This window comes from Callithrix jacchus, chromosome 2 (genome assembly GCF_049354715.1).
Source record: "Callithrix jacchus isolate 240 chromosome 2, calJac240_pri, whole genome shotgun sequence".
NCBI classification, from domain to species: domain Eukaryota; kingdom Metazoa; phylum Chordata; class Mammalia; order Primates; family Cebidae; genus Callithrix; species Callithrix jacchus.
In genome coordinates, this window is record NC_133503.1 from 118,015,501 (window position 1) to 118,159,679 (window position 144,179).

General features: G+C 34.5%; 1 long non-coding RNA gene across 1 annotated transcript; it reads left to right on the forward strand.

The window, feature by feature from the left end:
• Positions 1-4,525: 4,525 nt before the first annotated feature.
• Positions 4,526-100,458, forward strand: LOC118151468 (uncharacterized). The gene is made up of 3 exons (XR_004739803.3): positions 4,526-4,619; positions 8,009-8,055; positions 99,605-100,458. It is a non-coding gene; the product is annotated as an uncharacterized LOC118151468 (long non-coding RNA).
• Positions 100,459-144,179: the final 43,721 nt, after the last annotated feature.

A 144,179-nucleotide genomic window follows, 5' to 3' on the forward strand; every position in this document is an offset into this window, starting at 1 on the left:
CCTAATACTCACCATTCATGGAGACCTGAGTCAGAGAAACTTTTGGACTTTATTGTTTCTAATTTTTAAAATGCAATGCAATCATGAAAATAACCAATAAGGGTTATGTAGTCCAAGGTTGATTTTCACCAGTTACACAAAACATACATATTTAATGCCTTGTTCACACAATTTTTATATAATTTTATGTTGTGATTTTCTTATCTTTATTAATATAATTTTTAGAAGCAGTTGAATATCAAAATGTATGGCATCACTGTTTGATGTTAAACCCTATGTCATTTTATCATGTCTGAAAATATGAGGTTCACCCTAGAATACTATATGCTAATGTTACCCAAGCATCTATAATGCTAAAGTTCTATTAGTAGGGTAACCATGTGTTTTATCAACCAAACTTAGACTGTTTAAGAAGAAAATGGTACTGTTACTAATAAGACCAAGAAACAGGAATATTGTGAAATATACTGGAAAAGTGAGGACGTATGGCATAAGGAACTTTGTTTATATAATATAGAAGTTGTCCTAATAAAGTTTAGAATGATAATTCCTCCACAAGACAAATATTCTGTATTATATTTTTCATAGCCAGTAGTCTCCAGCTAACCTTCTTCCTACCACCACTCTAGAGATACTCATCTCTATGTTTTATAAACATTTATAAATTAAAATTTCAGATGTAATTATATTTAAGAGTCTTATAAAATGTCAACAATGACCAACTAGCAAGTCCATGGTACACCCCACCTGTCCATAATCATCTTGATTCCTGGAGAATGTAACAAATTGTTCAGTGGATACTGATTTTTCTCTGACTTTAGGGCACTGAAAACATTTTTTAAATTGATAAAAGTAAGTATTAGACACTGAAATCAAGAGCAGGAGACAAACAATATTCCACACTCCCATCCTGCCTCCTGACCCATGGTCTACTCCTACTTTTTGCTTAAGCCACTGAGATGTTTCTTATGAAATCAAAGAAACTACCAGATCAGTGGATTCTGCCCTCACTTTTCTTCTCACAGAACCAAAAACATACTGCTGTCAAACTGTATAAGTTGGGATAAAATGTTCTAGGCAAATCTCTACTTTCACTATTGTCTGGTTATTCTTATCTTTTCCTCAGATCAGTTTTCCAGAATGGAGGTGAATTATTTGGTACTAACTAAATTGTTTCTCTGTCTCTGACTCTGTCTCTATCTCTGTCTCTCTCTTTTTCTGTCTCCAGCAACGTTTAAAAATAATAAACCTGGAATAAGGGAATGTCATAAGCCTGTAATTCTCTTGATTTTTATAATTTCATAAAAAATTTGCATAAATGTTATGTTTTATAAAATAATAGTTTTTGAATGAGTCAATAGATAAATAGAACCAAATTAAAAGATTAATGCACACATTTTAATGTATACTTGTAGGGAGCCAGCCCTACATCACTTGTGAGTACCCCGAGTTTGGTGGTGACAAAGGAATGAGAATAAGACAGATTAAGAAAGACAGTGGGACCAGGGGGCCATCACTTTACTACTCTGGAGGAAAGAGTGAAGGCCCCGAGCTCTGATCATCCACACTATTTATTGATTACAAGCACTTTGATCTATAGGGTAGGGGTGGAGAGATGGTGGAGTGATGGTGGAGTGAATCAGTGAGTCAGAAGTGAATCAGTGGGCTGGAACTGATATGTCATCCTAAGGATTGATAACAGTGGTAGTTTGGGTATTTCACAAAACAAGAACATTTGGTTATCTTTAAACTATTATCTATGTGCATCTGATGGAATGCAGGCCTTACAAGTAGACAAGTCTGGCCACGTCATGGTGCTATGAAGGGGTTTTACATCCTCAAGCACAATGTTTATGGTAACAGAGCCTAGGTCACCTGGCACTGAAACATGAGGCATGGAGAGGCCTTCCTCCTCAGAGGCCTCCTGCAGCCTTCCACAGTTTGTTGCTCCTTGTTTATGTGTTACTCATAACCTATTTAGGTAGGCACTCTGTGAGTCCTTTCTTCTTTGCTGTTTTTCCCAACATATACTTACATAAATAATTATACAAACAAAAATTTCTAAATATTGTAATATTTCTCCATAAAATGCTGTTTTGGGTTCGCCCCTGTCATTATTAAGATTGGGGGAAAAGTTTATTTGTAAGTTATTGAGTATTTTTAATGTAATTCATCATTTGGCAAGCATTGATGATACTACATAGGCCATCATTTTTTGTATTTTTGGACATTTTTGTTCTATGTAATTTTATATAAAACATAGCAATTTTCTTTAAAGTTGAAAGGTATCTGTAAACAAAAATGATTAAAAATTTTTCCTCCCAGAAAAATGAGAAAAACTGATTGCATGTCAAAGTATCATCATGGTGTTTGATATTATGGAGAATATTTAGATAAGTAAACTTCTGCTTTTGCCATGTTCTTCTTTATGCTGTCTTATATTTGGATATGTAGTGGATTAGCACATATAAGTAAATTAAGTGTAGTATTGAAATAATTTGATATGATTTATATACTGCTTATCTTTGACTGCCACTTTTCACTTTTCTCTTACATCCAAGCCAGAACTAGCCTCTGCCCATTCTTCCTTCTTAATAGCTATCAGATAGGGCTACTTCTTTGTATAATCACTGTCACCATGTTAGTTTAGACCAAAATTATTAGCTAGACATTTCTATTGGGTGATCAAAATGGCTCTAGTTCCAATGATACAAAGGAAACGTTACATTTATTTGGCCAGTTCCTGCTCCTTCCAAATTGCTTAACCCCAAAACTGCATACTCCAAGCTCAAGGTATGTCTCCCTTGCTTGGTCACCCACATAATTTGCAGTTACCTGTGGGCAGAGCATAAATAATTCATTAGAGGGCTAGATTGGCAGCCTCAAACTAGATTTTCATTAGTAATTCAACAGTTGGTTTCCATGATATAAAATCTGGAAACTTACAGATACAAACCCTAGAATAACTTCATTCAATTCACACTCCTCTGCCCTAATTGTCTAAGTAACTGTCGCTATCCAGGTCTCTGGGAGATGACTAAAAGCTTTTCACTAACCTCTGGGGATTGCACTACTAGAATCAGAAGAAAATTCTAAAGATCTAGTCATCTAGTCATCACAGTTCTAGGAAATCCTTTAGAAAGCAAAGAAACATTCACATTTTTATGTATTGCTGGGGAAAAAAATTCATTACAAAACATTATTCTGTTTATATAATTCAAGTAATTTTAGGTAAAGTCAAGCAATCAGTTATCAGGCCATCTATACGAAGCTCACTTTCTAAAGTCAGGTGACTTCTTTCGAGTTAGCAGTGGGAATCTGACAAAGTTAAAATCTTGCTAAGCATATTTCTTAAAGACCTCTTTATTTTCTCTTTTTTTTTCAGAAATATTTGTTTTCTAATAGTATTAATAGTAACATAGTTTTAAAATGACACAGACTCTGTTAATTTTTAACTAGAAGTTCAAGATGTTTCCAAAGAGCTAATTGTGATTGAATTATCTTTGTAAAGCCAAACATTTTTAGTAAATAATATAAACATAATAATTTGGATTGCTCATGTGGCTAAACAGATAGATTACTTGAAAGAGAAGTTTGTATTTGGTAAAGAAGTAGGGGTGAGTGGCATTAGAGAAAATCAATGTTGTTTTTCAGTTTTTTGGTTAATCGCTTCTTATTGCTTTATTGCTTTTTAAAAAGTACAGTTTGTTCTTCTAAATCAGTACATCTTATTACTGTATTGTAAGGTGATACAGAAAATAAAATAGCCTGATAAAAAATGAAAGAGCAACTTGCATTGTTTCTACCAAAATATACTAAGTATATCTACTTAAATATTCTACTGGCTTTCAAATTATTATTTTTTTTCAAATTTAAGCAAGTTGTGAAAAGCAGTTAGACTATAGTTACAACGGATGGAAATGTATAATTGGTATAATAGGATTCATAATCATTAAGCTAGAGAGAAGAGAAACTGAAATAAATTAATTCCTTTCCAAAGAAAAGAATTCCAGTGTTTTTAAATCAAGGGGTATAAAGCAAAGGTCTAACTGCCATGTAAACTCATTTTAAATGTCATGTCTTATTACAACCTAATAATCGGAATACCTATTTCCCTCTTTTGCTTGAGCCATCAAATTTGTCAAAATTTTACAATAATTCATTTTATCATTCCTTAAACATTTAAATGACAGAGTCCTAGTTAAGGGAGGGAAAGCTTCTCTAATCCTACTCCTCATGGTACAGCTGCCTCTGGAGAGATTTTTTAAATATTCTGTAACATGTTATAAGCAGCAGCTAAACTTCTCAATTTCACTGTGATTTCTTGCCTTTTTGGAAACTGACAATAAATTGGCTACCTATCATTCTTGACCTTTTGACTTCTGAACCACTGCTGACCAAATCTTAGCTTGCCTTGTTTAACTCAGTAGCTCTAGTATCTCTCTGATCCTCTCCCAGAGGGTCTGAAGCTTTCAGCCTCCTGAACGGGTAAGCTCCCCCTCTAGTGTTCACTGCTCATCAAATTATTCCTCCAACAAATAAGACAGGAACTGCCTGTTTTTTGATTCCCTATCGAAGGACGGAGCTTGATTACTGTTTAATGACACAAAGAGGAAAAGGTAAGTATAAATCCTGCATTTAAAAAAAAAGTTCCTTCCTTTTGATTCCTTTTAAAGCATTGCTACTGTTTGGTTATGAAACTAAGAAATGCCTCTTGTGCTGCCTTGCAGGCAGAATGCATGGCTGAATAGACAGGATGAGTTTGAAAGATATAAGATGATCTGGGAAAAAACAATCCTTTCTGTTGGGAAGCTGCATACCTGGTCATGAATAAATGACATTTCAATGGAAGCTGACACTCAGGAGCTTTTTATTTGTAGACCAATTACCAATAGAGGAGCAGGATAGGGGATTGGGTTGTTCTAGGGAACACCAGCATGTTTTTCTTCAAGGATTTTTAAAAAGACCAGTAAAAAATGAAATGCCTTCCATTTGTTTTTGCAAAGAGCCTGGGTAAATAGTCCCCTACACTTAAAGACCCTCACTCAATTTGACACAGAACTTCAGAAAAAAAAGTGCAGTAGATATTGGTGGTAGTTTTCAAGTCTGTTGAACTCAAAGGTTAAAAGTTCAAGAACTTCATTAAATGTAGTGTTGAAGCCTTAGTGTGACATAATCCAGAATTTATCATGCGATTGAAAGTAAGAGAAAGAAAAAAGAAAAGAGCAACAGAAGGAAAGAACTAAAACAAGGAAAAATCTAAAATAGTTCTGAGAGGTTAATCTTCACAGTTGTTTCTAAACTAAAATCTAGAAGTTTTATTTGTTTGTTTTGAATCATCGGCATAATTTTAAACTAACTAAAAGGAAACATACACCAGATTACTCAAAGAATGCACAGATAAACTTTCTATTTGATTGTTTCAAACTGTGTTTCAAACAACTATGTGTGTGTCTTGAAATAGATCATATAATTTATTTGAAATTCAGGTTGGAAATAATATGACCACATTAAATTACCATTGGTTTTAATCTTCTAAATTTTAGGGAATAAAGTAAGCCTCAACCAAGTTTTTCTTCATATTGGTAATCCCGAAAATTAGGTTAGATTTATAGTTTTATTCTGGTGATCTAAGTTAACATGTATTTCTTAATTAAAATACTGAGATTTTTAAAACGTGGTAAATACGTATCACATAAACAGAAAGGATATGTTCTATTTTTATATACTATCATAACCAAAATGATCACTATTCTCATAATTCTCACTAAGAATATATTAAGCACCCACAAATTATACAAAGCTACACCCTGTCATAACATTTTTAATGTAATGTTTGTTATGACATTAAAACTGAATTATTCTGTTTTGATCTTTTAAAGACAACAAAACATTTTCTAAAGTACAGTAACCCATTCCACAAAAATATTCATTACCTTATCATTGATATTTTTCTCTTTACTGTGTCATTTAGAACCGGATTGCTCAATATGGCAGAAGAAGAATAATGCTTTCAAATCCTGTAATGTTAGAGTACCTTAGCTTTTTCCTGTTTTCAATTTTCTAGGTTCTGTGTTTTATTAAATTCTATTTTAGTGCTCTATTTTAAAGCTGACTCGCTGACTCCAGGGTCTTGTTAAAAGGTCATCACTCATGAACTAATGGCACCAGGTGACTAGGGTCTATCTTTTATCAGCAGTGGCCCCTTTGAAGCTTCAAAGGATTAATATTGTCTGTATGTACATTCAGTTTTGAGCTTCTTGGATGACACAGCAACACACAGTATGACCATTTCTACTAGCCTGAGGGTTTTTCCAGGTGGACAGCTGTCTTTTCTGAACAGGACTCAGATCATACCCACTTCCCTCTGAGCAGTTGTTTCACAGGAGTATCCTTCAATCACATGTCTCATGCTAAGACTCACTGTGAATTGGAGTCCAGCACAAATATAAATACCACCTTCTTTATTTTTTAGAGGTTGCTCTAAATTGTTGGTTCAGCAAAGTCTAAACCACTAGAAAAATTCTACAGTAAATAGATTGCCAATTATAATGGAAAAATTGAATTTTTAAAACTTTCATAGCCAGATTTCTAGTTGTACAAATTTCACATCAAAATTTCTAGTAAGAAGGAAGTCATGATTTATATGTTTGACTAACTTAATTGCCAAAGATTATGCACAGTGTAAAGGACAGGTAAAAAGGCTCTGTCAACCAAAATGGTTAGAAAAACTCGCAGAAAAAAAATAATGACAACACAAATTTAAAGCAGAAAATACATTTAACTACACAGAACCATAAAGATTTTTGTAATATAAAATGACTTATAATAGAATTATAAACCGTAAGAATGATACGGTTTTTAGAGTTGATCTCATCTACTTTTCTCATTGGTCAAGTTCCAGGCCCAGGGAAACTTGGAAAAATGAGTTGTTTGTTTAATGTCATATGGTGAAAAAATAGAGAACAAGGCATCAGATCTTGGCCTGTGGGTTTCAATTGCAGTGCTCTTTATACCAAGTGAGCTTTTAAGGTAACTACTGGTGCTTTCATAGAAGTAAGAAAAAAAATACATTTTGGGGAAGTTTGAAAAAGATGTGAGTTATTTTAGAAGATAGTAAATATTTACATGGGAGGAAAGTTAAATGTTTCATGTGAGGAAGAAAGTGGACTTGTTGTACACTTAAAACTCATATTCTGAGATTTTACTTTTACTGAAATAACCACTATTAAGATATAGATTGTTATTGAGACTGAGAATTAAGAACAAAATGATGATTAAAGACCACATATTTTTATTAACAAATATATTAGAAAAAAAAGTAAAGTCTTCATCAGCTCACTAAATTTGTACATAAGTCTCTATAGTTATAGGGCCCAGCAAGTTCATAAACACAATTTTTGATAAATTATGTTGAAAAGTGATCAAGTGAGCTTATATATTTTTAAAACAATATGCATTCATTGATTAATCAACAACAATTCTAATGATTATGAGACAAGAATAACTGGTTAATGGCTTTTAAACTACAACTGCAAATTAAAAATTTTTTTAGAAAATCAGGTGCACTATTTTCTTTGTTAACCCTATCATCCTAAGTGGGAAGGATAAATTAAGGTGTTGCTTCATCTTTGTTATGGACTAAATGTTTCCCCACCACCCAAATTTCATATGCTGAAATATAATCCCCAAAGTGATGCTTTTTGGAGGTAGGGCCTATGGGTGGTGATTAGGTCGTGAGGGTGGAGTCCTCATGAATGGGATCAGTGCCCTTAGAGCAAAAGACCAGAGAACTAGAGGAAGCATTCAAGGTGAAGTTGGCTTTCTGCAGCCTAAAAGATGGCTCTCATGGCCAGATGATGCTGGCACCCTGATCTCAGATTTTCAACTTTTCCAGAACTGTGAGAAATAAATGTTTGTTGTTTAAACTACTCAGCCTGGGGTAATTTGTTAAAGTAACCTAAACTAAGACAGCTTTTCTAAGACAGCCTCTCAAATCAATTTTCAGATTCCTGAAGTGATTAATGAGGTCATACATCCTACCAGGAAAGCTAGGTAAAGTAACCAGATTTTAATATCTTTACAGTCTGAATTAACAAAGTTAAAATGGATCTTTTTAAAATCACACATAGCATGTGAAAAAAGTATGTCTCTTTCTTTGATCTCAGTTAAACTTTTCTGTATTCACTGTTTATTCTATCATGTTGCCAACTGTATACCTGTTATCTAGTTAAATATTAATCCAATCTATGTACATAGAAAAAACCCTAAAAGTATATATATTAATATATCAACAGTATTATCTTGGTAGAGTGCAATTATACATGTTTATTTATCATTTTTTTTGCAACGAACATGTATCTCTATCATAATATTAAACAATCTTTCTCATATAATGTCATTGAAAAAAAATTGACATATAGTGAAAAGGACAGAAAGAATAAAAAATACATTTTCATTTTTTGGTAGTCTCTACTTGTTTTCCCACAAAGTGGGAAATGAATGTGTTTTTTTTTTTTTTTTTTTTTTTTTTTTTGAATGATTCATTGAGTGCCTATATGTCTCTGGCACTGTTTCAGAGTTTGGGATATGTAAGTGAACAAAAAAATGAGAATACTGCTTTGTTAGAGCTTAAATTCTAGTGAGAATCAATTAGAAAACATTAGGAAAGGCCGGGCGTGGTGGTTCACGCCTGTAATCCCAGCACTTTGGGAGGCCGAGGCGGGTAGATCACGAGGTCAAGAGATCGAGACCGTCTTGGTCAACATTGTGAAACCCCGTCTCTACTAAAAATACAAAAAAATTAGCTGGGCAAGGTGGCGCGCGCCTGTAATCCCAGCTACTCAGGAGGCTGAGGCAGGAGAATTGCCTGAACCCAGGAGGCGGAGGTTGCGGTGAGCCGAGATCGCGCCATTTCACTCCAGCCTGGGTAACAAGAGCGAAACTCCGTCTCAAAAAACAAAAACAAAAAACAAAAAACAAAAAAAAAGAGAGAGAACATTAGGAAAACAAGGACGTTTTTAAAGGTAAGGCTATAAAAGTTGTCCATGAGGAGATTGTGGTCAATTGTGTATGTAGCAAGCAAAGTCCTAAAAATAGGAAAATGTGGAGGAATACTGAATCTCTTTTGAGTACAATTTTGTTGGCTATGCTAATAACAGTTTATATAGGAAAGAGTTTGAATTTAGCCAAGAGAAGCTGGTCATCAGTAACACAGATGACACTTTTGCAGGTTTGAAATAATTAAGGAAATAAAGAGAAAAATCTTTACCTGTAGGGAGCAGAGGCTTCGAAATATGGTTCATTGCTCTCATTGTGCTGTTGAAATAGTTACATGAACTTAATAAGAAACAAGAGTATTATTTGCATTTACACTTAAAGTTCATAAGTTGCAGGTTGTTCTTTAGTATAGGAGAAAGAGCACATAAATTAATCGGGAATTAAATTGCTTGAATCAACATTAATTCATTGAAAGTTCTAGTCCATATGATAAAAGGATTATTGTGAGCATGTTGGAATTTCATTATTTTGATCATCCTGCAGTACTCCTCTTTACTTTTTAAAAACTCAAATTATTAATTGTCTCCTTATGGGGACTTTGATTGATTTTTCCTCCCTTGCTCCAATCTCTGTTAGGAGCATAATTCTGTGCTATATTTAGTTAGATACCAGTCCTTTACACATTCTGCTTCACTTGTAGGTGTTCTTATCCTATTTTGCCAGAGCATGCTCAAGAGCAATAATTATACCTTTTTCTTTTCTGCATCTATATCTCTATTCTCAGTGCCACAGCCTTCCACTCATAAATAAATAAAATCATTGTTGTAAAGACTGGAATGAAAGAAAATTTGAGCTTCCTAGTCTTCATTCTACAGCTTGATCACTATTTTACAGCTACAGCAATAAATTTTCCATGATAGTAAACATTTTTTCAAGGCAAAAAGATGTATTCTTTCGCCTCCAACTTAAAGTCGTGCAATTGTAAAACCCCTTTGCCCTAGAATGTCAGTCTCATATCTCTTTTAGAAATTGTCTCTCCAAATACTATATGATATTAAGTAAAGCATTTAAATCTTATTATATTTTCAGTATTATATTACCAGTTCATGTCATTCATTCATTATTTGAGGAACATCCTGATAACATGATAGCTACTGAACTTTCTTCTTTTCATGAGACTTACAAACTAGGATAGAGGCAAGTAATAATAATAAAAAAAGAATGTGGTATAAATGCACTGAAAGAAAAGAATAACTGACATTGGAAATAGAAATGCTAGAAAACGTCAACACTTGAAGCCTTCTTATGTCATCTGTAAGCTTGACTGTGGTAGTTTGACACCAAAGCTCTGCCTGTGCTTATGCAATATTATTCCCAGCAAGCAACAGTATATCAAATTGTTCTAACCCAAGGATATCATGGTTGAAGTTCTACTGTGTCTTCAGGTGTCCGTTAATGTGTCTCACATTGTAGCCGCTTGAGTATTCTGCTGTATATATCCAAGCATATTCAGGTCTACATGATATGTATTAAAAAACATTACTTTAATACAAAATGTTTGTGGAGAACACCCAAATCTATTAGATATTTTGAGTAACAAAGGGAATAATGAATAAAATAGAAAAGGGGTTAGATGAGGTCCCCCAAAATAAGGCAAATGATCTGTTACAAAATTTACATTTCCAGCTAGGTATCGGGTAAATTGGCCAGCACTGAAAACATTATAAAACATTATATTATGTACAAACCTGACCTATTATAAAGGATTCAAAGTGATACTGGTTGCAAATCAGGCATTCTGTTTCCAATAAATTCTGTAAACCTTACAGAAGAAATGTGGTCAATGTCATTTAAGTAAAAATTAAAAAAGAGAACCAACCGTGGCACGATTATAGTGGCATAGCGTTTCAGAGAAGAAATGGATTTTATAAGGACATTTAGGTAACTTTGTAGATGAAACCAAATGTAAGGAACTGTTGAATACAGATCACCTTAGCAGAGAGAAGGTCTGGGTAATACTGTCTCCATTCAGATTTTAATATAAACTTCACTCCCTCGTGCACTTCTCCCATACTTCTATCACTATATGAATGTGAACTTCTAGATTACTTTCACATACCTCTGAGTCACTGTTTAGCACAGAGCCTTGCGTAATCATTCTATTATATAAGCTTGATTGCTGCCTTGCTTGCTAAATAAATGAGTGAATGAATGATGAATGAATATATGGCAGACTTTATGCAGACTATGGTAAGTCATGGTGCTAAAAACAGAGCATCTGATAAAATGACTCAACGTTCAGGAAAAAGTCTCTCTCAAACTTCTACAGAATAATAGAAAGAATCACAAGTTCAATCTTAATTTTAAGTAAACATAAAGTCAAAATTATTGAGTGCAAAGCATGTGCCAAACCATTTTAATTGTGTTAAGTTGATTCCCATAGCAATCCCCCCAGGCAGATATTATCCTTAATGAGAAGAAAAAGTGACTGAGCCTAAGGGAAATTAAATAAAATGCCCAAAGTGCTATAGCTAAAACAAAAGAGCTAGATTTGAATGCAACCCTAGATGACTGCACAGCCCATACCCTTTCTACTCTGTTGTTCTTCCTTCTATTGAAGAATGACTTGGAAAGGTTATGCTTGGAAATACAAGAGGTTATTGTACTATTAAGACAGAATTTATAACAACAATGGAAACAAGCATTGAGCAGAATTTAACCCATACCCTAAACTTTAGGGTAACATTTTACAAATTTTGAGAGAAAAAGAGTTTTGATTCCATGGCCATTCATTTTAAAATGGAAGATGGATTCAGTGCTATAAAGACTCTGAAATATGAAATTAAGAGTAACATCACTGAGCTGGCTTCTTCTAAATATCCTGGTTTTATCACTTACTGGATGAATGATCGTGTGAAAATGACCTCTCTGCACCTCATTTTCCTAATTTGTAAAATGGTGATAACAGCAGTACTTTTTCTTGTATGTCAATTGAAGGATTACATAACATGCAATTGTAAAGAAATGCATTAGTGAATGGTAGTTATAATACAGAAGACGAAGAAATGCAAGGAACCAAAGGGTTAATCATAAAACAGAATCAGACGAGTAACATAGGAGAAAAAGGGGAAAGTCAAGACAGCATGGGACAAAGGCCGGTGGAACCAATTGGCACCAAAAACTTTTTCTAAGGTCAGGGTTGAAGTAGCTTTCAAAATCCCTTAAGAATAAAGTTTACGTGGAAAAGGTGAGTACAATTTGGCATGGGTCTGTATGACATAAATGGTATGGTCTACATGACCATACCTTTTCAGAGAACGAAAATATCAGGAATCAAAAAGAGGTTAAAGTATGATGAAAAGTGACTAAAATGTACAGAATTCAATAGAACCGAATGTAAAAGTCCAAATTTAGGCTCAAAAAGTCAAAATAATCTGGAGAAATTTAGCATTACTTTGTTAACAAACTTATTTAACAATTATTAGGTATCTTAATAATAAGTATCATTATATTGCATATTTAATTTACCTATTCGTCTACATACATATGGCATCTCTTTCCTCACTAAGATGTACATTTCCAGATAGCAGGGTGCTCATGCGTCTTGTCCACAGCTGCCCACAATGTGCTTCTCACAATGCTGGTACACTGCAGGTATTTCGTAAATAGTTTTCAACAAATATGTTGATTGTAAAAATAAATTTCCTATACTTAACTTTTGTGGGGCATGTTACTTAATCTGTGTTAGCTGCTGAGTGTTTATCTCCAAAATTGTTATAATTAATGAGACAATATATGTAAAGTGCTTGGCCTGATGTCTGGCATTTTGCAGCTTTTCATAAATGCTAATTCTACTCTTTCTGCTCAGTTCTGTATAGAGGATAAATTCTACAGATGGCAGAGGTGTTTTCTGGTATGGAATGACACAAGACTAATTTTTAGATAGACTGTTTAATCTTTTACATATTTTATCACTTATAGAAACACCTAAATTATTGTTACAATAAAAGTTTATACTTATCCTTATATCTAGTAAAATATTGATGAAATTCAAAGAAATTTAATTTCATAAACACTATTGATCTTTATTACATTATATAAAGATCATATCATCTCTCTTTTCAAAACGCCATATGGCTGAGCTGGGTGAACTTAGATTAAATAGCCATATTACAAGGAATATGGAGCAGCCATTTTTTCAGTATGTAATTTTTTAAGTAAAATTAACATTGAGCTCTTGGAGGTATCAGTTTTAATAGTAATAATGGTGTACTTAGAGTTTCTTGTAGTTAGACAGAAGCACTGCACAGCAGTAGAACAAATCACAAAGGGTTATTTAGCTGTTTTTATTTTTTTAAACTTCAGCTCTAAATGAAGACAATTATATTTGAGATGTGCATTTAAGAATCGAGTGAATCATAAGGTCAAATTATCTTTAAACCAAAATCAAATGACCATTGAAATCTCTTACAAAAGACATTTGGCTTAGGAAAATTGTTTTCTGTTACTTGAGACTTGGCATTTAAACATTTGCTTCTTTAAAATTACTTCTAAAGATTGTATTTGTATTATAATGGAATTGTTGTGCAAGTCTGGCTTAATACATAAAATGAATGCTATTATGGTGTCCCTGATGGCTCCATCACGATCCATGAAGAGTTCTGACCATTCTTACAGGTCTCTGTACAGTCTGCCCTCTGCTGCCCTAGGCCTATGCTACCAGTCGCATTCTCCAGCTCATCAACTCTGAAATAAAAAACAAGTTCTTAGCTCAAAAGTAGACTTGATGGAAGTCTGAATTCAATTTCAGAAAATCAAATATGTCAAAGACTAATTTTGAAAGAAGGTTTTCTACCATTAAACAAAATACAAAAACAAAACTCTCCTAAAATGCCAGTTGAGGATAGGTCTGGCATTATCAGGAAAAAGGTATAATATAAAGAAAACATTTTCGGTATACTATGGTTGACATTCTGCGAGGATTATAAATTGATTTTAGAATTTCTGAAACTGTAAGTTTCTATTGGGAAAATGATCTATACAGAGAATGCACTTATTAATGAAAGTCCTCTTCATTATTTCACATATGCCTTCCTAGGAAAATAAGTTATCAGCAAGTATTTTTTCTTCTCACATATATGTTTAAAAATTAAGCAGAGACTCAGATAAAGTGTACTTACTGACCCTTACGTGCAAAATTTCTTTTTTGAAGGTTGGTGTCCCAAAGTCTTCTTTAAATAATATGGAAAATAAATTTGAGGAAAGGAAAAGCATATATTGAAACTCTAAAATACAAATAAGAGTTTTTAAGTCATATAATGAAAATTTATTTTATTAATTTGAAAAAGCTGCCAGATTTTATAAAAAACATCTTTAAATTCTAAAAGTTTATATTTAAAATATAGGAAGTGTACAGTCTTATTTTAACATGTAATGATAAAGTTCAGCCTACTTAATAATTAATTGTAATCAATTTATAAAGATGACTAAATTTGGAATCCACTAGTTGAAAAGGGGATAATAGCAATATTTTTGTAACATTAACAGTTTATAATAAGTGACTTTTCACACATATAATATTATTTATATGAATAGAACTGTTTGAAATGCATAGCAAAGTTTTGTCTTATAGAGGAATAGTCAGCATTTAAAAAAATAAGCTTTGGAGAAACCACAAATCTGAAAATTTTGCATTAATTAAAGTATTATGAATTCATTTGTTAAAGGGAAAGTAGAGTTACAGCTGATTTTAATGATGAGCTATATTGAATTGCTTGCACAATAGCACACATGTCTTTGATGATACCAACCTCAGAAATAGATCATTTTAGCAGCAAAGGCAGCAATTATAGAAGGATGTCAGGTTACAAAAACTGAGCAATTAGACAAGAATTTATCAGGGCATGATTCAATGTAGGTATGGTTTTTTTTTTTAATATTAGTTTCTGTTATATCTTTTTATAATTAAATATTTTAATCTCTCTCAAGATCTCTCTAGTTTAACTAAATCCTCCCACCAGATATGCAAAGTAAAACTATGCTAGTCATTTTGGAATTGTGAAAAAAAGGAGGTAATAGCGTGTTGTGTTCAACTCTACTGCTCCAATTCATTTCAATGAGAATCAGTCAATAAAAAGTCCCTGTTTCAGCAAAGGCGGGAGAAGAAACAAAAGGACTTAATGAAATGATCTGTTTACAAAATGCTAAGTGAGGGTTCTATGAGAAAACAGCATTAAATCCAATTTTGGTTTCCTAATGCAATTTAGGAAGTCTTATATGCTCCCAGTTTTTGCTTGTCTTTTTTTTTTTTTTTTTTTTTTTTTTTTTTGTGAATGGACTGAGACGTGGTCTTTTTTCTTTCCTTAACATTAATTTTTTTAAAGCTATTTAACTTTCTTACTCTTCAACTTTGCTACACTATTTCTAAATAGCCTGGAAAAGATAAATCAATGCCTGAACTGTAACCTTACACTTATATACTTGTTAAATGACTTTTTTTACAGTCTGTTATTGCTAGAAATTGGATTGCTTTTAAACTAATGCTGTCTGGCGGGCAAAAGTGAGTGAAACCGCAAAGCCTGGAGGAACACTAATTACTTGTTTTAATTAGCAGCAACTTTCACTAGAGTATAATCTCCCTACAGGCCACTTTTCGGTAGGTGTGGAAAAAAATCATGTAGGAACAAACTGATAATCTCTTACTTGCCCCTAAATGAGAGCAGAACTCTGATTCTAGTATGGACATATCATTTGTACAAGCCTCTAAACCCTCAGGACACAGGGCCTACCAGGCTAGGCTACCCAATTCAAAGATCTTTAGCAATCAGTTGTACAATAGAGCCCTTATTTTATGCTGCTACATCATAAAAGTGGTCCTTTTGTTACATTTCCATCCTTAAAAGGGTCTTAATCCCTTTCTTTTCAGACCAGTCTATGGCAAATTCCACTGGGACATCCCATTCGCCACAAGGACTGAAATGACCCACTCCGAAAGCAGCATGTGAAGCTTTGAGCCTTTCTTCCCCCCGCCACTCTCCAGAGAACATTAAATCGTACTTTTCATTCCCCTCACCATAGGGGGAACCCCCTTAATGATGACAGAGAAAGAAAAATTCCATCACACTGTCCTATGATACCATTCTGCTGTCAAGCAGGCGTTTCCCTGGTCAGAGAATCAAACATGGCTTCCAGCAGGTGGATGTTGCTGAAGGTCACAGACAGCAAAATGCAGAGGTTACACATGGAGGAAGCACAGGTTCCCACAGCAAATTAAGTCATCTGTGAAGCCTTCTCATTTCCCAGCGACTAAATTTATGACTGCTTTTAAGGGTCATCATCGCTTGCATGCGCACGCACTTTATTGAAAGTATCTGAGATTTTGGAAGAGCAGGATTGTCCCAATTAAAAATACATACATGAGCTACACGTTTAAAGAAAATAAAGAAATTTTAAAATGTGTTTATGTAACTCTTTTATTACCAATTAAGGAGATAAAATCTTAAGCAATTTTAAAACAAAAGTGTAAATGGTAGATTAAACATGAACATGTTACTAAAGGTTGTAGTCTGGAAAATAGTAACATTTCCCCTTGATATGAGAAAATTATTTTAACTTTTTACATCAAAGGGCCTGAAAAAAATCCACAGCATTAAAGTTGCATAATGCTATTATAAATCTTGATTACTATGATATGGATTCTTATAAGGCTTGAAATATGCCTTTTATTAAAACAAATTTAAACTAGGAATTTTTTATAAAATAAAAATATGAAATAGTAAGTCAGTAATTTTTATTAGATTCAATGACCTATAATTTAATTCAAATTAAAAATAAAGTTTTCTCATATGTTTTACCACTACTTAGTTTTCTTATTTAATATAATTTTAAATTATACTGTAGTTTCTTCTCAAACGTTGAAAATGAATAGAATCTATTCTATTTTATATAAATGTCCCAGATAATTGTGTAATAAATCTTTGCAAGTGTTGACATTTCCAACTGTAAATGATAATATCATTGTAGATCTTTTTGACCAGATTATGAAATTTTTCAAAAAACTGGAAATTCATTGCTTTATTGGTTCTTTATTAAATTAATAACTTAGAAGAAGCCTTAACTGAAAATCCACACTCCACTCCTTTTCACATATATATATATATATATATATATATATATATATATACACACACACACACACACCACATATTCTAGGAAAATATTATATGTATAAATAATTCCATAGTGTAATATAATATACACATTCATTTATTTCACATTCAAAGATTTAAGAATTTTGGAATTAAAAGAACAAAAACCTAAAAATCAAACTCAAAACCAAACACAGCAATTTTATAACGTCAAATATTGTCTGTACCGTTCTTACATTACTCAGGCGGTAACATTTGCCCGTATGTGATTATTTGAAATATTAAGATAAAAGAATCTTCTAAATGCTTATACTATAACTTTCCCTTGTTATGACAGTATGTTTCTCTCCAAGTGCTTTATTTTAGTTTGCACAAGGGTGCCTTTAGTTACTGTTTTGTAAAAAGTGAAAAATTCAAAAAGCATTTATATAAAATTACTGAATCTGTGTCTTGAGATTTGTTTTCTTCTATGGCAGGCTTTGCGGGTAGCTTGTGTCTGGGGTCCAGCCTGCTGGAGGGTTACAAATGCAATGCATGAGATAGCAAAAAGAGATCTGAATCAAAAAAAGTAAACATCTAGAATAAAGAACAGTTGAAAGGGGCTTTGTGAACAAGGGGTGTTGCAGTAGAGAATGGGTTTGGGGTGAGGCTGCCCCGGTTCTTTGTTCCTCTTCACAGCGGTGGCTCTGAGGGACATGCATTGTCCCCTGAATGAACTGACCATCTCTCAAACAGACTAATAGCCACCCCTGTAAGCACATTTAAACTATCAAGCCTAAATATTTAGAATTATTTAGGGCTCTTTTTTCATTAATTAGTGGCTACCTATCTACAATTCCTTATTTTTCTGTACATTCTCTTTCCCTAGTACTTTCTACAAGAAGCATTCTGAAGTCCAAGGCTGAATGCTATGGCTGAAACTTGATCCAGTTTAATTAAGTCTGAAGAAAAGTCTTACTTTATAAGACTCATGCAGTATAGAGAACATGTGCATCATGTGAGATACAAACTCAAACACAATTTACTCTGACTTTAAATTTCTAGGCATAATATCTTTTTTGAGTCCCACTTTATTTTACTTGCTCTTATGTGGAAAAAGGAAATCCATGTCTGAAGAGGTAGCATTCAGAATCTGTCCACTACAGGAGGAGAAAAAACTTGACCAAATGCAGGTTGGAAAGAGGAACTATTGATAAAAGAAAGAAAAAAACATAATTTTTCCCCCCACTAAATGTCAAGGTATGTGTGTTTTATAATCTTGAAGATTCTCTAGGTAGATGTCTTGATGGGAAATAAAACTTGAATGTCCATGAGGGATTCAATCACAATTTCAAAGTGTCATTTAAATTCCATTATTAACTTTTTCAGTGTTGTGAGTGGTGATTAGAGTCTTAGCAAAACACTATTAGTGTTATAAGCTTACAGATTATTTGATAAAGCCTTATAGAAATGGTAGATTTTTCTTCTGATACAACAAGTGATAAACCTAAAAAGCAAATACTTAACTCTGACACAAAACACCTTTCCCAATTATGCATATGATAAGACTATGAATGTGCAGGTATACTTACTATATTTTAGTAATTTAATTCTTTTACCTCTGAAGAACATGTGCCTTTGACTTTAAAATGTAAATGCCAAAACAAAGGTAATTTTACACTTGAAAAGATGTGATAATATGAATAAATATTTTAATCATAAAATAATTTATCAATATGTAATATAGTTCTGGTTACACAACTGCATTCAAATTATAAAAAATAGTCAAGGTGACATTTATTATTTGTGCCTTTTTCAGTATATATATTTTATTTTAATGAATATCCTATTCAAAATTGTATAGAATTCCCAGAATCCCAAAATTTCAGAAATTACTTGGTAAATTATTTGATAAAGATTTCCTAAAAGGTTATTCTTTTTGAATGGACAATTCTATATTCAGATCACACGGTGGAAGCATCTGACCATTCCTTTAAGCATCTTTAAAAAGAATATAAATGATAAACATGAAAAAAACTCTGTAAACCAAATGCAAATTGTAATTATGAAGTATTATTAAAATGATATAGGGGATAGCAAGATGCATGAGACAAGATGGCTGACTTCTGAGATATCAAAATACAGAAAAAAGTCAGGCATATTCATATCTAAGTGTGTCAGCTGTTCTGATTGAAGTACAAAGAACCATGGAGTATATTTGATAAATGCTTACAATGTGCCAGTTACTGCTTTAAGAGTTTGTTTGTTTGTTTGTTTGTAGACAAGATCTCCCAGTAGCATGATCATAGCTCAAATGCCTGGGCTCAAGTGATTCTCCTGCCTTAGCCTCCTGAGTTGCTGAAACTGCTGGTGCAAGCCACCATGTCTAGCTAATCTGTTTTAATTTTTAGAGATATTCTCACTATGTTGCACAGGCTGGCCTCAAACTCCTGGTAATGCTGTTATAAATATACTACATAGCTCACAAAAATCTGTTCCACTAATGGTTCATATTTCTGTGCTAAACTTATGGATCAAATTTGCTTTGTTTTATGCTTTATGAAATACTCATTATTTTCACTTTTTTCTTGGTTCTTAAAAAAAATTTTAAAGAGGCACTTATTAAATATCCATTTATTGAGTGTGTACTTGGCCACATCAAAAGCTTGTCCTGTGATTATTATGCACACACAATCTAGCAGAAAGAAATATGGAATCATTGAATATATGATAATGAATCATATAGTGAGTATACTTTCATAGTATTCTAGAAGAGGATTAGAACAGTAGATTTGCTCTGACTGGCAGATTTAGGAAAGACTTCAAATTAAAAGTGTTACTATTTAATCTTGATTGATTATTAATTTAGATTACAAGATTGACATTGGAACCTGGAATCTAAAAATGAAGAATATTTTATTAGTAGACTAGATTGAGAAAGAGATGTTCTTTCTTGAATGCTCCTGATATCCATATAAAGATGTATTTACACTCTGTGGAATATATTTTTCTTTCTTAAACTATAACTGTTATAGGACAATTTCCCATTATACTTATGTACCCCTAGAAGTAAGGCTATGATTTCAAATTGTCTTTTATCCAGAGCTCAATTATCATAGCATTTGAGAATATAAATCCTATAGAGGTTTTGATACATGGTTGCAAATTCTTTGACACTTTTCAATGGAAACATAGGGTCAATTTCCCCTCCCTTTCAATCTGGCTGGGCTTTCAACTACTATGAACAATTGAATATGCTAGAAATGACACTTAGGACTTCCAAAACTAGTTTACAAAAGGCTGTGATGCTTCTGTCCTGTTTGCTTGAACAATTGTCCTTGGACCCTTGTGCTGCCATATAAAAAGTCTGACCAACCTGAGACCTTTGTGTTAAAGAGGATTCAACCACCAAGCACAGCTTAGCCTTGTCCTCCATATTCTATCCCCGATCTAGGTGCTAAAAATGCAGGTATAGCCGTTTTTGATCTTTTAGACAAGCCCATCCATCAGCTGAATGTTACAAAGTGACAGCCATCCATAGAACATGGAAAAACGGATTCACCTAGCCAGGCTGCATCCAAATTCTCAACCCACAGAACAGGAGGTATAATAAAGTGGTGGTTGTTTTAAGCCACTAATTTATGAGATAATCTATTACATAACAATAAAAGCTGGAACAAACAAGAACAAATCTGTTCAAATTTTTTTTACATATATTAAAACTTTTGCCTTTTTGAATCCAATTATAATCTTATCCTTTTCATTCCTTCTCTAGATTTGTTGAATGAGTGAATATAAGATTGAATTAATACTACGGGCTTTTACATTAAGTAAATAAATATACAAAATAAATATATTGTAATAAATTTTGATAAATGCTATGAAGTAACCTAAACTGGTGTTATGAAACACAAATGCTAGAAGAATCTAGTGCTCAGGGAAGATTTCTCTTCAGAAGTGAAATTTAAGTCAGGCCTGAAAGATGGGAAGGAACAGGCAAGGGAAGATTGAAAGAGTGAACTTTCTAAGAAAAAGGAGCAGCTATGTGATAAGTCCTTGAAATGAACAAGAGCTGGGCAATTCTAGAATTCATAGGAAAATGAAACAAAACAACCACTACAACTGAAGCAAAATAAGCAAATGAGAGAACAACTCAAAATAAATTTGGAGATAGGGCTCAAGAGCCATATTAAACAGAAAAATTCCTTTTAAAGAATTTAGATTTAATTCCCCACTCAAAGGGAAACTATGTAGATGTTTTATAGCAACTAGCCATTATTGTTTCTATTTATACATAAAATATTCATTAGATCTCATTCTGCTAAAATATTATATTTATGACAGTAATACAACAGATGAACTTTTGTTTTAGTCTTTATTTATTTGTGGAAATTAACTTTGAATTTTTACTTGTAAAACCAAAAGCATGTTTTCAGCAGGAAAAGTGGTGACGCTCTTTTCCTACAACTTGTCTCCAGTGGTAAATCTCCAGAGAAGTCTATAAACTATAGTGGAACGCGGAGTTAAGTGGAGAAAGGGAAAAGGCTCAAGTGAAATATAGATGTGAAGTTTTGTCTGTTCTCAACATTGGAAAAAAAGTACATTTCCAACTGTCATAGTAAGGACTAAAACTATTTCTTATGGCAGTTGCAAGGCTTAAGTAAAATAATCCATATACTTCATTCACGACGTGGTGTGTCATGTAGTGAAGTTTCAATAAGTGTTATTGCTACATTTGAGTTGTAAAAATTTGGCTAGGTGACTTTTCTCCTTAAATGATATTAAGGATGCTTGCAGGGTGGACTTTCACAAGTTGAGTAGTCCTTGTCAGTGGCACACATTTATTTAGAGAGGTGAACTCTTCTAACTTACATGGAATACACCTGGCAATCACTGAATAGAGCCCTTGCTTTGATAACAAGATAATTAACTAATTTTACAAACAGGCCCAAATTATAAGCCATGATTAAGAAAAAACTATTTCTTAAAATAGGAAATTAAAAAATTTCTCTTATGGCTTATAGCACAATGATATCAATATCATTTGGAATTGCTTCACACAAACCTGGATATTTAATATAATCAGAAAAGACTGAAGCAGTATGGACTCTTCTTTCATCTTTATTTTCCCAGTTCATCATGCCGCAGATATTTGAGTTTGGCCACTTTTCCTTCTCACTCTCTTCCCCGATCTGCAAGCAGATGCAGAAGCACTAACCAAGGATTCCCAGAGAGAAAGAGAGTAGAGCCATGAGATGAAGGGAGTCTGTGTCCCTAAACACCATGTGGGAGCTGCTATGTGAGAAGAAAGAGACATCTTGCCCAATAAGTAATTTATTGAGCTTTTTAGATTGTATTTTAGCATTTGGGGTAACTTGATTCATATGATCACATATTCCCCATCCTCTCCAAAACATTCTATTCTCTCAAAAAATAAGCATGTTGTTTAAAAAATAAGTCACTGAAAATTACCTTTTTTTTTTTCCTCTAAAGAAATTTCCCTCCTTAGTTGTCTCTTTCTTTCTTTTAGCAGGAGGTCCATCCTCCCAGTGTCTCAGCCTCAATATCTTGGTTCTGGTTGTCACGGGCTCCATCTTGCCCCTCAACTATAATTGGTTACCATCTTTCATAAAGCCTGAATTCTCAATGATCCTCACATCTAGCCCTTCCAGCTGACTTAGCAGTTTAGACTTTTAGCACCTTTCAATGATCATTTTGTCAGCAATCCAAACCCCAATTTATTTGGCCCTCAATCTGTACTCAGCATTGTGTCAAAAAAGATGTTAGTCAGAGTCCAGCCAGGAGATGAAAACCATACCAGTAATTTGAATAGGGAATATTTAAAATAAAGAACTGTTAACTAATAAATAGGACTTAAAAATGACTCCAAGCCAAGTGAAATAGTAAATGTAGAAAGCAGCTACTATATCTAGGGTTAAGGGAGAAGTAACAAGAAGAAACCAAGAACTTACAAGAGGAATTCTCTTTTAATGCCAAGACTCAGACCTTATGGGAGAAAGTATGACTATCACAGAAATACATGGCCTCCTGATGGTTAAGAAACTTGTTGAAGAAAAAAATTATCCATAAAAGAATGAACAAACCTGTAGGGCAATGTGTCACTCTGCCTTAGGAATGTCCCATTGAGTGGCTGAGAGACTTGCTGGAGGATATAGGCCCTACATGGTCCCTACAACAGGCTTACCAAGTGGCCAGAAAAACAATCAGAGGATATGGGTGGTCTGTTTTTAACATTTACTTATGCCCTTGCAGATCTCCCTACTAGCAGGTCTAACACTGAGTCACTGGGCAAAGGAGGAAGTTTGACACGGTCCAGCTATAGGTAGTATTACAAACTAGGGCAAAGAAGAATGTATTTGGAACTGAGAAAGAATAACATAAGTAGCACAGGGAATGAGAGAAGAGCCAAGTCCCCATTTTCCATTAGCTCAGAAACGATGTGGACTGAGATTAAAAAGTCAATATTTATCATAGATTTAGGCAAGTGCTATGATGGAGTATACAAAATGTTCATAGGAATCTAGAGATGGGCACATAATACAGGTTAAAGAAATTAAAGAATGATTGTGGAAGAGCCAACTCTGAGTTTCAAAGAGTGAGTAGGCATTAGCCAGATGGGAAAGGAATCATGAGGAGAAAGCTTTTCAGATAGAGGAAATAGCAAGGGCAAAGGTTAAGACTGGGCCAGAGCATTGCTCATGTGTGATTGAAAGTTACATAAACTGCAAAATATGGGGGGGATAAGATCTTAATAGGTAAGGATGGGCTAGATCACTTATTTGTCCTGGTTTCTAAAATGTTCTAAGAAGTTTGAATTTTATCCTGAAGACATTGGAGAGCAAATGAAGGATTAGAAAACGTTAGTAGGCCAGGCACAGTGGCTCACGCCTGTAATCCCAGGACTTTGGGAGGCTGAGGTGGGCAGATCACCAGGTCACGAGTTCGAGACTAATCTGGCCAACATGGTGAAACCCCATCTCTACTAAAAATACCAAAATTAGTCAGGCGTGGTGGCAGGCGCCTGTAATCCCAGCTACTTGGGAGGCTGAGACAAAAGAATCACTTGAAAATGGAGGGCAGAGGTTGTGGTAAGCTGAGATCATGCCATTGTACTCCAGCCTGAGCAACAAGAGTGAAACTGTGTATCAAATAAAAAAAGAGAGAGAAAAGAAAAAGTTAGTAGAGGGGAGTCAAGATCAGAATTATAATGCTAAAAATCCACTGGCTGTGTGAATTCAATATCATTTCAAAAGGATTGATCTCTCTGTTTGCTGGGAAGCCCAAATACTATGAATGCCTTCACCTGGCACATAGCCCAAAATACAAGCTCAGAAACTATTTGTGGAATAAATGAATGAATGAGAGTTCATTTTAAAGATGGTGACCAACTCTACTTAAGTTAGAGGTGTTTGAATATTCAATTGTGGAAGTTTAAGAGCCAGGTAAAGGCAAATCTCTACGTCAAAAGAGCATTCTGCAAAGATACTTAGTGTTGGTAACTGCCGAGATATAGACAGGATTTGAAGCCTTGATCTGGATAAATTTATGTAAAAAGAGTAAAATGATATGAAAGAATGCTTAGGAAGAACTTTGGAGACATCAATGGTTAAGACAGGAGTAGAGAAAAGGAAGTCAGAAATAAGACTGAAAAATGACAAGATTTTTGACTAGAACTTGAGAGAGAGGTAACTTGAAGAAGAAAAAAGAGAATAAGAACACGATCAAAAAAGAAGTAAAGGTCAACAGCTTCAAATGCAGCTTAGCAGTCAAGTAACAGAAAAATGCAATTTTAATATATTTTTAACTGGCTTTCTCTCCCTAAACCTATGATATAACCCACATGTTTATCTGTCGAGTTTTATTAAAGGTTACCTCTAATCATTTAACTCCCACTTTAAAAGTCTTCGCCAATTCCCCTCAAATCAATTGCCCTTAAGTCCCTTTCAAGAACAATCAACTAGTGGTATCCTCAAGACTGATGTGAACTCTCCCTGCTTTGAACCCCATTGAATTTCACTGGCATTTATTACACTCAGCTCTTTGTATTAATATATGTGCATTTTTTCTTATCACATTGATAATCTCTCTCAACTGGGCTGTAAATTTTCTGACAATAATGGCTGTGCCTCACTCTTTGTATCTCTGCAGATTTAGCATTATGCTTAACTTTTTAAAATTGTAATGTGTTAAGCACTCATCATATTCTGAACACAGAGCTTGATTGCTTTTACCAATAATCTTGTTAATGTTAAAACATAATCTGTTATAAATATTACCATTTTGCCTATTCAGTTAACTTAAAATATGTTTTCAAATAACTACTAAGTAAAAATCTAGAATTTTAAATGTCCTACATGGCTGGCAAGACTGTAAAATACTTTCGTCACACTGTACTACCTCGGAGAAGGAAGGAAACATATAAATATTTATTTTGTTAAGTTGGTTTGAATGATATAAGTCTTGAAAATGGTTTCGAATTGTGTGGGGCAAATAGTTTACTTCATCTTATTGCATATGTTTTAATTGCATAATTTGGAAAACATGATAGAAAGCAAAGGTGGGGGATACAGTGAGGGAGGGATAATAAGTTGTAGATGACAGGATTAGGATTTGGAATGATACTGACAGATTGAAATGATGAGTTAAAGTAAATGAGATCAAATTTAACAGGAAGAATTCTGGAGGATGCATGATTACAGGGATGGTAAAAGAGGTGAAAAAGGGGCCAGGCATGGTGGCTCATGCCTGCAATCCCAGCACTTTGGGAGGCCGAGGCGGGTGGATCACAGGTCAAGAGATCGAGACCATCCTGGTCAACATGGTGAAACCCCGTCTCTCCTAAAAATACAAAAAATTAGCTGGGCACAGTGGCGCGTGCCTGTAATCCCAGCTACTCAGGAGGCTGAGGCAGGAGAATTGCCTGAACCCAGGAGGCTGAGGTTGTGGTGAGCCGAGATCGTGCCTTTGCACTCCAGCCTGGGTAACAAGAGCGATACTCCGTCTCAAAAACAAAAACAAAAAAAGAGGTGAAAAAGCAGGTAGGATGGTTTTAAACAGTTTAGGAGAGAAGGAATGAGGACTTGTACTCTGTTAATGAAAATGGATGTGAATGACACAAAGTACTTAGAATCTACATAAACCTTGACAAGTGAATGGATGCATGGAGGAAGTGGAAAAACCGAATAGGACTTTAAGTATTTGAGCCTGTATAACCCAGAAAGGTGAAGACATTGACAGAGACAAAAATGTGAAGACATTGGCAGAGAGGTCAGAAGGAGGACCTGGTTGGAAGTCAGGTAGAAACAAAGTATATTTATTTCAACTTTGGGTATGCATGTTATTCAAGTGAAGATAATTCCATCTTCTTTTTGAAAATTGGGAAACTGTTGATTCGTTTTCATTCTTTATTTCAGACAAGGTATTCAATCATTCATGATTTTTAGAGCTACATAGTATTGAACAAGTACTTTGTGCTGAAAGCAAAGCAGGGTGCTTTATATGTGTTATCTTAATTAACTATCATAACCTGTCCTGAAATCTATTTATAGCTGAGAAAACTGAAGTTGACAAATAGAAAAGACAACTTAAGATATCCAAAGACATTTGTGGAAATCTCTACACCTCAGATTAGATTATCTTTTTGCTCTATTTTTGTGACATTTCTACCTAATATGAAGGGTTACTTATGCCGTTTTCAGCTCATTGGACTTGATGTGTGAATTTGTCTCCCATTTTGTCCCCATTTTGGCATTGACTCATGTACTGGAGCTACCCATTTCTGGCCTCCTTGCTTAGGAGGAGGTCTGGCATACAGAACTAAAATTCCTAATCTTACCTATCTGGCTAACCTCAACTGGCCCTAACCTGCCCCTGTGTGGGAAACATCTTGGATCTCATCTCACAAGAGTGTCTTCTTGAAACTCTCCCACTCACTCTGAGCTTTCTAGAACTAGAAAGCTTTTTGATTTCTTGAAAGGTTGTGTGGGAGTTAACTGAGTGAAGAAGATAAGAAAGGTATTCCAGGCTGGAAAAACAGCATGCGCAAAGCATCATGCAGGAAAGGCACAACAGATAGCTAGAACTGTCTTAATGATGTTTGTTATGCTCTTCTCAATATCAAGTCTTTACATTGAAGGTTGAAGATAAAGAATAAGAGATGGAGAGTTGTGAGTTTCACCATCATCTTCCTAAACCAAGTGATTCTCTCTTTTTGTTTATCTTTGTTTATCAAGCACAGCTAAATCTGACTTTCCTGTTTTCAATATTATTCCTAAAATTTATCTCTTCTTTGATGTTCATTTCTTAGTGTTAGTCTTAGAGGTCTATATGACATTATCTTCTATTTGTAAAGATGAGCTCTTCAAAAAATTCATGTGATTCATTTAGATATTCCTTCTTTATTTGTTCCTTTAGATATTTCTTCTTTATTTATACATAGGTTTTATTTTTGTTTTGTTTAACCTTTCTTCTCTAAAAACATTTTTTTGGGGGTGGAAAGGCATAGGAGGAAGTTCTAGACACCACGATATGCCTATACTTTTGTTACTTTTTAAGTAAATGCTCTCCCAAAAACCTATGTCTGTCTGAGCATCTCCAATAGACCATTTTTTATACGTTTATGAACTTCTAGGTAACATGGCAGAAACTGCTGCTTGTGTCTCCCCAGTATTTAATATTTTTCTTTATTTTCTGAGTGAAAAAGTCCACAAATTTTACCAGGATACATAATAAAGATCATATATTTCAGCCTCATGTAGCAAGGCATGTTCCTGGTTCTAAATTTTGACAAATAATTTAAATTGAGATTATGTGTGTGCAGAAAGTGTCCTTATAGGAAAGTGACAAGTTTCTTTAGAGAGGATGAAATGGTTGGTGTTTAAGCAGCCGTCTTGGACTATGTTGAAGAGGGACACATCAGAAATGCGGTAGTAATAAAGAAGATAAAGACTAATAGCCAGCAGTATATTTAGTACTTACTATGTAGCAAGAATGTTTCTTCACACTTTACATGTATTAATTTATACATGCTTCACAGCAATCATACACAAGGTAGGAATCTCAATTTCTTCACCCTAAATAGTACTTAATTACAGGAATCAAGTAGACAAATTTCCTGGACTGGCGTTTTGATCCTGCATTTTACAACTGGTACCTTACTTAACAAGCAAAGGGTTAAGAATAGAGTCTGAACATAAGAAGCACTCGTTAAATATTATCTACTATTACTTTTGAGTAGTTATTACAAATTACTTTCCACAGTTCCAACTAACAATTTTCATTAAAGTAATCTACCGTTGGTGATTATAAATCTATTTACAGATGTAGAAATTGAGGCAGAGGGAGATGAAGTGACTTGCCAAAGATTAAATAACTAGGAAGTGGTGAAGTTGAGCTCTCTTTCTGTGCTCTTAACCTGTTCTGTTCTGAATGAAAAGCTGAAAGGAACGTGGGATCTGCACTCATTTGTGTTATTGCTACATTAAACCTAGAGAACTGACCTCTGAATATTTTTAGCAAAGAATAAAATCTCATGCACTAAACTAGTTATTTTGGGTTTTCTGTTGTATGCAGCTAAAATTAATTCCAATAATAGGATGTCTTAATTTCCCCCAAGATTGCTGTCATTGCTAGATCATTAAGCAATTCTTCCTTATATTTCAAAGTGAAGCTCAGAGTAACAATTCTTGTTACCCCTTCTATCTTTTGTGAGATGAAATTATTAGCAACATTAGTGAAAAATCTCACAGGAAAAGCTTATTTGAGTTTTAACAGAGTTGGTGCTCCCACAGTGATGTGCGTAGATCCAGGCTCCACAGCTGTATCAGCATCTTTTCCCAGCCATTTTTATCAGCTGTATTAGGAAATAATCATTCACATTCTCTGCAGGCTCAGACGTTCAGAAGTACACTTCTTTCAGGGCAGCACTAGAGTTCTCTCACTTTTTTATATTCAATCAGTTTTAAGAATGTTTTTGCCTTTTTTATCATACATGCCTGACTAGTTCATGAATAGGGGTTCTTGTTGCTAAACTCATGCCTTAAATTTCAGTGAGTTTTGAGAAATCATGGACCCCCTTCATTTAACATAAATGCTTAGTTCACCAATTCTGCTGGGAATATCTATAAAAATATAATTGGATTTGCTTTTCAATTTTACATGTCAGGTCCTATATGAAATAGCATAAATAAAAAATAGAATAAAATAATGAATATTTAAATTTAGAGGTATAGAGAAATCTAATCTGTTACCTTGATTTGTTCCATCTGATGATGTTATTAGATAATGATCTTTAGCTGTAGCATAGAAATTCATCTATAGCTGTTATGATTTTAGACAATTCCAACCATCTAGGCTGGATATAGAAATTCGCATTAGCACATTTTATTAATTTGCTTCTTAATTTTATTTTTATAATTCTTCTCAGAAGTATGAAGCTGGGAAATTCATTATCAGCACTTGAACATGAGGTAAAAAATGAAAAATAACTATTTGGTGTACATTTTATATCAGAATAACCGAATAGAATATCTGTTGAGAGCTCATCTGTTTTTTCTTACTGCTTCTTAGGCAGACGACCACAAGTATGATTTGATTTAAACTAGAATCTTCTCAGATATACTCTGAGGTGTAACACTAACACACTAAAGTAAATACCACAAAACATCCTTTGCCCTTGAAACATAACTGCTGTCATAATGACCATCTGCTGGCTGTAGGTTTAGAACACCCAGTGACCTCTGACATTTATGACAAATTATGTACCAAAGTGCTAGCGATGCCTTGTTAAAATGAAGCCAGAGGCCCTCAAGTTCTCAACCCCTCTTGTCTTTAAAAGCATGGGTTAAACGGCAACAAGAGGCAGATTGGACAGAAAACAGACATGGCAACAGCTAAAAGGAAATAAAATCCTTATCCTCTAGCCTTTGACTTTTGCAGCTAGCTGCACTGCAATGTGCTTTCAACCATTAAACTACCTTAACCTTCAGAAGAGCCAAGCCAGTTAAAATTGACTGAAAATTTGCACATCGCCACACAAGATTTGATTGATTCTTATTTGAAAATTGCATGGAGGACAGTCACTTACTGTAATATTTTTAACCAACAAAATATGTTTCTCAGTCACCTCTAGTGCACAATGAAATTGATGTCATATAAAAAGCAACGTGAAGAACACTTTTCAAAGTCACGAAGTTAGTCTTGCTGCAAAACACAGTAGCACCAATTGAATTTATACAAAGCAGGCTAAAGTGTAAATGTTTTTTAGAAAATACATTAAAAATTCACTCTTTGGACTATAATTCCAAAGATAGACACATTAATTGTGTTCACATAAGATAAACCAAAATTAGTTTGTATTTAGTATAAAAATCTTTGAATTTTTTATGAAGATCATTATTTTATTGCTATCTAATCAAAAAATGATGTAAGGAATGTATACAAAATCAACCTGTACAATTAAATTTTATTATGATAAAAACTATGCAAGGCATTTTAAATTTATGATCTCTTGATATAAGGTAATAATCTGTGGACCAGAACCCAAGAATAAATTAATATAGTAATTGCTAAGCTTCTGTGGCAAATTGTACTTTATAAAAGAAATGCCTAGAGCCACACATGATGAGACATCATTTCTTTTATAAAGAGACAGCTGTTGTACTGTGGGGTATGAAGACATGCTGTAAGCTAACTACAACAGTGGCCATGCCACTTTTAAGTCAGCTTTCAATTATTATACAAGTATAATAGAAATGGAGAGCAAACTATTTACTTTCATTAGGAAATGGTATTTGTAGCATGATAGTGATATTCTGCAAGGTAAGTAGGGAAATGGTGGATTCTATTCCCTTCGACACCAATGAAAAACCATTACTTTTTGGAAAATTAGGAGTTCTAAGAATGGAATTTCTCATCTTTTTTTTGACATATTCATGTAAAACAGACTGTATGGTCTTTGGCATCAAAAATTAGAATCTGAGCAAGAAAACCATGGAAAACTAAGCCATTTATTTATGCAAGCAAAAACCTACATCATATTTCCATGTGTGTCTAAAAAGTGGTTTGCCTATTTTTTTTTAAATGAGAAAGCTTTTACTTTGGGAAACCGAGGCGGGTGGATCACGAGGTCAAGAGATCGAGACCATCCTGGTCAACATGGTGAAACCCCGTCTCTACTAAAAGTACAAAAAATTAGCTAGGCATGGTGGCGCATGCCTGTAATCCTAGCTACTCAGGAGGCTGAGGCAGGAGAATTGCCTGAACCCAGGAGGCGGAGTTTGCGGTGAGCCGAGATCGCGCCATTGCACTCCAGCCTGGGTAACAAGAGCGAAACTCCCTCTCAAAAAAAAAAAAAAATGAGAAAGCTTTTGTAACCTTGTTTTGTTAGAGATATTATTCATAGCTTTAAGAACTTCTTTAGGTAAAATGCTAGCTTGTTCAAAGGAGAATTGATTATCGAGAAAAAGCGAACTTATAATTAGGTTTAATACTGTGTACGGGGAGGAAAAGTCAAAGTTTCAGTTGACAGATTTGACTTTTCATATTGGATTAAATGATAAATAAAAGGAATACTAGAATTATCATCCATAATCATTATTCTTCTGGGTGTGTATCGTAAGCTGTGTTGAACAATTATTTTTCTTCTATTTTGTCTGAAGTACTATTAGAGGGCATGGACCACACATTTAGATACATTTTCACTATTCTCTCTTATTAGAGTTTTATAAATCATGGGTGCGTGTGCAAAACATATACATAAATACGTGAAAATGTCTGTATAGATGTATACGTATTTTATAATTATAACTTCATAGTGTTTTATTTGAATATTCTAATTGGCATTTCAGAGATAAAATGTGATCTTAGGCACTGGTCTGCATCTTAGCTTGTCTGCAATATATTTTCACTTCCTTTGTGCCTTTACGTTTCAGCAAATTCTCTTACTCTCCTCCAGTGCTTTTGTCTACTTTGTCCCTACAAAGACCACTGCTGCCTTTTTGCCCTTTTCCCACTACCTATCATCAAAATTGGCATCTGTGATGTAGTCCCCAGGACACATTTTCGGCTTTGGATCACACCAATTAATACAATGGGCCTGTAGAGGCTTTCCATGGAATGTTTGATCAGGAAATTTGGAAATCATATAAAAGTGATTTTCCATAAATAAATTTTTTAAATTAACGAAACTCTTTTACTTTTCCAAAGATATCTATGGTTAAAGTAGAAGTGAGAGAATAAGGCTCTGATCACTAATCTTGACTTAATTCTCCCGGATGTTCTCTCCAGCTAATGTGGCTTACAGAGAACTCTATGAAAAGTATTTGAAAAGCCCTGATGCAGTCCAACTACACAGACACAAGACTAAGTCTACAGGGAGTGAAGGGACTTTGGCTTCTTGCCTGAAATTTTCCTCCTTACTCAACCTCTTTATACTTTAAAACCCCTTTCCTGGAACTCCTGCTCCTTCATGACTTCACTGACTTCTCATAGATAAAATCATCAAATACTATTACGTTGTCATACACTTTTTCTTAGAGTTTTTAAAGAATGCTTTGCTGAAATGATGCGATCAGAAAAGAGACATTTTTACCTCTATCTCCTACCAATGTCAAACCACAGCAGGTACCCATTAAATGTTAACATAAGTCATTATTTTCTTTAGAGTTGACAAGAATTACTATACAGCTTGATACTGGCAGAAACAGAACTAAAGTGCTCAGTTTTTCAATCTTTATTGTAACAGTTTACTGTGTGATTTTATTTGAGACATCTTTCCAATAAAGCTTGTGATCAAGATCTTTATGTCACTATCCAACTCAAAAAAGGTGAATGAGAATTTCAAACGCAAAATAGAATAAAATAGATTTACCTATGCTGAAGAAGTTATGTTGAACCTTGCTTTGTGGTTAAATTTGTCTGTTAACACCTGTGACTGCCAAAACTATCTTTTCCCCTGGGTATTTTGCTTTCCTGCATTAGTACTTTCTGATCTTAGTGTTTGCTGATAGATGATATTCGCCCTACCCTCCTCATCTGCTGTAGCTGCTATTTCTTATTATGCAGCAAATGTGCCCCTACCACCTATTCCTAAGACTTTATACCTCTATTGTCTACCCATTGGCTCAATACTACAGAGAAGAAATTGTGGTACCCTAGGACTGTCAGAAATACAATGGGTTATTTTAAAATATAAAAATTCAGTCTTGTTAGTGAGTTTAAACAAAAGGTGGCTATCCACTATCTGGATGGGAATTTATTCTTCCAGTCAAGAAGCAAGCACCTGTTTCCACTATTAAATGTACCAATAATATATTCATAACTATATCTAAAAGCTCTGCCTTCCCCTGTTAAAACAGATAAAGTCGGTACTCCTCAGGTAAAACTCTGCACTTGCACCCTCTTCGCATCTATCATCTATTCAAAGATCACTCCAGCAATTCTCCCTCTATCTCCTGCATCTTTACTATTCCCTTCAACTGTACAAATGCAGTGTAACATCCTCCGCCTTCAACACAAATCCTTCCTTTGAACTGTCTTCACTGCCTATCTCTGTCTACTTACCATGCCATTTCTTTCCTCTGCCTTGCAGCAAAACTCCTAGAAATAGATCCTAGATGCATCTCAATTTCCTCTCTTTTCTTTCCATTATTTTTCCTTGAATCAACTCCAGTCAGCCTTTTTGTTATTCTGAAACTGCTTACAGCAAAATCACCAGGATTGTTTATGGGCTAAGCCAATCTCAGAATTATCTTGCCAAAGAATAGGAGACTGGGGCCTTTATAATCCCTGTGTCCCATCTTCTCTTTACCAAGAATTACCTCTGTGGTCTTTGATTCCATACACCATCACAGAGCTGAGTAAGCTTTTCCACTTTGGAAGAAATCTGGAGGCAGTAAAGCAGAAAAAGTCGGAAGGCTATTAGCATGTACTGAAAAGTGTCCACCACAGCTCCGCTGAGCCTAAAAACTGGTCAAGGAGATATGATAAGACACAAAAAGCATCTGCATAGATCCTTTCTCTGTTTGCTCTTTTTCTCTTTTCCTAACCTTTAAATTAGTGTGTGTTAGGAGTGAATCTTTAGACATTTTCTGATTTCTAATTACATTCACTACTTATGTTACCTTTCTCAGTCCAATGACTTTAAAATCGTGTTTATAATGTTAAATTCCAATTTTGTATTTACATTTTTTCTGAACTCTAGATCCATATAGCAGGAAGCCACTCAAAATCTCTATTGGAGATTAGTTCAAAACCAAAGTCTTGACATAAATTTACCTTATACCCCAGAAATTTTCCTCCAAGGAATCTACCCAGGAAAAGTAAATATATACATCTATACACAGACTTGTATATGAATGTTCAGTGTTGCATTATTTATAGTAGTTGCAAACTGGAAACAGTCCAATTCGTGATAGATCCATACAATGGAATACAATTCTACAATCAAAAGGAACCAGGAGCCAATATATGCTATAACAGGGATGAACTTCAAAACATGACTTAGTAGAAGAAACTAGGCACAAAAGACTATATATTGTAGATTCCAGTTACATGAAATGTTCAGGAGAGACAAATCTATAGAGACAGAAAGTAATTTAGTGGTTGCCAAGGGGCTGAGGTGGATATAAGGAATTACTGCAAATGGGCTAAAATAATTTTTTGGGGGTGGTGGAAATGTTCTGCAATTAGATTGTACTGGTGGTTGCACAACTCTAAATTTACTAAAAATCATGAAATGTTGTTCTTAAAATGGATGAAATTTACAGTAGGGAAAATATACATCAATAAAATTATTTAACTCTTGATCTTATGCCTAGATTTTTACTCCTCCTTTCTTCTCCATTTCTGGAAATGTCAGCTCTGTTTTACTAGTTACTTAGGCAATAAATCTTGGAATAATTTTTGACTCTTTTCTTTCTTTTTCATCACAAATCTAATCTGTCACTGGTAACTTCCTCACTACTTTCTACTGCTATCCTCTGTTCTCCACTACAGCTCTGGTAAGCTGCCATCATCTCTTGCCTTGACTTAACAATAGCCCCCTTGCCAGTCTTCATGTAATTGTTGTCCTTACCACTTTATTATTTATTTGCCGTACAAGCAATTATTCTACTTCTTAATTCAAAGTACTTCAGCACAATTCCTTGTTAGAGTAAAATCCAAGGATGTCAGCATGTTAAAGTTTCCAGATAAAATACAGGACATCTAGTTAAATAAGAATTTCAAATGAACAGCAAATACTATTTTTTTTCTAATTTTTATTGGATTTTAGGTTTTGGGGTACATGAGCAGAGCATGCAAGACAGTTGCGTAGGTACACACATGGCAGTGTGCTTTGCTTTTCTTCTCCCCTTCACCCACATTTGGCATTTCTCCCCAGGCTATCCCTCCCCACCTCCCCCTGCAACTGGCCCTCCCCTTTTCCCCCAAATAGACCCCAGTGTTTAGTACTCCCCTTTCTGTGTCCATGTGTTCTCATTTTTCATCACCCACCTATGAGTGAGAATATGCGGTGTTTCATTTTCTGTTCTTGTGTCAGTTTGCTGAGGATGATGTTCTCCAGATTCATCCATGTCCCTACAAACGACACTAACTCATCATTTCAGATTGCTGCATAATATTCCATGGTGTATATGTGCCACATTTTTCCAATCCAGTCTATTATCAATGGGCATTTGGGTTGATTCCAGGTCTTTGCTATTGTAAACAGTGCTGCAATGAACATTCGTGTACATGTGTCCTTATAGTAGAACGATTTACAGACTTTTGGATATATACCCAGTAATGGGATTGCTGGGTCAAATGGAATTTCTATTTCTAAGGCCTTGAGGAATCGTCACACTGTCTTCCACAATGGTTGAACTAATTTACACTCCCACCAACAGTGTAAAAGTGTTCCTTTTTCTCCACATCCTCTCCAGCATCTGTTGTCTCCAGATTTTTTAATGATCGCCATTCTAACTGGCGTGAGATGGTATCTCAATGTGGTTTTGATTTGCATCTCTCTGATGACCAGTGACGATGAGCATTTTTTCATATGATTGTTGGCCTCATATATGTCTTCTTTCATAAAGTATCTGTTCATATCCTTTGCCCACTTTTGAATGGGCTTGTTTGTTTTTTTCCTCTAAATCTGTTTGAGTTCTTTGTAAATTCTGGATATCAGCCCTTTGTCAGATGGGTAGACTGCGAAAATTTTTTCCCATTCTGTTGGTTGCCGATCCACTCTAGTGACTGTTTCTTTTGCCGTGCAGATGCTGTGGAGTTTGATTAGGTCCCATTTGTCTATTTTGGCTTTTGTTGTCAACGCTTTTGGTGTTTTGTTCATGAAGTCCTTGCCTACTCCTATGTCCTGGATAGTTTTGCCTAGATTTCCTTCTAGGGTTTTTATGGTGCCAGGTCTTATGTTTAAGTCTTTAATCCATCTGGAGTTAATTTTAGTGTAAGGTGTCAGGAAGGGGTCCAGTTTCTGCTTTCTGCACATGGCTAGCCAGTTTTCCCAACACCATTTGTTAAACAGGGAATCCTTTCCCCATTGCTTGTTTTTGTCAGGTTTATCAAAGATTGTATAGTTGTATGTATGTTGTGTTGCCTCCGGTGCCTCTGTTTTGTTCCATTGGTCTATATCTCTGTTTCGGTACCAGTACCATGCTGTTTTGATTACTGTAGCCTTGTTGTATAGTTTGTAATCCGGTAGTGTGATGCCCCCCGCTGTGTTCTTTTTGCTTAGAATTGACTTGGCTATGCAGGCTCTCTTTTGGTTCCATATGAAGTTCATGGTGGTTTTTTCCAGTTCTGTGAAGAAAGTCAATGGTAGCTTGATGGGGATAGCGTTGATTCTGTAAATTACTTTGGGCAGTATAGCCATTTTCACGATATTAATTCTTCCTAACCATGAACATGGAATGTTTCTCCATTGTTTGTGTCCTCTATGATTTCGTTGAGCAGTGGTTTGTAGTTCTCCTTGAAGAGGTCTCTTACGTTCCTTGTGAGTTGTATTCCAAGGTATTTTATTCTTTTTGTAGCAATTGCGAATGGCAGTTCGCTCTTGATTTGGCTTTCTTTAAGTCTGTTATTGGTGTAGATGAATGCTTGTGATTTTTGCACATTGATTTTATATCCTGAGACTTTGCTGAAGTTGCTTATCAGTTTCAGGAGTTTTTGGACAGAGGCAATGGGGTCTTCTAGGTATACTATCATGTCGTCTGCAAATAGAGACAATTTGGCTTCCACCTTTCCTATTTGAATACCCTTTATTTCTTTTTCTTGCCTGATTGCTCTGGCTAGAACTTCCAGTACTATATTGAATAGGAGTGGTGACAGAGGGCATCCTTGTCTAGTGCCAGATTTCAAAGGGAATGCTTCCAGTTTTTGCCCATTCAGTATGATATTGGCTGTTGGTTTGTCGTAAATAGCTTTTATTACTTTGAGATACATTCCATCGATACCGAGTTTATTGAGGGTTTTTAGCATAAAGGGCTGTTGAATTTTGTCAAATGCCTTCTCTGCGTCAATTGAGATAATCATGTGGTTTTTGTTTTTGGTTCTGTTTATGTGGTGAATTACGTTGATAGACTTGCGTATGTTGAACCAGCCTTGCATCCCCAGGATGAATTCTACTTGATCATGATGAATAAGTTTTTTGATTTGCTGTTCCAATCGGCTTGCCAATATTTTATTGAAGATTTTTGCATCTATGTTCATCATGGATATTGGCCTGAAGTTTTCTTTTCTCGTTGGGTGTCTGCCGGGTTTTGGTATCAGAATGATGTTGGTCTCATAAAATGATTTGGGAAGGATTCCCTCTTTTTGGATTGTTTGAAAGAGTTTTAGAAGGAATGGTACCAGCTCCTCCTTGTGTGTCTGGTAGAATTCGGCTGTGAACCCGTCTGGACCTGGGCTTCTTTTGTGTGGTAGGCTCTTAATTGCTGCCTCAACTTCAGACCTTTTTATTGGTCTATTCATAGTTTCAGCTTCCTCCTGGTTTAGGCTTGGGAGGACACAGGAGTCCAGGAATTTATCCATTTCTTCCAGGTTTACTAGTTTATGCGAATATAGTTGTTTGTAATATTCTCTGATGATGGTTTGAATTTCTGTGGAATCTGTGGTGATTTCCCCTTTATCATTTTTTATTACATCTATTTGGTTGTTCTCTCTTTTATTTTTAATCACTCTGGCTAGTGGTCTGTCTATTTTGTTGATCTTTTCAAAAAACCAGCTGTTGGATTTATTGATTTTTTTGAAGGGCTTTTCGTGTCTCAATCTCCTTCAGCTCAGCTCTGATCTTAGTTATTTCTTGTCTTCTGCTGGGTTTTGAGTTTTTTCGATCTTGCTCCTCTAGCTCTTTCAATTTTGACAATAGGGTGTCAATTTTGGATCTCTCCATTCTCCTCATATGGGCACTTATTGCTATATACTTTCCTCTAGAGACTGCTTTAAATGTGTCCCAGAGGTTCTGGCACGTTGTGTCTTCGTTCTCTTTGGTTTTGAAAAACTTCTTTATTTCTGCCTTCATTTCGTTGTTTACCCAGTCAACATTCAAGAGCCAGTTGTTCAGTTTCCATGAAGCTGTGCGGTTCTGGGTCGGTTTCTGAATTCTGAGTTCTAACTTGATTGCACTATGGTCTGAGAGGCTGTTTGTTATGATTTCAGTTGTTCTGCATTTGGTGAGCAGTGCTTTACTTCCAATTATGTGGTCAATTTTAGAGTAGGTGTGATGTGGTGCTGAGAAGAATGTGTATTCTGTGGATTTGGGGTGGAGAGTTCTGTAGATGTCTATCAGGTTTACTTGCTCCAGGTCTGAGTTCAAGCCCTGGATATCCTTGTTGATTTTCTGTCTGGTTGATCTGTCTAGTATTGACAGTGGAGTGTTATAGTCCCCCACTATTATTGTGTGGGAGTCTAAGTCCTTTTGTAAGTCATTAAGAGCTTGCCTTATGTATCTGGGTGCTCCTGCATTGGGTCCATATATGTTTAGGATCGTTAGCTCTTCTTGTTTTATTGATCCTTTTACCATTATGTAATGGCCTTCTTTGTCTCTTTTGATCTTTGTTGCTTTAAAGTCTATTTTATCAGAGATGAGAATTGCAACTCCTGCCTTTTTTTGCTTGGTAAATCTTCCTCCATTCCTTTATTTTGAGCCTTTGTGTATCCTTGCATGTGAGATGGGTTTCCTGGATACAGCACACTGATGGGTTTTGAATTTTTATCCAATTTGCCAGTCTGTGTCTTTTGATTGGTGCGTTTAGTCCATTTACATTTAGGGTTAATATTGTTATGTGTGAATTTGATACTGCCATTTTGATGCTAAGTGGCTGTTTTGCCTGTTAGTTGTTGTAGATTCTTCATTATGTTGATGCTCTTTAGCATTCAGTGTGATTTTGGAATGGCTGGTACTGGTTGATCCTTTCTATGTGTAGTGCCTCTTTTAGGAGCTCTTGTAAAGCAGGCCTGGTGGTGACAAAATCTCTGAGTACTTGCTTGTTCGCAAAGGATTTTATTTTTCCTTTACTTCTGAAGCTCAGTTTGGCTGGATATGAAATTCTGGGTTGAAAGTTCTTTTCTTTAAGAATGTTGAATATTGGCCCCCACTCTCTTCTGGCTTGTAGTGTTTCTGCCGAGAGATCTGCTGTGAGTCTGATGGGCTTCCCTTTGTGGGTGACCCGACCTTTCTCTCTGGCTGACCTTAGTATTCTCTCCTTTATTTCAACCCTGTTGAATCTGACGATTATGTGCCTTGGTGTTGCTCTTCTTGCGGAATATCTTTGTGGTGTTCTCTGTATTTCCTGCAATTGAGTGTTGGCCTGTCTTGCTAGGTGGGGGAAATTTTCCTGGATGATGTTCTGAAGAGTATTTTCCAGCTTGGATTCATTCTCTTCATCCCCTTCTGGTACACCTATCAAACGTAGGTTAGGTCTTTTCACATAGTCCCACATTTCTTGGAGACTTTGTTCATTCCTTTTTGTGCTTTTTTCTCTAATCTTGGTTTCTCGTTTAATTTCATTGAGTTGGTCTTCGACTTCAGATATTCTTTCTTCTGCTTGGTCAATTCGGCTATTGAAACTTGTGTTTGCTTCGCGAAGTTCTCGTATTCTGTTTTTCAGCTCCTTTAATTCATTCATATTCCACTCTAAGTTATCCATTCTTGTTATCATTTCCTCGAATCTTTTTTCAAATCTTTTTTCAACGTTCTTAGTTTCTTTGCATTGATTTAATACATGATCTTTTAGCTCACAAAAGTTTCTCATTATCCATCTTCTGAAGTCTAATTCCGTCATTTCGTCATAGTCATTCTCCGTCCAGCTTTGTTCCCTTGCTGGTGAGGAGTTTTGGTCCTTTCTAGGAGGCGAGGTGTTCTGGTTTCGGGTGTTTTCCTCCTTTTTGTGCTGGTTTCTTCCCATCTTTATGGATTTGTCCGCTGGTCGTCTGCCTAGTTGCTGACTTTTCGATTGGGTCTCTGAGTGGACACCCAGAATGTTGATGATGAAGTATTTCTGTTGCTTGGTTTTCCTTCTACCAGTCTAGCCCCTTCGCTGTACGACTGCTGAGGTCTGCTCCAGACCCTGCTTGTCTGGGGTGCACCTCTAGCAGCTGTGGCACAGCGAGGGATGCTACCAGTTTCTTTTTCTGCTATCTTTGTCCCAGGATGATGCCTGCCTAATGTCGGTCTTTTGGATATAGAGGGGTCAGGGAGCTGCTTGAGGAGACAGTTTGTACTTTATAGGGGCTTAATTGCTGAGCTGTGAGCTCTGTTGTTCATTCAGGGCTGTTAGGCTGCTATGTTTGATTCTGCAGCAACAGAGCTCATTAAAAAACCCTTTTTTTTTTCTCAAATGCTCTGTGTTGAGGGGTTTGGGCTTTATTTTTGGATGTCCGTTGAGGTCCTGCCCAGCTAGGACGCAGACTAGCCACTGTTTGGCTGCCGAGGCTCCGCCCTGCTGTTGTGTGATTCGCCCTGTTCCTGCAGGCTCTGCTGTGGTCTCCGCCACACCCTGCGGAGGAGTCTCTCTGTTGTAGTGGGTTGCCTCAGCAATGGCAGGCTGCGTCAGCAGTGGGCGTGTATCTCAGTAGGGACAGGTTGCCTCGGTAACGGCAGGCTGCGTCAGCAATGGGCGTGTATCTCAGTTGGGGCGGGTTGCCTCGGTAATGGTGGACGCCCCTCCCCCTCAGAGCGTCTCGGGCCGTCTGCCCGGCGCTTGTTTGAAATCACGGTTTTGTTCGTCCCACTGGGCCAACCGTAATGCTCTGTCCCTGCGATCCCCTGGCTGGCCCACTGTCCAAGTCTAGCTCAGTCTCAAGTCCAGCCCTCTCACGTCTCCTGTTGCTGGTTCAACGGGGCACCCGGACAAGCGCGCCCTGTGGGGAGCACTGGGTAGGGCTGGCCGCCACCACCCCGGCTGCCGGCTTCGCCAGGCGGAGGTTCTGCCTGGCGTCCCGCGTCTCCTCTTCACTTGGGAATTTCCCCGTTCCGTGGGCGACAAACATCAGTCTGGAAATGCAGCTCAGACTCACCTTTCCGCGGACACAACGCGAGCTCCAATCCTGGGTTGTTCTCACAGCGCCATCTTGAGTCCTCTCAGCAAATACTATTTTTAATGCCTATGTGTGATACAATATGAGGGACAAAGGTATATTGAAAATATTTGCTGTTTATCTAAAATTCAGATTTAACTGGACAGTCTGCCTTTTTTCCTAAATCTAGCAAACCTACATCTTGGTCAAAACGGTGCTTCGTGATCTGGGCTTCCACTGTCTCTCTGGTCTCATTTTCCTCCTCATGCTTCTTAATCAAGGTGCCATAGCCTTTTCATTGCTTTTCAAACAGGCAAAGTATATTCTTACTGTGAGACCTTTACACTCGCTCTTCTCTACCTGCTAAACTCTTTACCCAAGTGTTAAGTATAGTTTATTCTTCCATTTCATTTAGTTTTAGGCTCAGATGTCTGCTATTCATGGAGGTCTTTTCTAATCACCCAGCTGAAAATAGCTCCTGCAGTCTTCAATTCTCAGTGCTCACATTAGGCGTTATTTATCTTCTCAGCACTTATTAGAAGTGAACATTCAATATATGTGTTTTGTATATATCTGGCAGTTAAGGCAGAAAAATTGTTTCTTGTTCACTCCTGCCTAAAAGTGGACTAGAATAATACTTGGTAGATAATAAGTGATCAATTAGATGTAGTCATCTATCCATCCACCCACCCACCTAAACATCTATCTATCCATTCATTTGTTCATTGATCCATTCAACATTTTTCCTTTTCTAAGTTCTAGGTCTCAAATCACATGCAGTGACACTTTCAATGCATTAAGTCATGTATTTTTGGAAGGCAGGTGTGAAAAGAAAAGTAGGGGTATGGTGAAGCTAACAGAGAAAAATTGGCAGACAGAAATAGATGTGTGTCTATAGACTAATAATAGCGGAATGAGTTGGATAGGAACATCATTGAATCACTTGTGGTGTTTCCCTGAGTGACAAGCCCACCCACTCAACTGGAGTTCAGGGGAGAGGTCAAGACAAGAGACAGTATTTGGGACTCATCAGCCCAGGGGTGCTAGTTAAAACTGACATATCCTGAGCTCCTGTCCGCAGCTGCTCCTACACACTCAGGAACTCTCCATTAACATTTAAACTGACTGTCAAGTCCATAATTTTGTCCTTTCTCCTCCGTCAATTATCCTCTTCTTTCTACAGTGTTGAAGTCCTCCCTAATCACTGCACATTTACCATTGTCTATATAGTTTCCCAGTATTGTCCATTTTTTAAATGATTTCACTTTGCTATGCAGACTTGCGCTATCTTACTTCTCTTTTCTTAATTCCTTTACTTACTAAGCATATTATCTCACGTCAAAAATTGCATTGAATTTTAATTCCCCAATGTCACCAATCACAAATCCATTTCTATTTTTTCAATATTCATTCCTCTACACTTCATAGTAGAATCTGACACCATTGGCCACTACCATTTTCTTTGCATTTTTCTTGCTTTGTTTTTTCCAATGTTACTTAACAATGTTTCATTTTTCTTCCTATCGTCTATATAGTTTTAGTTTTTTTTAAATAACTTGACGTTTTTCTCTATGTTTTTGCCATCAAATGTGAATAATTGCTCAAATTCTGTTATTAATTCCCTGTCAATCTTTCTACAGTCTCTCATCTTTAAAAACTTCATATAGCCTCACAACTGAATTTCAACACTAGATGTATGCCTCCCTAACCCTACATAAACTGCTTTGTTTTCTTATTCCTCCAGCTCTGATAATACATCACTATCTTCTTATTATGTGTATTTATTTAAATGTACTGCAGATATTTAAATTTCATCATATTTAAAATATAACTTAAAAATGGTATATCCTGTCTTCTCAAATAGCTTTTTAATGTCACTTAGCAGACAAAGCTCTGACTTACACTTCTTTCCAAAAAGTGTTTTTAAGTATCTGACAATTAGGCAAATATTGTTTTGGATACAAAGAAAGCTGAAAGGTTTTACTTATTTATATAGATTAAGGAACATACATAAAAAATATGCCAAGATATTTTCCTATATTATTAGTCAGCTTATTCTTACCAGTTTGAAGCTTAAAGTAGAAGGGATACATCAGAGAGCAGGATGATAAAAACTGTAGAGATATATACACATTTTTCTCTTGGTTCCTTTAGCTGTGCTAAACATCATATTACCTCCATATAGACCAGAATGGCCATCAAATCACACTTTAAACCTGTGTCCTATGCTCTCTTCTTACTTTGTCTAATTCCAAAGAAAGCAACTGAAGAGCCAGTTTTGTTGGGAGCGTTCTGATTGCTGTCTTTGGTCAAAACCAATCTCCTTCATTTCTGGTGATTCCCCCGTGTCTCAATATCTAATATCCTCTCCATAGGTAGCAGGATTTCCATGCAATAGAAGTTTGCTACAGTTGACCGTATGTTTCTTTTAAAATGTTCAGCATTTGTATTTGCTTAAACATCTTCAGATTTCAGAGAACATAAACATGTTGAAAAAATAATTTACTTATAGAACTTTATCAGAAAAGATACAGGTAACTATGGGATGAGCAAAAATTGATTTTTAATCAATAAATATGTTTTAATTCTTAACTATCTAAAAATGCAAGTTAGAAATAAGTGCATGTTCATTGGATTTATAGTCTGGAACAAGAGAAGATATCCTGGAATTTTGAAGAGAGATGATGAAAAGGTGAGAAGGGAATTCCAATTTTTTTTAAAAGGCAAAGTTAAACAGAAGACATGGAGAATAAAAGGAAAATAGCAAATTAGGAAACAGGAGAATTATCAGAGAAATTTATAAATCAACAGATTCATAAGGTCTGACAGTCTCATGTAGGGCTGTGCTATTACTAAAGCAATACAATTTTGAATTACAATTAAAGAGAACAATCACATAGAAAGAAAAGCTTAATAACCAAATACTCAAAAATACATTAGTGATATAGAGCATCGATTTCATTTATGTGAGGACAAATAAAATAACTTTAAAAAAAAGCGACATGACATGAAATAGTTCTGTAGTTGCCTACATCCTTAGGTAAAGATTCTGATGTGTGCACAAATAGCACATGCAAAGTTTGATAGGAAACCGTCAGAAGAACAGCTAGTGATTTACATTAAAGTAAGTCAACGTTAAGTGTTTAATGTTGCTTAGACATAATTTGACAATAAGACTGAGGTTTCAAAAGAGAGAAGGTATATATGAATATATATTTACCTGTAAGATATTGATATGTCCCCAACCAAATCTCATCTTAAATTGTAGTTCCCATAATCTCCACATGTTGTGGGAGAACCCTGTGGGAGGTAATTAAATCATGAGGGCAGTTACCTCCATGCTGTTCTCATGATAGTGAATTCTCATGAGATCTGATGGTTTTGTGGAGAACTTTCTCCCCTCTTTGCACTACCCTTCTCCATGCTGCTGCCATGTGATGAAGGACATGTTTGCTTCCCCTTTCATCATGATTGTAAGTTTCCTGAGGTCTCCCCAGACATGCTGAACTATAAGTCAATTAAACCAATTTCCTTTATATATTACCCAGTCTAGGGTATGTCTTTATTAGCAGCCTGAGAATGGACTAATACACATATGCATATATTATATATGCATATATATAATATGTGCTTATATGTTATATAATTACATCACTATATATCATTTTACATTGTTGGACAATAGTTATATGTTAGAAAATATCCTACATAATTAAGACGTTGTTAATGCTTATACATTTATGGAATGTGTTTATTATGATTTTCACTTTAACAATGAGGAAAATAAAATTAAAAGATATTAAGCAACTTCTAAATCACATAGTACATGTTAAAACAAGTTCTCAGTGAGTCATAAACATAATGTTCTTTGTATTATAATATATTGCCTCCCTGTATGTATGAATGGAAATGAGGATATAATTTGCATGGGTTAAGTATCTGTATATTTCAAAACGTAGCGTGAAATTATACTTGAAAACACACTATAAAAAACTGGTTTATTTGAGCTAAAATTTGTGAATCTAGGATCCCAGAGTCAAAATGCAAATATTGTTAAGATGCTAACATGCGGATATCTTTGACTATCAAGTTTCCTAGCCCAAAGTAATCTACCAGATCAGTACATAACAGTGACAATAAAAAGGGAGGAAGTTATATGGAAAAGTCTGGAGTACTGGCCCTACCTGGAGTAGGAAACTCAGAAAGCACTGTCTGCAGGCAGGGCTGTGAGAGTGTGGAGAGGGCTGGGAGGTGGTGTGGGGTGAAAATAAAGTGGAAACATTGAGCTTTTTAGCTAAGAATATAAACATAAAAATGAAAATGAGAATCTAAGGGCACCAAAAACAACAAATTTTTTGAATTTCTTTAAGTGCTTCAGGTTTGATGTTTTATTTTAAGGCAATAAGCCAAAACGTGAGTTTGTATAACCACCATACTTTATTGATTTGAACATGCATATGTTTTCACATTTTAAACTCTTTGAAATCAGAAGTTTAGATTATATTTTAGCATTATATCATAGTTAAATTAGCAGCATTTTTATTTCTGATTGGTGGTGTATTTTACAATTAATGGCACCTTAGAGTTGATGAAGGATGGTAAGTAAGGCTCATCTGAGGATCAGAAGAAAATGTGCGTGAGTCTTAGGTCTTCCACTGATACCCGGCATCACTTCTGGTACAAATGCTATTCTGATCTAAATTTTCTTACTCTTTAATTACAAGACTAATGCCTTTTCTAAATATGACAGTCAAGTTCCTTTTCTGCTCCATTTTCTTATGAAGATGGTGTAATAGTAATTGAGAAAATAGTTAAAACATCCAATTTATGTAAACAACATATATAAAATCTATGAAGTCCTCATGGAATTTAAAATACAATATTAAAAATCTCACAGGATTCAAGGCACTTTTAAACAGTTTTGAAAATTTTGCAAGATGTTTGATTTTTGTAAACTTCTGTAGTAAAAGGAAGTATTTTTACTTAAGTAGCTGGTCTGAGATGTAAAGATTCTGTTCCATCTCAAAGAAAGTCTTTAGTCTAATAAATTGAGTGCTAGTACTAGCTTTGAAAGCAAAAGCTCTGAACTGTATGTTTCTAGCTGGATTCTCAGTTTTTGTTTTGTTTTTTAATAAGGCATAGTTTCCCATGCAGTAACATATGGTTTCAATATTTGAGCATTCTCAGCCATTTTTCCCATATGTTTGTTTTAATCAACCAACCACACATGGCCAAATCCTGCCCTTAGATAAGCATAGAGAATGCTCACTGAGGTCTAGGAAAACAAGCACACTCCACACAACAACCTATGGTCCGAAATCAGATTTTGGTCACAATTTGCACAATATGAATGGTACAAATAAATGGTTATTAATATATTTCAGATGTGACTTGGATTGTAGAGATTCCTTTAATTTGAGAATGTCGAAGATCAATCTTCACAAAGGAAGTACTGAACAACTTGGAGAAAATTGTGTGCAAAGCTAGGCATGTGTTAGGTAGTGGGGGGTGAGCATCAAACTTAATGCATAATGTGACAAGTCAGAGTTATCCAGTACATTTGTTTATTTTATTCATTCCACAATTTTGGTACTCTTCTAGGCACATAGTATACATCATCTGCTCTCACTGATGTTATTCTATAGGCATAATATTAATACCAACAATAAACAAGTAAACTCAGGCAATTTATGTAACTAAATTAATCTGATTAAATAGTATAATGTTATTTCAAGTAATTGGAGTAGTTTTCCTGGGATTGCGAGGAATAATTCTTTCTCTGAAAAGTTATAACAAAGGTGAGAGCCAGGAATGTGAAATCTGGAGTGAAGGTAACAATGTACTAGAAAAGGGATGGCTCTAAGGCCTGAATGGGCTCATGATTCTGGAGGAAAGTAAGATCAGAAGTACAGGCAGGAGCCAGAACATGCAGATTTGGTTAGACCATGTTAAGTTTTGTGGATATTAGTCTAAGCATGTAGAAGTGTTTTAAGCAAAAGAGTAATAGAAACTGATTTATTACCTTATATTTAAATATTTCATTACAATTGTTTTGTCAAATAGATGACTACAATAGCAATAATTTAGGATACTAATGGCAGATAAAGAAAATTTTATTCTTTGTTGAGAATAAAAATTGTGACACTGGCAAAGCCATTTCAAGAATATATGAAAAATCCGGGACATAATTTTGATCATCTTGAGGCATACAATCCTCATCTACATATATACAATCCAAGAAGAAATCTTCCTGTGAGCCTTAAGAAAGAAATTAAGCTACAAATAAATCTCATGTGAACCTCACATAATTAACATAAACACACTTACATCTATGATAATTTTTATGAAAATTTAAACAAATGATGTGTTAATAGTACTATTGTGCCAGGTAAAGATTTTGGAAGTAGAAAAAAGGATATATTTTGAAATCATACAGTGGTTTTCAAAAACTGAAGTTCAGCAGATGTATATGGTAAGTCTTTCACCAACCTGCTGCAATTTCAATTTGTGTCAATTTTATTCACTTTAAATGCCATACAGTGATATTCATACATCAATATTAAAGATATTAGGATTATTTGAAAGGTTTACTTTTCAAAATGGCAAAAGGAAATGATTTGTTGTATAAAAAGGTAGTTACTCAGTATCTAATCTTCCTGCTTTGGTCCTCTAAGATGATGAGAAAAGTAAAGTCATATAAAAATAAATAAGTAAATAAAAGTTTGGAAACATCTGACAAGTATTTTCTTATAGATTTATTTTCCAAATATTTTCTAGTTGTGTTTTGGTTTTAAGGTCTTCACTAAGTTCTATGGTATTTTTAAATCGTTGCATATGTTCAATAATATGTAGAGTTGATCTCAAACCAGGATTGCATTTTAAAAGGCTAAAGAAATTGATAGTCTTATATATCGTCACATGACTAAACTTTGGAGATTTTAACACAGCATGGATTTCTTTTTTTTGTTTTAATGGTTTTGTGTCTTTTTTTTTTTTTTTTTTTTTGACACAGAGTGTCACTGTTGACAGGCGCTAGGCTGGAGTGCAGTGGCACAATCTCGGCTCATTGCACCCTCCGCCTCCCAGGTTCAAGCAATTCTTCTGCCTCAGCCTCTATGCAGCTGGGACTACAGGCGCATGCCACCATGCCCAGCTAATTTTTGTATTTTTAGTAGAGACTAAAATACAAAATAAAATACAGGGTTTCACCACGTTGGCCAGGATGGTCTCCATCTCTTGACCTTGTGATCCGCCCGCCTCGGCCTCCCAAAGTGCTGGGATTACAGGCTTGAGCCACCCCGCCCGGCCCGGTTTTGTGTTTTGCTTTGTATCCCAGGCTGGAGTGCAATGGAGCAATCTTGACTCACTGCAACTTCTGCCTCCTGGGTTCAAATGATTCTCCTGCCTCAACCTCCCGAGTAGCTGGGATTATAGGTGCATGCCACCAAGGGCATGGATTTCTAAAGTAATTTGTAGACATTTCCTACTCATTGGCTATATTAGTAAGATAGACTGATTTATGCTATGCTAACACAACAACTCCAAATTTCCGTGGCTCAAAACAAATTTAATTTCCCTCTTATTCTCTATGTAGTTGGCAAGAAGATTTTGATTTTTATAGTCACTTGCGAATCCAGGTTGATAAAGGCTCTATAATTATTTTTCAATCTTTTTTATTGAGAAAACATTCAAATAATATGGAATTCAGCATTTTAAACTATACAATTTAGTGGATTTTAGTATATTTGCAATTTTATGCAATCATTTCCACTAATTCCTTCACCCCTAAAAGGTACACTATATCCATTAACAATTACGACCAATTCCCGATTCCCAATTTCCCCCTCCCCTGTCAAACAATTCTTTTCTTCCTGTATCTATGCATTTGCTTATTCTGAACATTTCATATCAACAGAATCATAAAGTAGTTAATCTTCTGTGACTGACTTCTTTAATTTAGTATAATACATTCAAGATTCCTCCATGTTGTAGCATGTATCAGTACTTCATTAATTTTGGCCAAATAACATTTCATTGCATGGATATGTCACATTTTATTTACTCATTAATTAGTTGGTGGACATTTGGATTGTTTCCACTTTTTGCATATTGGAAATAATGCTGCTACTAGCATTTGTGTACATATTTTTTGTGCATATATATTTTTAATTCTGTTGGGTATATATATAGAGAAAAAGAATAGCTGTGACATGTAGTAATTCTAGTTAACTTTTTGATGAATTGCCAAACTCTTTTCCACAGCTGCATCATTTTACATTCCCACCTGCAATGGTGGTTCCAACTTTACATCCTCACCAACACTTGTTGTTTTTTTCTCTTTTTAAAATGACCATATCCTTGGAGATGTATAGTGGTATCTCAATGTGGCTTTGATTTGCATCTGCCAAATGACTACTGATGTAAAGCATCTTTGTGTTAATCAACTATTTGCCTATCTTCACTGAAGCAAGCCCTATTCAAGTCCTTTGCCAATTTTATAATTAGGCAAAAATAACTCTTTCTGTTGTAAGAGTTATTTTTATATTTTGGATATTAGAGTATCATCTGACAGATGACTTATACATATTTTCACTATTTCTGTGGGCATTTTGCTTTATTGATAGTGTCTTCTGATACACAAAATTTTTCTATTTAGGTAGAAGTCCAATTTATCTAATTTTTTCTTTTCTTGATTGTGCTTTTGGTGTCATATCTAAGAAATCTTTGCCAAATCCATAGTCCTGTGGATGTATGCCTATTCATTCTAAAAACTTTTATCTAGGCTTTACATTTAGGTCTGTGATTTTTCTGAGATAATTTTTGTATATTATGTTAGGCTGTGGTGCAAATTCATTCTTTTGCACAAGAGTATCCAGTTTTCCAACACCAATTGTTGAAAAATTATTTTTCTTCATTAATACTCTTGGTACCTCTGTAGAAAATTAATTGACTATAGATGAATGGGTTTATTTTTTGAATCTCAATTTTATGCCATTGATTTATGTCTAACCTTATGCCTGCATTACACAGTATTGATTACCTAGCTTTGTAATAAGTTTCAAAATATGGAAGTGTGAGTCTTTCAACTATTGTTATTTTTCAAGATTGTCTTAGCTATCTAGTATCACCTGAATTTTATTATAAATTTTTAGATCACCTGTCCCTTTCTGCAAAAAAAGACACTTGGAATTTTGAAAAAGATTGCATTGAATCTGTATATCATTTGGGAACTACTGCCATCTTAGTAAGTCTTGCAATTTCCTAACAAAGGGCATCTTTCCATATGTTTTATAAATTTCTGTGTACAGATCTTGCACTTATTTGGTTGAAGGTTTTCCTAAGTATATTTTTTCTTTTGATGCTGTTATAAGTGGAATTGGACTGGATGCTATGACTCATACTTGTAATGACAGCATTTTGGGAGGCCAAGGCAAGAGGATTGCTTGAGACAAGGAATTCAAGACCAACTTGGGTTCTACCAGAAATTAAAATTTAGCCTCGTGTGGTGGTGTGCACCTGTATTTTTAGCTATTTAGGAGGTTGAAATGGGAGGATTGTTTGAGCCAAGAAGTTCTTTGAGTATGTTGCTTTATTGCCTTCTAGCCTCCATGGTTTCTGATGAGAAGTCTTTTTTTTTTTTTGAGATTCAGTCTCCCGAGTAGTTGGGATTACAGGCATGTGCTACCATGCCTGGCTAATTTTTGTATTTTCAGTAGAGACAGGGTTTCTCCATGTTGGTCAGGCTGATCTTGAACTCCTGACTTCAGGTGATCCACCCACCTTGAACTCTCAGAGTGCTGGGATTACAGATGTGAGCCACTGTGCCTGGCTGAAATCAGTTCTTGATCTTATTGATAATCCTTTGTATTTGTTGTCACCTCTCTTATCATTCACGCTGCTCTTAAGATTCTTTCTTTGTTCTTGTCTTTAAGAGTTTGATTATGGTGTGAGACTCTTTTTCAGTATATCCCATTTGGAGTTTATTGGACTTCTTGGATGTGTAAATTAATGTTTTTCATCTGTCATTTTATTTAAATACTCTGTCCCTTTTATTTCCTCTCTGGGACTCATATCATGTATAAGTTGTTATGCCTGGTGATGTCCCACAAGTATCTTAACCTCTTTTCATATTAAAAAAAAATTCTTTTTTCTCTGTTTTTCAGAATGGATAATTTCAATTGACCTATCTTCAAGTTCACTGATTTATTCTTCTGCTGGTTTTAATCTGTTATTGAGCACCTGTAAACAATTTTTTATTTCAATCTTTGTAATTTTTAACTCTAGAATCTCTTTATGTATTATTTATGTTTGTGTGTGTATATATCTATATATGTATGTATATATATTATATCTCTTTTATATTCTTTACTTGGTGAAATCTCATTCTTAGACTTTTATTAAATTCTTAGACATGGTTTCCTTTGGATTGTTGAAAATATTTAAAATAGCTTATTTAAAGTCTTTGTCTAGTAAATCCAATATGTGGGCTTTTTTGAGAGACAGTTTATATTGATTGCTTTTTTCCTGTCTATGAGCCATAGTTTTCTGTTTCTTCACATGCCTTTTAATTTTTTGTTGTTGTTGTTAAAACTAAACATTGATTAGTATAATCATGTTATGTGGTAACTCTGGGAATAAGATACCTTGCCCTTTCTCCCATGCCAGTGTTTTTCTAAAATGCTAGAGTACCTTTACACTGTATATAGATTATTCTTAAGTAGAGCCTAATCATTTTTCCCAGACTCTCATAGCTTCTCATAACATAGAAGAACTCTATACAAAAGAATAAATTATTTCTAGTTATCGCTTTACTTTTAAAGGTAGCTTAGTGGTTTTATGCTTCTAAGAAACTACTTTCTGAAGGTATTCAACTTTACAATAATAATTTTGTCAAAAGGTAGGAAAAGTAATATTTATATGAAATAAAATTATTTTTTAATACCCTATGTAAAATATGTCATGGTTAAGTATACATTCCTAAGTAAAGGTTATAATTTTGATTCAATTCAGAGGACAACCTAGTTGAGGTTTAGAAACAGGGGATGTGACATGGTAGACTGAGTTCTAAGATAGATGGAGAAAGTGTTCTCAGCTCTGGCATTGAATTGTTAGAGTAGTTTGGGATTTTGGCCTCTTTGAGTCAATTTTCTTATTTGTATAATGAACACAGATAATTTCTAACAATCTAATATTTGAATTTACAAACCCCTAAATTATTCAGAGTGCTGATTATTTGCCAAATGATGCCTAAGAATTTCTTTCTAATAGAGTAGATTTCTCAGTTCACAGTGGAGCTTGTTCAATTCATGACCATGTCTCAAATTTTACAGCTATTAAAATAGAGTTCTCACATCTCTGTTGTTTCCTTTCAGTCCTATATTTCTAACTCTGAAGATCAATGAAAACTACCATTTCCTGCTTTCCTCTAAACATCATATTTATCGTGCCCCCTTTTCATGTACGTGGCATGTCTTGTTCTTGCTCGCTGTGATGATTCAGCATTGAAGGAAGAGATAGCTCTTAAGTGATAAGAGGGTTAAATGATCAACCTAGTAGTTATCAGGGATACTGACAAGCCTTTTGTACAATAGAGATCTTCAAAGGGGGCAAAGCAGCAAGATCTGTGAAGCTGATATCTGGAGCTCTAGCAAGACCCTGTCCAACCCCCATCACTACCATCCTGCATCCTCTTTATTCTGTCCCTATACCCTGTGAAGATAGTGTGACAAGAGGTTATTTGAGGGGAAGGATAAAAGTGAAGATGGTGCCTGCTCTAATTTTTCTGTCAAATGCCACTACAGACAGGAAAACACATTCTCTAATGTCTATACCTCCATTCCAGCAGGTTATATCTTTACTTCTCCACTGCCCCCACCTCCCCAGCTCCATTCTCTGCTGGCAGGCCCTGGTGAATGAGGAGAGTAAAACATAGGTACTGCCTGTAAAAGAGTAGAGTGATTGAGTAGAGGGATTTTAGTTGAGTATTCTTTTCACTCCATTGTCATAGCACATAATTGTAAGACTTTCTTCATCAACAAGTGAGGGCCGTGTGCAAGTGGGTAAATCTCCCATTTCTAAAGATTTACAAAAGATCAAATTCCCCATTAATTTTTAATTTATTTTAATTTTTTCCTTTCTTAATTTACTAATGGAAAAATAACACTTTCTGTAAGGAAAATAATTCACAAGAACATTAGTTCTGCAGAGAAGCCAGTCATCATTTTCATGATTTCTTCGATGTATGTTCTTTCCGCTAATGCTTACAGTTCAATATTTTGCTGTCACAAAGGAGCATAAATAACCCTGATGATGAATCTATAGAGAAAATTTCAAGAGTAAAAGAGTAAAACCTATTTAATTTAGCAAACCTGCTTCGGTGCCGTGCAAGCCCTGAGCATAAAGTTAATGGTACTCAAAATCTGTACTTTCTTATCTTAATGGTTATTGTATAGATGATGGTTTTATTTCGTTATTTAAGAACTCCTGTCTTCACAAATAAATTGAAAAACCAATGGCAACTGAGGATACTTCACAATCAATTATGCAAACATTCTCAGTAAAGCTTGTATGATAGTTTCTGTGCTACAGGTTGCCATGCCCCAGTCCAACTGCCTCTGCAGCATGGCTGCTACACGCACCGAACTGACATCTTTAATATTCAACATAATGAAAAGGACCAAGCTACATACATTAAAGTAGGGCCACTTAACACATATTCAGTATATTTTTCAGACTAAGATACTCTTGCAGATAAAATGAACTTAATAAGTAACATTATATTTTAGTCTTTACGGAAAACTTTAGGGGCAGATGGTTTCCAAAGCATCTATACAAATTCTTGAGGTATTAACCTTGATACTCAGGGGTGTGGATGTCCTCATGTCATAATACTTGGGAAGGTTTATGAAAAAGTGTATGACGAGAGCACAGACTATGATCCACAGTGGTACTAAATGAAAAGTTGCCTCATCGTACAACAGGTAGGAACTCCTGCATGCTAATAATGATTGCAAAGGCTTAGTGCGAGCCACACTTAATGCACAGAAAAGAGTTAAACCTGTAGACAGGAATGAAAGTTCTTGCGTAGTTTGATGCTGTGTACACAATGGTCATTAAGTAAATATTGTGATTGCCTAAAATATAGTGAAAATTATGAGGAAAAGTGACAGGATTTTAAAAAAAAATCTGTTTAGCTCCTAACAAACAAATAAACAAACAAACAAAAATCTTGATCACTCTTGCTATGCCAGGCTTTATAATAATTCTTTCATACATTTTAAAGATAGAAACACTTTTTTAAAAATCTGTACTTAAGAGACAAGCAAAGGAAAGCAACCAGGCAAAGTTCCCAGAGAAGGAATGTGCAAAGCAGTTTGAGAAAAAGTATAGCATTTAGAAAAGCCTGAGAGAAAGGGGGAGGCAAGGGGAAGAATATGTTTCAACAACCATGGAGTCCTTGCAAATGTCAATTTACACAGAGGTCAAATAAGAGAAAGACTAAAACTTATCCATGTGCAGCACTGGTGACAGCAATTTTGGTCGAGTAATGAAAGTGGCAGGAGATGGGGAAAAGGACTTGGCATAGGTATCTGCTGGATGTCAGCAAGTGAAAGGAGTTGATTCTTGATGACTTTTATTTTTCCTACTGAGTGGGAGTAAAGGTTATGTCCTGAGGCTGAGGGATTGGGGTTAGGGTAAATGGTTCGAAGAGAGGGGACTGACTTTGAAACATTTGTTGTGAAGAATGGATGAGAGAGCTGACCAGAACAATCAAAGAACTTTTCAGGCAGCCCTGTGGACCTGATTGGGATTGCAGACCATGACCACAGAAGTCATAAACGCTTTACTGGGGCTCCAGGAACTGCTGTGAATTTTCCTAGTTAAACTCTTAAGTTTCTCTTGAAGATAAGGACTATATCTTGCTTAGGCTGCTGACCTCAGCAGAGAACATAATACCTGAACTCTCATTAATGATCTACAACTATTTACTATATGAGGAAATGTGCATCTATGTGATAGGATGGCAACAGAAATTAGTGATTTTTATTCGCAGGTATCAGCAGATAAATAAACTTTCTTGTTTTCTGATTTTGCCAACTGTATCCCCAAACTCTCACACTGTAGTTTTCCCTTCTGCTATCCCTTTCGTTGTGGCCCAATATTTGTTCTGTCACATGATAGCAATCATAGAATGCTAATTATCCACCAAATTAACTATTGCAAAATTTTTACAGCGAAGATTTTTGGTATTATAGTTGTATTAAGGGAAATATCAAAAAACCCTATTTTCCATCACATCAATGTAATATTTCTTAATGGTAAACAATTAGAAATTCAGTTTCAACTTGTGAAATCAATATCTTTAATACTAAATAAACAGTATTGGAACTTTATATTAAATATCTTGTGCTGACCAAATGGTGAAATTCTAAGTAGAGTTGATTCACAGCTAAAACTTGAATTGAAACTCTAAACTAATTCTATTAAAGAAAACAAATGGTTAAGAATGTTATATCTCTCATTCTTTCTGTTTCCTTAGTACCTAGTGATAACTTTTTTTCTCGTGTGTGGTTAGAAGTAAGCAATGATACTTATGAAAAGGAAGAAGCAAAAGTAAGAGTTTGTCAGTAAACTAATATGAAGGGATGAATCTGGATACATGATGGCCAATCTCAGTCAGGCCATAAGACAGCTAGGACTAAGCATATTTCACATCAATTCAGAATAATCTTTGTGCTTCTCCATCAATGTTAGCTATATTAACGAATAGAACAGGCTGGTACTCAGGAACATCATATAGATGATAGCTTTCAAAAGGAGACCATATGGGATGTATGAGAATGTCAAGCCTTCATCCTAAATTGTGCAGACACTAGTCTTCACTTAAAAAGTATGCCAGAAAAAAAATTGCCTGATCACAGTCATGTTTTAAGAGCTTTAATGCTTGTCTATGATTAGGGGTAAAATAGCTTTAAAAACTTTTTTTTTTTTTTTTAGAAATTCTGGCTTTTCTGTGAAGATCAGCCTCTTCCTAAGCTGCATCAACTTCAAATATTCTGCTGGCAGTGTCTGTACAAGAGGCTGCTAGGCTTCAGTCTGCCACAGGCCCTAGGATTCTACAGGGTCTAGAATCCTATGGTGTATGTCTATTCATTTCAAATGGTTTTCAAAAATAGAAAAATGTGAGAGGATGAATGCTTAATATTAAATAAAAGGGATCTTGTGCTACAAAGCATACATTCTACCTCTGTTGTACAGAATTATAATTTTGAGGTTGAAATTTATATTCTTAATGTAATTTTAAAGTGGAACATAGCTTTTAAAACAGTGAAACAATAAAGGTGGCCATGCATAGCTTACAGATAGCACTGTGTTGATAATGCCTGCACAGAAGGTGTCAGAGTTCTCCATGAACAGGTTACTTTAAAAACCAGTCAAGATACCAAGATAACTATTAAAACACTTGAACCGTACTCTGAAAAAATAAGGAGCAAGTGAGAAAGAGAGAGAGAGAAAGAAAGAGAGTGAACTGTGAGTTTCGCATCAACACTCTTATAATACTGAGACTTAAATTCTCATTTTGTTTCTGCCTGGGTACTCCAGGCACTCTATGATATTAATTATATCTTACAACTTCAGAAGATCATTAAGAATATGTAAAATCCTCATTTATATTATTTTAAATTTGCACATATTCTTATGTATCTTTAGGGCTTGAATGATACTAACATGTAAAAATAAGAGTCAAACAAAAATCTCATTATGAATTACAGTGATGAAAATGGAATATATACTTGCTAGTACCCTGTACCCATTTAGTAGAATTTGGTGTTTATAACTATAGTCACCATATTTTTTATTTTCTAACCACAGGATAAAAGGCCTTAATGGATTTGTATTTTCAAAAGAGGTATGTTTGCAAATCAAAGAGAGAGAATGCAAATGAAAATTGCAGTAACTGATTATCCAGCAGAATGCTTGCCTTAAATGTGAGAAGTGGTTTTGGAAATCAATTACTTAAAATTTTACCATTCTTTACCTGGGCAATATTTTACAGTGGGTTAATTTCCAATTTAAGTTATTAAGTGTATGACAAATCTGAATATACATTGTATATTTCCTCTCATATCTTAAATTTTGTATCCAATTACACAAAGAGGCAGATGTAGAATACCTTTATATTAGGATCATTTACACCATATTGATCAATAAAAATGGCATTGCACCTTATTATAATTATTAATAAAACTGTTTCTTCAATGGAAAATTTCTCTCATTTTCCTCAAAGTCTCAGGATTTTTCCTTACTAAAATATGTCAAGGGTCTTTCAGGGAACAACAACCACAAAGATGACAGAGAAATAGTTTACCCTGTAACTTTCACCACTCCCTCCTGCCATAACCCTCCCCTCTTGGTGCCAATGCAAAAACACCAAAAAATTATTTGAACTTGCCAGACAGACTTTGCTGTGATTAATTGTCTCACTAGTGTATGTTCCACACTTCATTTTATGATTAAGATTTCTGACTCAAGAAATTGTCAGCAAAAGACAATCTATCAAAGTTTAAATATCAGCAGTAAAACAGTACAAGAGATATTGTGTGACTACTTAGAACTGAAAGTATTTTACTGAAAAAGGTTTGTTTTCTTTGGCAGCCTTCCATGACCTCCTACTGTTGACAAAACTAGCAGCCTGTCCTGTTTGAAGTGTAACTGCACGGCAGAAGCTGCAGCTTCAGAGCACTTACAGGATTTATCTCTAAATTAATATTTTCATCGCACACACTCACGATATACCTTATATAATCTTTAAATTATAGGAAAACGCTAGAAGGAGGTTCTACAAGTCAGTGGCTGAAGTCATGTTAGAGATTTACGAATCTCTCAAGTCGACATTTCTGACTGACCTACAGCACACCAGGGCTGCTATTTCCTTTTCCTGATTCATGATAAGTGCAGCTGCCTCCAAATAAGCCTCCCGAGCCCATTAATGCTCAATTTAGGTCCTTATGGTAAATATGCACATCTCTACTCTCACTTTTAATGTTCAGCTGTGATGACATGGCATAGAAAATCAGGTTACGACCCTTTGAATGTATTTTCACTATTGTGTGGGCACCCCAAAGTCCAAGTTACCTCTGATTCTAATGAAAAGTGCTGCTTTTTAATATATTTTACTCATAGAGTATAGCAAAATTGTTTTTCCCTTATGACATGGGTTTTAAGGTCCTGGCCAGTGATTGTGATGCTTTCCATTTTTCTGATGTCAGCACCATGGCTAATTAACAAAATTACATAAAGATTGATATGAAGGTAAATATTAAAGACACAAAAGGGAAGGGAGGGCAAATTATTTAAAATGTCAGAAAAGCCAAGACATTCATCTTCCCTGCTGCAATTTGTTTTTCATTAGTAAAATATACATTGTTTTCCGCTTAGAAAAGTTATTAGTGGCAACACAGCCTGCATGAAGCTTTGTCTCTTCCGAAATGAAGTCTTTGTTTAGACATCGGTGATGAGGGTTTTGTGCCATTGTCTAATCTGTCAGATTAGATGAGCAAGTGTACTTAGGGGTGCAAAGATGTGCAGCCACACCTGCTGTGCAAAGCTGTGAATTCACAACTCTTCTGACTATTAAAATGTGTTATGCTGGGAGCTCTTTTGTTGTAATGGAACTGTTGGTGGTTGCGTGTTTGAAGTGGTGCAAGTGTCAGGCCTTATCACCATCATAATAATCACTCCAAAAATAACCTCATATTTTGACCATTTAATGATAATGTGTAGCAAATTAAAGGCTAAGCACCTAATAGGTTTGAGAGCATTAAATTGATTTTACACTCAAATTTTCCTAAGCAAAAACACAAGTCTATTAATGGAATAATATTCATGGTCCAGAAAAACTGTGGCCATTTAAGAGAGTTTGAAAATCATACAGGAAGCAAACAAAGAATGCACACCAAAACATGAACCTAATATTGTGACAGTAAAGTTACCATCAGGAGAATGATATTAACTTCAGTGATCTTTAAAGAATGCTAATTATTATTTCTTTATTTGTTGATGTTGGTGTTTTTAACATGAATGTACCATGATACTTTATTCTTCCAACTAAATACTGAATTATGCTTAAATAGAGATAATGGATAATGCTTCTGCTTATCCCTGATTAATCAGGCCAGTTTGTTAAGGTTTCTATTATTTTAATTCGCTAAAATTTAGCAACTTTTAATAATCTGAAAAACCAAAGAAAGCGAGATATGAACTGCCTCATTTATTAAGTTACCGTGCAGTTTCTTAAATGTGCTTTTCTACCTAATTTTTATTTTTGATATTTTCTTGTGTAGAGTATTGATGTTCTTAAAAGATTTGTTGAGTGTCTAATAAACCTATAGGAATTTCATCCTATAAGAACTCAAATTCCTGTAGGTTAGTAGAGTGTTTACTACAGAATGGGAAACTATTTTTTTGAATATTTGAAAACATGAAAAAAAAAAAGAAAAGAAAAAATTGCTAAACCAAAGAGCCTCTGTTGTCACTTTTATAACACTAAGCAGCTTGTGGCAGGTTTAATAGACCCTAATCTAGAGAGGCCTTTTTCGGGACCTTAGACCTGTATGGCCTCATTAATTCAAATGGTACGTGACAGTTCAGAGGTATCCTAAACCAGCCATTACCTGCATAAACAGGTTCTGATGCCAGTGTGGCACGTACATTGTCTTCAGATCAGAATTCCTCAGACTCAATAGCTATGATTAGAGAAAACCTCGGAAATACAAGAATTTTTTCTGTAAGTACTAATGAAATCTGATCACAAGTTACAGCCAATTCTCTTCCAAGATAGATTTTTAAATATTTTTAATATTATCCTAGGAGGAAATATTGCAAACTTAGCACAAGAAAGATATTGGTTTAAAATATTAAAAGCTATTGGCTTCCTTTAACTCTCCAAAAATTGTCATTTTACCAAGACTCAGGCATACAATTAGGTTGTTCTCAGTTGACAATCATCACGATGCTGAGCCCCAGATTTAATATTGTGTAACATCTGGATTGTCCTGCCGACGTAGCAGGGTGACAGCTTCACACATTCCTTGAAAAGAGGTGTCCACACACTGACAGTTACTCATCATTCAGAAAAAGGAAAAAAAATAAAATGGAAAAAAGATGTTCTTCCTGACTCTTATTTTAGGCTAATCTATGTAAAATACATTATCTAATAGCAACCAGCTATTAGATAATGCCAGAACAGTTTTTTGGCACAATAGCAAACTGTAGCTGTCTGAATTATAGCAAAAAATATTTACCTGTGACAGAAAAGCAAAAAGTTTTTCTTAAAGGCCAAACTTCATGCAAAAAGGAAATTAAGAATTAAAGATTTGGTTTAACTTAATCATTGTTTCATTTATCTTAAATTACTTCTTTTTTTTACCCTTCTATAAATGCCTTATGAAGACGTTAAATCCAAAAATGTTAAATCCGTAAACCTAGCATTTTAATTAAATCAGTGTCAAATTAATTTTTAGTCATTATTTGTCAAAAGAAGTCTACTTGATAGGAGGGTTGTTGATCCTAAACATTTATGAAAAAATTATAAATATTTCCTTTTAAGATATGCTGAAATTTTCTCCAAATCATTTATATTCAATTTTTCACTCATTCTTTTTGACAATATTGATTTTTTAATCTTTTATATTTTCCTCAGAACTCTATGTTCTTGTTTTCAGACCCAGTTTTGATCTGGATTGGCAAAATATTGATGCTTTCTAAAACTTTCCTACACAGACAACATTTAAGGAAAGGCAGCTATACAAAGATTGGAATTCATATCCTGAAATTAATGAAAGTCACTGTATGCAATAGGTCCTTAGGAGAGAAAATACATTATTTTATGGACGACATTAAAACAATGTTATGCAGACTTCTTTGGCTCTGCAGTATATCCAGCCCAGCTAAAAAGATTCAATAGTCTGACTTACATTTTTACGTGCTGGATTAGTCTTTATATTTGTTTTGATAGAAAAGCAGGCAACAGCCTATTTCATGGACAATAAATTCAAGATAGTAATCATGAGATAGTATTGCCTCAGCTAAGTGTGCCCAGATTGGAGGGTCACATACTTGACCTCGATCTAGTATGGTCCTTAATGAATCTATATACTTGATTAGAATTACTGTCTTTTTATGACCCAAAATAGCTTTGCATGGAAAACTCGCTCATTTAAAGCAGAGCTGGGAGAATCACTTTGCTTCCATAACATCTCTAAAACTTTTCCAAGGACTTTTAAGTACCTGCTCTAAAATGTCCACCTTCCAGAAAGCTGTCCTTCTTGCCAATTCTGGTTTTTATTTACAACCTTCATTGTATAGGCAAGACATGCCTCTCTGTCACCTTTGAAAAATTCTTATTTCTTAAATAATCAGCACAATTAGTGAGATGTTGTATTAAAGTGCCAGACTAGCAACTATTACAGAGTTTTTCAAAACTTCCTTGCCTATCCCACTTTATATAAAAGAATAGAAGAATTGATGTTCTCATGTTATATTGAGATTTGTATAAATAACAGTAAAAAAAATCAGTGGTGAGGATTAGAACTCGGAGCCATCATGTCTTTTATTTTTATTTTGTTTCTTTCATTCATTTATTTTTGTTAGTATTCATCGGCTTCAAAATTGAGGGATTTTTATGAGTTCAAGTCACAGATATCACCATGAATGTTCCCTTTTGCATGCAACGTGCTTTCTTTATTATGCAATGGGCTTTTACAGTCTCTCTGCTTTCATGGTGTAGCTCTCTCTTTATCTGTGCAGAAAACTCCATCTATCTGTCTCTCTGCTGCTCCAGCTACATCGCTCACTCTTAATTCAAGGAAGTGATTTCTTACTTCTTGTCACTCTCTCTCTTTCTCCCACTCACTCTCAATCTATCAGAATTCTTTTTCTGTTTCTGTGACTATTCTGGCCTCATGTATCTCTATCACTCCATTCCTCTTTGAGAAATATGACCAAGAGTTTTCTTTCCTTTTTTTTTTTTTTCTTTAAATGCATCTCTAGGAAACTCTCCTTTTCCCTCTTTATCTTTTCTGCACCTTTTAGGACTTGGAGAGCAGGTAAAATTAGACAGTAAAAATACCAATTTTATAGCACTATGTATACTCCTGAAGAAATAAATATGGGGAGGGGTTCCAAAAGTATGAAATGGTAGGCTTCTGTGCGATTTAACTCAATAAATACAGTGAGGGTTTTAAATTCAGGATATTTACAGACAAAACAAAGAGCTACTAGGTGTGAAGTGCTATATCTAAAAACCACAAATTAGAATACAAATAGGCTGGTTCTTTATATTTCCAGCTATGTTTCCTATTGTTGGACTCAAGTGTGAACCCTACAAAGACAAAAAGTATTGGAATTTTCAGTTTCTTAGTGTACCATTTCATAAACTTAGAATGCGTTCATATTGCTACTCCTCCATATCTAAAATGGGTTGTTTAGATATTTTATATGATTTGAAGTGGATGTATTTATTTCTAAATTATAGTGCCAGAATAGTTAAGTCATTTTAATAATGATAGTAGTTTCACATGGAATTTAAAAGCTAAAGGAGGATATTTTAATGCATTACTATTTTGCTAAGCAGTTTACAATGAATATAGTATAGGTTAATCAGTTTATCCTAAGTTTTAAAGGCAATATAAAACACAACCTAAACAGAGATTACTTCATTTACTCTAGATCTTCTTTCTTACTAGGACTGCAAATAAGAAAAATTTTAAATTATATATCTCCCAAACGAACATTTCAGAAATGATCATTTGAACAGATATTTAAATTCCATATAATTCCAGTTTTGAATGGAAACTGTTACGTAACTTTGTCAAGTGAACTTTTCCTTTAAAAAAGCCAAAATCTGTTGGCATAGAGATCTCCAAATATTCATGAAAATTAAGAAAAAAAAACAAGGAAACAAACATTTAGGAGAAAAACAATCCTCATAGTTTAAACTAAATTGAGGACTCTGCAGGAAATGCTACGATCTCTGTAATGTAATTTGTATTAATTTTTTTCTTCAGTGAAATAATAACTCATGCATCCTTCCAATAATTACTAAGGGAGAAACCCTGAATGATAGAAATGTAATTCAAAAGGAAATAAGTTGATTTGCCTTTGCTCCATGTAATTGTCACATAAGTAGGCCATAAGCTGTGTTGAAGGCAACCTCCTTGGCTTATTGTAAGTGAGCTCACATTTCCATAGTCCATTTTTACCAACCAAATAAATAGACTGAAATAATTAACATGATGGTAAAGCTCAGTTTTCTTCCACCTTTTCTTGACAGTAATTCCATAGTTCAGTATCCCGTGCATTTTCGCTTGAAGAGGATGAAGCATTATTCTTTGTGAGTGATATTAATCTATTTTGCTAACTTTGCAGGGATACATTAACCAGGCCAAACTCTGAACATGTATTTTTTTTTTCTTACCATAGAAAAGACAGCCAGATAGCTCATTAAAATACATTAATGAATAATAACTTCTTCCTTTAAATGAACTAATATCTATTTTAATGAAGCTTGGTTTATAGTGATTTGCTGGCTGAAGTGCTCTTCTTTCTGCCTAATTATGTGCACAGCTTTCAGACAACAAGGAGTGTCTTTAACATTAGATAAGAACCTGGGCTTTTATCTCAATCAATAGTCTTTAGCCTTTGAACTCGTGTCAGTGGAAGACCAGTCCGTCACGTTCAGTTCTACCTGACCTCTTTTTCTTCTTGATGCATGCTGCCATTTACAAAAGAAACACACACACACGCGCATGCACACACACACACTCAAACATGCTCAAACACACCCACGCACACACCTAACGTACAAGCAGGCAAAGTGTTTAGATTATTTGTGTGCCCGTGTGTATGTGCATACGCACAAGCATGCGTGGACAGGATCCTTTATAGCTGTAAAAATGTGTGACTGTAATGATGATGTTAAAATTTTCTTGTTTCCTTTCACTGGGCTTTGTGTATCTCAAAGGAGCCCCATATGGTGCTCTTTGTCCGTGTCATTACCTCGTTACAGCCACTGTCTGCCAGCCAAAGGTAGACCGAGCGCTGCAGCTGTAGACAGCGATACAACTGGAATTGTCTAAGGTCAACAGTGCCGTAATTACTTTAAAATGTCAGCGTACAATAAAATACAACAGTTCATCTGGCAGAAAGCAAATTAGCTTTGACCATAGCGTAATTACCCTTTTCTCAGCACCATTAGAAGAGATCAAATCTCCACATTCAGTGTTTGAGGAAAGGCCATCAGAGTACACTCTACCTGACAAGGATGCACATTTGCCATTTTGAGATGTAATTAATTGTCCCTATAATAGAAATTTTTATATTTGACTCTGGAATTGAAATGTGTAATAACCTGGCTTCTTCGTTTTAACCATTTTGATGCTGGAAAAAAAGATATGTTTTGCCAAGTACAAATAGGTAGTATCAGTAACACTCAGAACATATTTTTCATTTTGATAACAATTAGCTCTACTGCAGGAGTGATTTTTCTGAAGTGACTTGCATACATACTGAGAATGATACTCTTGTCTAGATCCTACATCAGAGGAAACAAATTAAGAAATTAACATCATTATACTCTTCTTTTCATAGCTTCCTTTTCTTCTTTGCATGTGTATTTCCTGTCTGGCTGGGATAATGTAATCCGAAGTGTCTTTTAGACTTATTAAAGGTTGATTTCTGCTACTGATCTTCATCTATACCTCTACCTCACACACGAGGGCAATCTGGGCAAAAGAGTAATCCCCCTCCAATCTCCCACAGGATTAATGTGTCATTATGCCAAGAACATCCTCTTTTTTTTCAAAGACACTGATCATTAATGATGAAGGGTACAACTGCACCAATGATACAGTAATTTGATTAACTCAGAAACAAACAGCAAGAAGCTGACCAGTGACAGTCCCTGTAGGGCAAAGTCTTCACTGATTGTTGACTTTCATTAATATTTAAGGGCGCCAAAGATGCTTTAAACTGATTTGAAATGACTTAGGTGTCTGAGCAGACTTTCTCCTTGTGCCTTGTTGTAGATACACATGAAACAGCTGTTTTGTATCAGAAGAGCCTTGCACTGTATTTAGGGAATTCCACCACCATAAAGATGTTTACGTTTTCTTGATGTTTCATTCACTGTGTTGTGGGCTGCTTCATAGTATTTCAAATGAAAGAGTGTTCTCTTGAGTTCAGAAATTTCCCTTTTGAGCATAGATTTCCTGGGGTAAAACTATCTCGGCAACCAACAAGGAACTTTATAGTTGGTAAGAAAATTCTTAACATGACCCCTTTTTATTGAACCATTGTTAGTTTTAATGTGCTAAAGCCAAAACAACAAACACACTTTCCGGCAAAATCACTGTAGCGTGTCATTGATCAGTTTATCTCTTTGGAGCAGAAAATTATAGCACATACTGGGTTTGCTCCCCAATTGCTGGGTTGCTTTGTTCTTCTTCAATGTACGCACAATTCTTAGATTGTGTCACAATGTAAGAAATAATTATAGCAGAGAAACATTTTAAAAATAAGCAAAATGGTCAGATGAAGCTTTCAATAGAATAGAGGTGAGCATTTAGGAGGAAAGAAAAATTCTTTCTTTGAGGTTCATCTAGTCCAAGATTAAATCAAGATGCCTATAAGTAATACAATTAACGGATAATTTATAGAATTCAGGGAAGTAAATATCACATGGAGTAAATATCACGTGGTGAGCTTGCAGGGACCAAGTTGGGCTAACACTTTTAAGTTGGCAAGATTGACCAAACTGGGACAGTCGGCTGCCCATGAGCATAAATTAATGACTTGCTGTTACTTTGAAAAAGAAGTAATTTTTTTCACCAACTAATACTAGGGAGAGCCTTTGTCAGGCCAGTCATGCCTCTTCTGAAACAGTCTGAAGCTTGCATTAGCCCAGAGTTTAAGGCTTTTTATAATCTTACCTATATTCACCCTTACTCTTACTTTTGCCAAGTGCAAACTCTGTATTTCAAGTAAACTAACCCTCCTGCAAGCCATGCCCCTCCAGGCAACAGTGTGTCTTTCTACCTTATTGCCCCACTGCCTTTTCTTCTGCTTACTACCGCTCCATGATATTTATATTAGACTTTTTTTCTCACCAGCATGTCCATAGTGAAGCACTCCTTTTCCATTTCATAATTGTTTATTTTCTTCTGAATGCCTAAAAATTTTGTCATCTGTTAAAGTAATCCAGCAAGCATATGGTTTTTAGATTTTTAAAAAAATATTTGTTGTCATTTCATTTGTATAAATCTTGTTTTAATAATAAAAATAATTTCTACGTGATGTTGTGAATCATATATTATGATATTACTTGTTGCTTCCATCACTGGTCTCCCATGACATAATAATTTGGAAAATTCCACTTTTATGTGGAATGTAAAGTAGTTGGACTTACATAAGTAGAAAGTAGAATGGTGGTTACCAGAGTTGGAAGGGTTGAAGGTGAGGAGACATCCATCAAAGGATACCAAGTTTTAATTATACAGAAGATATAAGTTTTTGAGATTTATTGCGTAGCATGATGACCACACTATAGTTAATAATAATGTATGTTAAGGTATTTCATATTTCAAAATAGCTCAGATAGTAAATTTCAAATGCTTTCACCAGAAAGATAAGTAGGTGAGGTAATGGGTATATTAATTAGCTTGCTTCAATCATTCCACAATGTGTAGCCATATCAGATTATCATGTTGTGCCCATAAATACATACTATAATAATTTGTCAGTTAAAAATAAATACATAGAGGTATTTAGAAAATTAAAAAATTATATAAAGGTATCAGTGCCTATGCAAAGTTAGTGAATATGTATTACATATGTTGAAAATGATTAAGAAAAAAACAAGATGTAAGAGTCTTACACCCAAAAAACACTTTCTCAAGTTTAACTTTTTTTCTTAGATTCAGCGGTATAAAATAAATAACTCAAAGTGAAAATATTGTCTACAAATACTACAAATGACACTAAAACAATGAAAATGTAAATCAAGGGCTAATACAGGTTGCTGTGTTAATATAGTTGATGTCTGGAAAAAAAACAATTCATAGGAAATCACAAAATAAATTGATCAAAAGATATTGTAAAGGCAAGATAAAGAGAGAAATAAAATTGCAGAAAAAAAGATTAAAACTACTATTATGTGCAACAGTTAGAGGTAACATATTTCTTATAGAATTCAGCCTGCACTACAGAAAGGCAAAGAACAATATAATCAGTTTTTCACAATCAACTTAACAGGCAATCATTTTAAAGGCATACATTTTATTCAACATTTCCTTTACTTTAGTAACCCAAATTGTTAAAGTTATATTTTTATAACAAAATATTTGCTAAAGCCATCAGCTGGCTTGCTTTTTTCCTTGGCATACTGACATCCAAAAGCATTTGTTTTTTAAATAATTGAAATAATTAAATCTGTTTTCACTTAAACTTTGAGTGAAATTGGACATGCAAGGCCGAGTACTGGGATTCAAATTAAAAAATAAAAATAGGTTTATCATGAAAGACTCGAGTTGTTGTAATTTATGTAAATTTATCTTTTAATTCTTTCCACAAAACCCCTTATTTTGAAACTATGTGATTCTACAATAAATACCTAGAAATCTTAATATTTTTAGGAGATTTTTTTCACTACTTTCCAAGAGAACTATTTCATATCTTTACTACTCTTGTTAAACCTCAAGCCCTCCACTTTCTCTAATTCTCGGCAATGACCTTGCATTTATTCCACTGACAAAAGCAAAACAAAACAAATAAAATTAGTCCTTTACCTCTGGCCATCATAAAATAATAGAGACAAGCTTTACTTTCCAGATCCAAAAAGCTAAAAAACAGGCAATATGTATATACAGATATATACACACACACACATATATATACGTATATATATATATATACACACATATATATACATGTATATACTTATATATACATATATAAACTGTATCTATGAAACAATATAATCAGTATATATATATATATACACACAGATACATGTATATATATGTGTTTATATGTATATATATATGTATATATATATACTGATTATATTGTTTTATAGATACAGTTATATATATATATATAAACTGATTATATTGTTTTCTATTCAGGTTCTTTGCCTTTCTGTAATGCAGGCTGAATTCCATAAGAAATATGTTACCTCTAACTGTTGCACATAATTGTAGTTTTAATCATTTTTTTCTGCAAGTGTTATCTCTCTCTTTATCTTGTCTTTACAATATACACACCTATATATGTGTGTATATATATGTATGTATATATGTGTATATATGTATGTATATATGTGTGTGTATATATAAACATACACATACATATGTATATACACATATATATGTGCATATATACACATACATATATATACACATATATACCTGTACATATATATACATACGTATATATACACATACATATACATATATACACACATATATGTATATACATGCATGTGTGTATATATGTGTGTGTGTATATATATCATATATACATATATGGTATGTATACACACACACACACACACATATATATATATATACATTTAAAATTTCAAAACAATGTAATGAATCTGGCAGCACAGGACAGTAAGAAACTGAAAATCAGTGAGGTAAGCCCTATTATTGACATAGTTTACTGCCTTGAGAGAGGTTCAAACTATGCTACAGGGAGAGAAAACACCAGGGAATTCAGGCAGAAACCAGCCTACTCCCTGCATTGAGGAGACAGAGCTGAGAGTCTGGAAAGATTAAGGTAGGTAGATTTTCTAGGATAAAGTTCCAGAAAAAAAGTTATCTGCATGAAAAGAGAGCCCCAGAGAGCTACAGAAAATATTCAGTATCAGTGATGAGAACTTGCATATGAGGAAACAACCCAAGGTCAGAGAAAGAATCAAACAGAAGGATTGAAGGAAACAATACCAAGGATCACACAGCTTTGAGAATAATTCCTATTTCCACCAGCTAGGCTGGAAAAACTCATAATTCCTGGGACACTCAGAAGATGACTCAGGAAGGTCTCAATTCAGTAATGAGGAATAATTAACCTGAGACTAAGCACTGTTCCATATCTCCCTTAAAAATTATAATAGAATATCTAAAAGGATCAAACTGTTTCCAAGTAACATAATTTTATTACAGTGTAAAACTCAGGAATACTTATAGGAATACAAAACATTCAGTATGCCACAAGGTAAAATTACCAATGTCTAGCATCCAGTAAAAGATTACAAAGCATACAAAGAATCAGGAAAACAAGATAATTAATGAATAATCAATTTATTAAAAGTTACTCAGAATTGACATAGACATTAGAATGTCAGGCAAAAATATTTAAAGAGTTACTATGATTATTTTGTATATTTAAGAAAGTTAAGGGGAGACATCAAGTATATATAACAACCAATAATCAAACAAGACATCCAAACCAAAATTTTAGAAATGAAAACTAAAATATCTGACATAAAGTTTACACTAGATGAGATTAGTGGCAGATCAGATTTTGTAGAAGATAGAGTTAGTGAAATTGAATAAAGAATAGCAACAGAAACTAGCCAAAAGTAAACATAGAGAAAAAAACAATTTTTAAAACTGAAAATTACTCCAGAAAGCTGTGAGACAATTTTAAGCAAGAAAATAAACATGCAATTTGAAACCTTAAAGATGAGTGGGTGGGAGATATTTGAAGATGTAGTGGCTAAAAATTTTTCCAATTTTATGAAAACTGTAAACCTACAGATCTGAAAAGTTTAATGAACCCCAGGCACAGGAAAAGAAATATAAAGAAAACTATACTAAGAAACATCATAATATAATTGATCAAAACCAGTGAGAAAGAGAAAATCATAAATGCGGTCAGAGAAAAATAATATTACCAACAAAGCAAAAAAGAATAGGATGACAGCAGATTTTTTTGTTATTGGAAATAATGCAAGCAAGAAGCCAGAAAAGCACTGTTTTCTAATGACTGAAGGGAAAAAAAATCCTGACAACTTAAAATTTTAGACACAGTGAAAATACATTTTCAAAACATAAATAAAATAAAAAATTTCAGATGTACAAAGCTAAAAGCACTCATCAGCAGCATACTTACACTGCAAAATAGTAAAGGAAGCCCTTCAGAAAGTAAGAAAATAATACCAGATTGAAATAAGGAGCTACACAAAGGAATGAAAAATATATATAATTTTAACTACACAAGTAATGTAAGATTTTTTTCTTCTTAAGATTTTTCTTATTCTTATATGTTTTATTTGAAAGATAATGACTAAAGAAAAATAACAATGTATTTTGGGGTATATGGCATCTAAGAGCAAAATATATGACAATAAATGTATGACAGTCAGTAGAGGAGAAACGGTACACTGCTGCAAGGTTCTTATACTATATGTAAAGTGACATTATATCACTTGAAGGTAAACTGTGATAAGTTAAATATGCATACTATAAAACCTAAATCAACCATTAAAATAAAAAACAAGAAGTTTCAAAAAGAAACCAACAAAGGGGATAAAATAGTCATTAAAATATTCAATTAATCCAAATTAATGAAGAATGGAAAATCTGTATTTTACTAATCACAATAATAACAGCTAAAGTGGCTATATTAATATCAGAGGAAGAAGATTTTACAATAAAAATATTATAAAGATAATAAAATAGATATTTTCATAATGCTAAAAGAAAATCAAAATGATATATGAATTTTAAAATCTTCTGCACTTAATAGAACTTTAAACACATGAATTAAAAATTTAACTGTAAGGTAAAATCAACAAATTCACATTTAAGTCAGATTTCAATCTCAATATTGCAATAACTGATAGGACAGATTGATGGAAAATTGACAAGGAGATAATAATTTGAGCAATATTATTAACCAGTATGACCAAATTGACAGTCATGAAACATCCAATCTAAAAAACAGAATGTACTTTCTTCTCATGTGCCCATAGAACACTTATCAAGACAGATAATATATGAGGACATGAAACAACTCTCAACAAATTCAGAAATATTCCATTCATAAAATGTATGTTCTCAAACCACAAAGAATTACATTCCAAATCAATAACAATATAATTTCAGAAAAAAGTCTCCAAATATTTGTACTTCTCCAAATATTAGCATACTTCTAAATAAAGCATGAATCAAAGAAGAAATCCAAATGGAGATTAGCAAGTATTATTTGAATGAATGAAAACACAACCTGTCAGGATTTGTAGGAAGCAGCTAAAGCAGTACTTAGGGTAAATTTGTAGCACTAAATTTTCATATAGAATGTGAAATCAGTGACTTAGATTTTCAAATTAAAAAACTAGAAAAAGAACAAAAAGCACACACAAAATAATTAGAAAAAGAGTTAGAAAAAGAGATAATAAAGATGAAAGAAAAAACTGAGAAACATTTGAAAAAAATCAGTGCAACCAAAATGTGTGCATGTGTGTGTTTTTTTAAGAAAATAGTAAACCTCTAGTTAGGTTGTTCAGAAAAAGCAAAAAATAGAGAAGAAACAAATTACCACTGCTAAGAATGAGAAAGGTGACACTACATATCTCGAAGGTATTAAAAGGAAAATGAAATAATATATTAACCAAATTTATTCCTGTAAATTTAAAAATTAGATGAAATAGACAAATTATATAAAAGAAATATTACTTAGGTCCATTCAGTAACAAATAGCTTTAGTAGCTTTATATCTATGAAAAAATTTAAACTGTGGCCTAAAATTTTTCAAAAATGAAACTCAAGACCCAGATGGTTTCACTGGTAAATTCTACTGGAAAGAAAAATAATTACTAATTCTGCACAAAATATTCTAGAAAATTAAAAAAGAGAGAATGCTTTCCAAAATTGCTCTGATACCAAAACCAAAAACATAACAAAAAAGGAAAATTATAGACCAATATTTCTCATGAACATAAATATAACAGTCTAAACATAATTTCAACATACATCTAATAATATATTAAAAAGTAACACATCATAATCAAGTAGGGTTTATCCAGGAACACAGAATTGATTTATCATTTAAATTTAAATAATACAATTCACTATATCAACAAACTAACAAGAAATAATAATAATAATCTAGAAGATGAAGAAAAAGCAGTGGACAAAATGCAATATCCACTTATTAAAAAAAGCCAACAGACTCTTGGCATATGAAGATTAAAGGAAACTTCTTCAACCTAGCAAAGGACATCATCAAACTTATAGCTTACAACTTATTTAATGGTGAAAGATTAAATATTTTCCTCGTAAGAACATAAGATGGGTCTTCATGCTCACCCTATCTACTCAACACTTTCTGGAAGTGCTAGACAGTGAAATCAGGCAAGAAAAATGGAAGGTGTTCAGATTGGAATAGAAGTAAATTTGCTGTTATTTATAGATGTTATGAGCCTCAAAGTAGAACATTCAATGAAAGCTAAAAAAGTGCTCCAAGAACTAGTAAGTTTGGCAACACAGTCTAGATGCATTGCTAGCATATAGAAAGGTAACTGATTTTGTGAGACCTGTGAAATAAAACTATAAAACGTTTCTGAGGGATTATGAAGAATGCCTAAATGAATGAAAATATTTAACTTGTTATAGATTGGAAGGTTCAATATTGTTTATATATAAATTATTTCCAAATTGTCTATAAATTCAATACAGTCTCAATAAAAAATGCTAGCAGATTTTTTTTTGTAAAACTGATAAGCTTATTCTAAAATCATATGAAAGTGCAAAGGACTGTCAAAGTTACTGAAAAAGACAATCAAAAAGTTGTGTGGCTAACGCAACCTAATCTCCAAAAAATCCTTGTTGATATTGTGTTAGCCAAAAATTTCATAGATACAACATTAAGAGTACAATACATGAAATAACACATTGATGAATTAGACTTCATCAACATTTAAAACATCTGTTTCTTTAAAAAAGAACACTGTTAAGACATTAAAAGTACAATACATGAAATAACACATTGATGAATTAGACTTAATCAAAATTCAAAACATCTGCTTTTTAAAAATAAACAAACACTGTTAAGGCAATGAAAAGACACGCCACAGACTGAGAGAGCATAATTGCTAATAATACAGCCAGTAAAGGACTTGCATCCAGAATATATAAAATATTGTAAAAACTCAAAGTAAGGGAAGAAATCATTCATTTTTCAAAAAATGGGCAAAAGATTTGAACAGAGACTTTGCCAAATAGGTACATAAATAGATAGATGCTCAATATTATTAGTCATTAAGCAAATGTATATTAAAACCAAAATTAAAGAAAACTACAAATACATTAGTATAATTAAAATTAACAAACATGATTATACCAATCATTGAAGAGAATGTGGAGGAACTGAAACTCTCATATACTGCTGATGGAAATATTAAACGGCATAACCATTGTGGAAAAACATTTGTTCATTCCTTTAAATGTTAAACGTATATCAGTCATCTGATTTATCTAGGCCACTACTAATTATTTTCCCAGGAGAGAAAAAGGAAGTATCCAAATATACAAAGATTTATATGTGGACATTTATAGTAGCTTTATTTGTACTAGTAAAACCTGGAAACAATCCAAACATCTATCAAGTGAATAGGTAAACAAATTGTGTTTTATCCACACAGTGAAATACTACTCAGCAATGTAAAGGAATGAACTATAGATATTTACACAACATGGATGATTTTTCAGAAGAATTATGCTTAGAACAAGAAGCTGGACAAGTCATACAGTTACAGTATGGTTCTATTTGTACAAAACTCTAGAAAATGCAAAATAATATATAGTAACAGAAATTTGCTTAGTGACTGCCTGGGGAGAATAAAGATGGAGACACGGAAGTACAGGAAGAGATTACAAAAGGTCATAAGGAAATGGTGAGAATGATAGATTCATTCACAGTCTTGATGGTGGTGATGGCTTCACTGACGAATGCATTTGCAAAACGTAACAAATTGTGCACTTATATGTAGTGTGTAGTGTACTATATGCCAACTATACCTTAATAACTCTATGGAAAAAAAATAGAAGGAATTATAAGAGAAATAAATCACCTTTTCACCATAAAATAAATCATACTACCTGCATCTTTATGCACTACTCAGTCTACTCTTCTCTTACTATGGATGAACTGCTCTGCTACTATCTCTGGCTACTCTATTTGTCTACTTACCCCTCTTTGCCTATTCAAGGCAATCACTCTTGTAATTTTTTTCCTCTATTTTTATCAATTTTGTCTCTCTACTGAGGTACTCTATTTGCATACAAACATTCTATGACAGTTCCCATATTATAAAATAAACCCCACATCTATTTTTTATTTTTGCAACAAAACAGCTTGAAGGAGCTCTTATTTCCCCTTATTTTCTTTTCTTTCTTTTTTTTTTTTTTTTGAGATGGAGTTTCGATCTTGTTACCCAGGCTGGAGTGCAATGGTGTGATTTCAGCTCACCGCAACCTCTGCCTCCTGGATTCAGGCAATTCTCCTGCCTCAGCCTCCTGAGTAGCTGGGATTACAGGCATGCGCCACCATGCCCAGCTAATTGTTTTTTTTTTTTTGTTTTTTTTTTTTTTGTATTTTTAGTAGAGACGGGGTTTCACCATGTTGACCAAGATGGTCTCGATCTCTTGACCTCGTGATCCACCTGCCTCGGCCTCCCAAAGTGCTGGGATTACAGGCTTGAGCCACCGCGCCCAGCCCATTTCCCCCTATTTTCTTATTTTCTTTGGCCCATGACAATCAGAGTTTAACACTCACTACTTCACGGACACAGCCCTTTCTAGGGGCAGTATCATTCCCCATTATGCCAATCCAGGGATGAGCTCTGTGTTTTCAAGCTAATCCACCTCTGAGCAGCTTATAATGTAGTTAATACCTTTTCCTTCTTGAAACACTTTCTTCAGTTGGCCTCCCTCACACTTTCCTTGTTATCCTTCAACCTCACCCAAACTTGTCAGTTTCTTTTGCTGACTCCTTTTCCTCTTCTAAACCTCTAAAAGTTGCAACTCTCTAACATTCAGATATTAACCTTAATTCTAATTATAATCTCTCTGAATGATTTCATCCAGTCACAGTGTTTTAAACATTATTTATTTGCTAGTGACTCTCAAATGGGTACTTTCAACTGTCACCTCTTCCCTGAGCTTCAGACTCATTAATTGAACTTAGAATTTTAATAATCTCTTAGGCTAACAAATCCAAAACAAATCCTTAGCTTTATAACTCCTAAAGACATCCTATTCTGTGACTCCATAATAGCATCACCTTACAACTAGTTGCTCAGGCCAAATCCTAGCTTTTATTTCCTTCTTTTGGTCAAATTTGATCTTTCTTCAAATTATTTCAACAGTACTTTCCAAATATATCTCAAATCCAATCATTTTAAATTCCCAGAACTAGCAACCTAGTTTCATACATTGTTATGTCTCACTTGGATTATGATGGTTTCTTATCTAGTCTCCTTATTTTTTCTTCTGTCCCAATACTGCCAATTAGAGAGATTATTTTTAATAAGGTAAATCCATACCATGTTTCTTCCCTGCTTAGAGCATCTCACTAGCTTTCTGCTTATCTAGGAATAAAATTCAGCCTCCTCACCATGGCCTTTGATGTCCTAGATAATTTGAGCCTATGCCTACTTTTCTGTCCTCATTCTTCTGCATGCTAGAGTTTACTTAGTATGCTCCTGTCATACTAAGTTATTCTGTGTCTCACAAAACACAATGTTTTTTATTGCCTTACACATTTTTACTTGATTTTCTCTATAGAAGTACTTTTGTACAGTATCATGGCTAATTATTGTACTATCCAGATCTTAGCAGAAATGTCACCTCCACTGTAAAGTCATTCCTGATCTCCTGTCTAGAATAGTCACCACCACCTTCCCCATCACTTTCTACTCTCTCACTAGAATTATCTTCTTCAAAGCTCAATTACTGTCTATTTATTTATTTTTATCTCTTCCACAAGATGGCAAGTGCTGTGAGAGTAGAGACTTCATTCATTTTGTCCAATGATGGTGTCTCATCACCTAGAATAGTTTCAGAGCTAGTAAGAGCTCAACAAATAGAAAATAGGTACTTATTGCTGGTAAGTGAATAAATGCATGTCTATTTTATATTATTTGGATAGCATACATAATGCTCAATTGTTCCATTTTAAAGTATTAGTCAGTTTTAACAGAGTTTGGCTTCCTGTCTTGAGATTTTTCTTTAAAAAAATTACCCCCCGAATAGAAACAAATGTAGGCAGTTCTTACTTCTCTCTATAGTATCAGATAATGAGAGAGTATCCTAATATTTCCTGATTATGGTCTAGTAACATAATGGTATAGAAATGTGGCCTCTAGGAAATGTGTTTACCATCACAATGAAGAATTCTGCACTGCATGTAAGCCTCATACTGGCTAGCTTTTTTTTTTAATGCTATCTCATTTATTCAAGAACACAACCATAAATATCACTTATCATTGCTATTTATATTTTAGAGACATAGAAACTCAACCCTTAAAATTAAAGATAATTAACTTACCCATTATAACAGAGAAAGCGTATGAATTACCTGGGGCAGATTTTGGGGTCAGTGAGACCTGAGTTTTTACCTAGCCAGTTTTCACTATAACCTCATAGGTTTTGAGAGATGAAATAATAAAACTATTAATTGGATATTGCTCTCCATGTTTAAAGATAAGTTGTCTTATTCAGTCTTCTATTCTTATGCCTTTGTGTTTTTCTCTTTTTTGTCTTTTACTCATTGACTAAAAAAATAAAAATAAAAGGATTCCCAGTAAAGATTGACAGAAAATTTTGCTTGATAACATGACCAGATTATTCAGGGATTGACTTTTTTTTTTTTCTTTTAGAAGAACCAATAAAGGACCACAAAGATCTGGATGATTGTGTTGACTAGAGACCTAGAATGAAGGAAGTGATGTTTCTGATTCATCATTATTTTACACAAAATGTTTCTTCTGTTTCACTTATAGCCTACTATGTCACCAATACCTACTATGTCACCAACATATGCAGTTGCCGACAAACTACATTGAGTAAGAGATGGTGAATAGATGTATATCTCCAAGTGTAGTCATTAGTCTCACCTTCCTTTGCAAAATACGTTTTAAATCTTTGTGCTGAGTACCATTTAAAAAACTTGTCAACTTTCTCATGAATAGAAAGAATCAGTATCATTAAAGTGGCCATACTGCCCTGAGCAATTTACAGAGTTAATGCTATTGCTATCAAACTAGCAATGACATTCCTCACGTAATTTAACAAAAAGGTATTCTAAAATTCATATGGAACCAAAAATGGACCCTGAGTAGCCAAAGAAATCCCTAAACAACAACAACAATAACAACAACAAACAAAGATGGAGGTATCACATTATTTGATTTCAAACTGTACTACAAGGCTACAGTAACCAAAACAGCATAGTGCTGGTACAAAAATAGACACATAGACCAAGGAAAGAGAAGAGAGATCCCAGACATGAAGTCATATGCCTACAACCATCTGATCTTTGGCAAAGTCAACAACAACAAGCAATTGGAAAGGACTCTCTATTCAGTAAATGGTGCTGGGATAACTGGCCAGCCATATGCAGAAAATTGAAACTGGACTCCTTCCTTACACCACATAAAGATTTTAAAAATGTAAAGCCTAAAACTATAAATAACCCTGAAGAAAACCTAGGAAATATCATTCTGGACATAGGCCCTGGCAAATATTTCATGATGAAGATGCCAAAAGCAATTGCAAGAAAAACAAAAATAGCCAGTGGGACCTAATTAAACTAAAGAGCTTCTGTACACCAAAAGACACTAATCAGAGTCAATAGACAACCCACAGAATGGGAGAAAATATTTCCAAACTATGCATCCAACAGATACCTAATATCTAGAATCTGTTAAAAAAATTAAATCAATTGACAAAAAGAAAAAAACAACTCCATCAAAATGTGGGCAAAGGATATGAAGAGACACTTCTCAAAAGAAGACATACACATGACTAACAAGCATATGAACAAATGCTCAACATCGGTAATCATTAGAGAAATGCAAATTAAAACCACAATGAAATACCACCTCACACTAGTCAGATTGGCTATTACTACAAAGTCAAAAGATAACAGATGTTGGTGAGGTTTCAGACAAAAAGATTTCCATAGTGGCTGAACTAAATTACATTTGCACCAACTTATGCACTGCTGGTGCAAGTGTAATTTAGTTCAGCCACGGTGGAAAGCAACTTGGTGATTTCTCCAAGAACTTTAAATAGAACTACCATTTGAACCAGTGACCCCATTATTGGATATATACCCAAGGGAATATAAATCATTATACCATAAAGACATATGCACATGTATGCTAAATGGATCATTATTCACAATAGCAAAGACATGGAATCAACCTAGATGCCCACCAACAGTAGACTGCATAATAAAAATGTAGTACATATACACCATGGAATATGACACAGCCATAAAACAGAATGAGATCATGTCCTTTGCAGCAACATGGTTGGAGCTGGAAACCATTATGTTAAGTTAACTAATACAGGAACAGAAAATAAAATACCATAAACTGTCATCTGAGAATAGTATAAAAAACTCTATGTAGAAAAATAGCAAATTAGAAGAAAGGGATAAATTCCTAGACATATACACCCTCCCAAGACTAAACCAGGGAGAAATGGAGTCCGTGAATAGACAAAAACAAGTTCGTAAATTGAGGCAGCAATTAATAGCCTACCAACAAAAAAAGCTCAGGACCAGATGGATTCACAGATGAATTCTATTAGAAGTACAAGGAGGAGCTGACCATTCCTTCTGATACTATTCCCAACAATTGAAAGGAGGGACTGCTCGTTAACTCATTTTATGAGGCTAGCATCATCCTGATAGCAAAACCTGGCAGAGACACAACAAAAAAAGAAAACTTCAGGTCTATATCTCTGATGAACATCGATGTGAAAATCCTCAATAAAATATTGGAAAACTGAATCCAGCAGCACATCAAAAAGCTTAGCCACAATGATCACGTTGGCTTCATCCCTGGGATGCAAGGCTGGTTCAACATAACACATATCAATCAACATACACAGATCAATAAACATCCTCCATCACATAAACAGAACCAATGACAAAAAAAAACACACATGATTATGACAACAGATAAAGAAAAGGCCTCAGATGAAATCCAACATCCCTTCATGTAAAAACTCTCAATAAACTAGGTATTGATGGAACATATCTCAAAATAATAGGAGCCATCTATAACAAACCCATAGCTAATATCAAGCTGAATGGGCAAAAGCTGGACGCATTCCCTTTGAAAACCAACACAAGACGAGGATGCCCTCTCTTACCACTTCTATTCAATATGGTTTTGGAAGTTCTGGCCACAGCAATCAGGCAAGAGAAAGAAATAAACGGTATTCAAATGGGAAGAGAGGAAGTTGAATGGTACCTGTTTGCAGATGATGATTCTATATTTAGAAAACCCCATCGTCTCAGCCCCCAAACTCCTTAAGCTGATAAGCAACTCCAGCAAAGTCTCAGGATACAAAATCAATGTGCAAAATCACAAGCATTCTTGTACACCAACAATAGACAAACCAAGAGCCAAATCATAAATGAACTCCCATTCACAAGTGCTACAAAGATAATAAAATACCTAGGAATACAGCTAAGATGGTATGTGAAGAACCTCTTCAAGAAGAACTACAAACCACTGCTCAAGGAAATAAGACAGGACACAAACAAATGGAAAAAAGCATTCCATCTTCATGGATAGAAAAAAAATCAATATTGTGAAAATGGCCATATTGCCTAAAGTAATTTATAGATGCAATGCTAGTCCCATCAAACTACCATTGAAATTCTTTGCAGAATTAGAAAAAAATATTTTAAATTTCATATGGAACAAAAAAAGAGCCTGTATAGCCAAGACAAATCTAAGCAAAAAGAACAAAGCTGGAGGCATCATACAACCTGACTTTATACTACAAGGCTACAGTAACCAAAACAGCATGCTACTGGTGCCAAAACAGACATATAGACCAATGGAACAGAACAGAGACCTCAGAAATACTACCACACATCCACAACCATCTGATCTTCAACAAAACTGGCAAAAACAAGCAATGGGGAAAGGATTCCCTATTTAAAAAATGGTGCTGAGAAAACTGGCTAGCCATATCTAGAAAACTGAAACTGGGCCCCTTCCTTATATTTTATACAAAAATTAACTCAGGATAGGTTAAAGACTTAAATGTAAAACCTAAAATCATAAAAATGCTAGAAAAAGAAACTAGGCAATACCATTCAGGAACTAGGCATAGGCAAAGACTTCATGACAAAAACACCAAAAGCAATTACAGCAGAAGCCAAAATTGACAAATAGAATCCAATTAAACTGAAGAGCTTCTTCACAGCAAAATACACTATCATCAGAGTGAAGAGGCAACCTACAGAATGAGAGAAAACTTTTGCAATCTATCCATCTGACAAAGATCTAATATCCAGAATATATAAGTAACTTAAACAAATTTACAAGAAACAAACAGCCCCATTAGAATGTTAGCAGAGGATATAAATAGACAATTCTAAAAGGAAGACTTTTATGCAGTCAATGAACATATGAAAAAAGCTTAACATCACTGCTAATTAGAGCAATGCAAGTCAAAGCCACAATGAGATACCATCTCACACCAGTCAGAATGGGAATTAAAAAGTAAAGAAACAATAGATGCTGGTGAGGCTATGGAGAAATAGGAATGCTTTTACACTGTTGGTGGGTATGTAAATTAATTCAACCATTGTGGAAGAGTGTGGTGATTCCTTAAAGACCTAGAACCAGAAATACCATTTAACCCAACAATCCCATCACTGAGTATATACCAAAATGAATATAAATCATTTTAAGACACATGCACGTGTATATTTATTACAGCACTATTTGCAATAGCAAAGACATAGAACCAACTCAAATGCCCATCAATGATAGACTGGATAAAATGTGGTACATATACACCATGGAATACTATGCAGCCATAAAAAGGAATGAGATCATGTCCTGTGCAGGGACATGGATGAAGCTGGAAGTCATCATTCTCAGCAAACTAACACAGGAACAGGAAGCCAAACACCACATGTTCTTACTTATAAGTGGGAGTTGAACAATAAGAACACGTGGACACAGGGAGGGACACACTGGGGCCAATCGGGGGCTGGGAGGTGAGGGAAGGCAGAACATTAGGACAAATAGTTAATGCTTGCAGGGCTTAAAAATCCAGATGACAAGTTGATAGGTACAGCAAACCACCATAGCACATGTATACCTGTGTGATAAATCTACATGTTCTACACTTGTATCCTGGAATTTGAAGTAAAACAAAACAAACAAAAAAATCTCTTATGGTGGTCAAATACAAGGAAAATCTAAGAAACTGCCATGGCTGGGGAAGTCTTAGAATAAATGACCATTAATGGAATGTGGAATATTGAAAAAGAAAAGGAACTTAAAGTAAAAAAAAAAAGACATCTGAATAAAGTGAGGACTTTAGTAAAAAAAGGAAAATCAAATACTGAACATTCTCATTTGAAAGTGGGAGCTAAACATTGGTTACACAGGGACTCAAAGGGAACAATAGACACCAGGGCTTACTTGTGGGTGGAAGGTGGGAGAAGGGTGAGGACTGATAAACTATCTATCAGATACCATGCTTATTACCTTGGTGATGAAATTATCTGAACACCCATGACATGTAGTTTACATATATAACAAACCTGCACATGCATCCCTGAAACTACAATAGAAGCCTGAAGGGAAAAAACAAAAATTAGGTAACTTTTTATGTTGATTTTTTTTTCCAAATTAGAAAAAAATTTCAGCAATTTTTCATCCCACTATTCCAGAAGAAATGGAAATACCATGTACTCTAATATGTATGCTTAATGTACATTTGTTCCTAAATGGCATTATTCTCTTGTTTAAAAAGCCAACCCTTGTACATATCCCTAAATGGAGGCATGTGTTAGCAAAAGACCAATGGAAAAAATCAGGTGCATATGCTTAAGTGAAAAAACTATGTCAGAATATATTTCATGCTGATAGAGGGTAATAAAGATGGGCAAAGGAAAGCCAAGCACCACGTGGAGCCCATTTGTTCCTTCAAAGCATGTTGTAGATTTGGACCTTCAGATAAAAATGTACAAGTTGCCAACTTCAAAGGAAAAGAATCAAAAAATGCAAAGCAAAGATTGAGAATTGTACTTTGCATGCATAAACACTTAGTGTACACATGTGTATTTGTACCTTGCATGCATAGAGCATATCTGATGTCAAACCATATTATCCTAATAGCTGAATTAGAAGGTAACTGTTAAAAACTCTGAATTCACAAGACTTGGTGTTCATAAAAAAATTCATAAGGTTCTGCAGAAAATCTGGTATAAACAACATTTAACATTATTTACATTTAATTAGGCAAAATCAAATCCTACAAAGTTGGTTTATTAGATTTCTCCAAGGCCAGTTGTTTATGTAAGTACTGAATCATTAACATGCAGCTTCCTCCATAATTATCAGGCTGTCAGATAAGAAACCTGCTGCCTAGGACAGATAAAGAAACTTGGAGATAGACATAGATATAAACCCCAATTCACACGACTAGAACATTTGGAAAAGTCTTACGTGAAAATGTGAATTGCTTTACAGAGGCAAACTACAGGGACTCAAATGGAGTAGTGAAAACCAAATTAATGTTGCTTTGTTTCTGTCCTCTTTTTTATACAGAGAATTAAGTAGGAAAATCAAATAGTGAAATTATTTATTAGAGTTAGCACTGTTTTAATTTAAAGAGTTAGTGCAAGGCTGGAAAACATTTTTTTCAACATAGATATTTAGATGAAAAGGGACCCAAGTTATATTATATTTCCGTGGATGATAAGGATGACCTAAAATGTTGCCATGCTATTTTTCTGAGTACTATTCCAAATGTAAGTTTTGGAATGATTTAGAAATAGACATATCTTTAGGTTTATTGAATTCTTTAATAAGAAGTTAACTATGATGAATCTATTTTCTATAATGCCTTATTTATGTAACATCCAAACAATCATACTTTCAATGGCACCATTTTCAGACCTGTGTGTTGATTATCATACAGCTTCTTCCCAGTCCCCTTCCTTTATTACTGATGGACTTCAACCAACTTTCACATCTCATGCTTTCTTCAATACCATTTCAGTTGAACTCAGCTCACCCCTCTGGGTTCCTCAGACTTGCTTCTCAGGCAGGCCCTCCACTATATCTTTCTTCTTTGCCTGGTGACAAAAATTATGCCACTAGAACAAAATCTCCTTTGTTGCTTCACCTTTTCCTATATATCCCCTCTTGATTTAGTGTTAAACTCCCTATGGTCTAAGTCATTGAAGCCTTAATTCTATTCTTTTTTACAAAGGATGCCATCAAACTTCGACCTCTCTAGGGCTACTTAAGCAATATTTTAACAGTTCCTTGAGAGGTTCTAGAGAAGAAAAAGATTATATTTCTTAAATAAAATATGTCATATACCTTTCTCTTTTAGGGTTTCATAATGTTAATTAATTAACAGTGCTGAAAGTACAGAAGAAAAGAAACCTAATTTTCTTTGTTAACCTACTCTTTTCTAGCATATTAGAAGATATAAATTCTTTTCATGTGATATCTAAGAAAAGTTTGGAGAAATGGATTTTAAAATCATTGCTGTTATTGTTTTACACTGTGTCTCTTTAATAATAACTTCAGGAAATACATCATCTTTTATTTTTATCCTATGCAGTCCCATCATCAACAGTGATTTTTACATATATTCAAGTTGCCCATGTAGCAATTAAGCCTTATCATATCCCACTCTCTTTAATTCAATTTTTATTTTCATTCTACATCAACTTTCTCAACAGCCTGACTACACCCTTTGCTTCTCTACATGAAAATAGAACTTTCATTTCCAGATCTCCTTATCTTCAATTTCTGTTTCTTTGCCCGACATACCTCCACTCAGAATATATAACTGCCAGCAGCTTACCTACTTCAGAAATCCTGGGTTTGCAATTCTTCTTAGCTAGCGCAGTGCATTCTGTCCTTTCTTACTATGCTGCCAGAGTTGAGCTCTACCCTCAGTAATTTTAGGGCTGCCCACCCTCTCTCCTAGGGTGCTATCGTTCCCTTAATTTTTCATGACCAATCTTCAACTCTTCTTTCTTCTGCTACTCTTTTTTTAAAAAGTTTGCTCCTGCCCCCAAATTAACTCTAAAATAATTTAAAGAAGCTTATAGATATGGCCATTTTAACATAACCGCACCAGGTATTGCTGGTATATAGTAACTTCATGGCATTCAGCAGCATTTTAGACATTTATTATCCTAGTGTTGGGTTTGCCTTGCCTGAGTAAGTAATGATTTTGGAGGAGAGATTTGCAACTCAAAGATACATCCACCAGCATTCCCGAATTAGAGATACTCTTAGATTAATAAAAGTATCCCAATATGTTCTAGAGATGATTTAAATTACCAGTTTCTCTAACTTTTCTGAACTTTAATTTGAGAACCAGATTATCTCCCTCTTTGGCTAGAATGAGGAAAGAGAAAAAAAAAGAGAATGCATTGTACCATTTTTGAAGGATTGAAAGAAACTCATGACTTAATGAAGATCTGGAGAAATGGATTGGGTAATCAGAGATCAATATGCACACATTAGTCTGAAGGGTAGAACTAGTGTGTCTCCAAAATAAAAGCGATCAAAGGTAACTTCCCCTAATCTACAATTCTGACAGATGTTAACTGTCCTACCCACATTTCAGAAAAAAATATCTCCTGTTCCTGGTTATCCAGTAGGTAGTATTAAAAAAATTATTTTTAGGCTCTCTGACAGGAAGTGCCAGTGTTTGCATACTCTTTCATCCTCTTTATACCCCTCTGATTTTTTCTTTCCATTTACCATCCATAGCATTTCTCCAAAATTAAGGTCTCATTGTTCTGCTCTTCTCACTCTTCTGGTGATTTTCTTCAGTCGCATGGCTGCTGATAATATTTTTGTCATGATGACCCTTAATGAACTGGTCTGATCACCCCTTCCAATTCTGGTCTCTGGTTTCCAGATCCAATTCCAGATTCTATTTCTTACCTCAAGTTAAATGGGTCAACAGCAAGTTCATCTGACACTAGTTTATCTTTCTTCCCATTGTAACTTTCTTCTCATTATCAATGCTATGGTCTTATTTTTTATTCTGATTATCTCATATCTGTATTATAGCAATAATAGCCTAAATAATTTCCCCCACTGTTATTTTTACTGTACTCTATCATTTATCATGGTGTTGTTAGCTTTATCTATCTTAAACAACCCAGACCCCTTTCCCCTTGTACATTTTTGAAGATATGGGACATAAAACTAAAGCCTTTAACCATGTACTTGGGCCTTTGTTATTTGGCTCTCTGCTAAGTTTTCAAATGTACCATCATTATTCTTACCCATAGGCTTCCTTTCAGCTATTTGTACCTATTAGCTGAAGGAGTGCCCCTTCAAGTATGCCTTGCTCATTGCTACCTTTCTATGCCTTTCCTCCTCACTGACCCTGATCAATAGCCTAATTCTACCTTTTCTTAAATTTGTAGCCCAAGCATCAACCACTTCATGGGCCTTCCATGAACTTTCCAGGCCACAGTAGACGCTCATTCTATGAATTCAAAAACATTTAGGGCTTATACCATTTGTTCAGCATTAAATATATAGGGTTTTATATGGATATTTGTATTTTCCTGGTATGGATATTTTCCATTTTGCATATGTGCATATGGTACTTTAAAAATCAATTTGCATTCTCCAAAGCTTCTGTGCCTGTTAGTTATAAATAAATGTCAGTTAAGCAGATGAATAATATTAAATGTCTGCAGATACTTAATTCGGGTCACAAAGGGACTTGTGCAACTTCAAAGACAAGTAACATTCAGGACTCTTTTAGTATTAATGATATTTTAATAAATTATAAACATTTAAAAAATCATAATCTACATACAGCATAGTAATTCTCAACCTATTTGAGACCAAACTATAAGGTGACAGGGACTCCACATTCCTCATCTCTTTTATATCTACCACCTGAAGTGTGAACACCCCAATGCTTAAGCGAAACAATATTCTCAAGTACTCTACATATGTTAGTGAAATTGAACAAAAAGAAATGAAATTTGACAAAGAAAAAGGTCCTTACCATTTTGAACAAAGAATAATAATAATAAGCCTAGAACTTTATCAAATATGTATGATTAAAATATACATTTTTAAAAGAATAGAATAGTCTTGCTTAAAACATTGCCTAGGAAGATGAAAATCAATTCTATGTACTATTGAAAGCATTTAAAAGGCCAGGTGTGGTGGCTGACTTCTGTAATCCCAGCACTTTGGGAGGCTGAGGCGGGTAGATCACCTGAGATCAGGATTGAGTCCAGCCTGACAACATGGCAAAACCCCATCTCTACTAATAATACAAAAAAAAATAGCTAGATGTGGTGGTGGGCACCTGTAATCCCAGTTACTTGGGAGGCTGAGGCAGGAGAATCAGTTGAACCCAGGAGGTGAAGGTTGCAGTGAGCTGAGATCATGCCATTGCACTCCAGCATGGAGGACAAAAGCAAAACTCCGTCTCCAAAAAAAAAAGCTTTTAAAATATAGGCATATTTTAATCCAGTTATCACTGTACTAGAAAAAGGTGATTTTTAAATAATTGTACATATAACAATGCTCATCACAGCACTGTTTATGATAATCAAAACCAGGTACTGTCATAATGCCTGCTGATAGAAAATGTATTACATGAGTTAAGGTATGAAATTTCCTGCTAAAGTAGACACATACCTTAACTCATGTAATTAGCCATATGTCATATTAAATTTCAAAGTCATTCTACTGTGATCATGGATTATTTGCATAATTTAAAGAATCAACTCCATTTACCACTGAGACAAGGAAAAAAACTATGTTATTATTGGGAGGTAACAGTTAGTAAGTATTTAAGGAAAAGAATTAACTTTTTTCATTTTTATTCTAATATTGATTGACATAGATAGCAATATATACTTTCCATATATAAATTATTAAATAACTTTATAAAATATACCTTGTTTGCTGAATATCCATGAAGTTCTAAGGTCAGGTTAATATATAAAAGACATTATATATGTATTTAATTAGAATTATATTTCTTTTTATAGAATATAATGCAGGTAGATGCACTACATCCCATTTAGTGATCAAATAATTAAAGGTTTAAATAATTTAATTGCAAAAGCAATGGCAACAAAAGCCAAAATAGACAAATGGGCTCTAATTACACTTAAAATCTTCTTCTGCACAGCAAAAGAAACAATCATTAGAGTGAACTGGCAACCAACAGAATAAAAAAAGTGTTTGCAATCTACACATTTGACAAAGGACTAATATCCAGAATCTACAAAGAACTAAAACAGATTTACAAGAAAAAAAGCAAACAACCCCATCAAAAAGTGGGCAAATGATATGAACAGACACTTTTCAAAAGAAGACATTTATGCAGCCAACGAACATATGAAAAAATGCTCATCATTACTGGTCATTAGAGAAATGCAAATTAAACCACACTGAGATACCATCTCACACCAATTAGAATGGCAATCATTAAAAAATCTGGAGACAATATACATGGAGAAGATGTGGAGAAATCGGAATGCGTTTACACTGTTGGTGGGAGTGTAAATTAGTCCAACCATTGTGGAAGACAGCGTGGCAATTCCTCAAGGATCTAGAAATAGAAATACCATTTGACCCAGCAATCCCATTACTGGGTGTATACCCAAAGGATTATAAATCATTCTATTCTAAAGGCACATGCACATGTATGTTCATTGCTGCACTGTTTACAATAGCAAAGACCTGGAACCAACCCAAATACCCATCAATGATAGACTGGATTAAGAAACTGTGGCACATATACAGTATGGAATAGTATGAAGCCATAAAAAATGATGAGTTCATGTCCTTTGCAGGGACATGGATGCATCTGGAAACCATCATTCTCAGCAAACTGACACAAGACCAGAAAACAAAATACTGCATGGTCTCACTCGTAAGTGGATGTTGAACAATGAGGACATATGGACACAGGGAGGGGAACATCCCACACCAGGGTCTGTTGAGGGTGTCTAGGGGAAGGATAGCAGGGGGTGGGGAGATTGGGGAGTGATAACATTAAGAGAAATACCTAATGTAGGTGATGGGGGAATAAGACAGCAAACCACCATGGCATGTGTATACCTATGTAACAATCCTACAAGATCTGCAGGTGTATCCCAAAACTTATATATATATATATATATAAATTAAAACAAAGAAAAAAATTGTATATAACCCACATAAAATACATTATCAAGTTATTGTGGCAACATTGACCTTATCCAAAAAGATGACTTCAATAAATTTATTTAGTAGTAGGAATCATCCATTGATAAAGAAAATAAAAAAAGCATTCTTTTTTGATTTGACATTTTATAAGTTGTACACACAAGTAAAATTGTTAATTATTATCCTGATTATGGTAATAGTAGTAGCAGTATTTTGCATTTACTGCAACATAACTAAATAACATCTTTCAAAGTTTTAGAACAAATGGAAATATTCTCATTTAAAAATTAATGTTATGATTTTAAAATTAATATTATGTATGATGTTTCCTGCTTTTGGCTATGATAAACAGTGCTGTAATGAACACTCTTATTTGTGATATTATTTAAAAATCACCTATTTCCTTATTTTCTAGTAAAGTAATCACTACATTAAAATATACAAAAAATTAGCTGTGCATGGGGGTGCTTGCCTGTAGTCACAGCTAGTCGGGACACAGTTATATATATTTATTTTTAGTTTGATTTTATTTTAAGTTCCAGGATGCATGTACATGATCTGAAGCTTTGTTACATAGGTAAACATGTGCTCTATGTGCTATGGTCGTATGCTGCGCCCTTCCACCCATCTTAAGCCCTGTATTAAGTCCTGAATGCATTTATTTATCCTGATACTCTCCTTCCCACTACGCTCTCCTACACAGGCCCCAGTGTGTGTTGTTCCAGTCCCTGTGTCCATGTGTTCTCATTATTTAGTTCTCACTTAGAAGTGAGAACACATGGTGTTTGATTTCCTGTCCTGCATCAGTTTGCTGAGGATAATGGCTTCCAGTTCCCTCCATGTTCTGCAAAGGACGTGATCTTGTTCCTCTTTATGACTGCATAGTATTTTATGTTTTATATAGAGAGAAATTTCTTTATATGTGTATAGATATAGATATAGATATAGATAGATATATTTCTTTATCCAGTCTATCACTGATGGACATTTGGATTAATTCTATGTCTTACTGTGAATAGTGCTGCAATGAACATATGTGTGCATGTATCTTTATATCAGAATAATTTATATTCCTTTGGGAATATATGTAGTAATGGAATTGCTGGGTCAAATAGTATTTCTGGTTCTAGGTCTCTGAGGAATTGCCACACTCTTCTATAATGGTTGAACTCATTTACAATCTCACCAACAGTGTAAAAGCATTCCTATTTCTCCACAGCCTCCCAGCATCTGTTGTTTTCTGACTTTTTAACAATTGCCATTCTTACTGGCATGAGACGGTATCTCTTTGTAGTTTTGATTTGCATTTCTCTAATGATGAGTGATGCTGAGCTTTTTTTAATGTTTATTGGGTACTTAAGTGTCTTCTTTTGAGAAGTGTCTGTTCATGTCCTTTGCCCACTTTTTAAGGAAGTTGTTTTTTTCTTGTAAAAAATATACCTATATTTTAAATGCTTTGTTTTTTTTGTTTGTTTGTTTTTGTTTTTGAGACAGAGTTTCGTGCTCTTGTTACCCAGGCTGGAGTGCAATGGCGTGACCTCGGCTCACCGCTACCTTCGCCTCCTGGGTTCAGGTAATTCTCCTGCCTCAGCCTCCTGAGTAGCTGGGATTACAGGCGTGTGCCACCATTCCCAGCTAATTTTTTGTATTTTTAGTAGAGACGGGGTTTCATCATGTCGACCAGGATGGTCTCGATTTCTTGACCTCGTGATCCACCCGCCTCGGCCTCCCAAAGTGCTGGGATTACAGGCTTGAGCCACCGCGCCCAGCATTAAATGCTTTGATTGATAGTAAATAGAATTGATTTTCATCTTCCTAGGCCATGTTCTAAACAAGACTATTAGATATATTCAAAAATGTATCTTTTATCTAATACATTATTTATGACAATTTATTATGTGTGATCAACATTGATGAGAAATAGTATGGTGTTAACATATCATCTATTATAATTAATATATATTTAGAATTATAATTAATATTAAGCATAATAAAATCAATAGTTTATTATGAAAAGTATTTGTATTATTTATGATGAACATATCTATGTTACTTTCAGTCAGATAACATAGACAACTATTGCCTTTATATAATTATCTTCAATACAACAGTTTTATAAATCAGAAAAATTGCACAAATTGTTATTGCTTTTGTTTATTGATTAGCAAATAAAATATAGCTAAGGCTTCAATTTCTTTTTTAACAAAATAATTCACTTTCTTATTATTGGTAGTCAAAATCTTAAATATGATCAGTTGTAATTTGAGCAAATTGATGCAAAAATTGTTTTCAAGTACTTACCACATCATGTTGGGTTCTCTGTATGTTTAACAGTCTGGTGAACAAAGGAAAAATGTGTTTTTTAAGAACAATTTTTTGCGGTATTGTTCCTGAATTGACTACATCAAAATCATACCAGTGTTTGTTTAAAAAAATTATAGTTTCTTGAGTAACCTCTGAAGAATGGAAAATAATCTGTACTGTAGGGCTCAGATATCTGAATTTTTGACAAGCTTCCTAGATGACCCACAGTCCACAATCAAATTTGAGAATTAGTGTTCAAGAAGGTTTTCTTACAGGATACCTTATCAGGATCTCAGAGGTTGGATGTAAAATGCAAATAAATAAATGTGAATTTTAAAAATTTAGGAGAGTCTTGAGAAAATGTCTATTTAAAAATTAAAGAACTTACCAGAGGAGGCTTCCAAGGATCTAATAACTCCTATGGCTTTCAGTCTTTCTTTTTGTACCAGAAAATGAAGAAAAGAGTTTGTTGATCCCATATCAATACATTTGTAAGGTTATCCAAGCACACTCTTTTACTGAAAGCCTTCACTGCCTCATGTAGCAAACTTTGCAACTACTATGCTCTGCCCTAAAGATGTAACAGAATATTATCAGTTTTAACCTGCAGGGCTGCCAGCATTCCTGACTTTTTAGATCTCAAGGAATGGGAAAGAGCAAATGGATAACTTTAGATTACATTAAAAAGCAATTCTTGTTTTAACCTAAGATTGTATTTCACTGTCTTGGCTGTGAATTATAAAGCAAACTTGTTTAAAGTAGCAGAAATTACTTCTACTGCTACTTTTTCAATTATTTTTATCTTTTAGAATTATTTTATTATACTAATGCTATAGTTTAATATAGAATTATAGATTCAAAAATATCTATTTTTGCAAGAACCAAACAACAGCAGGAAAAAGAGTAAAAGATTGGAGCTTACAGTAAGAAGACAAATGCAGGTATACAGTTGACTAGGAAGGCTTAAGGGAACCCAAGCCAGTACTCACTCCATCTTTTATTTTTGTTCCTCTCTGGTCAATTACTTTTCTCCTTTTGCAGACTGGCTGTTTTTCCTTTCCAGATTTACATAATGACAAATATAATCAATAAGAGACTCTGAAAGTAACTGGTAGCTGGGTTTTTTTTCCTCTCTGAATCATACTATATTTAGTCATAAGTGATAGCCCCACACAAGGTCTAAATAACTGTTCAGGTGTTGGTGGTTTGGGAGAGGGACTTGGATTTGCCACTCTCAGATCTAGTACCCATTCTTGGATGTGTAATTGGGAGGGTATGGGTAGGGACGGAGTGAAGGATGGAGATGGAAAGTGGGGATCAAACTTTATAAACATAATTGCAGGATGTCCTGGAGTTTAGGAGAAAGGGGCAACGAAAAAAGGAATCATTCAAAGCCCTTATAACAGACTTGATGTCTTTATCAGGAAGTCTGATTACCAGAAAGCATAAAACAAAATCTAAAGTTGCTTTACCTGTTAAGTATGAGCAAGAGGCTTTTTACTCATGTATAGATTTGGTTTAAATTATACAAACAGGTCCTTAAAAGACAGCACAGCATAACACTATTAAGTGGAAACTTTTGTTTTGTCTGCTATGAGCCAGGTGCTTTATATATGTTATTTTATTTGTTTCCTGCAACTGAGTGACTGCCCCCATTTTACAGATTAAAACATTTATGTTCAGGTGCTAAATAAGCAATGAGAGATGAATCTAGGCACATAAACCAGGACTGACAGAGCTAAAAAGCCATGCTTATTCCAGTACAAGATTTAGATTTTCTGAGTTCAACACTGTATTCCAAATCAAGCTAACATTTTAATAATGAAAAGTATTAGTTACCATGTGTATAAAAGATATGATCAGAAAATAGGATACAAAATGTGGTGGAATCATTGTTTTCTCCACTCCCCAAAACCCTCAATGTTTTAGAGAAAAACTTCCAAAAATAAGGTCCATATGACCATCTTCTCCTCTGCTCATTTACCTGGATCGCTGATGTAGGGGAATGTTGCTTATATTGTGGAAGAAGAGATAAGGGAAATATTCTCCAACTTCTTTAAGAGATAAAGCTGGTATTTTGGGAAGTAGATTTGTACATTAAGGCTGCTTTGCAACATTCAATGGCCTAAAAGAATATAGTGTCCTGAAGTACTTTCTCCTCTTCACTAACTTAGGTACTAGGAAAATTTGTCTTCATTTGTATCCATACTCTGAGAGTGGGATGTGTTGGGTACCAATTTTCCAGGCTGCTATTTTCGGAACATATGGGCAAAGCTGAAATATATGAACATATGTATGTATGTTTGTGTACATATACAAGCATGTATATTTGTATAAGCAACCACATTTTTATTCTCCCCCTCATCCTCCCGCCCTCTTCTACATTTGGAAGATATTTGAAATACAGAACATGTGTTTGGTGGGCAGGCAGTTGTATTATTTTATAATGATCCACAATTGTGTGTGTGTATGTGTGTGTTTGCCTTAACAAATCTGCAAGCAATTAATGTATTCTGTAGTTAAAAATTATTCCATAGGAATTATTCCCATTTTCTTTGTGTGAATGCATTACATATTCTTCCATGAGAGCAGAGATCATATGTTATTAACTTATTAAGAATATTTGAGTTTAAATTATTGCATTTGTACCAGTCAAAAAAATTTTTCCAGAATTTTAAAATATACAAATGCTAATAATTATGATAACTGGTGGCATTACTTTAAGACATTAAGTGTAAAAGCACAGGCTGTAGAAATGGGTTTGTGCATGTGTGAATAAGCACGTTTGTGAGGTGTCGTCTATGAGTATATAAGTGAAGAGAGTCTGTGATGTGAGTTCTTCCACAGGCAGGCATTTTTTGTTTGACAAATATTGGTGGAACTAATAATTTTCTTAACCTTTTAAATAGTTATATTTATAATATGCAATATTTGACAGTGCATTCAAATATCAGTAAGTATAAAATTACACAATTTACCCTTCTCTAGTAATGTGTGCATTCTTCAGAATGATCCATAGTTTACCACGCCTTCCTTTTCCAATTTTATTTCTCTGTCCTGTGTATTTAAAATAAATAAATTAAAGTGGCTAAAAATATGGTTTTTTTTGTAATTTTAAGTTTGGATGGTTCATTTAAAGTCTCCTTATCTCAAAAAAGCTTACCATTAACCATTTTAGAAAACAGAAATCTATTACCAAAAAAAATTACATTAGAACAAAATTTTGCTCCATAACTATTGATTAGAAGCTGTTGATATTATATGTTAGTTTAAACATTGTATGGCATTCTAGATATCTATTATGATGTAAACATTTTACTCTCTGAACTAGGGCTCTTATTGCTTGAAAATACTGAGGGAATAGTTTTTTGGCTTGATCTCTGACTTAGTGATGTTTCAATCAGAGTATAGCCATTTTCCAAATACGAACAATGACATACAATTCCGTATCTATAGTGTATATGCATGCTTCAAAGAATAATAGCCATTTGTTTCTCATGAATCTTGGAAAACCAAGGTGAAGAAATTATAATAAACAAACAGTGTAGTCCTTTCCTCAGCACACTACTCTGCATGCTGAAGGTGTTTAGGTGAAGTTATTTTACTCAAAGATCCCTTTCCTTTTCAGTAAGTCAACATATTCTTGATCAGGATTTACCCAATCTCAGGTATAATTTTTTTTCTTTGAAAACATTAACCTGCATCTTTTAAAAACAGCAATCAGAACAAGATTAGTATGTTTTTAATACAGAAATAGCACACATGTCAGCCTGTTACCCAATTTCTTTTCTTCCTATTACAGTTCTCTTATTACAGGCTCACAAGCACTGTTTTCCTAAAAGCACCTTTCAAGTATCCTGCCTTTCATTGAAATGTGGCTGCTACTGTGTACTTATTTTAAAAATGGCTTGACAGAATTGCTAATGTTCTCATTCCTTCAGGATATTTCCTAATACTTGTAGCCTTTTCATGTTTCTAATTAGGCCAGTAATGGTCCCTGAAGTTAAACCAATTAAAATTATTTACTGTGACACACAGTGTGGAGATAATTATCTGATATCTGAATCCAACTTCTGCTTACTTCGCAACATTACTTAATAGAAAACAGAGAAACTGATGCCCATGCTTTCATTTTACTTGTCTACCAAATGTGTTTGCCCTATAGCAAACTGTTTAAATAAAGCATTAAAATCTTTGTGGTGCTAATCAAAATGTTTAAAATCCACTCACACTCCCTTTATAGTTCTGAAAAGCATATAAAAACTCCTACATATTACCTTTTACATTACAGTTGCTGACCACCATAGTATTACAGCCACATTATATACAGATAATGCAGCTTCTGCATTTTCTAGCAGCCTTACTCTTCTCTATTCTTCCACTAGCTTTATCTAATTATTTTTCTTTTTAGCATTTCTCTTTTTCTTTGCTTTGCTTTTTTTCTTTGTCTTGTTTCTCCATTCTTTGTTTCAGATTGTGTGATTCACTATAAGGGGCACAAAACGAATGCACATTGCAATGTATGTTTCATATGAACAAGAGGTAATTCTGTATAGTCTAAACAGTTGTTATAGCATCAAACAAGTGAGATTTATAATCGTTTTATACTTGCATAGGGTTAGGGGTTTTGGAAGACTGAAGGTTTACCAAGAGGGTTTTAATCGACAGCAGAAGTCTTAGCAAAAGTTCAGTTCATATTTAATGTAAAGCAAAATCCCGCTAGAAGAAAAAGAAACACAGAGAGCAAGTAAATCATGTCATAAAGTAATGCTTTTCATTAAAAGTTGGCTGCCATCATGTAGAGAATTTGGATCAACGTAAAGACTGAGCCTGTAAGTTAGGCTTGCATATGCTGTAGTTAAATGCCAAAGTGCAGTCTCATAAAGAATTATAGCTTAGACACTTTGAGAACATTTAGCCCATAATCCCAATGCAAATTATTCTAAGAGAAAATTGAGTTTCACGCCAAAATGCTACCTTGAGACTGACAATGTACAGTTGGACATTTAGCCTGATCTTAGGATGGATTTCTTTACTGTTTCCTGCTTTTTGTTCAAATATTCATGAACATCAGTACAGATACAGTACAGACAATTTTCCAAGTTACCATGTGCTTAACTGGAGGCCCCTGGCAGTTTATAATAACTTTAATTTGGAGAAACAAACTGCAGCAGGGAGAATTTTGGCCTGCCATTCAATTCAGAACTATAGCCCAAGAGCTTGTTTTCGGGAATTTCCAGTCCAGGCTTTGGATCCTGTTTGGGAATTCCTGCTTATGAGGGATAATCTGAGATGCCCAGTAATTTTCCCCTGCAGGTAGTAAGAGAAATGCTTGCCTGTGTACTTATATGCTTGAGAAGGCATGAGGTCAAGAGAGTGCTAGGAAAAGTACTAGAGATGTTTTAGAGAGACCTTGAGACCACTCAAACATGGGATGCAATTCTTTGTACAAGCTCTCCTTCCTCTAGCACTGCATTTAATCTTAGCAGAACTAATGTGTTTTGTGTGGTTTATGATTTAAAAATTCCATGCTTCTTCTCCGCCTATAACCATGTATTTTGCTCATGCTTTCTTTAACACAACAAGCTTTTTGCATTCTAATTATTTGTTTATGTTGGAGATATGATTTGGATTTGTGTCCCCACCCAAATCTTGTGTGGAGGAGGAGCCTAGTGGAAGTGACTGAATCATGGGGGCCAATTTTCCTCTTGCTGTTCTTGTTATAGTGAGTGAGTTCTCATAAGATCTGATGGTTCAAAAGTGTGTAGCACTTAAACCTTGGCTTGCTCTTTCTACCACTTCATCATGGTAAGAAGTGCTTGGTTCCCTTCACCTTCTGCTGTGACTGTGACTTTCCTGTGGCCTCTCAGTCATGCTTCCCATTAAGCCTGAAGAACTCTGAGTCAATTAAACCACATTTTTTTCTTCATAAATTACCCAGTCTCAGGTAGTTGTTCTTTTTTGGGGGGGACGGAATTTCACTCTTGTTGCCCAGGCTGGAGTGCAATGGTGCTCTCTTGGCTTACCGCAACCTCCACTTGCCAGATTCAAGTAATTCTCCTGCTTCAGCCTCCCCAGTAACTGGGATTACAGGCATGCACCACCATGCCAGCCTAATTTTGTATTTTTAGTAGAGACAAGGTTTCTCCATGTTGGTCAGGCTGGTTTCAAACTCCCAACCTCAGGTGATCCACCTGCCTTGGCTTCCCAAAATGCTGTGATTACAGGGACGAGCCACTGTACCCGGCCTCACGTAGCTCTTTACAGCAGTGTGAGAACGAACTAATACAGTTGGTAAATAAATCTTAACATCAACTACAATCAAAAGCATTTCTTCAAAATTAGTTATTTTTGGAATAGATGGATTATTAATTTTAAACCCTTAAAAGATCAGAAAAAGAGGGATATTTCAACTATTTTTACTAAACGTTGCGATCTTTTAAATTTTTATGTAGGCACAATATTTTATGTTAATTTATATGATACCATATGTACTGTATCAATATTATCCTTCCTTTCTCAACTCAGGATTGTGGTAGAAGTGGCCATGCCTTGTAAAGCATTTAACACAGGGAATTTTACAGAATAAATATTCAGTTATTAAATTTTATATATAATTCAAGAGCTATGGATTTTGTGCCATGAATACAAGTGCTTAGTGATAAATGGGATGCAGGAATAAATAAAAATGTCTGTGTCCCTTTCCTCAAGATTAAAGTCTGAGAGAAAGAGAAGAGACAATAAGCACGTTAATAAATAAGATTATATCAGGCACAAATAAATGCAAAGAAAAAGATAAAACAGGATAGTGAAGTAGCTACCAATGATAGGAGCTGATAGTTCATTAGCTATGGTGGTTGGTGCCAAAAGATAAGAGAAAGTTATGTGCCAAAGTCTGGAGAACAGAATGAACTTGGATTGTCTGGGCAGTACAGCTAAAGGGGAAAGAGAAAGAGGCAAGAGAAAGGATTTGAGTTTAGACATACAGGCAATATCCAGATCATAAAGTATTTATGGATTATGCTAAGGCCTTGAAATCTTATATTGATGTTAGGCTGCATTTGGAAGCCACTAGAGGATTTTAAGCACGGAAGTGAAAAAATCTTAATTTACTTTTAGAGAAAATGTGAAGCTCATATTGGTTAAGTAATACATAGGCCTTTCAATGTTGATCAAAATGATGAAAATTACTGAGTGAAAGGTTTTAATGTTTGAAAAAGAAAATATAATGAATTACTTAATAATTAAAAAAGCAACTACATCTGTGTACAAATAACTATTGGTTTGCTAGGGCTGCCATAATATACTATGTGTCTTAAACAACAGAAAATCATCATACAATTCTGAAGGCCAGAAGTCTGAAATCAAGGTGTTTGCAGGATTGGTTCTGTTATGGACTGAAAGATTGTATCCACCAAAAGGCATATGTTGGGGCCCTAACCCCTCATATGATGATTTGAGGGTCAGCCTTTGCAGGGTAATTAAGTTTAGATGAGATGATGAGAGTGAAACCCCCAGGAGCAAGAGAGATGGGGGAGGAGCCAAGCTTTTTTTTAAACAACTGATTCTCATGTGAAGAAAACAAGCGAGAAATGCCTTATTACCACTGGGAGGAAACCAAGCCCTTCATGGGGTATCTGCCCACCCCCATAACCCAAATGCCTCCCACTATCTCCCACTTCCAACGTTGGGGATTACATTTCAACGTGAGATTTGGAGGAGATAAACATCCAACCCAGAGCAGCTTTCTCTTGTATTCCACATTCAGGGCTCTAGAACCACATGCATTTTCTCTGCCATGTGACACTAGGACAGTTTGCTTCCAATGAATCTCATCATATCTCAACTAAGAGCCATATTGCCTTTTTTGTTTTGATTTCCAAAATGGGTGTCAGAGATTAGACTACTATATCCCTAATTCTAGAGATCACAACACCAGTTCTCTGAGTAACCCCCTTCAAGCCTTGTGGTCTTTAATTTGGAAGACTGAAGCCTCTCCAAATTTCTCACAAGGAGGGCTAGTATAGCAATTTAGAAGAGAGGAGAATAGAAAACTTTTATAACGTTCTCAGATTTTGTTTTGGAAAATGTTTCTCTTCCTGGTGCTGCTTGATTTCAACATTTTATTATTTGCTTACAGGTGTTGAATGAAGGGTCCCCTTCTCACATTTAGGGAACCTCCTTTATTAAATCCGGCATGTATCTTTGGAATAAAGAGGAGATGACACCAATTCTTTTGTTGTTGAACTTCAAGGACTCACTTAAAATAAAGGAATCTCATTTTGCCATTCAGTTACTCATGTGACAGTGAAGTTCAGGTTACAGGAGAAGAGGAATCGGCTAGAGTCACACGAAAGTACTTTTGGTTCATGTAAGTCCTTCTGCCTGCATTTGAAGAAGTCACCAGTAAGATGATTTTCTGATGTATGTCTATCTGCAATTATTAGAAACATCAGATTTGTTTTGATTCCCTCTGGAGATACATTTATCTCAACTATTCTGATAATACTCTTAAAATCAGGGGATCTTCTCTAGCACACAGGTGATATATGGCTCCAGATTTTCATCCATGAGCTTTGGGAAGACTTAAGGTGATGCAAAATGTCTCTCAACATATTTTTGGTGCTCTGCTCACATGCCCTTTCCTGACTGGCTCTTCACAGGCTGCTGGAAAGCTGGAGCTTATCACTTTCACCTGTGGTCCCTGAAGATTTGCCCTTGACTGACCGTAGATAGCTCACTGGAGATGGCTGGGAAACTAAACCCTCAACCCAGGGAAAGCCAATAAATACAGGCCAGGGGACAAAAGCCTGGCCGTTCTACTTCAAGACTCATAAGCTTGCTGTGTCGTTATGCTTCTGAGCTCCTCTTGCTGTTGAAGCCAGTGTTAGACTTTACTGAAGACCGTAACTTCTTCATTTCCTTCTCCTTTCCTTTCCTTTCCTTTTTCCTTTTTCCTTTCCTTTCCTTTCCTTTTTCCTTTCCTTTTTCCTTTCCTTTCCTTTCCTTTCCTTTCCTTTCCTTTCCTTTCCCTTCCCTTCCCTTCCCTTCCCTTCCCTTCCCTTCCCTTCCCTTCCCTTCCCTTCCCTTCCCTTCCCTTCCCTTCCCTTCCCTTCCCTTCCCTTCCCTTCCCTTCCCTTCCCTTCCCTTCCCTTCCCTTCCCTTCCCTTCCCTTCCCTTCCCTTCCCTTCCCTTCCCTTCCCTTCCCTTCCCTTCCCTTCCCTTCCCTTCCCTTCCCTTCCCTTCCCTTCCCTTCCCTTCCCTTCCCTTCCCTTCCCTTCCCTTCCCTTCCCTTCCCTTCCCTTCCCTTCCCTTCCCTTCCCTTCCCTTCCCTTCCCTTCCCTTCCCTTCCCTTCCCTTCCCTTCCCTTCCCTTCCCTTCCCTTCCCTTCCCTTCCCTTCCCTTCCCTTCCCTTCCCTTCCCTTCCCTTCCCTTCCCTTCCCTTCCCTTCCCTTCCCTTCCCTTCCCTTCCCTTCCCTTCCCTTCCCTTCCCTTCCCTTCCCTTCCCTTCCCTTCCCTTCCCTTCCCTTCCCTTCCCTTCCCTTCCCTTCCCTTCCCTTCCCTTCCCTTCCCTTCCCTTCCCTTCCCTTCCCTTCCCTTCCCTTCCCTTCCCTTCCCTTCCCTTCCCTTCCCTTCCTTTCCTTTCCTTTCCTTTCCTTTCCTTTCCTTTCCTTGTTCCTTCTTCCCACTGAGAGATTTTTTTCCTGACAATACCTTCCTCCTGAAATGGGGAGATTTTAACCTACTTATTCTGTTTAGATAGTAGGCAACGGAATAAATTTTCTGGTTCTCTTTGGATTCAAATGTGGTAATGCCTAATTTTCTGTAAGTGTGTCTATTTCACCAAATTTAATGACATAAATATTTTTATGATATTCTTCTATGCTGTTAATCTCTATTGAAGCTGCAATTATGTTTCCTATTTCACTCGGAATATTATTTGTACTTATGTTTATTCCCTTAATTACAGAGGCTTTGTGTTTTATTATCTTTATCTAAGAATGGTTTTGGCTTTATTAACTTTATTTAATATTAGATTGCTATTTCATTAATATATTTTCTTTATTATTTCTTTTTCTTTAATGTTTTTGCATTTATTTTTACTTTTTCTAACTTCTTACTTGTTTTATTTTCACATTCATTTGTATTAACATAAATACTTAAGCAAATATGTTTCCCTTTCTGAACTGTTTTTTCTGCTTCCAACAAGTGTTAGGTATAATTTTCTTCTTTTTCACTTCTGTGTATTTTCTAGTTTTCATTATAATTTTTGTTGATACATAGGTTGGTTTTTTATTTCATTTCTAACATTTTGAGGTCATTGATTTATTATGTAATATTTTAGCGGTCAGAGAATTCAATTCACAGTATATCAATTTTCGTTAGAACTGCTAGAATATGATCAATTCCTGTAAATCTTTCCTATATTTTGGGGGTAGAAGTGGATTCTCTAGTTGTTGCTCCTGCAAGAAGTTATGATATTTGGGTTCACTGATCTGTATGGTGTTGTTTCTTTTAGATCTGTTTGAGTGTTTGCCTTTTCAATCTATCACCGAGAGAGACATGTTAATATCTCTTTATCATGTTGGATTTAGCAGTTTTCGCCAACAGTTTTATTGATTTTGACTTTATATAGTTTGAATCTGAATTTTAGTTTAACTCTGGTTCAAGAATTATTGTACCATCCTGGTTAATTAAAAGTTTTGTTGGCAACAAAAGCCAAAATAGACAAATGGGACCTAATGAAACTCCACAGCATCTGCACGGAAAAAGAAACAGTCGCTAGAGTGAATCAACAACCAACACAATGGGAAAAATTTTTTGCAGTTTACCCATCTGACAAAGGGCTGATATCCAGAATTTACAAAGAACTCAAACAGATTTACAGGAAAAAAACAAACAAGCCCATTCAAAACTGGGCAAAGGATATGAACAGACACTTTACGAAAGAAGACATATATGAGGCCAACAATCATATGAAAAAATGCTCATCGTCACTGGTCATTAGACAGATGCAAATCAAAACCACATTGAGATACCATCTCACGCTAGTTAGAATGGCGATCATTAAAAAATCTGGAAACAACAGATGCTGGAGAGGATGTGGAGAAAAAGGAACACTTTTACACTGTTGGTGGGAGTGTAAATTAGTTCAACCATTGTGGAAGACAGTATGGCGATTCCTCAAGGCCTTAGAAATAGAAATTCCATTTGACCCAGCAATCCCATTACTGGGTATATATCCAAAGGACTATAAATCGTTCTACTATAAGGACACATGCACATGAATGTTCACTGCAGCACTGTTTACAATAGCAAAGACCTGGAATCAACCCAAATGCCCAATGATGATAGACTGGATTGGGAAAATGTGGCACATATACACCATGGAATATTATGCAGCAATCAGAAATGATGAGTTTGTGTCATTTGTAGGGACATGGAAGAATCTGGAGAACATCATTCTCAGCAAACTGACACAAGAACAGAAAATGAAACACCGCATATTCTCACTCATAGGCGGGTGATGAAAAATGAGAACACATGGACACAGAGAGGGGAGTACTAAACACTGGGGTCTATTGGGGGGAAAAGGGGAGGGCCCGTGGGAGGGGGAGGTGGGGAGAGATAGCCTGGGGAGAAATGCCAAATGTGGGTGAAGGGGAGAAAGCAAGCAAAACACACTGCCATGTGTGTACCTATGCAACTGTCTTGCACGTTCTGCACATGTACCCCAAAACCTAAAATGCAATAAAAAAAAAAAGTTTTGGCGGTGCATACTTACTGTCCTTACCACCAACAATGCTTATTTTTTTCTTAGCCTAGTTTGGTCTGACATCGATATACTGAAATCCCACAAATCACCACTAAACATACATCTATCTTCACTTTCCTTTAGCTGCTATTTGCTTGATATGTCTTTTTCCATCCATTTTGCTTCTTATCTTCTATAGCCTTATGTTTTACATTTGTTTTTTTTTTTTTTCCAATCAACATACTTACTTTACTCATTTTGGCAAATGATTTTTTATGACTTCCCTCCGAACGTAAAATATTGAAATTGGAGTACAGATAAGCCAAGAAAAGGGAGTGGGTCTCAGTCCTGCAACATCTGAATAGGTTAGCACACCTAGAATGCACTCCACTCTTTCCTTCGCTCTTTTCTTTTGCACTTACTGTTTGTACTTACTATTCTTTCTTGCCAGAAGTGCTTTTTGATTGTTGCTTTCTTTGCCCTCAGATATGAGCTTGAATGTCACTTTTTTAGTCATCTTCTTTCACTATGTTATAAAAAATAGGTTTCCACCTGTATTCTCTACCTTAATCCCTTATTTTTTACGACCACCAATTATCTTCTGTATTAATTTTATCCATTCATATAGTGTTTAGAGTGAACACACTAAGTTCCACAAAAGCAGGTATTTTTTATGTTTCTTCTTGTCCATTGCAGTCACAGTACCTAGCAGAGATCTTGGCACACAGTAGGCACTCAATAAATATTGGCTAAAAATGAAAAAAACTCCACATTTAAAGGAAAGATGACTATTTAAAAAATAAGTCAATGTCTTTGGAAATACTCAGAATGAGAATAGTGCACAGACTGGCAATGCTCCCCAACTCCAGAATTTTCCAAAATACAAGATCACTGTAGCCAACAGAGACTGAGAATATAGACCCCAGGGGCAAATATATTCTCCCTCTGCCACCTCTTTGCTTTGTGATCCTGAGCAAGTTAATTAGCTCATCAGTGTTAGTTTCTTCATTATAAAATAGAGATTATAATAGAACTTCTTACAAGGATTTTTATAAAGATAAAATGAACTAATTCATATAAAGTGCTTGAACAGTGGTCAGCACATAGGAAATATTCCGTAAGTCTTAGCTACTGTTATTAAACTCATCTCTGTTTAAGAGATGGATACATTATCATGCTCTCCCAACATGATGATGTTAAATCTTCAACCAATCTAATTCCCCATTACTTTGATTCCATATTCACAAAAGAATTTCCCAGTGATTGTTTTGCTTCACTTTTTATCGGCATATAGGGAAAGACTTGTCTGGTCCCTGGCTTCAGATATACGACTGTTAGTTTCATTGTACATTTACAAAGTAATATTATAATGAACTGACTCATGCATCTGTCCATAAGAGGAAATTTTCTGGGCAGACATCTAAACATAAAATATTCCAGTACCCTGTGTCAGTTATTTTTTGTTAACTAATTAATATGAAGCATTATTGATAGCCACATGAACTTGAAACATAGGTAAATCCTAAGATATTAATCTGCTCTGGAAATGTTGAGAAAAGTAGGTTGAACTACAGATTGGTGACTTTCTGGACAATGAAAGTAACTGTCCTTGGAGAGAGTGGACAGCCTTATCATAGGCAGATAGGATGTGATCTACTTACACCACCATATACAGAGCTTTTTGCTCATTTTCAATTTTAAAATTTATGCTATTACCTTTGTTTTATAGATGGTAATCAGAAAAGTTAAATAACTTGCTTAAGGTCTCAAGAGCATAAGTGGCAGAGCCTATGATTCACAATCCACTAACCTACAGCAAAACTCTTCACTATATATAGTTCCAATAATAGTAAATAGAATATTGATCAGAAAAAAAATCTCCCTTTAATGATAAGAAAGTAGTTTAAACTATTTGTTTAATAGTGATAACTTTATTTTAAAAACCTTTCTGAAATTAAAGAACATTTACAAGTATCTAAGTAGACTGGACAATACAAGTAGACTGAAATGCCAGGATAGAATTCTACAGTAAAGAATAATGCATATTAATATATACAAAAGGAAAGAATAACAAATAGATTTTTCAAAGTGTTGGGTGATCTGGAAAATTGTAATAATTATGCCAAATAAAGCTCAAGGACAATGATATTAAAAACTAAATATGTACTTGAAAGTGATTGGAAAGAAAAGCCAACATTATTAAGAAGACTTATATAAAAAGGCTAACACTAAAAATAAATTTTTCTGTGAATGGTGGCTCACACCTGTAATCCTAGCACTTTGGGAGGCCAAGGTGGACAGATTGCCTTAAGCTCAGGAGTTCGAGACCAGCCTGGACAAAATGGCGAAATCTTGTTGGTACACACACACACACACACACAGACACACACACTTAGCCAGGTATGGTGGTACATGCCTGTGGTCCCAGCCACTGGGGACGCTGAGACTGGAGAATCATTTGAGCCCTGGAGGCAGAGGTTGCAGTGAGGCATGATTGTGCCATTGCACTGCAGCCTGGGTGACAAAGCAAGACCCTGTCTCAAAAAAATAATTGAATTAAATTAAATTAAAATAAATTTGAAGACTTTTTATAATGTCCTGAAGACTTCGTTTTTTTTTCAATTCTACTACTGTTCTGCTTCATTTTCTTCCTTCACAGCACTTTTGCTGGTTTCCCTTTTCCTCTTCTAGTCATAGATTTTTTAGCAAATGCTAGATGGGCAGTCCAAAGAGTCTACAAATGTCAGCCCCATTGGAAGATCATCTACTCTGGTCATTCCTTTATTTATCAATACTTGTGTCCTTACATTACACTATGTGCCTTCACAGTTAAGATATTCATCACGTTTCCTTCTGAGCTTGTCTTTCAGTTCTGTATAGCAATTTTTTAATGTAGCTTATTTTTATATTATAGTATCTTCTTACAGTTTAAATAGATACTTAAATAGAAGTTTCCACAATAGTGTTACTGCATTTCATGTAGAGTTTTCAGTTTGTTCACGATTAAATTCTTGGCCCTAATATGGTTAAAGAAATTGAGCTATATAAAAATGTGAAGAAAAAAAAATCTACTTATGTTTTTAAGTAATTGCCAAGGAAGGTAAAATGAAAACCATAGCAGAAGAAAGAGCATTTTCAAAAATACAGGCTGGTACTTAGTTCTAAGACTTTGGGAAAACGTTTTAACAGTTTCTGATCAGCAAAATGATGTAAATAATGCTGAATTCATACATATGATCACCTAGACATACAAGCATTTTTGCTTTATAAACAAACATTTTTGAGTAGAGCAAACGTTTCTTACTATTTACCACTTTTTGTCTTAATCAGATTGTAACTCTTTTCTATAAAGACACATTTCTCCATAAGAATTCTTCTCTTTTATGAAGTTTTTAGTGAATGTGCTTTTAAGAGCGTCCTACTCTACTGAGAACAGTAGGAAAATGTGAAATTTAGATGGCACAGATTTAGAAGTAATAAATATGGTCTCTAAAACATAGCCTAAGAAACAAAAAGCTCTATTTTCTACCATTATACCAATTAAATGGCAAAGAAAATCACTAAAATATAGTAATTTTAGATGATATTTCAAAAAGTGTATACATTGTATTAAACCTATTCAGAATCTATAAAAGTTTTTAAAATATGCATTCCATAATACTACTAAATGGAATGCATTGGACTGACAAAAGTTATAAATTTCTGTAGATAGTCTGTCAATGTAAGCAAATGACAAGTGATTCTAGTCCTAAGGTCAGCCTGCTAATCACCACAGCTAATCAGACCTGGCATTCTCATGGTTCATTGGCCAGCAATAGAGTAAATGGCCAGTCCTTGGCATTAAGGAGTTAAATACTCCTTAGTCCACACTTTGAAAAGTTTTGCTCCATGCCCTTTTAGACAATGACTAGCTGTTAAGCTCAAAACTAATTAACATTTCAAAAACTAGTGTTAATCAGTATTAGGAAGACTCTAGGGAAACACTTCCCTGCAGAGACCCTTTTCTTCCTTTGCTTTAAAGCAATAACTTGTAAGTTATTACTTTAATTTTAAGTTGTGTTTGGCACATAGTAAACAAACCTGAAAAAATGTAAACTAAAAGAATCGGGTTGGGTTCCCTATTTCTTACTCTCTCGGATAGAGGCAACCTCTATTTCCCTGGTTCTACTTACCTGCAGAAATCAATTCTAATAAGTACAATAATCTTGCTCTTAAATATGGTTCCATAAACTCATACCCATAGAATGTAAGAGTGGATTCAACTTAATTCCTTAGCGTATTACTCTATCACTGCTGCTATCTGCAGATTTAGTAATAGGGATGTAAGACTGTCAAGTACCATAAGATTAATGTAATCTGACTTAAAAATTTGTATTTAGGTTCAAAAACAGTTTTTGTGACCAAAATTCCTGCCCACTCCTTTATTTTACACATGCAAGAACTGAGGCCCAAGATCAGAGAAGCAGCTATGGATAGACATGAGTATTGAAAACCTACTCTCTGCTCTCCTCAGTGATGAGTATTTGATCAAATCATAGTAATTGTGGGTTTAAAACTCCAGTTTCATTTAGTTGGGGTGTGTATGTAGCAATAAAGCACTATTTTCCTAGGAACTTATGTGTAAAATACTTTTAAAGATGTTTTTTCCATAGACATATTCAGAAGGTACCACGTTTCCTTGCTAGATGCAGATTTGCACAACACTTTTAATAGGAGTGTGGTGGCATACTGGATTTACACATAGACTCTGGAGTCTCTGGGCTTATGTCCTTGGTCCTCCTTGTGATAACTCCGTGTCCTTGCAGCCAAGGTTATCCTGCTGTTTTTGTTTCCACATCTGAAAAAAAGGTAGATAATAATAATACTTACCTGATGTTTCCTGTGGAGCTGAAAGGAAATAGTGTACATACTCTTGCCTGGAACATAATAAAAATTTAATAAAATACTAAAACAAATGAAAAGGTATTTAGATGGCAAGAAGGTCAGGACCAAGTGGAAAAATCAGCTCATAACATGGAACACTGAAGTACTATAAGATGCCTCTGAAACCAAGGATACATTTGTGGGGGTACTTTTTTTCCTTTTGTGGTAGTTTTATCAAAGAAACTGCATGTAACAATATAGATATGAAGTGATATGTTCCTTGTTACCTTGCCTTTAAAAAATGAAATAAGTGGTTCCAGAGAGTTCATGGGAAAAAAAATAATCTGAGAAAGGACCTCATACCTGTGAAGATTTCAAATAGTCACAGTGAGAGCGATGGAAGTCATCACTGACACTTTTTTTTTTAACCTTACAGGCTGCATCTCACAAGCTGAGTAACAAATATAATCTTGAAGCCTATAATGATTTGAGGTTTTGGGGAAAACGATACTGAAGACTTCTGCTTTGGTTGGGACAATGTGCTCATCTTAAAGCCCTCTGTGAATTGTCTTTCTTCCTGGCAGTCCAAGGCTCTGCATTGCCTTAATATAACCTTGAGAGCTTTGCAATAGATTTTTACACTTCATGACATGCAGTCCAATCACCTCCCAAGAAGGATTGGTTTGGCCACCAAGCTGAGACCACTTTTCTCCTAAATCAAACTCATTACTAACACAGGAAGTGCTCATGGATTTAAGTGTAGCTAAGAAAAACTCAGATTTTCCTCAACCATTGTTTAGAGACATTTTGCCAGTCATATTAAATCCAGTCTTGAAATGACAAAGGTGAAAGAAGGAATAGTGACAGTTCCCTTCATACCTCTTTTTCTTAATTCTAGTAATTCTACTCTTGTCATTACGAAACAACAAAAATTGCCAGATGGTGCTCACTTCTCTCTTCACGTTGAGTTTTTTGAGGTCTGAAACCCCAATAACCTCATCTACCCCTGAGGCTCCAGGGTCCCAAGTGCATGAGTGCCACACAGTAGGAACTCTGTAAATATTTATGGTTTCTGTTCACTTTCTTCATTTATTCTATCTAAGAATGTACAGGGTAGATATACTTCTCATGTGTGTAATAACTGGAAGGTCAGGAAAGACTGGGAATGGAGACGGAAAATAGTCTTTCAACTGAAAACATCACCTAATTCCCAAGTTTTGTTGCTTTTGGGTAAACTTGCTTCCCGATGTTAGGCAATAGGAAAAAGCTGGCAACAAAGGATTATTTAGGAGGCAGAAAGGGTTGTAGAAAAATTCCAAAACCAAGAATTAAAGTGTAAGAACCAATGGTAAAGAAAAGATGTGTGTACATTTATTTAAAAAACATTCAAGTTGAATAAAATTGATTTTTTTAAACAGAAAACGTACTATGTACGTCAAGGACATCTATTGGGTGAAAGCAAATTACAGACATCTCTTGCAAAGTATATGGTATGTATAATATCATAGGTTATTAGAAAGCATGGTTTTCTATGTACAGGAAAATAATGAATGCACCAAATGTTCAATAATGTTTATCTCAATGGAAAGAGATGATACTAAGGGAGGAGGGACTTTGTCTATAGAATGCCTACTTGTAATGTTTGAAACTTAGCAGCAACTATGATTTACGCTTCTAATAAGATAGTGGTAAAGAGCACAAACTCTGTATTTGAACTTTTTTGAATCTTTTGATTACTAGGTAGGAGTTAATATCTGCATGCTCTGTTTCTTCATCTGTAAAATGATGATAATAATAGTTCCAACCCTATAGAATTTTGAAGGTTACATGGGATAAAATATCTAAGATTTATCTCGTGGTGACTGGAAGGTAGGAACATTCAGTAAATGTTCCTTTACTGAATGTTATTTAGTAGAAGTAGTATCATTTTTGTTAAAGCAGAAACATTTTAAAAAACTAAAAATACACTTGGAAAGGATCTGATTAAAAACATTAATTTAAAAATTACTTTGTGTAACATCGATTAGATCCAGGTCTGTATAACTTTTCCTTAGTAAGAGCGTCCCTGACAATTTTTTCAAAGTATTCACTAATTTTTCATCCCAGAATCAGGTTCATTTTCTTCTTAACATGTCTCATTTTATCATTAATGACATATGTGTTTACTTATTTGTTCATCTTCTGCCTTCTTTGGGAGAGTGTTAATCCCATCAGGCAGTAACAACATTGCACAGCAATACCATACAATTCTGTATACTCAGCCTTAAGGCAGGGTCCAGCCATAGAACATAGACCATTCATATTTGGATCAATGCTCTTTGGCTTCATGTGACATGTACCCAGTTCCTATTTTCAAAGGACAAGGATCTATTAGCTTGGGCAACCAACCATGGACAAATATGAGCATAGTAGGCTTCCCTGAAGTCTAAATTCAGGGACCCCACAATGTCCATATACTGTCCCTCTCTCTCTTTACCTCTTTTCTCTCTTTTCACCTTTTAAAGTCTTGTGTTTCAGAGGCCATGACTGCTGACAATACTGAGACCACATCCCCATAGTTTGTCCAAAGAGAAATAGAGAACTTGATATCAGCCAAGCCTGGACCACATATATAATTCTTGGTGGGAGTGTGCAGACTATCACCTCCTCAATCCAGGGAAGCCAGTGCTGTTAACAGATATTTTTTAAAAAAGGAATGCTAGAAAGAAAGGGAAGACATTTACTTTCAATAAATTCCATTATGTAAGAGTTGACAGTATACTTGCTTTCAGACTTTGTCTAAAAGTGCTTTCAAAGATTTTTCTTAAGAAATAAAATTTAAATATAAATCTCATGCCATATTTGCATAATCTAAACAAAATATTTCATTGAGGTGGTAGAGACAAATATAAACCGTTGATATTGCCAACCCACTTCTCCACTGTGGCAGGAGAGCAATTGCTGAATGCAGAAATTCAGACCTAATTGTCAGAGGCCAAGGTGATAGATCAGGGGTAGCTGGAACTGCTTCCAATGACATGCTCAAAGTCTTCTATAATTCTATCCTTGGGCTCCATGTTGTGGAAGCATGCAAGAAAAAACTTAAAAACTGATTCTTTCATAGCAATTTCCAGGATTAACATGGCATAAAAACCTCATATGGCATTAGAAAGCCAATAACACAGAATTTTATATTTATATTAGATTCCATTATTTACTTATTACTTAGAAAAAAGCTCAGGAGGCCGGGCGCGGTGGCTCAAGCCTGTAATCCCAGCACTTTGGGAGGCCGAGGCGGGTGGATCACGAGGTCAGCAGATCGGGACCATCCTGGTCAACATGGTGAAACCCCGTCTCTACTAAAAATACAAAAAATTAGCTGGGCACGGTGGTGCGTGCCTGTAATCCCAGCTACTCGGGAGGCTGAGGCAAGAGAATTGCCTGAACCCAGGAGGCGGAGGTTGCGGTGAGCCGAGATTGCGCCATTGCACTCCAGCCTGGGTAACAAGAGCGAAACTCCGTCTCAAAAAAAAAAAAAAAAAAAAAAAAAAAAAAAAAAAAAAAAAAAAAGAAAAAAGCTCAGGAAATATTCTGTAAACAAAATAATATTATAATTGAATTATGTTTAAAAGAAATAGGGCAATATGATGCCATCTTTCTTTTTCTTTGCTACTGTTTTTACTTTTTATCCACTGCTGCTCCACCTATTATAGATATAAAATCAGAGTCTGGATGACTGAATTGAAAAATCAGTGAGACTTAGCTTTTGAAATTTCTGGAAAAGTTTTCTTTCTTTCTTTTTTTTTAATTTTTAGAATTAAGATGGCTGTCTTTGAATGCCCAACGTTTATATTGAAATAATTTTAGCCTTTGATCTTACAAGGTTATATAAAAATTTGTGTGGTTTTGTACTCGATATATTATTTTAAAAAATTGTTATGAAAGGTGATGGTAGACTTGGTGTTGCTACATGATCCATGAATGGACACACACAAGGTCGTTAACTGATGGAGGAGGTTAGCCAAGGAAAATCTACTGCTTTGATAAATGCAGATGATGATTAAGTATGTGACATTGTTCCCATTTATTCAGTGCTGAATCAATCAGTGCCCCAAGTCAGACTGATGCAATGGGCTACTCTAGATGTGGTCTTCTGAATAAGGCAGAGTGTTAAAATGAGGTCATGACCACTTTTCATGGTACTTTTTTTCCTTGGCTACATTCCAGTTTCTCTAATTAAAGTCTGTCTTCTAAGACCCCTTTACAGTTTTAATTGGGTATGTTATTTCTTGTGAATTGTATGGAATTTTTATTCAGTGTCATAAGCAGTGGCTGTGTTTCACCATAGAGGTGGCTGCATTTCATCCTAGGGATCAAAGGAAGGGAAACATGAATATAACTTTTTTTAAGAGCACTTTGCAATGCTTTGAGCTCTTTAGAAGAAAGCACTCTAAAGGAAAATAATGCTGTTCTTAAAATGTAAAGTATTGCTATTATCATTTGTGAAAGAAAAGCTGGAGATTGAGAATCTGTTTTCTAGTGAAATTCAGGAAAATATTATTTTACTGTTTCAGAAAAAGGACATAAATATAATTATTATTTGCAGATGTATGAAAAACAATGCTGTTGTTAGCTGTGAGAAGTCTCTTTTTTTCATCTGTACTTAGGGAAAATCATTGGAACTCCTAAGCCTTTATACTAGTTTCTTAATGCTGAGAAGCCTACTATCTATACCTGTCCCTCAGTTTATATGTTAGATGAGGTATTATTTACAGTTAATTTTCTCTTTCTTCTATACAGATTGACAATCCATATTGGACAAATATGCTCTTAAACAAATAATGAATTTTCACATCACACTGAGCTTTTGTTTACCCTATTTTAGTTGCCTTAATTGATTAGCTGAATCACACATCTTGGGGGGTGCACACCCACACACATACACATAAACACATACAAAAAATAGACTCTTTAGTACAATGTTGGATGGAAGAAAGGGTAAATTATTGCTTTCTACTCCAAATATAATAACCAATAAGTTATTGACTACTTTCCATGATTTTTGTTTATTAGAATTAAGAAATGAGGTTGATTTAAGAGAAAACAGTAAAATAGAATACATTAAAATCGAGAACAAAAAGGAAATATGAATAGATATATAGAGAGATAGAAGTATGCTTGCTATAAAATTAATTCAGTGATACATATTCTACAGGTAGATTCCCAAATTGGTTCTGTGCATTTTAGAAACTAACACAAGACACTTAAACAAAGAAAAACTTAGATGCATAGTTCACTTTATCTCTAAGGTAAACACAAATTGCTCAGGAATATACAACTATTCCTGTTCCTGAAATTATTGGAGATTTTTTTTTCTCCTTGGCATTCCCACAAAGAAAGCACTGTGCAATTTAAGAACAGCCTCAAAAACATCCTTATAGGAGAACATGATGATTTTCTGAGGGTTGTTCATTGCAAAGACCTTAAAAATAAATGTACAGTATCACAAAGAAACACAATCCAGTAGAAGACTTTCAGCTTTTGCTACCCATGTAACATGTAGTGTAACTCACTTTTGTGCCTCATCTGTCTGACTGCTAAGATTGTAACTGTCACTTTATCAAACCATGCTGGCTGATATGGCAGCATGGAACTCAGCATAATGCTGTTTATTTGATAACATGAGAACAGTGACATATGACAGGGCCATCTTGCAATATAAATTGCAAGAATTTATATATACAAAAGTTCACATATAAATACCCAGTAGGAAAGAATATCCCATCCAGGTGCAGTGGCTCACACCTGTAATCCCAGCACTTTGGGATTCCAAAGTAGGTGGATCATGAGGTCAGGAGATGAGACCATCCTGGCCAACATGCTGAAGTCCCGTCTCTACTAAAAATACAAAAATTAGCCGGGTGTGGTGGCATGTGCCTGTAGTCCTAGCTACTTGGGCGGCTGAGGCAGGAGAATTGCTTGAAGCAAGGAGTTGAAGGTTGCAGTGGGCAGAAATGGAGCCATTGCACTCCAGCTTGGTGACAAAGCAAGACTCCATCTCAATAAAAATAAAAAAAGAAAGAAAGCATATCCCAAACATTTGTTTCTACATTCTGTTTTATTTTCCTTTTTGACATGTAACACAACTCCCTGAAAAAAATACATGTTTCTGTACACACACACACACACACACACCCCTCAGGAATATGAAATTGGATTAATCATAATCCTTGGTTCTTAACATACTACCATCTTTGGTCCTTGCATGATCCTCATCATCATGCATTCATTCAATCATTTGATCAAAACATAATGAACACCCCAGAATGCAATATACAACTCCTTTAACTAAAACACTGAAAATAAATTCCGCCAATTTGTTCTTTCTCTTTCCATCCTCTTGCTTTCCTCAGAGACAGCTAACTACCATCCTAAATTCTGTGTATAACACAGACACACACATGCACGTGCTCAAATAATGACTTTTTAAACTATTTTTTAACTTTGTTACATGTCTTTATGATGAATGACATATTCTATGGCCCACTTCTGGTGCTCAAGTCCAATCTGTCCATGTTGTTGCAGTTATTTGTTTACTGCACTGCATAATATTCCATAGCGTCAATATCCCAAATTTGTTTTTACTATTTCCTACCTATGGTAGGTCCCAGTCTTCTATTATTAACAGTGGTGGCATGTCCACTTTTGTACATATCTCCTGGTGCAAAAGTTTCTCTTGAGTTGTGTACCTATGAATAGAGTTGCTGGGTTACAGGTTGTGTTCAAATTACAAGGCAAAAACAATGTTTGTCCAACTTTTACTTATTTCAGCCATATTCAAGGTATCTTTTTGGCCTATCATCTCTAATATTTGCATAAAGCTTCTTAACATTTGCTAAACAAGTGAGTATTAAATGGTATTTATTTTTGGTGGCATTTTATTATATATTTATTATTTGTTTCCTTTCATTAGAATATAATCCTCATAAATCCTGGCACGTTGTCTTTCTTGTTATTTTATGCTCAGAACCTGTTACGGTGTATGATATATAAGACATGTTCAGTAAATAATTGTTAAATGAACTAATAGGAAATTACACGTAGTTGATTATAAATTGATCTTTGGTTCCATATTTATATTTGAGAAAATATACATATAATTAGGACATATACTAAATTCCTAAAAATAAGTGTTTATGATAAAATAAATCACAGTTCATTTTTTCTAACTTTCATATATATGCGTTATTGTTTTAACATCTTTAGCTTGCTTACTCAATTTCTTTGTGCATTTCACTGAACAGAAAAACTATGAGGTCATTTAAATTAAAAATGCTTACTGATACTGCTAAGATTAAGGAGAAAATAGCTATACTAATACATTCTCAAAAGTATCCACAACACACACACACACACACACACACACTCAATATTAATAAAGAAGGTACTAGATTATGGTTGGTTCTCCAAAGACCTAGGATAGCTGCCACTCATTAATATAAACTGTTTTAATACTTGCCTACATGATTATTCAAAGACATCTCAGAGTTTTTGCAGCACTCATTTATCATTGTAGCCATAAGTTTACACCGAAAATAACTAATTCTTTATAAGTCTTACAAAATAACTTTTCAGTTCTTAATCTGTAAATTTGATTCAGTTAATATGAAATGAAATGTTGCTGAGTAAATTTAAGTGAGATTTGGAAAGAGATTCTCTAAGGCAGTGATTCACACAGTGTGGTTTGGGGAACTACAGAATCTCTCACACCCTTTTAGAGACCTTGCAACTCTCTAAAAGGGTGTGAGTGATTCTGAAGTCCCAACTATACATTCATGTGAGGCCACGTTGTTTTTTTTAATGCTTTATCCGAAGTAACATATTGCAACAGATTGAATGTTGAAGCAGATTAAGAATTTAATTATCCTCTATAATCCAGACATAAAAAAGATGTGTAGTAATATAAAGTGATGCTACACTTCTCAATATTTTGTTTTGGAAAAATATAAATATTTATATAAACTGATTTTGCTAACCTTTAATGGATTTGTTTTTGTTTTAAGATAAATTAATAAATATTTTCAAAATATCTCAGTTTTAATTTTTAATGTGGTAACAAATGGTAGACATGACTCACCTAAACAATAGCTCTTTGCAAGTCTCAATATTCTTAAGGAATAGATACAGGTCCTAAAACTGAAATGTTTGAGAGCTGCTGCTTTTGGGGAACACATGTTTTTAATATATAATTCTAGATACAAGGAGGTCTATAAGATGTCATAAAAATTGATACAAGCAATTGTGCTTATCCTTAAAAGATTCACTGATATATTTATTCATTCATCCAAAATTTATGGAGCTCCTACTATGTGTCAGGCTCAGTGGCATGGTGCTAAGCAGTTGAAATACAATGATGAAAATTAAAATATATAATCCTTTCCCTTGTAGAGTACCATTGGCCTAAGCCAACACTTACAAAGCATTATGATAGCCATGGGAGCAAATAAGAAGAGTTTTGATTTGTCAATATTGTTGTTTAAATTATAATCTGAATACCTGGTGTTATGGAAAAACATAGTTACTGAATAATCTGAGATAGATAACATACATTTTAAGTAGCATATGTTTATGTTCCTCCCTTTACACATAATCATACAAATTTTTTTAAGTTTTTAAAAAGTCAGAGACATGAATCTGTTTAAAAGCAATCATTTAAATGTAATGCCTTGAAATAAGTAGATGTGGAGAGGCACATAATTATTTTACAAAAAAAATTCAGAAAATCATAAATAACAAATAATATGCAAAAATGCCCAGTATGATTAGAAGTTTAATGAAAACCTTTCCCCCAGTTAGATGCAGAAGCAAATATACTATTACATCTCATTTATTGCTCCATATTTTTGAATGATAATAGCTTAGTTCCCTAAAAATAGAATATTTAAAAATACAAATGTAATAACATGATGCCCTAGCCTACCTACTGAGCTGTAAATGAATCAAAATAGACCTTTTTAGTCAAAACTAGCCTTAATATAAATAAATATATAAAATATTTCTAAGATATTTCTGAAAGTGGAAAACAAAACACTAAATCAGAGAAGAAAAGAATATACAATGAAAATAAACATGCTGATTAGAAAAATATTCACTTATTTACGTTCTTTGATTATTAATTAAAATCTGCCTAGCAAGCTCATAAGCCTGGGAAGAAGATTCTCATCATATTCTCTCATCATATCTCTATATTGCTGCAGATTCCTTAATCTACAGTGAAGTGCAGGTTTGCTATAAATTGAAAGGGATTTAGTATCCTGAGGTGAAACCAGAGGAGGCTGTAATACTCACTTCATTACCCTGTTGCCATCTTGGATTTTCATGCTGTTTTATATATTGACTTGGTGCATTTTTACCCTATTGATATAGGCTTCTTATACCAAATGCTTCTCCTCATTCGTTTAGCTATCCTCCTAGGTATTTTTAACTTGGATGTAAAGGTAGGGCATTGCAATCCATTGTCTAATTATAATTATAATTTATTTTATGACTGACATCTTTCAGGTGGTAAGACAGTGTAACCACAGGCTTACCATTAATGGCTCTTAAATCATCTCTATCCCAAAGAGGAAAAACTTGCACTCAGCATTGTGTTTGGAATGTAAAAGTGTGGTTTCGTGCATTTGAAACCATATTGGCAGGTTCATGCTATTTTATTATGTACTTGGCTTTCTATCTTCTTCTTGTTCATTGTGGTGATCCGCTTGTTCCATGATGTCCACCCCCCTTCTGTCTGGCCCAGTATCTGAGCCAAGCACCATGGGCACCCATGGGGTGAACTTGGCAGCGGTGAAACCCAGATGCTGAGTTCCAGTATGTAATTTTCCAGCAATAGCATCTGGGTGTTTGGTTGGCCTTTTATCTGGCTTATGTTGTCTGTCAGAGTGTAGAAAGTCTGTGAACCTGGCACAGGATCCTTCTCCTCGTCTGCGGGTCTATCTTGCTCATAAAAAAATGTCATTTCCCATTTATTCTCATTCGGTGTTGTACAGTTATCCTCAGTAATACATCTGGATAAAGCACTAGAGTGAAATTCCTTGGAATTCACCTTACACATTTACCCTTTACATGTCTTCCCCCTGTAACCTCCCTTCCCAATCATGTACTTTGTACTTTCTGCTTACATTCTGTGGTCGTATGTACACTCTTGTCCCCATTTCCGCTGTGAATCAGAAAATGTAATAAAATGATTCAATGGCTGGCACATGTGTGCAGGAGCCATTTCCCTGTGATTGGACCCCTAGGGCTCTACAGCTCCTTTTGGTTTCAAGTTCTAATTTTAGAACCCAACTATCAAAATACAATTCATATCTCATATGCCATATTCATTGTTTGAATCAAAGAACAAGGTTATTAAAGTTAAAATAGGGTTGGTCTTTTCATCAGAAAATACGGTCTTTACTACACTTCTTCAGCAAAGAGAGAATACCTTTTCATTTTACATCTCTTTAAAACAAGATAACCTGATTTTAAAAAGATTATTTTTTTCTTGGTTTAATCTCAGGGAATTTGGGAAAAAAAAAACCTTTCCCTTTTACTAATGACTTAATAGATTATGCATAGTTTTATTGGTAACATAATTTCTTTCCACATAAAAAATTCACATAGTTGTTGTATTTTTAAACCAATAAAATGAATAATGAGCTCAAAATAACAATCGCCATAAGAAAATGTGGTAAATTTATTAAAGTTGGATGCTAGAACAACCATTCTGAGATTGGGAAAATTGGATCTGATTTATTTTCTCTATAATCTAACGTAAGAAAAACAAAAACAAGGTGGGCACAGTTGTCCTTGATGTGAAAGCATAACTCCCTATACAGTAAGATAAGTGACATCTTTCCTACAGACAAGTGCTTACAATCCTGTTCATTAATTTTATCACTAACATAAACTTTTAATATGCATATGATCAAAATATAGGACTTCCAGGGCAGCTTAAAGTGACTGTAACCTGTAATTACTGTTCCTGTACTTGATTATAATAATCTGATTGCAATTATTCAGTGATTTTAATACAAGCCTCAAGCTACATAACAATAATTCAAGAGCAGTGATTGGGAACATGTTTCTGTTTGGCTGTGAAATGATGTTTTAATCCATAGTGATTCAAAGATCTGACTATAGTTCTGTTCAGGTAATTAAAGCACATTTATATCGTCAGGTAAAATAACCTTATTTTGAAGTAGATTAATTAATGCAAAGAAGCCATATAAGTACAAATAGATCATGATAATACATTCTTTAAGAAACAGTAATAAAGCAAAGATTCTTGTGGCTGGGAAAATTGACCTTTATGACCATCTATCTAAAAACTGCAAATGGAGGTGAAAGAGGAGAAGAGGAGGAGCCAGCCAAAAGATGTATCTGTTATAGCACATTAATGCTACCCTAAGTATTTCTACTGAATATGGAGCTTAAAGGCTTAAAGGCCAAATGAATAATGCATAAATTATTCTGTAGAAAAATGTTTATGAATACCAATATTTAAGGGAAATATTTGGTAAATAAATAATTTCAAACTACAGGAAGCAAGTGTAAGGGGTAAGGACAGAAATACACCATTGTCAAATATTTTCAAGGAAGATTTTCTGGAAAAGAGCAAATCTTTGGAGAGAATAAAAATATATTGCCTATGAGATCTGTGACATTTTGCTGGTTTTTATTTTGATGTTTGTTTCCTTTCCTTTTCTTTTTAAAATTAAGAAGCAGTAAACCTTGATTTTAAAGCAAGAAATGTAGAACACCAAATAGTGCTCCCAGACACTTAAACTTAATCTAATGGTAAAGCGGTAGTTTAAAATGAGAGATATACAGTGCTATGAGAGAGAGAATAATTTTTAGATACTGCCTTGAACTAGAATGTCAGAATTACTGGACGGCCTGAAGGGTGGAAGAGGCAGACCCAATAGACTTCCTTGAAAAATGGATCCCTAAGGCTCTTCAACTCAATCTAACAAGCGACCCAATTTTCTTCTAGAGGTGCTTAAGAATTCCAGGAAACAAAGGAGCAAGGAGACAAAGCATAATCCTGACTTATAAAGTCTCCAACTGGAGAAATAAAGAATGAAATTATTATCTCTATGTGCAACAAATGAGGTGCACATTATGAAAAACACAAATACTTTTCCCTTCTGATGCTAAACTCACATTCAAGTGAAGGTCCAGGAAAATACCTTTCATGTGGCTGATGAGAAGCTGTATTATAAGGAGGTAAATGAGGGTAAAAGATACTTCTTTTGGATTAAATATAACATGAAAAGTATAAAATCTGGTCAGCAGAACAAGCAATTTGTTCAAGAGTAAGTTTCCAAGGATAACTCAGGAATCAAGGGAACATTTCTAAACAAGTGAGCATGATCAACTGCAAGTAATTTTTTATAGTGTAGTAGGAATTTGGTGTAAGATCACCAGATGCAGTTGGCAACATTTTTGAACCACACTCTGAGTGAATTTACTTCCTTTTCTTTCTAAGTGATCTTTAAAACATATGCTTTACTAGCCTTTTAGTTTTGGTCTTACAGTCAAGTCATCTCCAACTTTTTGCTAAAATGAGCGGCGACTTATGGCATGGCTTTTTATCAGTTAACGCTTAGGGTTATATTCCTTGCCTGGTTTTCCTTATAGGAAGGGGGAGTCAGAACAAAAACAAAAAATATGCTTTGTTTTCTTTACAGCTGGGGAAAAAAAACCCCACGTTTTTCATAGGACTGTTAAAGTAGTGAAAAAAATCATAAATTTTAAAAATATAAAAAATGATTATATAGGCTTGATGTTAAATAGAAATCTATCTATGTATTCTTTAACATCTTCAATTTCAAAGAACTACATGTCTACATAATTAGAAGTCCTGTAGGGAGGTATTCTTGATCTAATCAAGTTTACCTAGAGATGAAAGTTTCAAGCCTGCTGTTCATTGCTGAGCCATGAGGATCCTGTTCGTGGACTCCATGTTCCCCAGAAAATGCAAGAATTTCTTCAATTTGTGGGCTTTAGCTTTCCATTTCTAAATATGACTCAATGCTACTTCATACTAATCTACTAGAGAAACTACTCCAAAATTATAAAAATATGGCACTTATATGTAAAAATAGTCTTATGATGGAGTCTTCTGGGAAGTTAATTCTGAATTCCACTAAGTGTAGCTGCCTACAGCACATGGCAAAACTGCGAAGCTCATGCTGTGAATTTGCATGTATAGATGGCTCTGGGATTCTTGTCATTCTCTGCAAAGATGTTTTGTTATCAGTAAATCGTCAGTATTTTCAAATTAGACATGATTTCTAACACATAGTTTTCTTACTTTTTTTTTTACTTTCTAACTATAAACCTTTTTTGTTTGTAGTTTTCTTACTTTTTTTTTTACTTTCTAACTATAAACCTTTTTTGTTTGCTTACATCATCATGTAATTGATTTATTGTCCTTTGTTTGGTTTACTCAGAAGTTTATAGTGATATTTTTACTGCATTTCCATACACAATTTTCAAAAAGCTCTATTTTGAGACTTATAGGCATTATAATACACATACATAACACTCATCCTTTATTTTTTTCTACTTACTCCAAATGTGAGAATATTTTTATTTATGAGACTTAGCTAGTTAAATATTTGTCTTAAAATCTTAGTTCATTTTTACTGACTACTTTATATACAACGAACTATTTTTCTAAAGACAATTCTAAAATAGTGCCTTTGAAAATGATATTAAGGAAGGGAGAAATAACTGTAAGCTGAAATACAGCAAATTATACAATTAGTAAATTTGTATAAAAATCTCTTATGCTACTATTTGCAAAATCATAAAATTTTTAAAGTATCTCCTCAAAACTGAAAAAGGATCACATCCTATGAATGTATAATTTTTTCTAAGTATTAGTGATTAGAGTGAAGAGTCTAAATCTATGTACGTTAAGCTGACATATGATTGAACAATCCAATAACACTCTCCAGTGGAAGAAGATCCAGAAAGTGCAGAGTAACATCTCAGTCACTACCTCTTTAGCCAAATATCCAAAGGCATTTGCACACATTGTAACATTTTGTAACATATGACTATGTCACTGAATGTGCCTAGTATCAGATCTCATCCACATGCAAACCAAGTGCCAGACATGAGGAAGAAAAAAGCCTATCAAGTAACCATGAAAAAAAACTTCTACCGAAGAGGAATGCACTATACATAATTGTAAATGATTGGGTTAATCAGACCTCTCTTTCATAGGAGTATAAAACTGAGATTCACAAGGGGAGTAAAAATTTTAAAAAGAAAACTAGAAAAGTCAGGAAGAAGCACGAGGTAGAAGTCATGAGCTAGAAAAGAAAAAGGAGAGATCAGTTGGTAGCAGAGTAGGAGCTGAACCAGGCTGTAGAGAAGGAACCATTGAGAGTAGCTGAGTGGCTGGTATGGTCGCCTCCCCAGAGTGGGGCTCAGTGGAGGCCCAGTCCTGAGGGTTTGACCAGTTGAGCTGCTAGTTTCCTGAATGATCTTGCAGTTCTTTATAAAGCCTGACTGACAAAGTGCCGAGGCTGTTTTCACTATTTCTTTTCTCTCTGTCAATCCTTAACATAAATCTTGACCGTATGCAGTAATCTGAGAAAGGTCCGGGAATAATGGAGAGATCTGGGAAGAGGGAGAAAAGAGAGACAATGTGAAGAAGAGGAGGAGATCCCCGAGAAGTGATCACTGGTACGCAGTTTACAAGAGATATGGGGCTGTTCAGTATTTTATTTAGTAATTATTTTGCTGAAGGAAATCTTTCTCTCTACTGTCAAGCCTTTATTAAAATTCTGCTACATGCATCAGCCAGTACTTATGATTACCATGATTACTCTGGGATATAAAAGGAAAGGCATCCCGGACTCACATTAGGATCAGGGCAACAGAGAAACACAGAGGTAAAAGTAGGAAGTATGTAGCCCAAGAGGAATAGGACAAAAGTGAATTCCTTAAGGTTCCAACGTACTATAAGTGGACATTATGATACAGAGGCTTCTAATATTTACATACTATACGATTTCACAAAGTTAGATAGAATATTTCAAGGAATACAAGCAGTCTACCTTTGAGTATATTTGAAACCTAAAACAAAACCAAAGCATGTTTTCTGATTAATTTTTAGAGAATATATGAATAAAATAAAATAATGAAGAAAAATATAGAAATTATTTTCTATATTTTATGACACTAACTTAAAAAGTAATATGTTAGTAATTTTTCATCAGTGATTAATATTTAAAAGTCAACACAAAATAATTTCTGTTTCTAGGTTTTAAAAGAGAAAAGTAATGACATATTACATTAGCCGTTATGTTTATGTAGTTGCAGTTCAGGCTTCAAAATTGATTGCCTCTAGGCCTAAGGGTGCTCATTACCTACAGTAGGAGCCTAAAGAAGGATTGAAAGGTCATATATTTCTAAATGTTTCATGGTAAAATTTGGAATCATGGGGGTCATGAGGTGACTGCTGATGGTCTCCATTATCCTAATGACATGGCATATTTGGAATGTAACTTTATGCATATTTAAGCACATCTTGGTATACTGATCTTTCTGTGACATCAGGTTCACAGTTTTAAGTCTGCCTAAAGATTACTCACTGACAGGATGAAGTTAATTTCAGGCAGTTGGTAGCAAAATTGTGAGCTACTCTGTGGAAAATTAACCGTTACCTCTTTATATTAACAATAAACCACAAGACAAATCTAGAAAAACTGCTACAAATTTAATCTCAGCACATGAAGAACTAACTTGCTTGTAGAAGCACATCACATAATCATAGGACTTTGTTGCAAACGGAAACTGCAGATATCAAATAATATCTAAGGTCACATTCTCAGACCACAGAAAAACCAGGAGAACCCAGGTCTTTGCACTTCATTTTGTGGCCTTACTCATATTCCAATACTAAATAAGTTAGTATAATACTGTATAATTTTATCATGTACTTAAAGCAAATAAAAAGCATTAATAGGAACAAATCAATCTAACAAAAATTCCCTTCGTTTGTATGTTTTAAAACTAATACATATATAAACATAAAAACTTAAAATATAAATACAATTTATTCCCCAGTTGTTTATAGTTATTCACTTTATTACTAAGTCTAGCTTAGAAAAATTATAAAACTTTTTCTTATCTTCACTCTTCCTTGCAAGCTATTACAAGGCAAAAGTCCCTACTATTATTATGATCTCTTAACAAACCTGTAAGAATCAAAACATATTAATGGGAGAATCCATAATATGATTTTATTCCACACTTATTACCTTAAGATAGTGTCATGAAGGTGAACACTTGTAATCCAAAAAATAAACTAAAGAAAGATGCTGAGACCCACCTACTACTATTATACTTTAAGCTACTTATCAGCTATGAATACTTTAAATATTAATCTCACCCAAGCCTTTTTTCTTTCCCCATTATGCTTTAATAGACTGGTTTTTATTCATTTGAAGTGGTTTCAATTTCCAATAGTGCATCAAAGTCAATAAAAGAAACGGATATACTGCACCCACTTTTAAATCTCTAGAGCTTTTTTTCCAAATCATTAACCAAGGTGAGCATCTTACCACTACTTCCACAATTGCTTTTGCCTAATGACTCTTGGTGAATATCCAGCAAAAGGATGCTTCTATCATAACAATAAACCATTGGTCACAACTGTATATCAGAGTATAGGAAGCCACATTTTTATTGACCACAACCGCCACAAATTCACATTTTGACTTCCTTTCTTTTTCTGCATGGGCAGTAGTTTGTTCCAGACTCATATTTGTTGCATATTAACATCTTCAGCACTTAAAAGTTGGAATACCCAGCACTATCTTAACTCACATGTAGTAATTTTTAAGAAAAATGGAACATATGTATATTTGTAAGTCTGGTTTAAAAATAAAGGCAATTTGTTTTGAAAGAACAATCTTATTAAGAAGAGTGCTGGACTAAAAGTCAAAAAATTCAAATTAGAGTCCTCAATTAAATAACTAGGAAAGCCACTTAACTTCAGTTTGGCAAATTGCATTTTCTTCCTTTTCCCATCATTACATAGATGCAGACATACCTCGATGTGTTTTAGTGCTAAAAAAGTATAATCATATTATAAATTTTAAAATTATGCACAGTATAAGATATTGCATTTATTATGGATTAAGTATAAGTTTTAAAAACTAAATATTCATTGAATGGAGAACATTTAATTCTTAAAATCTCCGTTTCAGATTTCTCCTAGTATTGCTATTTACTCATGCTTGAATGCAGAGAAAATTCTGCTCAGAGCAAGTGCATGTCCATCTGCTTCTTAAAGCCTATCTCCTACTGGCTTGTATAGCAGATACCACTGTGAAAGCTTCTTAACAAGATGAGCGTACCTCTGCAGTTTAGAACACTTGTTTTCAGAGCAGGGTCCACTAATCAGCAGCATCAGCTTCACCTGGAAACTTGTTAGCACTGTAATATCTTGAGCCTAGATCAAGGTCTACTTAATCAGAAACTGTGCGACGGGGACATGCCAATTGTTTTATTAAGCCCTTAATCTTGTTCTGATGTCCACTAACATTTGAAAACAGGTTTAGATAAGTATCTGGAAACTTCTTTGTAAAGGACTAGAGAATAAAGATTTTAGGTTTTGAAGGTCATACTGTCTCTAAAGCAGACATCGACAATATGTAAATAAGTGGACCTGTTTATATTACCAAAAAAAATTATTTACAAAAATAGATGGTAGGTTAAATTCGACCCTCAAGATGAAGCTTGCCAACTCCTGGTTTGGAGAAACTTTTTTGTGAGGGTTTGAATAGTTCTCTGCCATCTACTAGATAACCCCTCATTAAAACCTGTACCACTTCCTCAAATACATCAAATCTAAGGTAACTGAGGAACGGAATGGATGAAGGCCTTGAAATACAGAGGGCAGACTCACAGAAAAGAGTACATGGGGTGGGCATTTTGAGTTTGTAGGAAGGTGATAGCTGACTTAATACATGATGTTTTGGCCTATGACCAGCCCTGCGTTGATGTGAGCAGTATTTCACACATAACGGTGAGAGTTGTGTGATTTAATCCTGTAGTAACTGGATTATCACAACTAGATGATAGAAAACCATAGTTTGCTTATAAGATATGTTTCACACTCCTTTGTATAAATTACTCAGTGATGGTTTTTCTATTTAGAGGTATGTTTTAAAGGAATCATTATTTGGATTTAAATTTAAATATTGATTTGGAATATATTTATCAAAGCAATGTAGGTATTCCTTAACTTGGAATTACTTTAAGACCACTTACATTGGCATTGCTTCTTGTCTAGTAATATCTGACAGATCTTTCCTCTATCTTCTTGCATCAACAAAGTCACATACACCCATTAAAAGGTAAAGCATAGTAGAATCCAGAATTTCACTAGTCTCTAGATTTCCTTATCATGCTCAATCCTCTGCATTTTAGAGTGCACATTTCCAAAGACAGGCCCGTTTTGGAATGGATCTTTTTGTCTAGAAAATGACCAAGAATAATAATTTTAAAACTGATAAACTAAACACAACATAGCTAGTTTTTGGTTTTGCTTTTTGGGGCAGTGGAGTGGGATGAGGAGTGGAAGTTGTGAGCCAGGAATAGAGTGAGATCTCAAATTTTTCAAGTTGAAATGCCAGTAAATTCCAATCTTAACAAAAGGGGAACACATTATAACTCAAAAAAGATATCATTGTACATTTGTTGTGATATACATTTTATGGGTTATAAAGAACTTTAATATGCATTATTTTATTCAAATCCAAACACACATTTTGGTATAGGAGAACTTATAATGAGAAATATAGAGCAAATACATTGTCTTGCATAAATTTTCTCAAAATCATGAAGTAGGTTTAACTCTCCCATAAAGTCATTAGGTCATCATTAAAATCATCCTAGAGATATTATTTAATGTTTTGTGATGCAAGTATAAAGAGTTCAATTGGAGACTGATTATTTGAAGTAAACTAGACAAATTAGCCAAATTTTACCTTTAAAAACATGTTAAATTTGGAATTATAAATGTACCATCAAATGGTCTATTAAAAAATGGTTACTCCATTGCCCTGTCTAATTGAAGTACAGTTTTTGGGAGCTTTAAAATTTCCAAAATGATAGTAAATCAGTTTCATTTAATAAAATATGCAATTTTAATCAGTTCTTTAAAAGTAGATCTAGAAACCCTTAGTGAGAAATTTTCATGAAGTGGGACTCAAGCCTGTATGAATAATAACATGAACTTAGTATACATTTACATAAATGTCATGCAAGTTTGGATTACAACCTTATGTTATTTGATTGTGGGTAACTAGAAAACCAAATAGAAAATCATGGCTGGTATTAGATTGAAATATTTTCACAGGTCACATCAAACAGTACACCAGTAATAAAGAAATACACGACTAAAGTAAAGAGGAGTCCCTCACGAAGGTAACTGAAGGAAAGCATCTTAAAGCAGAATTAAACTGGAAATCAATGTGTACACTCAGAGCCTTCCAACTAGAAAGCAGAAAGAATCACCTATGGTCATTGTACCCAGCCTCTGGCCTTATTTGACTACAAACAGTTTTGAGTTATGTTTTACCTTAAAGAACATGACAAGGTCACAAAAAAAATTCTGAAACTCCTCCAAGCCTAGTGTTTCTAATTTCCAACTAATATTAACCTTTGGTATTCTGGAACAAGAAATTGGGATTCTTAAAAATTCTTGGGAATGATGAGATCATAAGTTATTCTTTGTTTTTCATAACACTTTTTTAACATGTTTTTAAGTATTAATGATTGAACAAAATAATAGTGCAACCTATTCACATGACAGAATTATACTAGAAGTTGCGGAAGTTTTTAATAAAATGAAACAATGAATAATAAATGTACATTTTGTTATGTATCCGTATGTTGTGACAAGATTAGGTATTCCAATAATGTTAAAATTATATGTAGATATATGTGGTAGGTATTTAATAATAGGTAAGAATAAAGAAGGAAACACTGATGTAAAATCAATGCCAAATAAAAATTATTTAAAACGTTGAAAATAATTCAAATATTTAATATTTCTGAGTTATAATACTTAAAAGTAATTTTGAAACACACAAAGTGTGTGTAAAATACACAAGTTCTTATTCTGTACCTAAAAGTCTTAATATCTGTTATATGATAAATATTCTAGATATAGAAATATATTGTATTTTGTTATTTACATTGATGAAACAGTTATAAATGCTTCCAAAAGCATTTCCAACTTGGGCATTAGGGTATATGTTATTGAATATAATCTCTTTTCTTTAAATGATGAAAACATGCTCTGATTTGGTTTTAGTATTAGAATAAATATACTTTTACCAACTTACATTTTAGATCAGTTTTGGATTTCACCTTGGAGATTCTATAGCATTCTTGTCTTCTTTTCTTTGTATTTCTTTTGTTAAAATATTTCAAAGAAACACAACCTATAGCAAATACTGAAACACTGAAAATTACCAGTGTGCACTATTTGGTAGTATATTAATCTGTTCTCGTGCTGCTAATAAAGACATACCCAAGACTGGGAAATTTATAAAGACAAAGAGGCTTGATGAACTCGGAGTTCCACATGACTGGGGAGGCCTCACAATTATAGCAGAAGGCAAAGGAGGAGCAAAGACACCTCTTACATGGTGACAGGCAAGAGAGCAAGTGCAGGGGAATTGCTCTATATTAAACCATCAGATCTCACAAAACTTATTCACTATCACAAGAACGGCATAGGAAGAACCTACATCCATGAATCAATTACCTCCCACCAGGTATCTCTCACAACATGTAAGATTCATGGGAGCTACAATTCAAGGTGAGATTTGGGTGGGGGCACAAGGCCAAACCAGATCAGGTAGTATTTTTAAAAAACTAAACATTTGTATCTCCTACCAAGGTTAACAGCAGTACAGGTGTAGATTTCAATTTAATGATTTATTTTACTCCCAAGTCAAATTGTTTATTGGAACACTATTCATAGTATTTGCATAAAGTATATAATATGCATTAACTTATTAATATTTATTTATGTTTTAAAAATGACTCCTTGTAAGCAGCCAGCATTTTTATTATGGCCGTAACCACAAGTAAGATTGACTAATTAGATTGTGACCTCTTCTAGCCTATATGTTCTTGTCCTCATTCCAGGAAATGTCAACTTTAACTTTTGACTGACTGTCAAGGTCTCTTGCTTTTGCTTTTAACTCGATGCCAATGGATTCCTTCAAACCAGTAATATCTCTGTGATGATATTTAAGCTTTAATTCTCACAGAGAATTATAATAGTTGTTTTTTTTTAATTTCTCAATTGATAATTCTCAGAATTCAAGATTTGAAAAACATAGAATCTCCCAAGAAAGCCTGAGAAGGAATTCCCATATAGAGACAGCATCCAGGTCATTTGTACAACAGTGAACATTCATTATAGCTCCTGTCTTAGTATTTGCATAGAGTCCATATGCCTTTATGTTTTCATACCTAATATTTCACAGAGCAAGGGAAAATGATACTGATAAGATTCTTCGACTTGTTAATGCAAAATAAGATGCAGTCACCATCAGAAAATTACTCCTAGATATTAGCTTCAAAAAATTCATGTGTCCAATGACCTACTATATGTCTAAGAGCTTACTATTGGGAATAGAATACCTTGTTTATGAAAAGGTACTCAGCTAGTCGATAAGATGAGGAGGTAAATGTGTCAACAGTGGCAGGCTCTGCAAACAAAAGTTATATCCAATAGGTAGGGAAGAAATTTTGACAGTTTACTGTAGGAAACATGTAATTCCTTTTATTTTCAACCTTTCACTTAACAGTAATGTCAAAGTAATGATTTATGTGTACAAAAGACAACATCATGCTAAATAATAAAATCAGTACCAGTACTACGAAGCACAATTCAGGAACGCCAACTATATTCATTCCAGGACCATTCCCTACAGCAGTGTCTTCTTCCCCACTTACGTTACTAAAGTGCAACAATCACCAAACAGATAAAGGATCTTAAAAGATAGATTGTCAAAATCGAAGAGATGAATGCAAAATACATGCCCTAGAAAATGCTATAAACTATTTTTTTTTCTTATGTTATACATGACAGTGAATATTCACATTTTCTTTTTACTTTAGCACTAGCAACATTGAAAACACACAAATTTTCTGCTGGGGCAAATAAAAAGCCACGTTAAACATCCATGCTCTGAACTTTTTGATCCATATGACAGTGTATATTCCAGAGGTGATTCCAAGATTAATGCTCTCATTTAGCTCATTTTTCTCAAAGAATTCCTCAAGTTTTTGGTAAAGGCTGAACTTATTTAACATGTCCTTAGCATACGTTCTTTTGAAAAGCAGTTGTTCTACAGCTTTGCAAAGCAAAAACCACAGGACTAATGTGAAATCTAAAGCAAATACAAGGGTGGTCAAATGGTCAGTTATATGTCAGTTACAGCAGGCTGGACAATCCTCCAGGGCATCAACCCTACAGTGCCCAATTCCAAAGCAAATGTCAGTGAGAAACATATCTCACTTGTCCACAATAGGCTTTAGCTTAACTTATGTAAATACTGAGGAAGATTTTTTTTTGTTGGTATTTGAAGAAAGAAGGAGTTCAGTTATTTCATATAATATGAAGGACATTGCAAGAATCGGGATTATCAATTACCAGATGTCTGAAAATCACTAATTTTGTTAAATATTTAAGTAGTTTATGTGGCTTAAAAATATTAACTATTTTTCTTTTCCTGTGTATTCAATGGTTATCCTTGCTAGTGAGGTAATATAACATTTTGCTAATAGCATTAAATATGTCATAATCTAAGGAAGATCAAAGTCAAAGTTATAATAATTGTTACTTTTCCTACAAGTATCAGTGGAAGTTGAAAAATTAGCCTTATGAATGAACCAATCACTGAAAATCTTCTTCAAGTTAACATAAAAATAACTTTTATTTTATTTTTGGAATTTAAAGAAATAGAAAAGGCAACTTCCAAATTATATTATAAAAATTATTATTTTACCATTCTTGTATTTTCAAGTGCAAAGCTGTTTACAAACTTTCCAGGCTAATGCCACACTGAGGTAGTTAATGTGTTGTCTAGTGGTGGCAAACCATTAGAATGTTCTCCATTAAAAAGATAAGGGATTTTCAGATGAGAAAATTTCACAGCATTTTTTATATAATCGAAAATTGACTCCAATTAATATGTCCTCTAAGGCAAGAGACAGATTCCACTGAGACATGCACCTTCTTTCACTCAAAGGTAATTATCAAGCTCCAGGAATGATTGGTTTAATAAAATTTCTAGTGATCATATACAAAATATGTGTAATACAAATCGGAAGATTGAACATTCCTACAAATACTTCCAGTACTTAAATACTTGTCATGGAATGTATTCATACTTGCTTTCAGATTTATTCATATGCTTTCAGACAGCATATGTCTCAGCTAAGAATTTTACAAGTATATCCAGCTATAGGCTATTGCTTTTGTCTTTTTAAAAAAATCTACTAATTTTGGAAAATAATATGTGTAAACATAACCATAGATCCTTAAGTGATATGGAACATATTTTTAATATGTATAATTATAGATATATTTATATATAAATGTACATATGTAAATATAACACATTTCTTTTAACTTTCTGTACTGAGTTTTTCATTAATATAATTTGATTTCTGAAATTCTATTTAGAATCACTGGAAAGTGTCTATGACCTACTGAGAGAGATACTAAAATAGATTCCTATATGGAGAGAAAATAGAAGGGAATATTTTTTATTCATACTAATCCTGAAAATGTTCCAGGTCACTGACCCACACTGATAGGGTGTACATTAAACTCCACCTATCATGTCATGATACATTTAATTTCTGGATACTAAATCTTAAAATGTTCCAGTTGTAACCTAATACATTGTTTTTTCATCTTTCAAGGGGAAAGAAGATACCGTGCAATTCAAGCTCTTTGCACACAAAAATGAAAACACTGGACACCATAGATTGCTTAATATCTCTGTCAAATTTTAAATGCCAGTGTGAAATTAAATATAATGTTAAGTATTTGCTGCTTGCCTTTCTTTAGAAGAAAAAGAAAATAACACCTTTTATTTTTGTGGGCTCAGTCAATAACTAGATAAAAAATTTAGGTTATTGACAACACAAAGATTATTTTAACTTAGTTTTAAACTAAGTTTATTTTTTATCATCTTTTGCTCATTAATTTCCCTACACATGTAATCTGTGGTTATTATACAGAAGTGTTTCAGTCCAAGGTCTATAACAAAGACTTGGTTGAGAATAATTATGTATTTTCATTGATTAAATTAGGTATTGTGATATGGGGAAATGAATATTTCAAATCTTTTTAGAACTTTAATGAGCACTTTTTAAGAGATTAGTAACACCTCTTCAACTCACCAAACTTCTCAACCCTGCTCTAAGGGAATCACATGAGCACTTGACCTCAATAAGATTTTAAGAAGAAAAACAAACTTCATAAAACTTAATCACATTAGTTGAAAGCTGGAAGGATGTTTTAATGCTTCTCCTAAGCCACCAAGTTCCATTACCTGAATCCCATCAACATAATCCCTTCTAAGGAAGAAAAGAATGAATCAAATGGAAAAGATTTGTAATTGAATTATCTTCAGTCTCAGGGCCAATTAGACACAGTTTTTATTGGCACACCTAGATATAACCTTGACTGTTTCTAATTAGTCCATCAACTCAGATAATAAGAAATGCAGGAACATTTTTACAGTGTTGTAAATTGAAAAGAGTTCATATTGTTGATAGCATGTGTACTTCCCATATATGAATAGATGGAGAGGGAGAAAAGAAAGAAGTGCATTTATAATAGGGTAAAGTGTTATCCCATAAAATATTTCCATTAGTGAGTAAAGAAGGTCATTCCTTTGCATAGAATTATAATTCTACTGCTGTCTATGCCATATTCATTTTAGCTATTACCGGGTTTTAGCCAGTTATTCTGTTTGACAAAAATGCATGTGGTATATAGTTTGTCTTAAAGTAGATCTATCAATACAATACAGATTTTTGGCATCACCTTCCATAAAACAGATGATAGTAAATTTGGATCGTGGGAGTGATGGTATATGTGCATTTCAAACTGATTTCTGAGTAGTTAGAACATTTTTAGATGTCAAGGTTCATTTCAGAAGTATAACTGAATGCAAAAGGAAGCATGCTCAATTCTCTAGTCTGATATTCTGAAACAGAAACATAACATACCTGTTACTTCCTTTCTTAGAAGGCTTGATAAATAAACAACCTAGATTCTCCTGAAAAGAAAGAACTTTCAGGAGTTCTCTTAGAAGAAGAGGAGTTTCAGGAGTTGTCCTAGAAGTAGACAAAAAATGATTATTTGCTGCACGGAATATTATTTGTGGGTTGTGATTTTATTTAATACTCTTTACATATGGTATGTATTTCTTGGACCTGGTTTTTAAGAAGGAATGTTACTTCTCAAAGAGCAAAACTTTTTGGACAGAAGTCTTCCATGTGTAACTAAAAAATGCAATGAATTTGGTAAAATATATTCAGTTTAACAATTATTTATAAAAAAATTTTTAATTTTAAACTGACTATAAGCAATTTCTTTGACCAATCTAATCATTTGGTGGGCTTTTATCTCGAATTATAAGGTGCAGTTCAAATTTTGTTGTGCTTCTTCTTCTTCCAGGTGTATAATTGTGATCAGTTTTAAAGCAAACTGTGTGTATCCAATTAGGGCACCTTTATTCCATCCTATCAACGGTACTTATTGATGATCTCATAGAGACTAGTCACTTACTGTAGATGAGTGTAAATTTAAAAAAAAAACAAGTAAATAAGACGTGGTCACTGCAGTGAAGCAGTTTTTGCTCTAGACATATTTACCTGAATACTTAATGAGAGAAAAACTTTAGTATCTAAATCATAATAGTATTCACAGAGGTTAGTAAAATAAAAGAGTAAAGTTTGAAATAGTACTTAACTTTTAAAAAATCTCTATAAACAAATTTTAATCTATTTCTTTAAAAAATGCTATGACTATTTCTTACTTGCCGTTTTTCATTATTTGACTCTAAAGTTTGTCACTCCCTCATGTATTTGAAATAAAAACAAATCTTTACAATGAAAATAAAACATTTCTGTACTTAAGAAAATGCCCATTTGGCAAGTTTGAGATACGATTAAGCAGTTAAATGTGAAAAGGGAATTTTATATTTATCAAAATACATGCTATATTACCAACTTAATGGTAAGATAAAAGAATTAGTTTGAAATGCTTTTGCATATATTTTTATTCTATGTAACTTTCAAAGTCATTAAAAGAGTTAGTTATAGAACTTGAAAGTTATTCCAGACATAAGAATTTTACCATTAACACTTTTCACTTTATGCAAACTGAATGAATTACATTATTATCATAGCTAGAATGCTTAAACAACAGTTAACCCTATGATTCAGTACCCATTTTTAATAACACATTATCTTCTGGATTATTAGTAACCATATTGATGGTTGGTAGGGGATACCATTTTTCCTAGTTATCTACATATATTGTACAGCACTATCTTTAGCAATTTTTTTGTTATGCTTGCACATACTAGCTGGTTAAGGTTGGGAGTAGTACCAGGGAATTCTCACTCACTCTTATGAATTTGCAATTGAGAGACTGCAATTCTAGGTTTTGGCTCTTTTGCTGCTAGGGACCCATAATCATTTAAAGGTGTATATACTCTTATTAGGTCATGTTCTTTCTAGGAATATGTAGGTCACACACCATCTCCTGATGTCATTACCTTACACTCAATACCATATGTATTAATTATGAAATATGACTTCATTCTTTGCCCCTGGGGAGAATAAAAAATTATACAGCTATATAACACTGAAATAATCCTTTCCAATCTATAACCAAGAGAGTGGTTCTTGGGAATGGAAAAAAGGAAGAGACTGTGAGGAATTAAATTTAGGTTTAATATTGCTCTAAGTTTATTAATTTATAGGGGAGGGTAAGTTTGCAGTTGTTTGTCTGAAATGGCAACAACTGTAAATAAAATTGTAAGATACAATTTTATCCTCTAAGTTTATCATAACATTATGTTTTAATTTGTACTTACATTATGAAAATTACCTCAACTTAAGAAACTGAAAGAAAATGTGTCTAATATAGCTAATAAAAACAGTTTTGCTTGGATGCTAAGAATTAAACAGGTGGTATTTTGGCATACATTTGTTAGTGAGAAAGAAATGGCTAAAAAACTAATTGTCACTTCTTCCCAAAACATAAAATTTGCTGTCTTTTAAATAATTCTTTCATTTACATTTCTTTTTTCTGAACATTCTTAGTGTACAAGTGTAAAATGTCATCTACCTTTTGAACATCTGAACATTAACAGAAGATACATTTTAAAGATAACCATAAAGGGTAGTTGTGACAGGCACTTTGAAGCTATTAATCAGGTATCTGTGTTTGCTACTGATGTCTTAATGTCCCAAAGTTGCTCTAAGTAGTTACAAGAAAACAGAACGAAAATTGTGAGCTTGGAGAAATACGTTTTCTAACCAGTAGAACATCAATACGCCACAAACATTTTCTCTACTGACAAACCGTAATAAGGTAAATATGCCTTGCTGCAGTAAAATCTTACCTTGAAGGTAGATGCTATCTTTCTGTAGCTAAGGCGTCAAAAAAAAAAAAGTATAATTCTTACCAATACAAAAAACAAAGCCCCGACTATTGTAGGAGTCTGTCATTTTTCGTAACAATTTTATATCTAATCATAATTTTACCATCTGTAATCCTTTTAATTTTCCTGTTTTTTCTATTAAAGATAAGTTTTGGGCCGGGCGCGGTGGCTCAAGCCTGTAATCCCAGCACTTTGGGAGGCCGAGGCGGGTGGATCTCGAGGTCAAGAGATCGAAATCATCCTGGTCAACATGGTGAAACCCCGTCTCTACTAAAAATACAAAAAATTAGCTGGGCATGGTGGCGCGTGCCTGTAATCCCAGCTACTCAGGATGCTGAGGCAGGAGAACTGCCTGAACCCAGGAGGTGGAGGTTGCAGTGAGCCGAGATCGCGCCATTGCCCTCCAGCCTGGGTAACAAGAGTGAAACTCCATCTCAAAAAAAAAAAAAAGATATGTTTTGGCATCATTGATGTCCAAAACAAGTAAAAGAAAAGGACGTAATATAATGAGGAGATGACAAATACAGCAATGACCTCACATTTGGGTAGTTCTCTAGAATTTACAAAATGCTTCTGGATGGAACAACAACCTCAAATTGAAGTCCATATTGGAATATTAAATTGATCAATTCATTATTATTATTACTAACATTGTTTTACAAACTGTGAAGATATTTATTACGCAGTACAAAGATCTGGTACTCATTTTGAGGAGTGAAATGTAATGACTAAACACAATGTAAACAGTATAACCTATTTCACATTTCATAGAAAAGCTAGTTGCTTTGGGTTAGTAAATAAATCCTTTCCACTCAGAAACAACTGTTGCAAATTTTAGATAATAAAACACTGTCCCTTGAAATAGTCTATTATAACTCTAAAAATCATGTTGGGGATACTTAGCTTAATCTTATCATAAATTACACGTTTCACATATTTAACATTTTATTTTGTAAAAAAGGCCATTGAAATTGAATATCTATTTTGGTGGAGGGTATTATGATCATTTTTCTCTAACTTTTAGATGTCAGGGAATAGTACTTGGATTTTACATAGATATGTTTTATTTCTTCAGAATGCAAGCTCTGATTTCAGATTTAGTCAGAAAAGCGATACACATAAATCTATATGACCAGAAGAGATAAGTAGATCGTAAAAAGTCCACACACATCATAACCCTGCACATCTAACACATAGATAAGGACAGTTACAGATTATTATGGCATGGCTAACTTGATAATCTATGGTGAATCTATGATAAATTTCAAACTATAACAAATACAATGACTCATATTTTTTAAGGAAACAAACCACAAAGGCATAAATTTACCCTGAGATTTGTGTCACTAAGAAACTGAATAGTTCAAAGTCAAACATTATGTGACATGCTTTAGATTGCTCTTATGAAAGGCACTATAGAAATGTCACCCTATTATAACGTACTGTATTTAAGAATTAACTGCAGCAGAACAGCCACAGGAGATGAAGATATACTGATGTGATCATCCCCTCCTATAACTCACCAGTAGTTAATACAAAGCTCGCTTTAGAAAAGAATCTATAAGACAAAGAAATAAACACATTGTTAAAAAGGACTGCATTTAATATCCGGATTTTTTTTTATTAATTCTAACAGACGCTTAAAGTATTTTCTCTTTAATAAAAGGAGCCTTTCATTTAAATGATGCAATCAGTATGCCACAAGCGGGTTCTTTCTTTAGTGGGAGGAGTTAGCAGCTCCAACATTCAATTGACCTGTTTCCAAATAATCTACAGGAAAAAAATGAAGATTAAGTCCTCTAACAAGAGCAGTTTTCACAGCCTTGCATACAAAGAGAAGGATTCGGTAAAAAGATGAGAGGGCAAGCCGCATTGTGCTGGCCCACTTAAATCTTATTTCCAATTCACTAAATGTGTTATTTGACTTGGCAAGTGAGCTAGTATGTGTATTAGATCAGCAGGGAGCCTAATCAAGGAGATGCCAAGTTTACTGCAGACTCTCTGAGCTGCATTAGCCTCAACTAGTGACCTTAAGCAAAGTGGGTGGTTGAACCCAAAAGAGAATAGCATTAACTTTTGCTTGAAGTTCAGCCTAAAGTCTCCTTTTGTGCCTTATTCCCCTCCCGAAAAAAAAATGCAAAAAGCATTTAACAGAATTGAATATAACAGAATTGAATCTAGTCTGCTCAGCATCATCTTCACATGCAAGGCTTCATAGAAGCTTGCCTCCATTAATGCTGACACATGCAAAAGAAATGAAAAGCATTAACTCAGCTGAGGCACTTGATTTTGCAGCTGCAGAACAATTCACTTTGTAACTCAGTAACTAAGATGGGGTTTTTCCACCAAGATAAATTGCTAATTTGCTAATTGATACAAAAGTATTTTCAAATATTAAATAAACTGCAAATAAAGCAAAACGAAACAGAATGCTAAATTACAAGGACACCTGAAAGATATATAGCTTAGTATTAATAGATACACATACTTTTATAGACTTATTTTACCTTGTAAACAGCGTTGACCATCTATTCCCAGTTGCATATAATAGCTTGGATGCATAGGTGAACCCTTCAACGATGTATCTCGTACCAAGTAAAATGCAAACCTGTGTAGTTAAAAAATGTTGTTATATAATAAATTCAAGCAATAGATTTATCTTTAGAAACATCTTTGCTGTCAATTTAGTTTCCTTATTTTAAACTTTCCATCTTGTCTATATACTCAAAGACTTCTAATAACGCCAGTTTTATGCATTGTTTAGAAATACTTTAGAATCTATCTTTAATTCCAGGATGTTTGACTCAGAAATACTCACACAGCAAAAACTGGTTGGATATGAAGATTATAAAGTTATTGAAGCTCAAAACCAGAATATTTTATAAGACCTTCTGTAAGGCCTTTGGCTGTAAAACTTTTCTCTTTCCTTAACAGAATATAAGACAAGGTTCTTTTCCTTTTTTTTTTTTTCCATTCTTCATTTTCCACTGTTTGTTCGGCTTCCCTCCTCAGATCTGAAACAAAGCCAAGCAAAGCACCATCACCTTCTGGAAAGTACAGAAACTGCAATCGAGATCAACAAAGAAAAGTACCCTTCCCATAGATTCATCTCTTTGGAGTTTAAGAGTTGGGGCGAGTCTACAAAACTCAGATTCCTCATTTAACTAGATGTTTCAGGTCACAGAGATACTTTACTAAGGCAATTTCCAAAAGATCATAAAACCACCATATCAATTTATGCTTGCAAGTAGTATAATTACCTTTGTATCATGTATTTTTGGAAAAAGTGGCTTAAAACCATTTGAATAGTGCTTTAGAAATAAGACCCTTGAATAATTGGCACTGGTATTGCCTTTCTTAACTCTGGGATTTCAAAACATTTTCCAAACATTAATTGCAATGGGACCCCGGTGAGGATGATATTATCATACCTATTTTCCAGGACGATAAGCAGGGACCACAGGGCCCATTTCTTGCCTTGCCCCATGCCCTTCAGAGCTTGTCCAAGCTCAGAGCTCCCTTAAAAACCATTGGATCAGCTCCATGGGAGCACAGAGGAAAATGAGAAATGGGCTCTTGGAGATTTAACGGATTTTGTAAGGTTGTGTGTGAGTGAGCTGTAGCTAAAAGCAAAGCCGAAAATCTAAGATTCCTTATTCAGTGGTTGGATGTATTTCCTCATTAAGACAATTCATGTAGAATATCAGACTTGCAGGAATGCTTTGGTAAGAAATGGACTCTTGCTGTACGTTTCTGAGTAACTTATTTAATAACAAAAATGTCTCCCTTTGATTTGAATAAAAATAAATGGCTGAATTTTCACAGGCAGCATGCATAGAAGACCAGCAAGGGCCAACAATGAATTTCGATGATGACTTTTAAAAATTGTGAAAAAAATGCTAACAGCCTAATTTGCAGTATAGACTTGATTCTGTGCCTGTTTCAGGTGGTGGTATAAAGAAGACACATGTACGGAAGGTGAAATGAGGGGTTAAAAGTCACGCTAAACATGCTGCAAAGACCTGTGGGCATCCCAACCTTTTTTTCCTTAATTGGGAGGAGAAGAGCTTTTTACTAAAGAGTAAGTTCCACAATGTAGGCCGGTAGCCCAACTGGGAAATACTCTTGATTTGAACAGTTTGCAGCAGTTCTTTTCTGAACTCTTTATATAGATCCTCTTTCAATACTGGGACACATATTTTAAGGTAAAAAGGGTATTTTACTAATTTTTTTAATGAAGCTTTGACTGCAAGCAATACTTGGAGTTGGTAATCACCGGTTGGTTTCTTTCCCTCTTGCACTGCAGGAATGAGGCCACTTTCACAGCTGGTTGTCAGCACAGCTCTTATTACTAACACCAATTATTGATTTTTAAAAGACCTATGCTATTAGTACCCTGCTACATCTCTTCACGTACAATATATATTTTAAAAATTCCTTTTGTAAAAGTATAAAATCTGAGTCTAACCTTTCTATCATCACTGTGCTTGTTCTTTACATTTTATTTTAAACCTTCACAGGAAAGCAAACCAGGAATCTTTTTTTTTTTTAAACTTTTGGGCTAATTTAGAAGCAGAGATACTTTGCCCATATGATCTCTCTGGCAGGTATCACATTATAAAAAAAGCAAATGGTGCGTAGTGAAGGAGGATGAAAGAACACAATTAGAGGGTTTAGGATCTTCTATCTCCTTTCCTCTGCCTTTACTTCGTGCTATCCCAATCTATGTTTAAGCCAATCATAAAAACCCACCTGGCTTCATCCCACTAGGATGCCTGCTTTTGCATAGGACTGCACCTCAAATTGGACTTTTCTCTTCTCTTTGCTAGTTCCCAATGAAGGTCAATTTTAGGATTTCTACCAAAAGACACTATTCACATGTCAGTCACTCTAGTTGTTGATATATTGTCCAAAGTTCTGACAATCTTCAGCAGTAGTTCTTAGGTGTATTCGTTTTGTAGAGCTGTTGTAACGAAGATCTATGAAAACTCTACAAAGCTGACCAAAAACTGGATGGCTTAAACAGCAAAAATGAACAATCTCACCATTCTAGAGGCTAGATATGCATGATCAAAGTGTCAGCAAGGTTGCTTTCTGCTGAGGGATGTGAGGAAGAATCTGTTCCATGGCTTTTTCTTAATATCTGGTAGTTTTCTGGAAATTTTGGCATTTTTTTTTATTTTAGATGTGTTTTCTGGTGTCTCTCTTCATAGCATTCTCCCTGTGTGTGTGTCTATGTCTGTGTCTAAATTTCCCCTTTTTATAGACTCGGTCATATTGGATTAGGGACCACCCAAATGATTTCGTTTGCTAGGATCCTATATCCAATTAAGTTCACATTTACTGAGAGAAAGCACTTCAGCAACTTTTTGGGGCACACAGTTTAAACCATAACGATGGTTTGTTAAATGTCATATATAAATAAAATACTATATACATATATAAAATCATTATCATTGATTATATATATAATCAAATACTATTTTATTATTTACAAAACACATGATGATCATAAGAGAATATTTTACAAATTACAAATGGGAAAAGTAGATGGCATTACTAAAATGTCAGGGCCAGTGCCTCAGCAGGGAAAATTAATGCATTAATTAGTTACCCTCTCATGATTAGTTTTTAGGTAATAGAGTTAGATATTGGTAAGTGAAACAGAATTTTAACTTCATGACGATTCTAGAAAATTGCAAGTTGGAAGTTTAATTTTATTTCATCCATCATTAGCAGGGGCTAAGTGAATATCTAAAGCAAGCTTGTCCAGCCTAAGGCCCATGGACTGCATGTAGCCCTGGATAGCTTTGAACGGACAACCCAACATAAATTTGTAAACTTTTCAAAAAGTTTATGAGGTTTTTTTTTTTTGCAATTATTTTTGTTTTTGCTCATCATCCATCGTTAGTGTATTTTATGTGTGGCCCAAGACAATTCTTCATCCATTGTAGCCCAGGGAGCCAAAAGATGGGACACCCCTGACTTAAAATATAATTCATACTCATAGATGGTTTTCAGTGACACAAATTCAACATAAAACTGAACATACATTTTCATGAGCAACTATTAAGTACCAGGTACATGACTGCTGCAGAGCATTAGAGTTCTAATATTAAGTAAACAAGTGTGTGTGTGTGTGTGTGTGTGTGTGTGCGCTAAATGCAGTTTAACCAGGAATAGTGAAGCATAAACCAATCTCAAAATTTAGAGGGCACCATAAAGAAAACCCATATACATGGAAGAAAGAAAAGGCAGGGTCAACTCAGCCTAAATAGATTCTTAATTTTAAGGAAGGATCTTAGAGGAAAGATTAGTCTGTTTTTGAATTGCCATAAAGAAATACCCAAGGCTGGGTAATTGGAAAGAAAAGAGGGTTAATTGGCTCACAGTTCTTCAAGTTATATAGGAAGTATATTGGCATCTGCCTCTGGGGAGGCCTCAGGAAGCTCCAATCATGGCAAAAAGCAAAGGGGGAACAAGCACATCATCACATGACGAAAGCAGGAGCAAGTGAAAGCCAGCGGGGAAGTGCTGCAGGCTTTTACACAATCAGATCTCCTGATAACTCACTCCCTATCACAAAAACAGCCGCAAAGGGATGGGTGCTAAACTGTTCATGAGAACTCCAACCCATGATCCAATCACCTCTCACCAGGCCCAACCTCCAACATTAGAGATTAAAATTAGGCAATTCAATATGAGATTTGGGTGAGGACACACATCCAAACTATATTAGATAGTGAGAACATGACTTTAAAAAAGGAAAGATCTGTATAGTCTTACCTAACAGTCGCCTGCCTGGGGTAGGAGGACAAATGGAGTTCATGTCTCTAAATATTTACAGTGATAAATTAAGGTAACAAAATTGCTGTCCAGAACATATTCAATTGTCTTACCTTGCCAACTATAACTTTTGAGCCACAAAATATTAAAGTAAATGCATGAATCAATCTTTGTATGGCTGGAGAAGGAAAATTATTAAACATAATGGAATTTGATTATTGCCCTTATTTAGAACTTCTGTTTATGAGTAAGGAATCTTAAAATTAGTGATAAAGAAAATGTAGTTGTTTATGAATATATGTAAACATTTTATAATTTTTTTACCTTCATTTCAGTAAAATTCAGTAATTTTACTCATATTTTTCAGATTTGCACCATTATGAAAAAAATTCACTTTTAACCTGATAATTTTAGTTTTTAGTTCAAAATTTTATTTTTTCTAAATTAAATTTAGCTGTTTTAATAACATTTAATCCACATTACCGTCATGTGTACCAAAAATTAAGGTCAAATTTGATATGTGATTTGCTTTTCAAGAAATAAATGTAATCATATGGATAACTAAACAATAGAAGGCTAAATATATACTTATTTAAGAAGATGAAAATATTGCAGTTCTCTATTTTTCTGCTTATTACCTGACTCCAAAATGGTGATTTCCATGATATTTCTCGGTAATTCTAAATGATAGTAGAAATGAATCAAAATGAAAAATAAATGGAAAAATAAAATGCAATATTTTATTTGACTTTTGAAAATATATGCAATTTTAAAAGCTATTAACCTTATAACATCAGACCTCCAAAACATGTGGATATGAGGTATTAAATAACATTTGGATATTTGATTTTTTTTACCTTTCTCCCAGTTTTGGCATAGTGCAGATGAAAATTGCAAAGTCAACAAAGTCTCCCTGATGTATAAGTTTTTTCCTCAATAGTTTTTAAGGAAAATGCAGTCAAGCTTGGTGGTCTACCATTTGAAATCTCTAAAGGAGCTTAAATATAGGTGAACATCAATGTGAAATCATAAAAACAAAACTGATTGTTATTTCCAACTACCATGATTCAATGTTGATGCCCACCCAAGGCATTCCCTTGGTTCACTCTTCTGACACTTAATTAAAATGTCAACCTGTGGATTCACTTTAGCTGTTAATAAGAATTTAGTCTTTATTATAAAGAAGGGATCTTAGGTCCTCATGTCAACATTAAAATGGTAATAGAGTGATGAAATACAAAATACCTGGGAATATTATAGGAGCTGAATCTTCCATCTGGGTGCATAGATACTTGAGCACATTAAATTAATTAGTGTTCATCATAAGTGTATTATGTAACTCGAGTAGATTGGGTGGCGCTGAAATTCCTGAAAATTGCCTGTTGTTTAACATGCTGCCAGAACTTGAATCCCACCACCACCCTCCTCTCAACCTAATCCCTGGGGGCCTAAGCAGAGCTTATTAGACACTAACTTCCAGAAAAGGGGATATGTCTTAAACATATCCAAAATTATTACTACAGAAATGTTATTTTTTAATG